This window comes from Dermochelys coriacea, chromosome 25 (assembly GCF_009764565.3).
Source record: "Dermochelys coriacea isolate rDerCor1 chromosome 25, rDerCor1.pri.v4, whole genome shotgun sequence".
Classification (NCBI taxonomy): Eukaryota; Metazoa; Chordata; order Testudines; family Dermochelyidae; genus Dermochelys; species Dermochelys coriacea.
Window position 1 is genome coordinate 66,186 of NC_050092.1, and position 121,896 is coordinate 188,081.

The 121,896-nt window shown below is 47.5% G+C and overlaps 1 protein-coding gene across 1 annotated transcript; it reads left to right on the forward strand.

Annotated features, from left to right (window-relative positions):
- The first annotated feature begins 6,029 nt into the window (after positions 1-6,029).
- LOC119848287 (ceramide synthase 2-like) lies at positions 6,030-121,147 on the forward strand. The gene is made up of 11 exons (XM_038383905.1): positions 6,030-6,095; positions 34,221-34,394; positions 64,959-65,076; positions 67,668-67,786; positions 70,244-70,301; positions 77,985-78,035; positions 88,254-88,346; positions 94,740-94,868; positions 95,496-95,602; positions 98,376-98,532; positions 119,182-121,147. Exons 2-11 carry the CDS (start codon positions 34,222-34,224, stop codon positions 119,374-119,376), a joined length of 1,200 nt encoding a protein of 399 aa, XP_038239833.1. The 5' UTR covers positions 6,030-6,095; position 34,221; the 3' UTR covers positions 119,377-121,147.
- The last annotated feature ends 749 nt before the right edge of the window (positions 121,148-121,896 follow it).

The following is a 121,896-nucleotide window of genomic DNA, read 5'->3' on the forward strand; positions in this document are numbered from 1 at the left end:
CAGATAGAGAGATTGGAAAACAGGTTGGAAACTTGGAGGGCACAGTGAAAGAAAAGGAGTAAATAATTACAGGAATGGGAAGCTTAAATCCCGGAATAATACTTGGAATGGTAAAATCTGAGTTGACTGGGTGTCGTTTTTGGTGATAAGCAAGTGATTTAAGAAAGGAAAGTGCGAAGTTAACTCTGTAGTTGCTGGAGGGAATTAAGCAGTTGAACTTTGTGACATACTAGAAAGAAAAAGAATTCTTGGTTTCTTTGCAGCCATTTTGAAAAAAATGCACCCTTTTCCAAAGGAATGCAATTATACAGTGCTACTTAATTAATATCTAATTAGGCTCCAAGGGACTACAGTAGGTGGTGTCTTCCTTTTCAGATTGCTGTGTGTTTGAAAGTAGGAGTTAAAAGTAAAAGGCAATCAAAAGTCTGGTAACGTTTATTGTGTCCTTTATAAGTAAGAGTCTCTAAACTGTGGATAGCTTTGGATCCAAAAGCAAGCTGGAAAGCATCTGTTTTAATGTATATTACCTAACTGATAAGGTAGAAGCCACTGAAACCTGGGCTGCCTATGAAACAAATACAAGAAAATATGGGTAATTCCTCTATTTTGCCTGCAATTAACAAGGGTATTTGTATAAAAAGGAAATATTTTAAGCAATGACTGACTGCCCAGAAGGGGTAGATCTATGTTCTTTTTGTCTTTCAGAAAATCAGAGAAAACTGATGCCAGCTGAAAAGCAATTCAACATATCATGAATTTACTGGCACAACAGGAATTACGTTCTGTGTTCGATGTCATGTTTTGTGGTGTTTGTCTTGTGGCCAGAATTGCTGTGTTTAATTTTTCATAGGACAGTTTAGTTTAAAACTAAATAGAAGGGTTAAATCAAAATGCAGATACTTGTTTTATTCAACTTGGAATACAAAGTGTTTGGATAATATCAGGAAAATGTGATATACTAAAGTTTAATACATTTGCTTAAGTCAGAGCTTTTAATTGAAAAAATTGTTAAAATTTGCACACCAACAGTCTTTGGAAGCAAGGACATGAAAGGTTAACCCACTCCCCATACTGCATATGTGATCCTTCTGGCTACCTCAAATTTCTAGCCAGAGGGCTGGGGAGGGAGGAAAGCTATTGGACACCAGAGGTTGTACCAAGTGGACTCCTCAAAAAGGGGTGTGCTTGTCCTGGCTTCTTGCTCCAAAGCTCTGTAATAAAGTCATTTTACTAGAAGGGTGTAAGTGGCCTACATCGAACAATAAGATTAAAGTGCTGTATAATGGACAAGATATATGTGTTCATTTTTTAACAAAGGTATATGAGTGGAAAGTGAAAGTTCCTTTGTAGGTTAAAAGAAGCCAAAAAGTGGGGGGGGGAAGAACTGAGGATGAGTTAACTCAACGCTGTAGCTGGCAGGCTCGGTCCAAAGATAAGACGCTGGCCTGCCCAAGGACAGCTAAGATTTGGCTGAGAGCCAAGAAAGAGACGGGGGCTTGAATGTGCCCAAACAGCCGTGAGATCTGCAAATCACTGTCAGGCACTAATGAAATATGTTAAATCTGTTTATACACAGGTGAAAGAAGCACTACCCAAGGATCCTGAGCAACCCTGCCACTCGCTAGAACCCAGTCTACATAAAAGTCCATCAGCAAAAGACTGCCCTGACTCCGCGCTGGAAAGACCCTTACCAAGTCCTGCTAACCACCAACACTGCTGCGAAGTGCCCAGGACTGACTACCTGGACCCATGCTTCTCACTGCAAAAAAGCCCCTCCACCTCGGGGTGACTCCCCAACTGATGATCACTATCTCTCCTCCTGATGCTGCTGTTCCATCTGGACAGCAGGAGAAAAGGAAAAGGTGAAATGCTAGTAACCTCTCCCTTGTCCACAGACAGACCTACTGTGCCTTTGAATGTTGCTAGAAAAATCAAAGCATTTCAGGATGATGTGCTAGTAACCTCTCCCCTGTATAATGCAAAACCACGACTGTTCCAAGAGAGAAGAAGGAACGCCCACTCTGCTGAAACCACCAAGATCCAAGGCTTCCTGACTACAAAAGACATTGAGAATTGGTCTTGGTGGCGAAGACGGAGCATTGTACATTGGCAGGGAAGGAGTTGTGGGATATATTCTTGGGAATGTGGAGTGAAGTGGTGGGGTTGGTTTATTCCAGGGGCTGGAATCTGTGCTTATGGGCAAGTACCATCAGAATACACTGCCCTCCCTAATTGTCTTCCGGATGATGAATACCAAAAATGCCTTACAGCCACGAACATTACTCCCACCATTCCCTCCACCTTTGCCACCACTCCTGTAAGATATTCCAATACAAATGATACTGTATATTCTAACGAAACCTATTGGCCAAGACCTTCACATCTAAGTGATTTATTTATTTTTTTAAGGTTCAGAATAGTTCATATGAGAGAACAATTGAATGGAAAACAAATGGATCAGTGGAAATAGAAATATATGATATCACTACAGATGAACCCCAAGAATCAGAAATTGAGATTAGTGGGTTCTATAGCGAAGTGGATATGATGGTCATTCCTGGAGTCTGTAAAATGTTAGATGAAAGAGGTCCTCGTTGTTACCTGTACTGAAATTATTCCAGTAACTAATAATTTAACCTGTACCATATTGCAATATACCCCCCCCCTTATGCCATTAATGCTAATGCCTCTCGGAAGTATATGAAAGTGTTTAGCCAACAGATGTGGTATAGTACTGTTCCAGAAAGAGATGTAGTAGGATATCGATGGACTGTGATTAATGCTACATTAGGGACTATAAAATTCACACTGCCCTTGTCCAGTTTTCAAATTACCTCTACATATCCAAATTGCTCAAGAGGGGCTGCCATTAGGTTAACACAACAAAGGTTTCCTCTAGAAAGAAGAGGGACTTAGCTGGATCCCTGTGGGATTGGGCCAATAGTGCAGCAGCAATTTGGAATATTTATAGAAACCAAGAACATGAAGAGAAATTAGGACAACTGGAAAAAGTCACTGGCCTTATAACTGGAGCACAACTAACCCAGGTTCAAGCTGGAGTGGGTGAATTACGTGTTATCTCCACTCTTGGTTCGATGACCCAGAAGCTGTTAACAGAGATGGTACTGAATATCACTGAGGCTGGAAAGGCATTGCAGTGGGATCTAGCTTGCTCAGAAATTCAGGATTTCCTGAATGACTAGTTGATGGCCATTAGGAGTGATCTCGAGCATCAGGCCTGGCCTACTGCCCTTACAGACACTTCATGATTATCATCTGAGCTGTGGCCATGGAGACACACTTGGAGATATTCTTGGTGGAGGTGCAAACGTTTGCAGCGTTTCTTTCAAGTATACGGACCGATTGGAGGGATGTGGGCTCCCGCATACCATATCCTGCCTGGTCCGTGGGGAGGATGCATGTGGACTGGGTAATTCACAGAGACATTTGGGAACTTAGACTACCTGGTATGCCTAATAGATTTTTAGTCAGTGCTCCCAGAATAACACTCAACATTTGGATAGGGAGAGGGAGTTAATGGACGTTCTGGCCATTAGAACCCCCACAGCTTCAATGTGTACGTAAACTGAAGCCAGGGGAAGTTGTCACTGTTCATGACAATGTTTGTTGGGAGGGTATGGGACAAGGAACTACCCTGACAGGACACCTACTCTTCCAAGCTAATGATAGCTGTGTGCATACTGAGGCCAACATATTACAAGATATTCATTTTTATCTCACCACTGCTGCAGGCCTGCGGATAGAATTTTTCAATCAGCCCTTAGGTTTCAGATACCCTTTAACTGGATCACCCTAATACCTGATCAATTCCAAAATTTACTTTCACTCGTACCAGAAATTTTCTGAATCTCTGAGTCACAAGGGCAACTTCATATGCTTCAACTTATATATCAAGTTGAAAAGTATGCCATACATACCGCTTATAGAGTGTCTATCTTATGTAGTAAGTATGATGTATTATGTTTTGTGACTAAAACTGTGCAACAACCCCATTATAGTATTATTGTGGGCATGTTATTGCTTGTATTGTTGTTATTTGGTTTAGGGTTATGTTATCGTTGTTGTAAAGGATGTAATAATAATACTTTCATGTCCATACTAACCATGCATTGTCATTGTATCCAATTAAAACCCCTAATGTTGAAGTCTTTGATGCAGAGTTTGAAATACAAAATTTAATGAAAATGGAAGTTTAAAATTGATAGTTGTGCTGGAAGCACAAAATGGGAGAGTGTGGAAATAGATAACGGGAATTTGGATGCAGGTCTCTGAAATGAGCAGGAGTCAGGCTAACTCTAGCTTTAATAATGCGAGATTTGTAGAAGCGGGGATAGTGAGAAGCGAGTGGAAAACAACTGTGAAAGAGGCTGTTGTGACCTTGTATTAGATAAGAATAGAATGCAGACTATAAGAGAAATGGTAAGAAAAATAAGATATCATGAAGGAATATGTATAAACAATATGCAGTTGTTGCTTATTATTGTCTGTAATAAAGGTTTAAATACTTGCTCAAATTTTTTATCTGGGAGAGACCTGCCTAGGTGGGGGAAACCCTGTGTCCTAGTGCACTCTCTCCCTCTGTACAATTGCTTGAGATAATAAACTGTATCTGACTTGCTGCACCCAACCTGAGAGTGAGAACTGTATTTTTCTCCAACGGTAGGGCAATCGGCTAGTTATCTTAGGTGCATGTACATGAATACAAGAAGCCTGGGAAACAAACAGGAAGAATTGGAAGTCCTGGCACAATCAAGGAACTATGACGTGACTGGAATAAAAACTTGGTGAGGCAGTTCACATGACTGGAGCACTGTCATGGATGGGTATAAACTGTTCAGGAAAGACAGGTACAGGAGGAAAGGTGGACGAGTTGCATTTTATGTAAGAGAGCGGCACGATTGCTCAGAGCTCCAGTTTGAAACAGGAGAAAAGCCTGTTGAGAGTCTTTGGGTTAAGTTTAGAGGCGAGAGCAACAAGGGTGATGTCGTGGTGGGCGTGTGCTATAGACCACCGGATCAGAAGGATGAGGTAGACGAGGCTTTCTTTGAACAACTAACTGAAGTTTCCACATCACAAGCCCCGGTTCTAATGGGGGACTTCTCCCACGCTGCTGGGAGAGCAATACAGCAATCCAGGAAGTTTTTGGAGAGTTTTGGGGACAACTTCCTAGTACAAGTGCTAGAGGAAGTGACTAGGGGCCGTGCTCCTCTTGACCTGCTGCTTACAAACAGGGAAGAATTGGTAGGGAAAATAGAAGTGGGTGGCAACCTAGGCAGCAGTGACCATGAGATGGTCGAGTTCAGGATCCTGACAAAAGGAAGAAAGGAGAGCCGCAGAATATGGACCCTGGACTTCAGAAAAGCGGACTTTGACTCCCATAGGGAACTGATGGGCTGGATCCCCCAGGAAGCTAATATGAGGGGGCAAGGAGCCCGTGAGAGCTGGCTGTATTTTAATGTTCTCTGAGCTTGGGACGCAGCAGGGAGGGGGGAGTGTTGGCCTGGGGATGTGGCAGGGGAGTTTCACTGGGGATGGGAGACCTGAGAGCCTGTCCCCTGAGCCAGGAGGGGGTTAGGGCCAGCTGACACCTTTGCCCGGGAAACTGGACAAAGGCTGGCGGAGGGGCTGGCGGGGAAGGGACGCCGGAGGGTTTTTCTTTCAGTTTGGCGTGGGCTAGGGAAGAGCCCCAGAGTGGGGGTCTAAGCTCTCTCCCCCACACAAAGGACCTGACTAAGGAGCCGTGATCGCGCCTGGGTGGTGGATCCTTGTCCACTCGGGGTGGATTGTGATCCTTGTCGTCTCTAATAAACCTGCCGTTCTGCTGGCTGGCTGGGAGTCCCGGTGATTGTGAATCACAGGACACAAGGGCACAGGGCCCCTGACTCCCCCACGCTTCCTAACAGACCGCGGGGCTCTGTAGCCTGCCCCTAGCGTCACCACTCGCCCGCTGCCGGCAGCGGGCAAGCCGCGCACAGGGCCCGCCCGGCCCCAGCGCAGCGCCCCGGCCCCCGCCCCGCCCCGCCGGCCGCTCCGCCCTGCCGGAGCCGCGGGCGGTGGGGCTCAGCGGGGAGCAGGTGAGAGCCGCCGTCGCGCGGGGGGGCTGGGAGGGGCAGTGCCCTGGGGGCAAGGGGGCGGTGGGGAGTTGGAGCGGGCTGTGCCCTGGCGAGTTGGGTGCTGAGTTTTGTTGGCGGTGCCTGGCTGGGGGCAGCTTTGAGACCAAGGAGAGGGGCTCAGGGCCAGCGGTGCCCAGAGGAGAGGGGGCAAGGCTCATGTTTGACAATAGGTGCAGGAGAGCAGGAGGGGGCCCTCAGGGCTCGCGATGCCCAGGGAGGAGTCAATGGAGGCTGGCAGGTTCTGGGGGAGTTGGGATGGGGTGTGCATGGGGGACAGTGCTGGGGGGCAGTGGTGGCTCCCGGCTGGCAGTGCTAATAAAAGCAGACATAAAAATACAGAAGTGGTCACAGCACAGTAATACTGAAAAAATGCTGACTTTCTCATTTATGCCAAATAATTATAACATCAGTTGAAATATAAATATTCCTTATATGCTCTACTGAAATGTAAGTACAAGTCATCGTATGAAATGTTACTTTGTACTGACTTTGCTAGTGCCTTTTATGTATCCTGCTGTAAAACTAGGCAAATATCTAGATGAGTTGATGTACCCCCTGGAAGACCTCTGCGTACCTCCAGGGGTACATGTACTCCTGGTTGAGAACCACTTCCTTAGCCCACCTTGCGCTCATTTCAGAGTAGCAGCTGTGTTAGTCCGTATTTGCAAAAAGAAAAGGAGGACTTGGGGCACCTTAGAGACTAACAAATTTATAAAAAGAAAAGGAGGACTTGTGGCACCTTAGAGACTAACAAATGTATTTGAGCATAAGCTTTTGTGAGCTACAGCTCACTTCCTTGCTATCATTGTGGGTCAGCTGAAATCCCATTAACTCCTGGGTCCATTTGAAACCCCCAAACCATTGGTGCTTTAATACCTCCCCCCCGTCCCCACGGCAAATGATTCTGCCCTTCTGTGGGTAACTGAAGACTTGTCTACAGCAAAGAGTTAATATTAAAGCAGAGTAGGTACTTTCCGAGGTGTCAGCAGAGCATATATAGGCAGTTAGAGTGCAGTGCATTAGTGCACTTTACAAATTGCCCCTCCGGTAGGGCAGAAAATCTTTAAAATGTGTCTTGAGTGTCACAGATGCAATGTCTGCCTGAGGCTGCAGAGAGCTTGAGTCAATTGCCCTGAGAGGCAGAGTTGCCCCATGTACTGTATCTCAGTGATCCACTACTTGGGGGTGCGCTGCCAACCCCTCCCCAGTGGAGATCTCTGTATGTGGCAGGAGAGGAAGAGCACAGTGAGTCAGAAATGGAAGGCCCCCCCTGTTGCTGACTCTGCCTCTACAGAGAAAGAGAGGACCCCTGTTGCTTCCCCCCCACACACACACCTAGGGGCCAAGGAAAAGGGCCTCAGGCTTGTCTGGGATAAGAGGAGGGCAATCCTGGTGCTCCCACTGCTTTGCTGCTACTCCTGCCTCTCTGGGATGAGAGAGGGTCAGCCTCTATTTGCATTGGCCTGGAGCGGCGAACTGTGGCCACTGGGAGCCACAATCGGCTGAACCTGCGGACACGGCAGGTAAACAAACCGGTCCGTCCCACCAGGGGCTTTCCCTGAACAAGCGGGGACCTTCAGATGGGATTTCTGCCCCTGCTTCAGCCAGGCTTCCTCAGCCATGCCCAGGTCCACCCAGTCTGCCCCTCCTCCAAACCGGGCCTCTCCCCACACACTTAGGCTAGTCCCTCCTCCACCCTAGGGTTACTTTATATATTTTCTGAATTTCAGATGTTTAAAATTGCAGTACTTTCAGCCCCCCATCCAGATCCCAGCTCACATGGGGGACAAGGAGAGGGGCTCAGACAGCCCAAAAGGAACAGGGTCCCCCCATCCCCAGATCCCAGAATACACAGTGGGCAGGGACACAGGCTTAGACCCCTGCAGTGGGGGAGGGCTCCCTTAGATTCCAGCACACACGCGGAAGGGGAGAATTCAGAGCTGACAGTCCCCCCCCCACCCCGCAACTTCCTCTGCTACCTCTTACATTCTCCAACGCTTCCTGTCCTCTCCCTGCCCACTCTCCCGTACCTGACCCCTAACCCCTCTTCCTTCCCCTACTACCCATTCCCATTTATCCCCTTCCCCACCCTACCACCATCTCCCACTGCAGACCCAAACCCCTCTCTCCCTCTCCCCACCTACGCTATCTTCCTGGTGAGCATTTGCATGTGTCATTTATTTTCTTTTCAAAAATAGTTTGAGAGCTTCTTACTTATCTGCTGTAATTGCATTACATTTTTAAAAATGCTAACCAACCAAACAAAAAATCCAACACTCCACACCTTGACAGAGGCAGATTTTCCCTAGATGTTATAGTTCAGTCTCAGATTTCTGTCAAGGGTGGGTTTCAAATTTCAAAGTTGCTAGAATCTGTGAACTTAATGATATGCTGTTTTTCCCCCCGGGGGGCTGTGTCTTGGGAACCCCTTGCTCAAATGACCCCACATTTGGATCACTAGCCCTACCCTATGCTCCAATGAGGCAAATGAAATGTCAAGCCAATCTGTATAAGCAGATGGATTTTAAAGTAAGTGCTTTAAAATCTACATGCTTACACAGATTGTCTTGAATAGTCATCCTTTAAATAGGAAGGGCTTCCCAACCTCAGCAGGAGAGCAGAGCTGGTGCTCTGCTCTAATATTTTATGAAACTAGAGGAAGAATGGAGGGTTCTACTCATCCATGAGCAGCATAGCAGGCTCAGAGAGATGTGAAGTGGCCCATTTATCTCAAAAAGATGTTCTCAGCTGAAATATACTAACCAGTGGAGCTGAATACAGCCTGAAACCCTAGCGCTGAGATGTGTGAGTGGGGGTTCACTTCCTCCCTCCCCAGTGTAGGAGAGTTTCTGAATTCTGCCAGTTCTCAGCTCCTCACTGTGTGTTCTTCGTGCAAACTCTGAGTATGCCGCTTCTATGCTCCCCCCCATCCTGGCTGACATGGGGGTGGGTGGTAGGGAGATAGGCTCAGACCCTGTCATAAATATAAAGGGAAGGGTAACCACCTTTCTGTATACAGTGCTATAAAATCCCTCCTGACCAGAGGCAAAACCCTTTCACCTGTAAAGGATTAAGAAGCTAAGGTAACCTCGCTGGCACCTGACCCAAAATGACCAATGAGGGGACAAGATACTTTCAAATCTGGGGGGAGGGGGAACAAAGGGCTCTGTCTGTCTGTGTGATGCTTTTGCCAGGAACAGATCAGACATGCAAGCCTTCCAACTCCTGTAAAGTTAGTAAGTAATCTAGCTAGAACATGTGTTAGATTTCCTTTTGTTTAATGGCTGGTAAAATAAGCTGTGCTAGAGGAAATGTATATTCCTGTTTTTGTGTCTTTTTGTAACTTAAGGTTTTGCCTAGAGGGATTCTCTATGTTTTGAATCTGATTACCCTGTAAGGTATTTACCATCCTGATTTTACAGAGGTGATTCTTTTACCTTTTCTTTAATTAAAATTCTTCTTTTAAGAACCTGCTTGATTTTTCATTGTTCTTAAGATCCAAGGGTTTGAGTCTTTGTTCACTTGTCCCAATTGGTGAGGATTCTTATCAAGCCTTCCCCAGAAAAGGGGGTGTAGGGTTGGGGGGATATTTTGTGGGAAGACATCTCCAAGTAGTCTCTTTCCCTGTTCTTTGTTTAAAACACTTGATGGTGGCAGCATACTGTTCAAGGATAAGGCTAAGTTTGTACCTTGGGGAAATTTTTAACCTAAGCTGGTAAGAAAAAGCTTAGGGGGTCTTTCATGCAGGTCCCCACATCTGTACCCTAGAGTTCAGAGTGGGGAAGGAAACTTGACAGACTCCCTTAGAGGAATAAGGCATCCCATATCCTAGCTCACATGAGGGGTAAGAAGTGCAGCTTAGAGACCCCCGAAAGGCAAGTCCCCCAGAACTTGGCTCACATGAAGAGGGGCATGGAGGGGCCTAGATAGGCAGGGGGCCCCAAATCCTGGCACATGCATGGTGGGCTGGGATTGGGGCTCAGATATCCCTAGAGAGGCAATGCCCCCATGTCCCAGCTCATATGGGAAGGCAGGAAGATGTGCTCAGATTCCCTTCATGGGGTAGGGCTCCCCAGATCATGGCACACCCCCATAGAAAGGAAAAATGTGGGTCTGACAAGTGCCTCTGCCTCTCGCGCCCATGTCCCCACCTCAGCCCAAAAGGCCCCTCATCCCTATTCCCCCTACTTCTAGAGGCATAGAGTGCCCCTCCCTTGTTAGCAAGCATTCACATCTAATCTTTTTACAAAAATAATTTGATTACATTCCCCCCAAATAAAAATAATAAATAATACAAAAGAAATGCGATAGTGACAGATTTCAGCAATATGCCACCCAGATTTTTGCCTAAGGTGGGACTTAACCATCACTGCCTGGGTGAATTGGGCAGCAAAGTCTCACCGCTTATCCCCCTGAGCTCTTCATCTGCAGTGAAAGCTTTCCACCTACAAATCCTTCTAGCCTCACTCTCTGCACATGCTAACTGTGATCTGTTCAGTGCATGACCCTTACTCAAGAGCCTAACTGGAGAGCCAAACTCATGCTAATAACATTCTGAATTTTGTTCCCTGAAAGGGCTAGCTGGTGCCACGTACTCTCTGCAGGCAACCCTCAAGTGAGTGAGACTCTTGTGTCTGGATCAGAATGATAGTTTGTTTGATCTCTAGATCTGAGCAAAACATCTTTACCAGAATATCCCTTTAGAAAGCTGTTTATTGCAGAGGTGGAGGGTGTATCTCAGAAACCCCTTGGTCAAATGACCCCAAATTTGGATCACACCAAATTTCAAGGCAATCTGATAAGCGTGCAGGTTTTAGAGCACTAAGGCCTGGTCTACACTGGGGATGGGGATCAATCTAAGTTACGCAAGATTCAACTCTTATGGAGGAGATGGTACGATGGGATAACGCAATTTTGGTAATTAATTGATCTTTAAATAGTCATGGTAAATAGGCCTAATGGCCTGTGATGGGGTGGGATCTGAATTACCCAGGAAAGAATTTTCTTTAGTATCTGGCTGGTGAATCTTGCCCATATGCTCAGGGTTTAGCTGATCGCCATATTTGGGGTCGGGAAGGAATTTTCCTCTAGGGCAGATTGGAAGAGGCCCTGGAGGTTTTTCGCTTTCCTCTGTAGCATGGGGCACAGGTCTCTTGCTGGAGGATTCTCTGCTTCTTGAAGTCATTAAACCATGATTTGAGGACTTCAATAGCTCAGACATAGGTGAAGTTTTTCACAGGAAAGGGTGGGTGAGATTCTGTGGCCTGCATTGTGCAGGAGGTCAGACTAGATGATCATAATGGTCCCTTCTGACCTTAGTATCTATGAAACTTCAGCTACGTGAATAATGTAGCTGAAGTCGACATACTTAGATCTACTCACCGCAGTGTCGTCACTGCGGTAAGTCGACGGCTAGTGCTCCCCTGTTGACTCTGCCTGCGCCACTAGCTCTGGTGGAGTACCGGAGTTGACGGGAGAGCGCTTGGCGGTCAATTTATCATGTCTAGACTAGATGCGATAAATTGACCCCTGCTTGATTGATCGTTGCACGTCGATCCGGTGGGTAATGTAGACAAGCTGTAAGAGTCGTTATCCTTTAAACAGAAAGGGATTCTCAACCTTAACTCTAGTAGAGCTAGTTCTCCACTATTATAGAGAGCAACCCTGCATTGTCTGGGAGGTGAACTGGCTACTTTAGTAGGTCTTTTCTCTTCTCATTCTTCTGTGATTGTCTGAGTCAAGAGATCCTGTCGCAGGATTTATGTGTGTTTTGCTTTGTAGGCAGAATCAAATTGAAAAAGTAAAAAAAAAAATAAATAAATAAAAATCCCCACTAGAAATGACACACCAGTGTGGCCACAGCGACATAGGTGGCGCTTCATGTACACCTGACCCTCAGAGTACGAACTCAGGTGACTAGCTCAAGCCTGTGCCAGCTAGCTGGAGCAGAGCTAGTGTGTGTAACACTGGGAATCACTCTTCCTGACTGCTGTGTAGACAGACCCTCAGTGTCTTAGCTCACACAGGGCAAAAGCCTAGTCTGGGCAAGGCAGTTAGCATGTCTAGGTAACAGTGGAGAGAAGCCTAGTGAAGAGAAGGCCTTACTGGAATTTCCAGTTTTTGCTATTTATTGCATTGTGTCTATGATCTACTGCTTGCTCAGTAAGATCTGGAGGAGACACTTTGCTCCCCACATATGTGTGCAATCTGGAGTCTGTTAAAAGCTTGCTTCATGGTTCTGTAGGATCTGGCACCCTGTTTACAAGCTTTTCAGTTATTTGCATCTTTATATTTCATTCCAAAACGGCTCCCCTTAGAAGAAAATGTTTATCCTAGAGCAGGTTTCAGAGCAAAGCACAAGAGACTAAGAGCCCTCACCTGATGCCAGGATTTACATGTGAAATGGTAGGTTCTTACTCAAGGGCAAAAATGGCATTCTCCTCCTCTAACCTGAATGACCCAATCATTGTTAAATCAGAATCAGAGATGCAGAAGTTGGGCTGCAGATTATGTGGTTCAGGCTCCTATCCAAAGATTGGGGTCTGCAGTGATATAGTCTTTTGGAAGACATGCATAGCACTGTGTCATCTTTGAAGGGGGCTTGTAGTTTTCATCATGTAGTGGCAGCCAGAAGTGGGTTTGGGTGATGGTTTCAGTTTGCAAGGCTAGGATCTCAAGTTAGGCTGTTTCAGGCAGAGCTCTCCACGAATCCCCTCTTAACTGTTCTTCACTCAGGGGCTGCATTGGGGGTGAGGGGAGTGTAGCGGTATTCTGTTAGGCCCTGCCCACTTGGGATGCTACTCACTGGAAATTGTGCAGATCTCTGTAATGTGATCCTGTCTTGTTTCTAGGACCACCAGTGAAAGAGGTAACGATGTTGGTACTTCAGATAATTTTCAGATGGGTTGGGGCAGGTCACTGCTTCTCCGAGCTATTGTTCCAGGCTGCCTGAATTCTCAGGTAGACTTTGCTCACAGTTTGAAGGTTACCTTCTTGGCCATAGGGACTAGAGCCTGTGGTGTTGTCTAAGCTTGGGAACAATACCATGTCAGCAATCGGTTCTAGCAGTCCATGCAGCTTCACTGGTTCTGAGCTGTATTTGTCTGTGTCTGCACTTACAGTTAACCCATGGCCAGCACGGCTTCAGTTCCAGTGATTGCTGGAAGTGTGTGCTGAAACAGCACTATTAAATGCAGACAGGGCCTTCACTTTATTCTTTTATAAAAGAAAGCTTCGATTCTGGAGTACAAGATGGCAGCTCCAGAAAAGAGGCTTGGCTGGGAAGCTGCTGCCTATCCTCACTGCTGGAGCCTCTGTCCTCCTCACTGTGTGCTCAGTTGAGTAGGAGCTGGGTGGCAGTGTTGCACCTGTGCTCAGCACAGCAGCTGGGGAAGGGGTCTGGGATACTTATTCCCAAAGCCTGAAATATAGGCACTGACACACACACACAACTGGAGATGCTCTAGAATTTTGGCCAAACTCCAGTTTTCTGAAGTTTACTGCAGTTCCCTGTCCCATGTATACAAGCAGTTCACAAATAATTTTGTCCTTGACTTCCTCCCTTTGAGCAAGGGATTTCACTTTGCCATATGGCCGTATTAGGGGATTTCTCTGCAGATGCCTCAGGTGCAGTCAGATCATAGGCAGGTAGCCAGGGAATATCTTAAAGATAAAGGGAAGCATCATCATTGAGTGACACACTTGACCATGAGTCTGGATCGCTTTCTCCCAGCTCTCTGTGCTGATGAAATCCTCTCTTGAGCAAGGCCTTTCAAGAATGACCTCTTCCTGAACTTCTTCTCTAGTTATGCATCCAGTCAGTGTTGCTTTTTAACATGAGCTCAGCTACTTCAGATTTGCTTATCTCCATCTCCTGTGAAACTGGAAGAATCTGCACTTTGCTCACATTCCACTCCAAAGAATGAGGTACATTCATTTTAGTAATGGCTTAAACCCACCCAGGAGCAAAGGTCCACTGGAACATCACCTGCCTCAGTGCCCTCCTCCAGAAGACAGGCACCACAGCACTGTTCAGATCACAGCACTTGCAGTGTGAATTTCGCTTTAAGGGCTATATTTCCTGGGCTTGTAGGTTTACTCTCGACCTGTAATTCAAAAGAAAATTAACTTTCTTCTTGCATGTTTAGAATCCATTGCTTGCTGTTCACCCCTTACAGAGTGGGCTCCATGCTCTCTGTAACATCAGCTGAATGTAGTAAGGTCTGACACTGGTCTCCCCATCTTACAGTGTAACTGACAAATGGGTAAATGTGGACAGATTGTGAAGGAGGAGCACAAAAGAATAGCAAAAGTGTGTAAGGACAAAATCGGAAAGGCTAAAGCACAGAATGAGTTTCACCTGGCAAAGGACATAAAAAGGCAACAAGATGAGGTTCTATAAATACATTAGGAGCAAGAGAAAGACAAAGGAAGGTGTAGTCCACTACGTAGCAGAGAAGGAGAGTAATAACAGACAACTCCAAAAAGACTCTGTTGTTTAATGCCTGTTTTGTTTCATTCTTCATTAAGAAAGTTAATTGTGACAGGATGTATAATGCAGATAACAATAAGAGGGAAGGAACGCAGGCCAGAAAAGGGAAGGAATGTGTTAGAAACTATTTAGATAAGTTAGATGTATTCTAGTGAACAGGTCCTCACAAAATGCACTCTAGGATACTTTAAGAACTAGCTGAGCAATCTCGGAACCAATGGTAATTATCTTCAAGAATACATGGAGGATGGATGAGGTCCCGGAGGACTAGAGAAGAGCAAACATAGTACCTATTTTTAAAAAGGAGAACAGAGGACATGGGGAATTATAGGCTTGTCTGCCTAGCTTTGATAACTGGAAAGATTCTGGAACATATTATTAAACAATTAATTTGTAAGCACCTAGAGGCTAATAGAGTGATAAATAATAGCCAGCATGGATTTGTCAAGAACAAACCATGCCAAATCAACCTAATTTCTTTCTTTGACATGGTTATTGGCCTAGTGGATAGGGGAAGCAGTAGGCATGATGTATCTTGATTTTAGCAAGGCTTTTGACACAGTGCCACATGACATTCTCATAAGCATACTAGGGAAATTACTATAAAGTAGATGTATGTCTGGTTGGAGACCTATACTCGGAGAACAGTTATCCATGATTTGCTGCCAAACTGGGAGGACATAACTAGTGGGGTCCTATATGGGAGAGTCCTGAGTCTGGTACTATTCAACATTTTCAAGCTGGAAGGGGTTGCAAGCACTTCGGAGGACAGAATTAAAATTCAAAACGACCTTGATAAATTGGAGAATTAGTCTGAAATCAACAAGTTGAAATTCAATAAAGGCAAGTGCAAAGTATTGCACATAGGAAGAAAAAATCCAAGGCACAAATACAAATTGGGGAATAACTAGCTAGTTGGTAGTACTGCTGAAAAGGATCTGGGGTTATAGTGGATCATAAATTGAATATGAGTCAACAATTTGATGCAGTTGTGAAAAAGGGTAATACTGTTCTGAGGTTTATTAACAGGAGTGTGATATGTAAGACCTAGGAGGTAACTGTTCTGCTCTCCTCAGCCCTGGTGAGGCCTCAGCTGAGGTACTGTGTCCAGGTCTGGATGCTACACTTTAAGAAAGCTGTGGACAAAATGGAGAGAGTCCAGAAGAGAGCATTTCAAAAACCTGACCTATGAGAAAAGGATAAAAAACTAGGCAAGTTTAGTGTGATAAGCGTACACTGAGGGGAGACCTGAGAGGTCTTTAAATATGTGAGGTAGGTAAGTAATGTTTACAGATGGGTAAATCCGGATATAATTCACCCCAGGTCACACATTGAGTCAGTGGCATAGCTGGGTATAGAATCTTGGAGTCCTGATTATTATTATTTACATCCTACTCACACCTACATTGATGCACAGGGCTTCCATCCCTCTCTTTCATTAAGCAGGAGACCTGAGTCTCCAGTTCTAACCACTAGAAGATACTTCTCCTGATAAGCTTTAGCTTCAGTTACTATGATTTATTCGTGAGTTATTTTAGTTGAAATGAACAGAAAATGGGTTCTGTGATTTGCTATGATTTAAATTAGTTTTTAGAAAATGGAGTGATTTGACTTCAGAGAGGTGTTGGGATTTTTTATATGTTGAGTCATGGGTTTATTAGGCCCACTTCTAAAACATTAGGAAATTCTTCTCCCCTTTTGCCTTGTGGAGTTATTGTATTTCCTCAGTAAAGAAATGACCAGACACAGGAATGGCATGTGCCTTGCAGATTAAGTAGTCTGCCTGCACCCAATTAGAATAACAAATGACAAAACTAGTTCTGAAAGAGGGGGATGTTGGCTGCACTCAGGATGTAGCCCTCCCTCCCACAGCCAGGGCCCTGGCAAAACTTTTCCTTTGGGAACTGCCTCTTGATTATCTGGCTCTCTCTTCCAGCTGTCTTTCTCCATGTATATGAAAACTGCCCTTTCAGAAGGGCTCAGAGGCTGTGAAGTCAGAGGCTGTGTTTAATGTCCTTAAGGGAACGATGGATGCAATTTTAGCATTGTCTTCCAACTGCAAAGTAGGAATGTGAAAGTAGAGTTCCCACAATAATCACTGGGCATGTGATAAAGATTTTCTCAAAGTTATTTTGCCCTGGTAATTGCATCAGTTTGCTGTGAATTGATGTGAGGAGAAAGTGTCTCTCAACTGCCTCAGTAGCTGTGTTTTAAAAATAAACCGTGAGCTCAGCCAACATGAATCAGGGATGTGCTGTGAGAATGAGGGATGGGAGCTTTGTATATGGAGATCCAAATGGCTATGGCTGACATTGTGGTTTGTGTTCAAGGGTGGCTCCTCTCCTCTCCATAAATGATTATAGGTGTAATGGTCTGAGCTCAAGCAACAATGAACAGGTGTCCCTTGTGCAGATAATCCCCCACTTTGAGTGTAAACAGACTGGTGGAAGTGCTCTGGCCTGTTACACAGGCGCTCAGAGTAGGTGATCACAATGGTTCTTTCTGGCCTTGGAATCTAGGGCATGATGGGACTGTTCTCGGTAATAAGTACTGTGACTAATGCTTAATGTTTCAGGGACAGTCCCAGTGTCAATAATATATTGGGCCATGATGATGATGATATTTACCATTATGGTAGTGCCTAGGGACCCCAATCTTGGACTAGGATCCCGTTGTGCTGGATTCTGTACAAACAGAGAACAAAAAGAGCCGCAAAGAGCTGGCAGTCTAACTATTTTCCCATCCGTATCCTTTTGAGATATTCTTAAATTAAGAATGAATTAAGAATACTTTTCAGCCCTACATTTCTATGATTCTATGATCACATTCAAAGTACTGATCATGACTTTTAAATAAATTTCCTCACATAGCAAATTACACCAGTAATTAAACAGGAATAATTTTAAAAAACTGAGTCCTGGTCTACTCTAGAAAATTAGGTCGGCTTACCTGAGCAGTGTAGTTAAGCCAACCTAAGTCTCCGTGTAGACAGTGCTAGGTCAGTGAAATAATTCTTCCATCGATCTAGCTACCACCTCTCTGGGAGGTGGATTCCCTATGCCAAAGGAGAAGCCCTGCCATCAGCATAGGAAGTGTCTACACTGAAGTGATGCTGCTGTACTGTTGCACTATTTCAAGTGTAGACAACTCCTCACTTTCCAGTCTCGTGATTTATACTGTTTTCATTTTTCTCTGCTTGGCCTGTGAAAATTTAGTAGCCAGTTCTGGTCTGTTTAACTTTGTCTATCATGAGGCTAAGCAACCAAGGGATCGCAAATGGGAGTTTGAGAGGGAGTTTGTGGGAGGGAGATGTAATATAGTCGCTATGGTTAGGAAGGGCTGCATCGCCACTGCCAACGCTGTTCCTGTCTTCTTCTCCTGTGCCTGTATCCAGACGAGAGACTGCTGAATTGGAATTAATTTGCAAACTGGATACAATTAACTTAGGCTTGAATAAAGACTGGGAGTGGATGGGTCACTACACAAAGTAAAACTATTTCCCCTTGTTTATCCCCCCGCCCCACACACACACACTATTCCTCAGACGTTCTTGTCAACTGCTGGAAATGGCCCACCTTGATTATCACTAGAAAAGGTTTCTCCCCCCACCCCCACACTCTCCTGCTGATAATAGCTCACCTTACCTGATCACTCTGGTTACAGTGTGTATGGTAACACCCATTGTTTCATGTTCTCTATGTATATAAATCTCCCCACTGTATTTTCCACTGAATGCATCTGATGAAGTGAACTGTAGCTCACGAAAGCTTATGCTCAAATAAATTTGTTAGTCTCTAAGGTGCCGCAAGTACTCCTTTTCTTTTTGTATCCAGACAGACAACCTAACCATGGATGCCTCTACCCAGATCCTGGTGTGGATTTGCAGAGACTGTGGCCTGCATTTCCCACTCATAGAAAGCCAGGCTATGGGGACCATCCAATGTGAGAGGTACCTGCTGGTGGACTCTCTCAGGAAGCAGGTGGGAGAGCTGCAGGAGGAGGTGGCTTTGCTGAGGAGCATCTGTGCCCATGAGGAATTCATTGACAGTTTTCATATGGAGATATCCAAGGCTAAGGAGGCTACCCATCTAGAAAGGACTGCTGTCACACCCCTGGCAGAAGAGGATATGGCTCTGTCACAGGGAGGACACTTGCTGCTGGTTCCTTCTGGAAGTAGGCAGTGCTCCGTCCCTACTCCCAACCCCCCCACCATGGAGATGGAAAACCATTATGCTGCCCTGGCAATGAGGAATCACCCCCAAAGGAGGAAGAGGAGAAGCCATGTACCCCAGGCTGGGAGGATTGCAGCCACCACTCCCAGGAGGAAGTGTAGGGTGGTGGTGGTTGGTGACTCTCTTCTGAGGGGGACAGAGGCACCTATCTGTTGCCCTGACATGGCATCCTGGGAGGTATGTTGCCTGCCAGGGGCCATATCCGAGACATTTTGAAGGGATTGTTGAGGATCATCCAGCCCTCTATCTATGACCCCTTGCTACTCATCCACATGGGCACTAATGATACTGCGAGGTATGACCCTCAGCGGATCAGAAGTGACTACAGGGCTCTGGGAGTAAGGGTGAGGGAGTTGGGAGCGCAGGTGATGGTCTTTTCAATTCTTATGGTCAAGGGTAGGAGCCCAGGCAGACACAGTTGCATCCTGGAGGTGAATGCCTGGCTACAAAGATGGTGTCCCAGGAGCGCTTCAGCTACCTTGACCACAGGATGCTGTTCTAGGAGAGAACAGAGATGCTAAGCAGAGATGGGGTCCGCCTATCGAGGAAGGGGAAGAACATATTTGGATACAGACTGGCTAACCTAGTGAGGAGGGCTTTAAACTAGGTTTGAAGGGGGCAGGTGACCAAAGACCACAGGAAAATCAAAAACATGGAGATGGGAGAAGGATTGGAATTTGGGGGGGAGCAAGGGCTGTTATAGCAGGGATAAGGGGAGACCAGACAGAACTGGGTCAGGGGGAATCAAATCAGTATTTTAGATGTCGGTATTCTAATGTGAGAAGTATGGGGAATAAGCAGGAAGAACTCAAAATGCTAGTAAATAAACACAACTATGACATAGATGGCATCACAGAGATTTGGTGGGATAATACACATCACTGAAATATTGGTATAGAAGGGTACAGCTTGCTCAGGAAGGACAGGCAGGAAAAATGGGAGGAGGCGTCGCCTTCTATATTAAAAATGTATACAGTTGGACTGAGGTTGAGATGAAAATAGGAGACTGACTTCTTGAAAGTCTGTGGGTAAGGATAAAGGGGGTAAAAACAAGGGTGATGTTATGGTGGGGTCCACTACAGACCACCTAACCAGAAAGAAGAGGTTGATGAGGCTTTTTTAAACAACAAAGCCATCCAAAGCACAGGACTTGGTGGTGATGAGGGACTTCAACTACCCAGATATCTGTTGGGGAAAATAACACAGCAGGGCACAGATTATCCAAAAAGTTCTTGGAATGCATTGGAGACAACTTTTTATTTCACAAGATTGAGAAAGCTACTGGGGGAGGCTGTTCTAGATTTGATTTTGACAAATAGGGAGGAACTGTTTGAGAATTTGAAAGTGGAGGCCGCTTGGTTGAAAGTGATCATGAAATGATAGAGTTTATGATTTTAAGGAATGGTAGGAGAGAGAACAGCACAATAAAGACAATGGATTTCAAGAAGGCAGACTTTAGCAAACTCAGGGAGATGGTAGGTAAGATCCCATGGAAATTAATTCTAAGGGGGAAAACAATTGAAGACAGTTGGCAGTTTTTCAAAGAGACGTTATTAAGGGCACAAGAGCAAACTATCCCACTGAGTAGGAAAGACAGGAAGTAAGGCAAGAGACCACCCTGGCTTAACCAGGAGATCTTCAGTGATCTAAAAATCAAAAAAGAGTCCTACAAAAAATGGAAACTTGGTCAAACTACAAAGGATGAATATAAACAAATAACACAAGTATGTAGGGACAAAATTAGAAAGGCCAAGGCACAAAACGAGTTCAAACTAGCTAGAGATATAAAGGGTAACAAGCAAACATTCTACAAATACATTAGAAGCAAGAGGAAGACCAAGGACAGGATAGGCCCACTACTCAATGGGGGAGGGGGGGAACAATAACAGAAAATGTGGAAATGGCAGAGGTGCTTAATGACTTCTTTGTTTCAGTTTTCACCAAGAAGGTTGGTGGTGATTGGACATCTAAAACAGTGAATGCTAGTGAAAATGAAGTAGGATCAGAGGCTAAAATAGGGAAAGAACAAATTTAAGGGTATGTCTACACTATGAAATTAGGTCGATATTATAGAAGTTGATTTTTAGAAATTGTTTTTGTACAGTTGATTGCGTATGTCCACACTAAGTGCATTAAGTCAGCGGAGTGCGTCCTCACTACCATGGCTAGCATCGACTTACGGAGCAGTGTACTGTGGGTAGCTGTCCCACAGTTCCCACAGTCTCCACTGCCCATTGGAATTCTGGGTTAAGCTCCCAATGCCTGATGGGGCAAAACATTGTTACGGGTGGCTTTGGGTACATGTCGTCAGTCTCCCCTCCCTTCATGAAAGCAACCGCAGACAATCGTTTTGCGCCTTTTTTCCATGCGGACACCATACTGCTTTCAGCAGATGGTGCAGTAGGATTACTAACCGTCATCATCCACCGCTTCCGCTGCAAGTCTGCTCTGCTGCTATTGTCTCAATAGTGAATTTCTCCATGTCGTCTGTCGTGGGCTCCCAGGTACATGTGTTCTTCCTTGGGAAATGTGCACGCTGCTATCCATCATCCTCCACTGCTTCTGCTGCAACTCTGCTCTCCTGCTCTCATGAATCCACCTCGCAGGTCCTCTCATCGTTCTCTATAAATATCTGTTCTCAGCCACTATCTCGTCAGCCACTGCTTCCGCTGCAACTCTGCTCTCCTGCAGACACCATTACATTACATGGCAAGCATGGAGCCTGCTCAGATCACCGTGGCAGTTATGGGCATTGTGAACACCTCATGCGTTATCCTGCAGTATGTGCAGAACCAGAACCTGCAAAAGCAGGCAAGGAGGCAACAGCACCGTGGTGACAAGAGTGATGAGGACATGGAAACAGACTTCTCTCAAAGTACGGGCCCCAGCAATTTTGACATCCTGGTGGCAATGGGGCAGGCTCATGCCATGGAATGCCAATCTGGGCCGGGGAAACAAGCACAGACTGGTGGGACTGCAACTGTTGCAGGTCTGGGATGATTCCCAGTGGCTGCGAAACTTTCGCATGCGTAAAGGCACTTTCATGGAACTTTGTGACTTGCTTTCCCCTGCCCTGAAGCGCAAGAATACTAAGATGAGAATAGCCCTCTGGAAGTTTGCTACGCCAAACAGCTACCGGTCAGTTGGGAATCAATTTTGAGTGGGTAGATCTACTGTGGGGGATGCTGTGATCCAAGTAGCCAACGCAATCACTGAGCTGCTGCTATCAAGAGTAGTGACTCTGGGAAATGTGCAGGTCATAATGGATGGCTTTGCTGCAATGAGATTCCCTAATTGTCGTGGGGCGATAGACAGAACGCATATCCCTATCTTGGGACTGGAGCACCAAAGCAGCTAGTATGTAAACTGCAAGGGGTACTTTTCAATGGTGCTGCAAGCACTGGTGGATCACAAGGGACGTTTCACCAACATCAACGTGGGATGGCCAGGAAAAGTACATGATGCTTGCATCTTCAGGAACTCTGGTCTGTTTGAACAGCTGCAGGAAGACCAGAAAATAACTGTTGGAGATGTTGAAATGCCTATAGTTATCCTTGGGGACCCAGCCTACTCCTTAATGCCATGGTTTATGAAGCCATACACAGGCACCCTGGACATCAGTCAGGAGCTGTTCAACTGTAGCAAGTGCAGAATGGTGGTAGAATGTGCATTTGGATTTTTAAAAGCATGCTGGTGCAGTTTACTGACTCGGTTAGACCTCAGCGGAACCAATATTCCCATTGCTATTGCTACTTGCTGTGTGCTCCACAATATCTGTGAGAGTAAGGGTGAGACATTTTATGGCGGGGTGGGAGGTTAAGGCAAATTGCCTGGCCACTGATTACACGCAGCCAGACACCATGGCAATTTAGAAGAGCACAGCAGGGTGTACTGCGCATCAGAGAAGCTTTGAAAACCAGTTTCATGACTGGCCATGCTACAGTGTGACAGTTCTGTTTGTTTCTCCTTGATGAAAACCTGCCCCCTTGGTTCACTCTACTTCCCTGTACGCCAACCGCCCTCCCCCCTTCGATCACCGTTTGCAGAGACAATAAAAATTGTTGTTTCAAAATCATGCATTCTTTATTAGTTCATCACACAAATAGGGGGATAACTGCCAAGGTAGCCTGGGAGGGGTGGGGGAGGAGGGAAGGACAAGGCCACACTGCACTTTAAAACTTATTGAATGCCAGCCTTCTGTTACTTGGGCAGTCCTCTGGGGTGGAGTGGTTGGGTGCCCGAAGCGCCCCCTCCGACATTCTTTGGCGTCTGGGTGAGGAGGCTATGGAACTTGGGGAGGAGGGCGGGCAGTTACACAGGGGCTGCAGTGGCAGTCTGTGCTCCTGCTGCCTTTCCTGCAGCTCCACCAGACGCCGGAGCATATCAGTTTGATTCCCCAGTAGCCTCAGCATTGCATCCTGCCTCCTCTTATCACGCTGCTGCCACCTCTCATCTTTCTCATCCCTCCTATCCTCACGTTCAATTTTGTGCTTTCCTGGACTCTGCCACTGTTTTCCTCCACACATTCTGCTGAGCTCTTTCAGTGTGGGAGGACTGCATGAGCTCAGAACATTTCATTGTGAGTGCATTTTTTTTCACCCCCTTATTTGCGCTAGCCTCTGGGACAGAGATGATTGGGGAGTATTGAAACATTTGCAGCTGTAGGAGGAAAAAGAGGGAGAGTAGTATTTAAAAAGACACATTTTAGAGAACAATGGGTAGACTCTTTCACGGTGAACCAACATCACATAGCACATGTGTTTTTGGTACAGGTTGCATTTTGCCTCTTATATTGAGGGCCTGACGGTTTGGTGTGAGAGATCACACACGCAGGGCTGGGCAACAGAACTTGGCTTGCAGGCAGCCATGATAAGCCACAGTCTTTCGGCTTCTTCAGCCTTCATTACATGTGGCAATGGTTTCAAACAGCAGCACCCTCCTTTCCCATACCAAGCACCCATTGGGTTGGCCATTTAAAAGGAAGGGCTGCAGTTTTTGGGTTAATGAGCAGCACACACCCAACTAACTCCCGCCCCCCCCCGAATTATCTAGGATTATCTTCACCCCTCCTCCCACTGCATGATTAGTATCAGGGAAGATCCCTGCCAGCCAAACGTGAACAGCTCAGCGTGAACAGCCCCCCTCGCCTCCCCCCACCACGTGGCTAAAAGTGGGGATGATTTCTTTACAGCCACAGGCAAACAGCCCAGCAGGAACGGCCACTGTAACCGCTAGGTCCTTTTCTGCAGAACTGCTTCCTAGCCTTTCAGTCCCTAGTCTGTAGCGGTGCATGGGATTCTTCCGTCCTCAGTGCAGGACTCTGCACTTGTCCTTGTTGAACCTCATCAGATTTCTTTTGGCCCAATCCTCTCATTTGTCTAGGTCCCTCTGTATCCTATCCCTACCCTCCAGCGTATCTACCACTCCTCCCAGTTTAGTGTCATCTGCAAACTTGCTAAGGGTGCAATCCACGCCAGATCATTAATGAAGATATTGAACAAAACTGGCCCCAGGTCCGACCCTTGGGGCACTCCGCTTGATACTGGCTGCCAACTAGACCTGGAGCCGTTGATCACCACCCATTGAGCCTGCTGTGCAGCCTGCTCTGATTTTTCAGAATGTTGTGTCCCTAGAAGCATATCCTGACCTCTGTCCAGGAAATCTTCAGTTTCTCTTATGCAACGCAGGGTTGATACTTGATTCTCCAGAAGGAGCACTGCTCTCATGAAGGAGCACTGCTAGTCCTGGAGAGTGAGGGAGGACCTGGTGTGAGCAACCAGTGGAAGGGGGGGCATCAGGCCTGAGTGGAGTTAATCCCCGGATGCAGCCACAAGGAAGTGCTCCAGCAGTGAGCGAACCCTGTGACAGCCCTATTGTTGGCAGTGTCAGTAGAGACATAGGTCTCCTTGGGCCCATTCTATCCTCTCAGTCCTAGAGGTGGCCCTCCCATGACAGGGTGTTGGGATATTGGTCAGAGGCCTTTCCCGTGTAAGGGAAGCTGATACTGCAGCTGCTTGTGCTGTGCAGACTTTGGGGATAAATAGCTCTTCAGTTTACAGGGATGTCAGTTTGGCAGATTTCACTGACTCTAAACTCACTGTAAAGAAAAAGAGCCTTGCAAAGAGCTGCGCTGCTGCCGCTGCTTTGTTCATTAGTGAGGAGCTGTGAGATACCGAGATCACAGCTGAATACAGAGCTATGAAATGCAAGGTGTTAACCAAGGAAATAATTAGCCTTTAGTCATCAGGGATGTTGAGTTGATCAAAGAATTCACAGTGAATAATTCAACCACCTTTGCTTCCTCACAAACAATTGTGCAATCTCATATCTTGTTATCCTAATTATTAGCAAATTTCTCTAACAGCCTGCAGATGGTTTAAATTGCAAGTATTGTGCTTGTTTGTGCTGCAACCTGTGGAACTAATTTAATAAAGTTCACTGTGCTTTAATTTCTGTGCATTTTATAAGATGTACTGTATATGAAACAAGGTCTCCAGGCACTGGGTATCTTCCCTGGCTGTTTCAGGGCACATCTGAGTTAGTGTCTGTCATGCAAAAGCTGGTTTTCCTTTTTGAGAGTGTAAAAAAAACCATGCAAAATATACTGGGAATCTGCTACATTTGGTTTTCAAAGGCTCGTTGTCAGATGAAAACCATTCTTTACCAGACCACTCAAGGGACTGCTCCTCAACGTCTCATTTCAGCCTCCAACACAGAGCTGTTTCAGAACTAAAGCTGGTCAAGTAAAGGTTGCAAGAATGTTTAGGTAAATGGGAAAGTGTATGTTTTTCTCCTTCTACTCAAAATTGGCTGAACTGTGTTTATTCACACTTGCTAACAGGCTAAACCGGGCCGGGGTAGGGTAGCAAGCTAGAAGTGTTACAGCCCCCTGGATGAACATTTCAGAAACAGATAAGTGACTGAAAATGGGATTAGCCAGGCAGCCCTAACTATAGGCATTTAATGCTTGGACGGTGCCCTTTGCTTGAGGGAATCAAAGCGTTTCACAATCACTCTCATTATACAGTGCAAAGATTGCTTGGTGCTTAAAGAATTAAGCCCCTCAACCTCTTTCTGGAGGAAGAAAGTTACTCTAATGAGCATGTTTCAGATGGGGAGACAATGGCACAGAGTTTAAATGTTTTACACAGAGAGCACATGGCAAATCTGGGATTAGAACCTCAGGAAACAATCCCTCAGTGCCTTGCCTTAATCACCAGCCAGCGCTGCCCCCCTCATTAGCTCAGGACTGTAAGGATATGCTGGAACAGCTTTCAAATATTCATAGAGTTGAAGGCCAAAAAGGACCATTAGATAATCTAGTCTGATTTCATGCACATCACAGGCCATTAAATTTCCCTCAGCTGCCCCTGTATTGATCCCAATAATTAGTGGTTTTCATTCTTTCATTCTTTGTCAAGTAGCAGGTGGGAGCAGATGGAGATTTCACTCAGGGGATCATGAACATAGAAGGCAACAGAAACAAGAATAAAGGATTTATCCATGCCAGGCAGCCGGGTTGGATTTGACAGGTGCCCTGGTCCCTCCCCGGTGCGTTTCTGTGGACAAGCCTATGTACCCTAAAGTCTCCACCAGGTACAGGGGATCAGCCTCCTCACGTATTGCCTGAGGCCATGTGCAGGCACCTGTATACCTCAAGCTGGTGAAACATAAGGGGGAACCCAGATGGTTTAGCCATGTCCACTTCTCAGTCCCAGCTTTTGGCATTGTTGCTGACTTGATGGCATCACGTGTGATTTTCTGCACTATTTGTTTATAGAGCATGGAATACACATGCCCCTATTATAGCAACAAAGCTCAGTGCCCAAAATTGTTTGGCAAGATTTGCATGGCTTATTTATTAAGTAAACGTTAAGGAGAAGAATATTGACTGTCCTCAAATGCTGTGAGTACAAGCCATTGCTACCTCTCCCCAGTGTGCAGATGGTGAGCGAAGTTTGTTACATATAACAATGAGGCCATGACGTTGGTGCCAAGCATCACTTAAACTGAAGCCTTGGCGATGGTCTTAGTTCCTTTTGTCCTGTGTAGGTAATGTGTAGCTCCTTTTAGTAACATTGTATTAGCAGCAGTATTGTAAGCAAGACACGAGAAGTAATTCTTCTGCTCTTCTCCACATTGATTAGGCCTCAACTGGAGTATTGTGTCCACTTCTTGGTTTCACGTTTCAGGAAAGATGTGGGAAAACTGGAGAAAGTCCAGAGAAGAGCAACAAAAATGATTAAAGTTCTAGAAAACATGACCTATGAGGGAAGATTGAAAAGATTGAGTTTGTTTAGTCTGGAGAAGAGAAGACTGAGAGGGACATAACAGTCTTCAAGTATGTAAAAGGTTGTTACAAGGAAGAGGGAGAAAAATTGTTCTTCATAACCTCTGTGGATAGGTCAAGAAGCAATGGTCTTAAACTGCAGCAAGTTAGGTTGGACATTAAGAAAAACTTCCTGTCAGGGTGGTTAAGCACTAGAATAAATTGCCTAGGGAGCTTGTGGAATCTCCATCATTGGGGATTTTTAAGAGCAGGTTGGACAAACCTGTCAGGGATGGTCTAGATAATACTTAGTTCTGCCTTCAGTGCAGGGGACTGGACTAGCTGACCTCTTGAGGTTCCTTCCAGTTCTATGATTCTATGATTGCTATCCAATTAGCTGATGCTATTAGTGCTCATAACTACAGGTCAACACAGGGGACCCCCTTGGTACCAGCAAACAAAGTTCACATGGATTCTCTGATGAAGGAAGATAGCAGAAGCAGCCTGGTGACACCCAGAGGGGAGGGAGCTGCACTTGGAGTCTGATCCGGACTACTAAAGCCTTGATGACACTTGTGTTGCCAGCTCTTGTAATCTCGAGCCTAGTAATGGATTTGGACCCCAGTCTTGCCATAAGAAATGCTGCAGCCCTATCACTTAGCCCTGCTTGGGAGAAAATGTCCTCTGATTGGCTGCCTGCCTCACTGTCCCACCTCCTGGGGAAGAGCAGCCAGTCAGGGCTGCTGCTGGAGGCAAGCTGAGCTCCCCTCTCAGCTGCCCAGAGAAGTTTTTGGGTAGGGGAAGGGGAGAGGGAACAGCTGACTCCACCCCACAGAAAGGCTGGGGTGAGGAGGGAGCAGGAAGAGCCCAGCAGCTCAGCTCCCTCCTGTGACCAGGGGTAAGTCTGCTCCCTGATGCCCTCTCCCTCCCTGCAGCACCAGGCCTGGGGATTGATGGGCCTGTGGGTGCATAATTAATTGCTGGCTGGGGGACAAGCAGATGTGGGGGGCACGGACACAAAATTAATGAGGATTTTGGGATGTGAGGAGAAGCTGAAAGTGCTGCACCATCAGGCAGCCACGAGAGTTCCTGCAGTAGGGACCAGAATCACCACTATAGGTGCTCAGAACAGTGGGGAACACTAAAATTGGTCTCCCCCAAGCTGGGGATGGGCAGTGGGAGATCAGAAGACAGCCCAGGCAACACAGCATGATCCTTTGTGAAATGTCACTTTGATGGTGGAGGGGTGTGGCTCATTATTTTTCAACTTTTGTCATTGGCAAGACTGACATGTTCCCGCTGTTGCTCTGTCAGGGATGGCAACGGGGTATCTCAGCTCTCTGTTTTACCCAGCGGTGAGTGCGGTTAATGTACTGAGATGTCTGTGCTCCTGCTCTCCCCAGTGACAGCACTGCTGGAGTACAATGTCAAGGGCAGAACTCAAAGAAAGAGTTTTAATGCAGACACAGATTCAATTACTGCGCAGGTCCAAGGGCAGCCACCAACTCGCCGGGGATGGGCTGTGGAGACTGAGATTTTGGCCTGGTGACTGCACATACTAGGTTGAGTTCCCTAGCTTGAGAGGTGGCAAAAGCCCAGCTCTTCACTAAAGCATCTGATTCCTCCTATCCCCCTTTGCCTCACATAGACGTGTATAAATGCAGACAAGTGAACACCTGTGCGCGTGCACACGTTCTCTCTCTTGTACTAGCTTGGGAGCAGATGAAAACATCTTCAGATCATCATGCTCATAACTTTCTGAAATGTTCCCCTTTGGGATGTAGCCACAAGCGAGGTTGGAAAGGGGGAGGGGAATTTGGACAAACCCCTTTTGTCGTTTGAACTGGGAGGGGAAATAACTTTTCTAGCTAGCTGCCACACTTCCTTTCTCTGAGAGATCTCAGAACAGCTGTGCTTTGAAAACTCTGATGCTCATTATGTAAATAAGCATGGCCACAGGTGCCTGGTGAGGGCAGTGGCATTCTGGTTCCCTAGTCCCACCCCAAGGCTGCAGGGAGCCCAGCTGAGCTGTTCTCTGCTACAGGACATGGTGTTTGTAGAATCCTTGGAGCACTTCAGCAGGATTGTTAGCACTTTCTTTCCTTTTCTGTAGAAGGAAGTGAGGGAAGCTTTTTGCATTTAATCCACAAAGATGAGCAAGTAAATTTAAAAAAAACGCATCAGGAAATGCAAAAATTAAGGCTCCTTCAGCAACCTAAAGGCTCCCCCAGGAACGATGGACCATCACAGACCTCACTTTCCACTGCAAATGCAAGACATTTCTTTGACTGGCCTTCTCTAACATAAACACAGAGCAACAGGTATATTTATTTTAAAGAAAACAAAACAAATAACCTACCAAAACAAGACACTCCACTGCATGTGCTTCTCCCCCTGAGGAGAGGATGAGAGAACAAACAACCCATGGGGCACGTTCTTTAATGTATGACAGGCAGATGCTCAGATATGACAGTGATAAGTGTGATATGAAAACCTATATAGAATGGAATAGTGCCAGCAAGTGCCTGCTGCACAGCGTGGTGACCATAGCAGTGGGTGATCATTAGCTGCTGGGAATCTCCTTAGCTCTATTGACTGCAGTGGAGCTGTGCCAATTTACACCAGCAGACACTCTGTCCCAGTGAGGCTTCTCACAGCAGACAGCTGGTCATGCTGGTAAGGTTTGGCCCTCTCCTGGCCACATGCCACATCCCTAATACTTCTATTCCAGTTTCTCTTTTCATAATTTTATATCATCATATAACTAGGTTAATGTTGCTGTTGCAACCTTCATTTTTTCATTTCCTGACTGACTTTTAAATCCTAATTGTGAAACCCTGGCCTAATGTTAACCCTTTATTTTATTTTTGTTAGACTATAAGCTCTTTGGGGACTGTCGTTTTATCACGTGTGTACAGTGCCTAGCACCATGGGGCCCTGTTCCTTGATTGGTGCCTCTAGAGGCTACCAAAATACAAATAATAAATACGTACAATAAATACAGATAACAATAATCATAGAATATTTTCTGTAAGGCATTGAGGGCTTCTTTAAAGAACAAGGTAACCTTGTCCTCTGGTGGTAGAAAGTCATTTTAGAGTCACTGCCATTACCCTCAGCTTTCCAAACTTCCTTAACTCCAGGATTTGTTCTATCTGAATTGCAAAGGGTAGAGCAGTAGCTTTGCTTTGTACCCTTTTCTGTCCTTTTCTGTTATATAAAGAAGGCCTTAAAGATGCTGGAATCATTAGCAATCAGACTAGATGTTCATAATAATGGGCCCTTCTGACCTTAAAACCTAAGACTCTATTAATTTTTAGCTTCAGAGAATTATCAATGTTTGGCATTAGAAGTATGAGAGAGAGAAAGTGTGTTTGGCCCCAGGGCATAGTGACAATCCTGAGCTGGATCCTCTCTGCCGTCCCCTGTGAGGACGCTGCTTCATTCACACGCAGCTTTTTCGCTCACTTTTTATTAGGAAATGGCGTGAGACAGGTTTTAAAACAATTATACAAGCAAAAAATAGAGCTGCTTGGTTAGTCATATTATTGAGTCATTTTTAAAAAATGTTATTTTTAATACCTGCAGAATAACTTAACCCAATAAACATCAGAACAAATGTATTTAAAATTACTGATACCAGATAGGCCTAAACATCATAGCAAAAATAGAATACTGATCCCTGGGGCAAAACCTAGAGTATATAATAGAACCAAGAATGATAGGCTATTGCATTGAAACACCCAATTTAAACATCACCTGTAAGGAAAAGGGGGACATGGGGGTTACTTTCCTTTTTTGTTGTTTTTGTTTCTGGAGGATGGAGTAAAACCCTAACCCGGGCAGCAGCTTCCCTTCTGCCCTCCCAGCACAAAGCAGATTGGGGCTAAGCCCTGCCATGGGACGCACATTTCCAAACAGCCTGACACCTGCCCGGCTCTCCACTCTGGAGGGAGATGTCACCAGCTTTACTCCTGGTCAGCCCAGTGCTGGGGTATTAGGCCCGTATCACCTTGGGCCTGTGTGGCAGGCTTGGCTCGTCCCTGCAGTGCCCCATCTTATTGCTCCCAGTGCTTATCCCCACTCCAAGCAGCCCTGGGAAGTGCACCCAGAGTACAGGTCACAAGATGCCTGCAGCCAGCCTGGCTCAGTCCTGTGCTAGGCACTCCACACATAGTCTGCAAGAGGCAAACACCAGACCCCATGCCTGACCACAGTGAGATCGTTGGTCAGGAGGCCTTTTATCATCCGCAGCCTCATCACCAAGTGCTGCTGGCAGGTATTGCAGGCTCAGTGCTAGTTCCTCTCCTCCCTCAGGCCACTCCTTATACCACAGATCTAGGCTAAGAGAGAAGGTGGAGGGAGATTGCTGGCTTGTTCTATCCCAGGCACCAATTCAAGCTAGGCCACCTGGAGACAGACTCCTCTGAGGGCATCTTACCTCTGTGAATAGAGACACTCCAACATGAGCACCCTGTTAACGGACAGACCTCCAAAAGCCAAAGGTCCCTTGAGGCCCTGACAGATGCTGTGTGACATAGGGATGCAGTTTCCTGGACTTGACATCTGCCTGTCTTGAGAGCAGAGAGCATCGTTCTGCTTTTGCTCTGCTGCCATTGTGAAGAGAGCTCCTAGGTATTTCCTGGAAGGAGCACACTTCTAAGCCTGTTGAGTCTCACTTCCATAACTCAGAGCTATGATGTTACTGAGCTGTGTGTACTAGCAACAGAACGGCAGATCTGTTGGGGCAGAGGGAAATGTCTCTCCAGATGGGTAACATCCCTCAGAGTGAGGGTTAATCCATGGGTAGAGAGTGTTCTGGCAAGGCAATAAAACATAGCATTTCTACAGTGGTTTTGCTCTCCTGAGTACTGTACGTACACAGCCCACCAGCTCCTCTGGTGTAGGCTTGCAAATGGCAGCAGCCACCACAAAATCTTTCCACCATAGCTGTAGACATTGTGTGGGAGGGCCGCACAGTGCGTGGGCAGTTGGGAATAGCCCTGAGGCCTGCTGGCAAAAACCAGCCGAGAATCGGAATAAAATAATGACCAGAAAAGAAAGCACTGAACATGCTGACTGAGCAAGGAGATGGCTGAGTTGGCCTCAGTGTACACAGGCTCCCAGCAAGAACAGATAACGTTATTAGCAATGAGGTGAAAATGAACATGATGGGAGTTGGACTCTGTCATGGTCAGCATCATTACCCCATTTGCCACATGACTTGGATAAAGGGATCCTGTACCCAAATGGAAAGAACCAATACAGTCACAGCATATCAAGCAGTTTAGCCCTGAAAGGTGGTTCCTGTGTTAGAGCTGTGGCTACCAGAAGTCCCATCCTCCCACTTATCAAGGAAAGCCCTTATTGATGGAGCATGTGGTGGCAGAGTCTGCCTAATCTGTTTGTAACCAATCTCTCTCATAGTCCACACTTGTGCCAAGGATGCTCCAGGAAAAACAGGGAAGTCATGACTGGAATGAGCAAGATCCTGGTTTTACAGTCATGGCCAGGCCCAAAGAGTTGAATGAGCTGAGTGGTAATCTCCAGGCCAAGAGGAACAGTCAGACCCTGCACACTTCCAAAGTCAGCCATGTTCTCACACTAAGAAGGAATCATCTGGTGAAAATTGCCTATAAAAGCAAATCTCTCTTCCATATTTGATCTACTCTGCACTGCTGCTGGCAGGAAATGGGCTGGGATTTAGGTCCTTTCTGGATGGGAGTCCTGCACTGCTGTTTCTCATGCTTGGGTTCCTTCCACCTTCCCCTCGGTTTCTGTAAAACAGTGTTTGCTGTGTGGCTGGGCATGGTAATTCCAGTTATCTAATTGTACCTTGCTTCCCTATCCTTTCCCGCTTCCCTATGTGATGATTGGCTATACTTAGACCAGGTGTACCACAGACTCATAGAATACCAGGGCTGGAAGGGACCTCAGGAGATCATCTAGTCCAACCCCTGCTCAAAGCAGGACCAATTCCCAATTTTTGCCCTAGATCCCTAAATGACCCCATCAAGGATTGAACTCACAACCCTGGGTTTAGCAGGCCAATGCTAAAACCACTGAGTTATCCCACCCCTCCTATGTACCACCTATGGTGAAGTGCATGTTCTAGAGGGTGACACAGTTCACAGCTCTACCTGCACGAGAGTTATGGAATAATAGCCGTAATCATTTTCTTTAAAATTCTATAGAAAATTCAGTCTTTCCTGGAAGAATTCCTGTGCCAAATGTGGGGATTCAATTTAATCATTAAAGCAAAAAACGGATTTATTTTTCCTGTACTAAGGGCAAACTTAGAGCAGCTTTAATTAGTCTTGGCACTGGAGCCTCCATTTTGTGTGTGTGTGTGTATGTGTAAAATAAGAGTGTTAATAAAACATAAGGATGAGACTTTTTTTAAACAACTAACAAAATCATCTGAAGCACAGGACTTGTGTCAGAGTTGGTTAAGCACTGGAAAAAATTGCCTAGGGAGGCGATGGAATCTCCATCATTGGGGATTTTTAAGAGCAGGTTGGAAAACACCTGTCAGGGATGGTCTAGATAATACTTAGTCCTGCCATGAATGCAGCGGACTGGACTAGATGACCTCTCGAGGTCCCTTCCAGTTCAATGATAAAAAAAATAAGAGATCAAAAGGCCCAGGAGGGAGGAAGTGTACAGATAAAAGGAGCTCTATTGGCAGGCAGTGCAGTGGGATGGACATTGGGGATGGGGCACCTCACTGCCTGTTGGAGGGGAAGCCTCTCCAAACGTGTTCGGAATCACGGATACAGTGCTAAACTCTAAAGTGGCTGGTGCTTCATGCTGGGAACAACAACAACCCTTGTTCTGCCGAGTGTTAAGGCATTGATTTCATTTCAACATTTTAGGCCTTGTGTTAGTAACCAGTGCTTGCATAATGTCTGATTAAAAACGTACTAGTGGATTACAAATATCTTGTGTCAGTATGTTCCCACCCCTCTCCTCCTTTCAAAGCCAGGTGCGTGCTCAGCTCAGATGTAATCTTTGCCTGCTTCACTGGCCTGTGCTGACTGGTTTGCTGTCTGCTAGAATATCCTCAAGCTCACTCTGGTCTCCTTCTCTTCCAGGATGATGCACTCTTTGAATGAATGGTTATGGTGGCATGAGTACTGGCTTCCCCCAGGAATCACCTGGGAAGATATGAAGGAATCTGAAGACATCCATTACCCTCAGCCTCAAGACCTCCTGCTCAGCATCCCCTGTGCCCTGCTCTTGATTATTATCCGGTACCTTTTTGAAAGGTGAGTCTGTTTCCCCTGTTGGCAATTTGGGCCCTGCAACTGGGAGCCAACGTGTGGCCAGTGGAAGTTCCAGTGTGGCCCACAGAGACTTTAGCTTTGAGCATGTGCTGAGACAGTTGTATCATTATTCTGCCAGTAGTGCCTGGCACTTCACAATCTAGAGCAGGGGTCCCCAATGCAGTGCCCGTGGGCGCAATGGCGCCCAACGTGGCAGTTGTGTGTGCCCGCAGGACACTGCGCCACTGAAATGCTGCCAAGAAGCGTTGCTGTTTCTTGGCAGTATTTTGGCGGCGACGCTTCTTTCCGCTGCCGCTTCTTGGCAGCATTTCGGTGGCAGGGTGTTTGGCACCTGCCACAGTCTTTTGGGAATAGGAATGTGCTATTCCCACAGAAAGATTGGGGACCACTGATCTAGAGAGTGCCAAACAGAGAATAAGAATGCAAACTCTGCCCCAAAGGTCTAACACTCAACACCATTCCCACCCCTCTTCAACAGCACCTTAAAGCTTTTTTTTCCCTTGTAGTGTTTGAAGAATAAGTACTGTTGGTCCTGGATTAGTCTTTATGCATGTGCTTTAGAAGCAGATTTTATATTGTGTGTTTGTGTTTGTTCTCTTGCACCTTATCGCCTGCTTCTGGGCCCAGAGCAGTACAGACATAATGTTAGATTATCCAGCTAGTGTCTGCTATAATGAAGGCTGTAAAATAGTTCCCCTTTTCAGATTCTCAGAACTTTTTGAAACTGTCTCTTTTGGGCTGAAACTTTCTATCTCTAGTCTCTATCCCAAGATGAATTAATTCTTTTTAGCTAGTTTGATCAAAAACCATGCAGCTGTTTTTTAATCTTAAGGGGGTAGGGAAGAAAATTTGGTATTTTTAAGAATTGTTGTGATCCCTTGAGAGAGGTTGGGAAAGAAATTTCAAAAACAGATGCCTCTCTAGGCTTGAGATGTGGCTTCCTGTCCATAGTCCCTGAGGTCTAAGGGGAGCTTGGCTGAGTTTAGAGCATTCTGACCAGTGCTGTAGCCGTGTGTTAAGTTTTAAGTGGAGATGTGAATCCCAGTGTCTGTGTATGTCTGTGCAGCTATTTAACTGCATGGGTGAATGGCTAGTCCCTTCAATTGCTCCCAACCAGTCTAGGACACCCACGGCAAAAGGGTTCTTTTCCTTCTCGTCAAAATACCTGCTTGGCCTGGGGGTTGATACAGGGCTGGAAGCTACTTATTCCCCACCATTCCCACTCGCTGTTGGCCTTAACGGGACTGTGAACTCAACAAGTGAACTCCTTGCTTATTTAGTGAGGCCTTTTATCCCCCTCTTGAGAGAAGATAATGTCAATAGCTCCATTTGACAGATAGGCTGACAGGCAAAGAGGGGTTAAGCCGAAGGCAGAGCGGGACTAGAATCTGTGTCTGCAGCTGAACCCATGTCTTTCCATCACTGTGGTGCCCCCAGGCGAATTGCAAATTATCCCTCTAGGCCTGAGTCTTGGTTCCCTGCCTAACCCTGTGCAGTCATTTATACAGTGCAAACTGAAAGTGAAATCTTCCAGTTCTAATTCAGTAGTTTTTCACAGCCACTTCATACTGGTGCACATCACTGCCCAAGGTGCATGGCAAGCCCACATCTGAACGGGATTAGTAATATTTAATTTAACATTTGCAAAAAGGTTTCAGACTTGCAGATGGAAAAATGTTATTATAACTGCACAATGAATGTGTTATGTCTTCCCTTCTGTGTCAATCCACAGAGCATATGAGCTGTCCTAGCCCCCAGATAGGCAACCTTGTCTCTTTAGCTCAAGCTGTAAAGACTTGTTCTCTTAGCTTTGAAGGTCCCCAGTTCAGCCCCCCAGCATGTCAGTCAACATGGTGTAAGTGTAAAGTACTATTATGATTCTCCCCATTTTACGAGTTGGGAAAACTGAACCACATGGAGCATGAGGTTCTTGCCTAGCAGGCTCTGTGCACTGGTTTCCGAACTGTACTCCATGAAGCCTTTGGCAGAGGCCTGTGTAGAATCAGCTGTTCATATGGTGCTGGCTGCTCTTCCTGGTTTCTAGCTGCTAAATCCTATTTAAAGAAGATTAAATGTTTTCCCACTGTTACTTCTCCATGTAAAGATTGCTGGAATTGCCTCAAGGATGTTTGTAATTGAGTCACAGGGGTTGGGGAGCTGGCATGTGAGCATGAACAGGAGAGAAGATATACTTGAAAGGTATGCTCCATGCTGGGAAATAATTTGAGAACCCTTGATCTAGGGAACTAGGGTGTAGCTTCCTAGATAGAACACCTCGGTTCTAGTCCTGGCTATGTCACCTTGGGCAAATCAATTATTTTCTCCATTTGCCCCAGTGATGAAATAGCAGGCATCGTCTTTTTTGGGGTCGGGTGGTGTACAGCAGCTAGCACCATGGGATCCTGGTTCTGAACTAGTGCTCCTAGGTGCTATGGTTATACAAATAATAATTAATTATTAATGGTTGTATTAATTCCTCCTGGAGGCTGTGAGGAATCATGTTTGTACAGTCCTCAGAAAAGCCCTGTGTTGTTATTAGTTATTTATCATATGCCGCCAATAGTTTGGAGGAGCAGAGAGCAGCACTAAACCGCAAAGGATCTGGTCTTGGTCTGCTACCTTCCACAGAGCCTAGAACAAGGGGGAAGAGGTGCTGGTTATATACATAGGGAAGGAAAAAACTACATTAAAGCAAAAACAAACACTCGGAAATTGGAAAATGCCAGAATTAAGGTCCCCTGTGCAACCTTAACTTTACCTCCTTGTGTGTGTGCACTGGGATACGGTCTTTAATTATATGGCCACAGATTGTGTTTTCCACATTGTTCAGTGCACACGATGGAGGATGCTATGAGAATGACGTCGCTGTTCTTTATTTCTTATCAATCTGTGTGTGGCCCCTGTCTTATTTATTGCCACTATCCAAACCCTGAACTCTGTGTGGAATGATTCATTTCCTCCTGGGTTTTTCCTTTCTGCTCATAGAATATCATAGAATATCAGGGTTGGAAGGGACCTCAGGAGGTCATCTAGTCCAACCCCCTGCTCAAAGCAGGACCAATCCCCAACTAAATCATCCCAGCCAGGGCTTTGTCAAGCCTGACCTTAAAAATTTTGAAGGAAGGAGATTCTACCACCTCCCTAGGTAACCCATTCCAGTGTTTTACCACCCTCCTAGTGAAAAAGTTTTTCCTAATATCCAACCTAAACTTCCCCCACTGCAACTTGAGACCATTACTCCTTGTTCTGTCATCTGCTACCACTGAGAACAACCTAGATCCATCCTCTTTGGAACCCCCTTTCAGGAGTTGAAAGCAGCTATCAAATCGCCCCTCATTCTTCTCTTCCGCAGACTAAACAATCCCAGTTCCCTCAGCCTGTCCTCATAAGACATGTGTTCAATCCCCTAATCATTTTTGTTGCCCTCCGCTGGACGTTTTCCAATTTTTTCACATCCTTCTTGTAGTGTGGGGCCCAAAACTGGACACAGTACTCCAGATGAGGCCTCACCAATGTTGAATAGAGAGGAACTATCACGTCCCTCGATCTGCTGGCAATGCCCCTACTTATACATCCCAAAATGCCATTGGCCTTCTTGGCAACAAGGGCACACTGTTGACTCATATCCAGTTTCTCGTCCACTGTAACCCTGTCAAGGTTCCTTCCCCACTCTGAACTCTAGGGTACAGATGTGGGGACCTGCATGAAAGACCCCCTAAGCTTATTCTTACCAGCTTAGGTTTAACGCTGCCACCACCAAAGTGTTACACAAAGAACAGGGTAAGTGCCCACTTGGAAACGTCTCCCCCCCATAATATCCCCCCAAGCACTAAACCCCCTTTCCTGGGGAAGGCTTGATAAAAATCCTCACCAATTTGCATAGGTGAACACAGACCCAAACCGTTGGATCTTAAGAACAATGAAAAAGCAATCAGGTTCTTAAAAGAAGAATTTTAATTAAAGAAAAGGTAAAAGAATCACCTCTGTAAAATCAGGATGGTAAATACCTTACAGGGTAATCAGATTCAAAACCTAGAGAATCCCTCTAGGCAAAACCTTAAGTTACAAAAAGACACAAAAACAGGAATATACATTTCATTCAGCACAACTTATTTTATCAGACATTTAAACAAAACAGAATCTAACGCATATCTAACTAGATTGCTTATTAACCCTTTACAGGAGTTCTTACCTGCATTCCTGCTCTGGTCCTGGCAAAAGCATCACAAAGACAGAGAGAGAACCCTTTGTTTCACCCCCCCCCAGCTTTGAAAGTATCTTGTCTCCTCATTGGTCATTTTGGTCAGGTGCCAGCGAGGTTATCTTAGCTTCTGAACCCTTTACAGGTGAAAGGGTTTTTCCTCTGGCCAGGAGGGATTTAAAGGTGTTTACCCTTTCCTATATATTTATGACAAACCCCTAGGTCCTTTTCTGCAGAACTGCTGCCTAGCCATTTGGTCCATAGTCTGTAGCGGTGCATGGGATTCTTCCCTCCTAAGTGCAGGACTCTGCACTTGTCCTTGTTGAACCTCATCAGATTTCTTTTGGCCCAGTCCTCTCATTTGTCTAGGGCCCTCTGTATCCTATCCCTACCCTCCAGCGTATCTACCTCTCCTCCCAGTTTAGTGTCATCTGCAAACTTGCTGAGCGTGCCATCCACACCATCCTCCAGATCATTAATGAAGATATTGAACAAAACTGGCCCAAGGACTGCATTCTATGAGCATATCACACTGTAGTGAATTTCTCCTCTTGGCTTCCCTGCATGCTCACAGATCTACCTCTACCTACCTCACAAGAATGGGAGACCAAGTGTTCACATATTTGGATGACTGGCTGTTTTGCGGGAACTCCTGTCAATAAGTAGCAAACAGCATTCAACAGATCCTTTTTCTATTTCCATGCTTGGGACTGTTAATAAAAGAAGAAAAGTCAGTACTGACCCCAGCACAGAGAATAGAGTTTATAAAAGCCTGTGATGGGGTGTCCATCCCATGCAGGACTGGAAGGGTGTAAGATGGCTATGTGGGCTAATTAACTCCACAGGCTGCACCTGGAGGAAGAGCCAGGGAAGCAGGCTCAGCAGGGGGAGCATATATTAGCTGGCTACAGAAGCTGGCTACAGAAGGTGCTGCAGGAAAGCAGGGCTGCAGTCACTTCCTGGGAGGAGGGAGGTGTGTTCTGGACTATAGAGGGTAGTCCACGGTTATGCAGGCCTTGGCTGCTGACTGGAGGGCCCCTGAGCTGGAACCCAGAAGAGAGGGCATGCCCTGGTTCCCCTACTAACCACTGGGGATGTGATACCGATTAGGCAGAGGACAGTGGACTGCCTGATTTGTTCTGGAAAGACTTTGCTACATACCCTCCACTCCCTGGAAGGGGGAACCATGCAGTGGCCTGCCTGGAGGACTGAGTCGCAAAGAGGAGGCTGTGGTTCCTGGAGAGAGAGGGATCTTCAGGATGAGAGGATGGCGGGAGAGACACTGCCAGAGGAGGGCACAGTGCCTGGACATGGCTAATTCCCAGGACAGCCAGAAGGAGGCGCCACCAGCGGTGAGTGGACCCAGGGACAAAGCCATTCTGGACTCCATGACTACAATGACCTACCTATCTAGAAAGGTTTGGAATGATGCTCAACCTTTGTACTCACTAGCAGCCTTAACTGTGATGTTACCCAGTGTACAATCTGGACTGTTGAACAGCTGTGTTCTCTTAACTCTCTAGACTGGGATTCCTTTGACACTGCTTTGCTGTCAGAACAGCCACGCCTGGCCCGCTCACACAGACTTTAGCATGCAAATTCACTCCCAGCTAAACACATGAGCACTCTGACCAATCACTCACGAATTACATACAGGGCGACAGAAGTATTGTAAGCAAGACATGAGAAGTAATTCTTCTACTCTACTCTGCGCTGATTAGGCCTCATCTGGAGTATTGTGTCCAGTTCTGGGTGCCACATTTCAAGAAAGATGTGGAAAAGTTGGAGAAAGTCCAGAGAAGAGCAACAAAAATGATTAAAGATCTAGAAAACATGACCTATGAGGGAAGATTGAAAGAACTGGGTTTGTTTAGTCTGGAGAAGAGAAGACTGAGTGGGGACATGATAACAGTTTTCAAGAACATAAAGGGTGGTTACAAAGAGGAGGAAGAAAAATTTTTCTTCTTAACCTCTGAGGATAGGACAAAAAACAATGGGCTTAAACTGCAGGAAGGGCGGTTTAATTTGGACATTAGGAAAAACTTCCTAACTGTCAGAGTGGTTAAGCACTAGAATAAATTGCCTATGGAGGTTATGGAATTTCCATCTTTGGGGATTTTTAAGAGCAGGTTGGACAAACACCTGTCAGGGATGGTCTAGATAATACTTAATTCTGCCTTCAGTGCAGGGGACTGGACTAGCTGACCTCTTGAGGTCCCTTCCAGTTCTATGATTCTATGACATTCTATGACAAATTCTCAGTCCCAGCCTTGTTCCCCCAGGAATGTATGTCTTGTAATGTGCAGCATGCTACTGAACAATGCAAGCTCATAAAAGTTCACCATTTCATCAAAAGAAAATGATATATTCACCAGCCTTGTTATCCCAAATGGAGTTTCCCACACTGTAATTCAAAACTCTAGTTAAGATAAAACAGTAAGATAAGTTTATTAATTACACAAAGATAGATTTTAAGTGATTACAAGTGATGATGCATTGAAGTCAGGACAGGTTACAAAAGAAAATAAGAATAATTACGCAAGCTAATAACTAACTTAACAAGCTAAGTGAACTTAAAAGCAAAGGTTTTGCCTCACCGTATGCTGTTGTACATTTCACAGGCTGGGTCTCCTTCCAGCCTGGGACCACTCCTCCTTAATTCAGAGCTTTGAGAGTCATTGATGTCATGATCAGAAAGATGGGAGGAGGAGAAGTGAAGTTATGTGTTTTCCTCCCCCTTTACAACTCAATTTCTTGTGATAGAAACATCCTTGCTGAGTTATGGTGATGCGCAGTCTGTTGTGGACATGAGGTTTGAATCGTCCCTGTGACAAAATGTAAATTTCTTGTTTACACCTTCCCCCTCACTTCTGGAGGATGGCTGCTTACGTTGGTGATGGCCCTTGAACACCTGTCTGGGGTGCCAGTGTGTCTTTGTCTCTGAAAAACTGGTTTGAGCCTTCCTTTTTAGATCAGGGAACATGTTACAGCAATATTATACAGTAGAAACTCTCTATACACACTCTCCTTACAGTGTGTATGATAAACCGATTGTTTCATGTTCTCTGTGTGTGTATATAAATCTCTCCTCTGTTTTTTCCACCAAATGCATCCGATGAAGTGAGCTGTAGCTCACGAAAGCTTATGCTCTAATAAATTTGTTAGTCTCTAAGGTGCCACAAGTACTCCTTTTCTTTTAGTAGAAACTTGTAACCATTCATACAGTGTTGAGACACATATTTTACCAGGACAGTAATGTTCAGCAAATTAAGAGTTTTCAAATGATACCTCACAAGCGATACTTTGGACAAAATTTATCATAGTTTTGTAAAAGCAGTGACCATAATAGTATAGACCAGTGGTGGGTGGCCTGCAGGCTGCATACGGCCAATCAGGGTAATCTGATCACGGGCTGCTAGACATTTTGCTGACGTTGACCATCCACAGGCAAAAAGAAAAGGAGTACTTGTGGCACCTTAGAGACTAACAAATTTGAGCATAAGCTTTCATGAGCTACCGCTCACTTCATCGGCTGCATTCAGTGGGAAATACAGTGGGGAGATTTATATACACAGAGAACATGAAACAATGGGTGTTATCATACACACTGTAAGGAGAGTGATCACTTAAGATGAGGTATTACCAGCAGGTGGGAGGAAGAAAACCTTTTGTAGTGATAATCAAGGTGGGCCATTTCCAGCAGTTGACAAGAACGTCTGAGGAACGGTGGGGGGAGAATAACATGGGGAAATAGTTTTACTTTGTGTAATGACCCATCCACTCTCAGTCTCTATGCAAGCCTAAGTTAATTGTATCCGGTTTGCAAATTAATTCCAATTCAGCAGACTCGCGTTGGAGTCTGTTTCTGAAGTTTTTTTGTTGAAGAATAGCCACTCTTAGGTCTGTAATCGAGTGACCAGAGAGATTGTGGCTGCGGTTAGGGTTAGGGCAGTGGCCATGGTTCACTGTTCCCAGCCAATTCCAATTCCGCCGTTCCCTTCCTGGTGCAAGGTTTGGGGAGACTTACCCTCCCCCAGCCTCCATTACGTGCCACCCATGGGTGTAGGCAATATATCAACTAGGCAACCATCCCTGGACATGCAGGTGCATATTCCACCAAAAATCCTGCTGTCATTGAAATGGGGGTGGACCCAATACAAGACTGAAACCCCACTCATCTCTGAGCCTCGCAGGCTGGCCATTGCACCAGTGGGGATGTTCCCTCTCACAGGGATGGTATTATATTATGTTATGTTAATAGCCACTGTCTAATGGTGGCACAATAAGCAGGAGCAATCCCGGTCCATTATGCTTAGAGTTGCCAGGCATCCAGTTTTCGACCGCAGCGCCTGATTGAAAAGGGATGCTGGCAGCTCCCGTCAGCACCACTGACCAGGTGCTAAAAGTCTGGTCGGCGGCGCAGTGGGGCTGGCAGGCTCCCAGCCTGCCTTGGCTCTGCGCAGCTCCCAAAGGGGCCGACATATCTGGCTCTTAGGCGCAGGGGCGGCCATGGGGGCTCCATGCGTTGCCTCTGCCTTGAGTGCTGGCTCCGCAGCTCCCATTGGCCAGAGACCCTACCCCAGTGCTGAGCTCCCTCCTGCATTCCAAACCCCTCATCTCCGTCGCCACCCCAGAGCCCACCCACCCCCGAGCCAGAATCCTCACACCCTCCCGCACCCCAGCTCCCTGCCACAGTGAGTGAGGGTGTGGGAGAGCAAGGGAGGGAAGGAGGGGGGATGGAGTGAGCAGGGACGGGGCCTTGGAAAAGGGGTGGGGCATGGCCTCGACAAAGGGATGGAGCAAGGGTGTTCATTTTTGTGTGATTAGAAAATTGGCAACCCCAATTCTGCTGCACCAGCTGCTATGCCTTGCAATGTTCAGTGACTTCATTGTTTAGCCTGTTACCCCCAGCCGTTCCAAATGGAATGGGACCCCGACCCCCTTCGATGGTGCTGCTAACTGGCAATCAGAGAGCTCTGCTTTGGACATTACACCCCCAGTCCAGGCCCTCAATCTGTGTGGTTGCTTCTCTCTCCTACTCCAGCCGTAGCACAGCCCTGACTGCCCCCCACTAGCCATGGTGACTCCAAAGAGACAGGAGAGGGGGTGCACCATAAAATAAATTATTCACCCGGTTCTAGTGCCTAGTGACCCCTCCATTCCTCCTCCCGAACACTGGTTTGGGTAAGCCTCCCACACACACAAGAGCTGGATCCTGTCCTAGTTGGCTGCTTTCCTGTAGCTGCACTCAGAGACCAGAGCCTGAGTAGAGTGCGCTGGTGGGCATTACCGCAGCCTCTGCACATCTCAGCTGCTCATTTCTGAGCTCACTCTGTGACAAGTGCAGTGTAAATGCACAGCTTGCAAAATCAAAGCAAGCTTTCACAGGAGTATCAATTTGCCCCTCCAGGCCAAATTCCACCTCCGCCCCAGCTGGGATGGTGGAATTGCTGCTCTAATAAATGTTGCAAGATTTTTTTTTATTTCAGGAAGCATAATTTTTTCTCTCCTACTCAAGGAGGGGGGAACTATTTCTGCTCAAACTTTCCAGAAAAATCCATCTTCAGGCACAGATCAATGCTGAAAAGTTTCAGACAGTTAGACAAATCTTCAGAAAATAATGAGTGAATGGATACTGTTACCGTTAAACGACAGGGGCCATTCCTACTCTGACTCCTCAGCCTCTCGCCCGTTGCTGGCCACTCACCCTTTTGTCTGCACATTCTCTACGTGGATTAAAAACTCAGAGTCAGGGAGCTGCCTCCAAACATATTCCAAAAGCACCAACCACACATCTGGGGGCTGCATAAATAAATAACGGTGATAATGTAGCATAATCGAAACCAATGCCAGAAGGGGTTCTGTGGCCTGCAATGTGCAGGAGCTTAGACTAGATGATTATGGTGGTCTAGAGTTGCCAACCCTCCAGGATTGGCCTGGAGTCTCCCGGATTCGGCATTGATCTCCTGGTGACTATTGAAAGCAATCCGGGAGACGTTAATATGATATTTTAAGAAAATGCCATTAAGTCATGTTGGGGGGAAAAAAACTTCCCAGAATAGCTTCAGGTTTCAGAGTAGCATCCGATGAAGTGAGCTGTAGCTCACGAAAGCTTATGCTCAAATAAATTTGTTAGTCTCTAAGGTGCCTCATTTCAGAGTAGCAACCGTGTTAGTCTGTATTCGCAAAAAGAAAAGGAGTACTTGTGGCATCTTAGTGACTAACAAATTTATTTGAGCATAAACTCTTGTGAGCTATAGCGCACTTCATCAGATGCATCCGATGAAGTGAGCTGTAGCTCACGAAAGCTTATGCTCAAATAAATTTGTTAGTTTCTAAGGTGCCACAAGTACTCCTTTTCTTTTTAAGGTGCCTCAAGTACTCCTTTTCTTTTTTGAGAATAGCTTCAGTCAGAGTTGGCAACCCTCTGTCCCTTTTGACCTTAAAGCCTATGAGTCTAAAAGGAAAATTGCAACATCACTCTGTGATGAGCTTGAGTGGGTGCGAAGGGGGGACATTAGCAAGGGGAGGGGGTTGTTACCAGCTCTGTGTGGGAGACTCAGTCCTTGCTGTTTTCATAGTTACACCAGGTTAAAATCAGTTTAGCTAATAGGGTGCAAACCCCTTTGTGGGCACTCTTAAATGGATTTAAACCTGGATTATCTGGAGTGTGATTACTAACTGATTTAAGATAACTGGCAATAAACCAGGTTAAAATCTGTTTGCAACCACACAGGACTTTCCACTGGGTTCCCTAAGTCAATTTAAAAAATGGGTTTTGCTAAATTGGTGCAACAATGACTGTAGCTAAGGCCCTAGCTTTATGAGTAAAGAGCCTTGGGACACTGCTGAGGCAAGGCATTCTGGGGATGGGAGATGTTATCTGTCACAGCTCAGATCCTGTCCTGCGCTCTCAGATAGCACTGGCAGTGAATATTTTCTTTTTAATGGAGACCACTCTATCGTAAAAGGCACAATATTAGCATAAAAGTGAAAAGCATCAAGGTCAGTCAGAGACAGAGAACTTGGAAACCCTGTACTCGGAGCACTGTACTTAATCCTTTAAAACCAGGGGTTCTCAACCTTTTTCTTTCTAAAAACAATCTTGGTAGCTGTTTGATATTTCCTAATGTATTTTCTTTTTGTTTTGCTAAGAAAGTCTATGTAACATTACCACTCAGATGACACTTTAGGGCTGCTCTAGCTTCCATCGGTGCTGGAAGAACTACAGGGCTTGTGTGTGTAGTAGAGAAATGCAAAATTAAATCCAAAGTACTGAGAGTGAAAAGATCAAGATAGGCTGGTTACACCTGGCTTGTTGCAGGGGAATGGAGATTATGTCTCTCCCCAGTGGCATGTGCCCCAATGGCTTGTGCCAGCCAGTGCAAGCAATATCAACTACCACCTGCTTAGGCCAGCAGTTGCCTGTACCTCATGAAAGAAGCAGATTTCAGATTGCTTATCGCAGGAATGATGGCCAATTCCTGCAGTGGCAACACATGGAATGCAGGCAGCTTTCACCCACTGTTGCTCTTTGCAGCCTCAGCCAGGAGACCAGGGGTGTTTGTCATTAGCACAGCATAGCATGTCTTCAAAACTGTAGTAGCCATATCCCCCTAGCACTTGGCAGAGGTACAGTGGAAAGTCAGCATAACTGGGCGGGGAAAAACAGGCACTGTAGCATAGCTGTCTGACCAGCCCCATGCATTCAAAATCATGGGTCAGGACCCCAAAATCATGAGGTTTTAAAAATATCATACATTTGGAATCTCTGTCTTTGCCTTCTGGTTTCTGAGCCTTTAGGTCACGGTCAGGACACGTGTAAGCTTTTCTCTGCAACCATAAGGGCTAGAACCTTATTTTTCAAAGAAAGATGAAATTCTCGGTCCATACAGTGATTCCAGTAGCTGGGCTTTAAGCAGACACCAAATATTGTGAGACTTGGCAACACCTCTCTGTACTCCCACAACAAGGAGCCCATTGTTCCTTATGTACTTTGCAAAGGGGGGAAGTCTCAGACTGGGGAATGAACTCCCCCAGGAACTAGGGACCATCCCAAACCTCCCCACCTTTAGCTGTAAGGCCCACATTTCTTTGACCAGGCCTTCCCTAACAAATACACAGCACCATATAGTTTAAAAAAAACAAAGCAAAACCAGACACTCCCTTGCACACGCTTCTCCCACTGGGGAGAGATGGGAGAACAAATAACACATGCTGTATGTTGAGCATGTTGTTCAATGCACGACTGGAAGGTGCCCAGATACTATGGTAATGAGAACCTATAGATTAGAACAGAGCTCAGCCAAGAGCTCTGCTCTGCCACGTGCACCCAGACTCAGCCCACGAACACTCAGGGAGAGTGGCCAGGCCCAGCTGTAGTGCTCCATGTTACACTCACAGCCCTCTTACCCGCTTTTCTCCAGCTTTCCTCTCCACAGAGCCAGTGGAGGGCTTGGAGCTGGGACACTTGTATTCTCACTGGTGCTTGTCACCTTCAGCGTGCTTGCCCTAGTCCTTTGTGATGGAGAATCCAGCTGGTTTGCACTTGCCTAGCAGGGCGTTCTGGTCCTTGCAGAGGAGCAGCAGATATCTGTCACTCAGCACTCAGCACTTGGCAGCACAAATGGGAATGACTGAGAGAGCAGGCCAGCAATCAACTGGCTCATCTTGGAGCTGAAGGGCAGCTTTTGTCCACCCACTCACTGACCCTGGGAGACTGATTGCTTCAACGCCTTCATGGCAACAAGTTAAAATTATGCTGGGGACTAAGGTTAATAATTCATCCAATTCACTGTGCAGCAGCCGGAATAAACCATGTGACAAAGGGCTCTTTGGCTGTAAATCCTCATTTAAAGGCCCATCCATACTCAGGGCTGCCCGAGTTCATTCACTTGCTGTCTGGCTCACCCCAACTGTGGGTGCAGATTGCATAGCTAGACACTTGTTTTCTTCCTCTAATGCTCTCCTTTTGCTCCTTAAGCCCAGGCCGTGTACTTGGGGTATCACCAAAACAGGCACAAGCAAATTAGGGGAAAGTTCCCTCAGCTGGAGTGTGCGTTTCCTGTAGCCCTGTGACTTGAACCTATCTGGTCTCTCAAGACAAGCTGTTTGACTGGGTCACTGCCTGGCTGGGAGCCCTCCAAGGGCACTAGAGACAGCGGAGTTGGTAGGAGTGCTCAGCCTCGCTCCTCAGCCGGCCCTTAGCTTGGAAAACAAAAGGTCTGTGAGGTGCTGGGAGTGTGGGAATGATGGCTCTGGAGCACAGGGTTTGGGGTGCCCAGCATGGCTCCTCGCATTGTAGGAGACTTTAGGCAAAAACAGCACAACGCCTGACAGCCACCTCCTCTGTCATGGGGCGTGGGAGGGTATTGGTTCAACCCTGCTATGCCTTATGGGGTTCTTACCTGAGCTGTCAGCAGCAAATCCTGGTCTGTTCAATGGGACATCCACTGAAAACTGCATCCCAATCCTTCCTAGCCTGCTCCCATGACCCTGCAGGGGAGCAGCTGGAATGGCTCTTGCTCCTCCTTTCCTGTTTCTCCCTAAGAGATGGTTGCCAGCCAGTGGGGATATTACTGGCAGCAACCCGGCAGGGCAGAGACAGAGCTGCTACTCAGAGTGTTCCTGGCCAGCACAGGTGGCAGGGGCAGGACGGAAGGTGGGGCACGGAATGGCACTGGAATAAATTGCCCAAGGAGGTTGTGGAATCTCCATCACTGGGGATTTTTAAGAGTAGATTAGATAAACACCTGTCAGGGATGGTCTAGATAATACTCAGTCCTGCCATGAGTGCAGCGGACTGGACTAGATGACCTCTCGAGGTCTCTTCCAGTCCTATGATTCTATGGTGGCCCTGAACCTGTGTGCCAGCATGCTGTAGGGGCACTGTTGCTGGAGGGGGTCTCTCCCTCTAGCGGAATGGCTGACTGTTCCTCCTGTGTCTCTCATCCATGTGGTGTCCATGAGGAGTGTTCCTCGGCCATTCTGCAGGGCCTTGTGCACACTGAGCGCTAATCAGCCCCTAGTTCCGTCAGCTGCAATTCCCATTGGGTTGTAGAAGGAAGACACCATATCCAGCAGAGCCGGGCTCTAGCTCAAGGGGACTATTTGACTTTTTACAGGTCTTTTGGAGGAGCCTTAGGGTGGAGGTCCTGGCTTTTTGAGTTCATTAAGCATCCCATGGCACTTCCTTCCTGCCCCCCAGAGTCAGGGTCTTTGCTGTGGTATCTAACCAGGGCAAGGCCACGATCTCTGCGTAAATGCCCCTGCAGTTTAGTAGGGTATGATCTCTCCACTTCCTGCCCTAACATGTTGTGTCATGACTGTGAATTGTGAAACACGTTCGGGGGTGCTGTGATGCCTACACTGTATGTGCAGCCATTTGTGTATCACTTTAAATGAGTAAAGAGCCTTGGGACACTGCTGAGGCAAGGCATTCTGGGGATGGGAGATGATATCTCTCTCAGCTCAGATCATGTCCTGCGCTCTCCATCGGTGCATGTTTTAACAAAGAGCGTTTTGGCAGCAGACTCGTGTACATGAGCTCTCCACGTGGTGTCTGCTATTCCTGCATTAACATGCTGGGATATTTTTATATATGAAGATAAAGACCTGGACTGCATCCTACATTCAAACAATACTCACCAAACACTGTATCACATTATTGGATCAATGTCTGCTGGAGCTAAAAGCCAAGTCCCTAGGTGCCTGTTAGATCAAAGCATGGGAGACTGTTTTTTCTTTCACGGACAACTTTATTCTTCTTACTCTCGAGCTTGGTCTGGGGTTTCCATATGCAACTGGCACCAGCTAGAGAGCTGTGATGCAGACCAAATGCTACAGGGTTTTATCAGCAGCAGTCTCCATTGGCAGGACTTGAGTTCATGTCTCACCCAGATTTCCAGAGAAGTTCTCTGTTGTGGTGAAACTCAAGCCAGCAATCACTGACACAATCCAGTGGCTGGAAGATGAAACTAAAATCAGGAGCGCACACAGGGAGGGTAACTAACCATTGGCACAACTCACCTAGGAATGTGGTGGATTCTCGAAGTTAAGACTGAATATTTCTTATATCCCACTCAGCCAGAAGTTATTGTGCTTGATACAGCAATTGTTGGCTGAGTCTATGGCCTGGTTATGCAGGAAGTCAGACTTTAGGGCAAGAATTCTGACCTGCCAAAGATCACAAAGGTCTTTCCTGCCCTTAAAATCCTTGAATCTGTGTTAGGTGTTCTTCCCACGCTCTCTTGCAGTCCCATCCCAAGGAGCAGCCTTGCAGAGCAGGTGAGCCACATTATAAGTATGCTGAGCTGCTGTTCTGCTTTGGATCCCCAGTTCCCACCCAACATTACCACTTGGTCCAACCTGCCTCGGGGTTTCCTATATGCATTGTGTCACAAGGATGGAAGGATCCGTTCCCCTTTCTCAGCCTTTACTAGAATGTAATATCTGCCTTTCAGTAAAGCACCAAGGGAGGAGGGGGGTTATGCCCCCAAGATCAGTGTAGAAAGGGGATCCTACCTGGGTGAATCTTGTCCCTCCATGTGGCAGGGAGACGGGTATTATCAGCCTCCTCTACTGCTGGACATGAGCAGTAGTGTGGGTTGGGTGCCTCTGCGTTCCCTCAATTAATAGAGCCCAGGCAGTGGCTGAATTCACTTGCAGACCTGCTATGCACCAGGGAGCTGTGTGCAGAGCTGCAAGTGTACAGGGGCCAATGGAAAAGCACAGAACCTCTGTGTGGCCTTGTGCTTCTGGAGGAACCTGCAGCATTGCATTGCTGGAAGTCAGTTTGCCCCTTTGAACGGCCAAGTCGAGCACTTGTGTTCTGCAGTGCACTTGAGCAGTGTGACAGGTCTATTCCTGGGTCACAGGCTTCCCTCCAGCGTACTCTGGGGTAGATCAGCCAATGTCATGTCCTTGGCAGGTCATTGTTTGGGAAGGGTGACTACAGTTTCCTGTGTCTGTTCCCTCCTGCTGGGACTGCCTCACACAAATTCTTATCCTTCAGAGTTCAGTTTCTGCTCCAGGTGTCTGCACTGACTTTCCTCATCTGGCTGTATTTGTGACTGGATCCCATTGTCTGAATGAAAACAGTGCACTGGCATCTTCCAGAACTAGAGGGAGAGAGAAAACCATGAAAGCAAAGGGTAGGTCCAAACTCCAGGGAGAATCATGCGCTTTAGGGGGAAGCTTTGCTGTGCTGTAAGCTCGAGCTACAAAATAAGCTGAAAACCTTGTGTGAAAGAAAACTCCTCCTCTCCTAGCTTGAAGCCGTATGTGGCCCTCCCAGCTGGAATACTATTGGCCCCATCCTCATTGGCCAAAACCCTTCTTCCTTTATGGGAAGCACATTTCTTTGTTCTAACCAAAAGCCAAGGAGACAAGTTACGAAATACATCATCTACAGAAACTATTTTCGTCTGACTCATGCTTCATCCTGACTCCCAATGGACCTGGACATTGGGTATTGTTCTCTTCAAGTGCCCACATCCAGTGTCGTATGCATACCTCCATCACTGTCTTATGTTTAGCTTAATAACTTGAGCCACCACATCCTTGAAGAGAAAAGTCTGGCAGCCCGCAAACTGTTCCAGACCCCAGGGGATGAGACACAGGAAAACAGGAAGCCAATCCCAAACCCAAGGCCCCGGACTGTCGAGAACTCCAGGAGAACCATAACTGGGAGGAAAGACATTGAAGAATGACCCGAGGCCAAGAAGGGACCTGGGGGTTTGGGAAGAGAGGGCTGGGGGGGTCGGCGAAATAGGGAGCAGTGTTACGAGTGTGGGAATTGGGGCATATGGCAGCCCAGTGCCCCAACAGGGAAGAGCCTATGCAATGTAATCTGAGGGATCACAGGGAGCAATGTGGCCTAACTGGCCTGGTAGGGGGTCGCAGTGACCTCACATGGGTATACAAGATCAGTAAAAATGAATGGAATCAAAATCATAGCATTAGTAGATTCCGAGAGTGCTGTCATGCTGGTCTTGGGGAAGTTAGTGGGGCAAGACCAACTAACTCAGGCCAAAAACACAGGGGTAATGTGCATTCATGGCACCATAAATTTCTACCCCACAATCCCGGTACGGATTGAGATCCAGGGAAATACTACCAGGCTCCCCTACCTTGTCTTAATTGGTAGGGACTTCCCCAGATTTGAGAACTTACTCCCCCCAGTAGAGCCGGGGGAGGGTAGCAACCCCCAGGCTGAGACAGAGGCACCTACAGATAGCCTCACCCCAATGTTTGCCGAATTTGCCCCAGAGTTATTCTCATCCCCTGGAAAACCCCGAAAGTCTAGGTGGGAAAGGAGGGCAGATAAAAGATTAGGGACCAGGATTTTAACAGAGAACCAGAAAACCTCCTTTGTTGGTAGGTGAAGCCATTCAGGAGGCCAGGAGATCATTCAGGCCAGTGAGGACTCGGAGGCAGTTCCTAGCCCAAGTAGGGGCAACCCAGGGGGCGGAGTAGAAACAGCCTCCTGGAAATTAGGTCAGATTGGTACCGCAAGTGGGAATTTTGGGCAGGACCAAGCCAAAGACCCGCTATATGCAAATGTGAGGGAGGAGGTAGTGGAAGTCAATGGTTTACCCGTGGAAGGAAAGACCAAAGGCCCAAGGCCATATTATGTGCTCAAACATGATCTGTTGTACAGGATAGCGGAAATACGAGGAGAAGAAGTAGAGCAACTGTTAGTCCCACAGAAACACTCAAGGGCAGTACTAGAGTTAAGTCACAGTCATCTATTTGGGGGACATCTAGGAGTAGACAAGACACTGGAAAGAGTCCTAAGAAGGTTTTATTGGCCAGGAATACATGCAGAGGTCCAGCGCTATTGTGCCTTCTGCCCTGAATGCCAGCTGCATAGCCCCCAATCGCATTTGTGGGTCCCATTAGTATCTTTGTCTATTATTGAAGTCCCTTTCAAGAGGATAGCAATGTACATAGTGGACCCATGGGAAAGATTGTCCTGGGGCCACCGAAACGTACTAGTCATCCTTGACTACGCCGCACGGTATCCAGAAGCCATTCCTTTAAGAAACCCCACATCCAAGGCAATAGCAAAAGAACTACTCCAGGTTTTTGCTAGATTGGGTATCCCTAAGGAGATATTGACAGACCAAGGAACCATGTCAAAATTAATGAAAGACTTATGTACCCTACTCTGCATCCAGGCCATATAAATCTCAGTCTACCATCCACAAACAGATGGACTGGTCAAGTGGTTTAACCGTACCCTTCAAAGTATGATCTGGAAGGTGGTAGCACAGGACGGAAAAGACTGGGATACCCTTCTACCATATCTAATGTTTGCTATATGGGAAGTCCCCCAGGCATCCACTGGTTTCTTTCCCTTTGAACTACTATACAGACGCCACTCATGCGGAATATTAGATATTGCCAAGGAAGATTGGGAAGAACAACCCAACTCAGGAAAGAATGTCATTGAGCACATGACACAGATGAGAGAGCGAATAACTCCTATAGTATGAGAACATTTAGAAAAAGCACAAGAGGCCCAGTGAACATATTACAACCGTTGGGCAAAAGTACGGAGATTTCAGCTGGGGGAACGGGTAATGGTGCTAGTATTAACAGCAGAAAGCAAACTCTTAGCCAGCTGGCATGGACCATATGAGATAGTGGAAGCCATTGGGGAGGAGGACTATAAGGTCAGACAACCAGACTGCCGAAGGCCCAGAGCAAATCTACCACATCAACTTACTGAAGCCCTGACGTGACCGAGAGACGTGCCTGGTCATTTGGGGAGCCCAGACAGATGACCCACAGGGACAGGTGAAGATATCTTCTGAGTTAACTCCAGAACAATGAACAGAGGTCATTGATAGATCCAACAGAACCAGGACGTGTTCTGTACACAGCCAGGCCGTACAACACTGATCCAACATCATATTGTCACCAGTCCCAGAGTAAGGGTGACGATAAGACCGTACCAAATATCGGAAGCTAAAAGGGAAGAAATTAGGACAGAAGTGAAGAAGATGCTGGAACTTGGGGTTATTGAAGAATCCCACAGCCAGTGGTCCAGCCCTATCGTCCTAATCCCCAAGCCTGACGGCACCCTAAGGTTTAGCAACGACTTCCGGAAGTTGAATGAAGTATTACAATTCGATGCCTATCCAATACCACGCATTGACAAGCTCATTGATCAGTTAGGCAAGGCCCGATACCTAACCACTCTAGACCTGACCAAAGGATATTGGCAAATTCCCCTGGCCGAGAATGCCAAGGAAAAGACTGCCTTCTCTCCACCCGATGGCCTGTTCCAATACACTGTCTTCCCGTTCGGACTCCATTGGGCCCCTGCAACATTCCAACGACTTATGGACAAATTGCTGTGACCCCATGCCAAGTATACCACCACCTATCTAGATGACACAGTCATCCATAGCCCTGATGGGGAAACGCACCTTGGAAAAATAGAAGCGGTGCTAGACGCCCTGCGGAAGACTGGCCTCACTGCCAACCCTCTCAAATGCGTGATAGGACTAGTTGAGGCCAGATACCTTGGGTATGTAGTAGGAAGAGGTTTGGTGAAACCCCAATGGAACAAAGTGGAGGCAATACAAGGTCGGCCTCAGCCAGTTCTCAAAAAGCAGGTGAGAGCATTTTTAGGGATAGTAGGATACTATCAGAGATTCATCCCTCATTTCGCCACAAGAGCAGGGCCATTGATGGATTTGATAAAGGCTCAAGGCCCTGAGATAGTAGAAAGAAAAGGAGTACTTGTGGCACCTTAGAGACCAACAAATTTATTTGAGCATAAGCTTTCGTGAGCTACAGCTCACTTCATTGGATGCATTTGGTGGAAAATACAGTGGGGCGATTTATATAAACACACAGAGAACATGAAACAATGGGTTTTATCATACACACTGTAAGGAGAGTGATCACTTAAGATGAGCCATCACCAGCAGCAGGGGGGGAAAGGAGGAAAACCTTTCATGGTGACACGGCTGCTACTCTGAAACCTGTCATTATGCGAGATAGTAAAGTGGACTGATGTAGCAGAAGGAGCATTTGCAGATTTAAGGACAGCCCTTTGCTGCCATCCAGTACTCATAGCCCCAGACTTCAAGAAGGAATTCATCCTACAAAAAGATGCCTCAGAGGTAGGGCTAGGAGCCATCCTTTCGCAGATGGTAGGGGAGGAGGAACACCTGATCTTGCACTTCAGCTGGAAACTCCTCCCCAGGGAACAGAAGTACGTCGTTGTTGAAAAGGAATGTCTGGTGGAAAAATGGGCTATGGAGACTGTCCGCTACTACCTACTGGGGCGGCGGTTTACCCTCGTGACACACCACGCCCCACTCCAGTGGATGCACAGAAACAAGGAGAAGAACGCAAGAGTGACTAGGTGGTTCCTATCCCTGCAGCCCTTCCATTTCCGGGTACAGTATAGGGCCGGAAACCAACATGGCAACACTGATGGCCTATCATGACAGCACTCTCTCTCGTCCGAAGTAGCCCAACCCCCATGGTGTTGAGCGGGGGGGGCGGGGGGTGATATGTAGCTCCCACCCTGGGCCTCTCACAAATAGTTACCAGCATTGTGATACAGCATGGCCAGAGGGCAGCAGGAGAGTGTTAGAAGGGAGCCTTATTCCCTGTAGAGAGAAGAAAGTTTGCTATAGATTAATTAAAGCACCTGAAGGCAATTAAAAAGAAAAGGAGTACTTGTGGCACCTTAGAGACTAACAAATGTATTAGAGCATAAGCTTTCGTGAGCTACAGGTCACTTCATCGGATGCATACAGTAGAAAATATAGTGGGGAGATTTTATATACACAGAGAACATGAAACAATGGGTGTTACCATACAGACTGTAACAAGAGTGATCAAGAAAGGTGAGCAGGAGAGCGGGGCTGGGGAGGGAGACCTTTTGTAGTGATAATCAAGGTGGGCCATTTCCAGCAGTTTACAAGAACAGTAGGAGGGGAAATAAGGGGAAATAGTTTTACTTTGTGTAATGACCCATCCACTCCCAGTCTTTATTCAAGCCGAAGTTTATTGTATCCAGTTTGCAAATTAATTCCAATTCAGCAGTCTCTCGTTGGAGTCTGTTTTTGAAGTTTTTTTGTTGAAGAATTTGCCACTTTTAGGTCTGTAATCGAGTGATCAAAGAGATTGAAGTGTTCTCCGACTGGTTTTTGAATGTTATAATTCTTGATGTCTGATTTGTGTCCATTTATTCTTTTACGTAGAGACTGTCCAATGAAACCAATTAGAGCACTTGAAGCCAGTCACCTGATAAACCCCCCCTGCTTCAATCAGACAAGGGAAGGAGTTGAAGTAGAGTGGATTGGTGTTGGAGTAGAGAGCAGTTTGGAGGAGTTGAAGCAGAGTGGATTGGTGTTGGAGCAGAGAGCAGTTTGGAGGGAAGCAGAGGAGAGTTTGGAGAAGTGCTGCAGAGGGCTAAAAAGACCAAGACCCTACGTAAAGAGACACCTGGTTTGTGCAGAGGGAGGGCAGGAAACCCCATAAGCTGAAGGGAAGGAGAGGAAAGTAGCGCAGAGGAAGGAATTGCTAGTTCAAGCAGTTTACCGCTATGCCTAGGGCCCCTGGGCTGGGACCCAGAGTAGAGGGTGGGCCCGGATCCCTCCCTCTCTACTCCCCTCCTCTAGGACATTAGTGGGGCAGTTAATACTCCAGTTCAAGGGTGAGAAATGGTGCCCTGAACCCTCCCCAAGAAGAGAAAGCATGAGACCCATCAAAGTAGTGCCGGCAATTTGCCACAGTACTTAAAGTACGGATATCCTTATCAAATAGAAAAAATGCATATTTCATTACATCACAACAACCTTAACTCTGATCCAATGGGCTTTTTATATTATTTTTATAATATTTATTTTAAAATTATTATTTTAAAATGATTTTAATGTAATGTTATTCATCTGACAGTAAATTTGTTTGGTAAAGTACTTAGAACCGTTATTGCTTGGGAACATTTGCTTTCTGTGTAATAATAGGAAAGTCTATAATTTATCAACTTGAATGTCTGTGGACACATGTTTAAAGGTAACCCATATATCATTAATGAGTGTGTGTGCTCATTCGTGTGTGTAATTTGTTTCTTTTGCAGCAAGCTGCTGTGTATGTTTATATTTTGCGGTTACTCATGAGAGGATGGTATTTATTTTGGGTTGGAGTTGAGGCTGCCGTGATGAAACATGCACTTCTTTCTGTAGAAATGAATGCATTTCTACTCTGGCTATGTAGATTTATGACAGTCTTAACTATTCATTTCCTTATGAGTTAGTTCTTGGGTTTTGTAACAGATGCAGGTAATTGGCAGGTGCAGGGACAGTCTCTAGAAATGAAAGAGCATCCTCCTGGCTGCATTATCTTACGGCCACCTGCCTGTGACCTCCTGGGAAGCCAGCCAGTCAGGAATCAGCCAGAGGTTGAGGTTCCTGGCAGTACCCTTCCTCACGAAAGAGGAGCTGTATTGAAAGGTGACATGGAACTGGCTGCACTGGCACTATGGCACCAGGGATTTCCCCCTGCCAGGAGATCTCCAGAAAGTCAGCTCAGGCAGCTTTAAGAATGATTTGCACCACAGCAGGGGCAGAAAGCAGCCTCAGTGGGATGGAGAAGCTGGCCCCTCATGTACAGTGCTGCCCCTGCTGCAGTGAATGACCGAAAATGTCCATTGACATTTATGAGAGTTCATGACTCCTATTGAGATTCGCTTGAACAGAACTGCCCACCATAATTATTCACAGCAAAAATCGCTGCCAACTTTGCTTAATTTCAAACAGTTTTTCTCACATATTCACTAATGCCCAAGTCTCCATGGAGATGCAACCCTGTGGAAAATGTGAAGGGGTCATGACAAGCCATCACTGAGCTAAAGGGAGACAAAGGCCCAGTGTCCAAACAGGGGAGTTGTGAATGGCTTGTGAAGCCCTGCAGGCACAGTCGTGCAGGGCGGAGCTTTTCTTTGGAAGGACTGTGTAAGGAGAGCCATTTGGGCTCAGGCTCGCTAGTCCTTGTGAAGAATGCCCTGGAGGGTCTGGGGCACGCACTGATCCACAGTTGCCTGGGTGACCTTTTTCCTGCATGGTGACAGGTCTGAGCAGCTGTCTCAGCATCTTTCTTGTACAGGAGCAGTTGGGTGGCGCTAAAAACACTTCCCTTTGTCTCCTCAAGCTGTAGGAACCTACCCAGTTCATTCCTCAGACTCCCTCCTTTCCTCTTCCGTAGAGCTGGTGACTTGGACCCATGACTCCAGACTCTATGATGCAATCTGTGAGGTTGTAATTAGCACAGAAAATGAGCTAGGAAGAGGAAACAGGACAGGATTTAATTTTCAATTGAACAGTGAGTCAGAGTGTACATCCAGCATGTGAAACCTTCTTGACTCCGAGGAAGAAAGAAACCCCAGGCCTGAATCCCCATTGATGTTAGCGGGAGCAGGAATGGGCTCTAAAGCATCTACAGCAAAAGACACTGTAACTTTGCTTAGTTACCATCTATTTCCTTCAGTCCCAGCCAGTGCTCACTGAGGTAGTGGGATTTCACCATATGGTCATAATGAGCCAGAGGTAGACAGAGACAGGAGAACATCAAAGCAGCATTAAAAGACCACTCAACAGGGGCAGCAGAGCTGGGGAGGGGACAAGCTAGTGCCACCTTAATGGAAATATTGGGGGGCTGATCTTTTGTCCCCCACCCCTTGTATCGCTCCCCCTCATGTTCTGGGAGCAAACATTCCCTGTAAACAGTGAGAGGGTGGGGGTAAGAGCTACTCCAGAGTGGCTGGAGTAGCCACCGCAGTGCCTGGGGTCGGACTGACGACCAGACAGGAACCAGGTTGTTCTGCTGCTGCCAGGAGCAGCTACCTCCAGCAGTCAGTCTGAGATGGAAACTGCTGAGAGCCCCCTTCCCAGCATGCCGCCAGCTGCCCCCCACCCTGTCCTAGTAGCTCCCCTCGCTCCCTATGTGGAACACCCACCCTGACACCCCAACCTTCCCTGCTCCCCATACAGAGTACCTGCTCTGCCACCCTCCTATCCCTGACACCCAAACCTCCCTCCACTCCCAATATGGAGTGTGATGCTACTCCCCCATAAGGCTTTATGGAAATATGCTTATGAATGTATATATGACATAACTAGAATATGTTTTATGCTACATATGCCATGTAACATATCTCTGTAAAGGTTATGATCTACTGAATCTATTAATCCTATTTGTATGCATGTATCATTTTTGTAGTCGAAGTTATGAATATTGGCTGTGTACTGGCTTGATTTTTAGTAACCTTTGTAAAGCTTCTTGAGAAACGAATGTGCAAATCAAGAAGCACTTAAGAGGCAATAGATCTTGGAATGCTCCAATCCACATAAGAAGTCTACTTGAGGATGTTCAAGGTAGCATGTGACTCATGGCTGCTACCTGTAAAAAACTGAGTCATGTGTGGACATGTGACTTGCCCATGTGACTCCAAAACTCCATCTTGGAGCTGAACTTTGCGTAGGAGACAGTGGGGGGGGGGGGTCTCCACCCACAATAGAAAGTCTATTTAAACCCCTCCATTTTGTCAGCTGTCTAAAGAGAGAGCCTCTCCACCCCCAAGGATACCTGAAAGAAACTGGAACAAAGGACAGTAACTACAGGGGGTGTGAGTGATTGCTGGACCCAGACTAAAAGGAGACTAGTCTGTAAAAGGAAGCTTACTGAAACTGATGAGGTTTTATCTGTATACAGTTTTCTTAGACATAGACTTGTGTGTTCTATTTTATTTTGCTTGGTAATTCACTTTGTTCTGTCTGTTACTACTTGGAACCAGTTAAATCCTACTTTCTGTATTTAATAAAATCACTTTTTACTTATTAATTAACCCAAAGTATATATTAATATTTGTGGGCGGGGGGGAAACAGCTGTGCATATCTCTCTATCAGTGTTATAGAGAGCGAACAATTTATGAGTTTACACTGTATAAGCTTTATACAGGCTAAAACGGATTTATTTTGGGTTTGGACCCCGTTAGGAGTTGGGCATCTGAGTGTTAAAGGCAGGAACACTTCTTAGATTCATAGATACTAAGGTCAGAAGGGACCATTCTGATCATCTAGTCTGACCTCCTGCACAGCGCAGGCCACAGAATCTCACCCACCCACTCCTATGAAAAACCTCACCCATGTCTGAGCTATTGAAGTCTTTAAATCATGGTTCAAAGACTTCAAGGAGCAGAGAAGCCTCCCTCAAGTCAACCATGCCCCATGCTACAGAGGAAGGTGAAAAACGTCCAGGGCCTCTCCAATCTGCCCTGGAGGAAAATTCCTTCCCGACCCCAAATATGGCGATCAGCTAAACCCTGAGCATATGAGCAAGATTCACCAGCCAGATACCCAGGAAAGAATTTTCTATAGTAACTCAGATCCCATCCATCTAATATCCCATCTCAGGGGATTTGGCCTATTTACCCTGAATATTTAAAGATCAATTACTTACCAAAATCCCATTATCCCATCATACCATCTTCTCCATAAACTTATCGAGTAGAATCTTAAAACCAGATAGATCTTTTGCCCCCACTGCTTCCCTTGGAAGGTTATTCCAAAACTTCAGTCCTCTGATGGTTAAAAACCTTCGTCTGATTTCAAGTCTAAACTTCCTGGTGGCCAGTTTATACCCATTTGTTCTTGTGTCGACATTGGTGCTGAGCTGAAATAATTCCTCTCCCTCTCCTGTATTTATCCCTCTGATATATTTATAGAGAGCAATCATATCTCCCCTCAACCTTCTTTTAGTTAGGCTAAACAAGCCAAGCTCCTTAAGTCTCCTTTCATAAGACAAGTTTTCCATTCCTCGGATCATCCTAGTAGCCCTTCTCTGTACCTGCTCCAGTTTGAATTCATCCTTTTTCAACATGGGAGACCAGAACTGCACACAGTATTCTAGGTGAGGTCTCACCAGTGCCTTGTATAACGGTACTAAAGCCTCCTTATCCCTACCGGAAATGCCTCTCCTGATGCATTCCAAAACTGCATTAGCTTTTTTCACAGCCATATCACATTGGCAGCTCATAGTCATCCTATGATCAACCAATACTCCAAGGTCCTTCTCCTCTTCCGTTACTTCTAATTGATGCGTCCCCAACTTATAACTAAAATTCTTGTTATTAATCCCTAAATGCATAACCTTACACTTCTCACTATTAAATTTCATCCTATTACTATTACTCCAGTTTACAAGGTCATCCAGATCCTCCTGTATAATATCCCGATCCTTCTCCGAATTGGCAATACCTCCCAGCTTTGTATCATCTGCAAACTTTATTAGCACACTCCCACTTTTTGTGCCAAGGTCAGTAATAAAAAGATTAAATAACATTGGTCCCAAAATCGATCCCTGAGGAACTCCACTGGTAACCTCCCTCCAACCTGACAGTTCGCCTTTCAGTAGGCCGCCTTAACTTGCTTTTCAGTTAAGTCTGCAGCTTTGGGGCACATGGTTCAGACCCTGGGTCTGTGTTGGAGCAGATTGGTGTGTCTGGCTCAGCAAGACAGGGTGCTGGAGGCTCAAGCTGGCAGGGAAAGCAGTGGCAGAAGTAGTCTTGGCACATCAGTTGGCAGTCTCAAGGGGCTTTCTGTGATCCAACCCATCACACAGAGCACCTACCCTGCCCCCTCCTATCCCTAACAGGCCAACTTCCCCCCACTCCCCATACAGAGCAGCTATCCTGCCCCCTCCTATCCCTAACAGGCCAACTTCCCCCCACTCCCCATACAGAGCAGCTATCCTGCCCCCTCCTATCTCTAACATTCCAACCTCCCTTGCTCTCCATACAGAGCACCCGCCCTGCCCCTCCTATCTCTGACACCCTAACCTCCCCCCACTCCCCATATAGAGCACCCGCTCTGCCCCCTCCTATCCCCAACACCCAAACCTCCCCCCCCATACAGAGCACCTACCCTGCCCCCTCCTATCTCTATGTAACGATGCTGGTTCTGGTGGGACCCAACTGAGAGTGCCAATTCAGGACAAATTGCTTAAAGCAGGGCAGGTACAGCCCAACGCTGGGGTTTTTCCACCTCTAAGGCAAACCAAACCAGCCAAACAGGGAGGACTTTGGTTTTACCCCACTGGCTAACCACAAGTCACACAAGCAATTCCCTTTGACACTCTAGTTTCCCAGTATCACCACCAGTGCCACTCGTTATGGGGACAAATGGTTATGAAAACCAATGCCCCAGTAAAAGAAAAAAGGTTCTCTCGATCCCAAAGGACCAAGCCCCAGACCCAGGTCAATATACAAATTAGATCTTACCCACAAATCACACTGTTGCCAATCCTTTAGAATCTAAAATCTAAAGGTTTATTCATAAAAGAAAAAAGATATAGATGAGAGCTAGAATTGGTTAAGTGGAATCAATTACATACAGTTCTTGGTTCAGGCTTGTAGCAGTGATGGAATAAACGGCAGGTTCAAATCAAGTCTCTGGAGTACATCCACAGCTGGGATGGGTCATTCATTCCTTTGTTTCGAGCTTCAGTTTTAGCAAAGTCCTTCCAGAAGTAAGAAGCAGGACTGAATATCAGATGGAGGAGCTGCAGCAGCTTTTTATATTTTCTTGACATGTGGTCTGTCTTTCTTCATTCCAAAGACAAGCTGTCCCTCACATGGCATGGAAAAACCTCAGAGTTCTGTCCATAGGCATGTCCCTTCATGCCTTGCTGAGTCACAAGGTGTGTCTGCCTTCTCTCAATGGGTCAATTGTGGACCATCAAGCAGGCTAGGCAGAATTGACACTAACTAGTCTGGGGTGTCACCCAGAAGCACAGCATGACGGTATACAGACGTTTGAAATACAGACGATATAGAGCCAATACTTATAACTTTAAATACAAAAATGATATATGCATACAGATAACATAATCATAACCAGCCAACCATAACCTTGTCTTAGACAGCTTATTTGACCCCCTTTATACAAGATTTGGTGCCATTACAGGACCTTGGTTGCAACAATGATCTATATGGTCCCAGATTATGTCAATAATGTCACACACTAACACCCCAACCTTCCCTGCTCCCCATACAGAGCACTTACCCTGCCCCTTCCTGTCCTGATACCCAAACCTCTAACCGCTCCCCAAACAGAGCACCCGCCCTGCCCCCTCCTATCCCTGTCATCCCAACCTTCCTCCGCTCCCCAAACAGAGCACCCACCCTGCCCACTCCTACATCTGACACCCTGTTGCCCATGCAGAGCAATCACCTGGGGATGGGAGGGCTATTTTGTGGCCCTGTTGAACTGGCTATGCACAGAGGAGGTAGAGGCTTATCCATCACCCTCCAAACCTGCCAGTGTGTAACATGAGTAATACAATTGTGTGACACGTGATCAGAATGCAGAACACTGGGGGTCTGGTTGCTCTGCCTCTCTCTAAGTGGATAACCTGTTGGAAGGACACTTTCACTCTGTTTTTTTAAAAGGATTCTAGAAAAACAGCCCTTTAAGTGGGTACTTGGCAGGGTTTGTACCTGGACTTTCAGCTCCACCACACAGTCCTCTACCACTTGAGCTAAAGATTAACCTCTGTATGGAACAGCCACTAGGAGAAATGTCAGCAGGTTACACAACCGTTTGCTAGACAGCAGTGGAGTTTTGGAGATCTGGAATCCTGGGTGGTTTAGTCATGGGGGTACAGACAAGAGAGGCAAGCACATAGATTTCAGAGTAGCAGCCGTGTTAGTCTGTATTCACAAAAAAGAAAAGGAGTACTTGTGGCACCTTAGAGATTAACAAATTTATTTGAGCATAAGCTTTCATGAGCTACAGCTCACTTCATCACCGAATGCATCCGATGAAGTGAGCTGTAGCTCACGAAAGCTTATGCTCAAATAAATTTGTTAGTCTCTAAAGCACCTAGATGGATCACATTCCAGAAGGCAGTGTGGCTGGATAGATGAGCTTTATGTTCGCCATATAAGAGACAGGAGGTCTACTCCCAGACCTTCCTGAAGTGACTTTGTGCAACCTCTCTGTTAACATATGTGTGAAGTAGAAGGAATGATACTTGACTGCCTCCCAAGATAGAGGTCTGAGGCTCTGAAGTGCACAGATATATAAACAGCCGGCAGAGGTAAGAGTTGAATTCATGGCTCCTGCTTCCAAGCTCAGTGCACTGTCCCCTAGACTACAGGGTACTTGGATAAGCTTGTTCTTTCTTCTCCATCGTGGACTGTCACCTGGTTTAGGCAGAAGAGCTGAGCTGCAGAACACTGCAAAGTCTGGTAAAGTTGAGAAACCTGGCTGCAGGGCAGCCATACATCAGGCCCTTTCTCTGGTTTGGTAAGAAGCAAGCGCACTATCCAGTGTTTGTCACATGTCAGGAAAACTTGGTGCAAAGATTGCCCTGTAGAGGATCAAGGAGAAGTTGGCCCTGTCTAGCCAGATGAGAGCTCCTGACAGTTGGCTGTGTAGACCAGACCTGGCTGCTCTCTGTTCAAACCACCATCCTGTCACTGCTTTTGGGTTTTGTAACTGTTTGCTTAACACTGTTTGCTTAACACTAATTACAAATCATCTCTAATCTGACAGATAATCTAGAGGAGCTATTATCACTCTGGGCACAAACTTCCTGCTGCTGCTGCTGCATGTACAGATAAAGTTCTCCTGAGAACTTGATATTGCAGCATTAATGATAAGCCCTCAGGCAGGGACTCTGCCTTTCTTTTCCCCTGGAGACACATGCACACCTGGGACAATGTATGAATATACAGTGCTAATTACCTGGGAACATATCATCCTTTGGGAGGGAGGGGCAGTTCATTTAATGCCCCTGGGGTTTTCAATGCCTTATTAAAGAAAAGGGGTTGTCTGTACTTTCTGTCTAGTCAGTGTCTTGTGTCCTGTTTATTCATTGTTTGCCTGTGTTTATGAGGGTCTTTCCAGCTGCAAAAAGAGAAAAAGCATTTAAAAAATTGGGACATTGAATTGTCAGCCCCCTGCCTGTGGCCTCACAAACATATTTTCCTGTTTATAAAGATGTTTTTCTCTCACATGTTTCAATGTGAGACCTGCACAGGGACTCCAGGACTGGGGTATTACCCCAACTCCTTGTTACTAGCTATCAGATTGATAGTGTCCTTTGCACAAAGAACAGGGCTGGGAAGGATAAGACCCAATGTTTCTGGTGTGCCCCGGGCCTATGTTCTCCCTCTCCATTTGCATGCCATGCACTGTGTTTGATTGGATTGTAAACTTTTTGGGGGGTGCCTTGGAGAATAGCTAAAACATTCTGGGAACTGTAAGGCAATAATAACCATCTCTTGGTTGAACCCTGCTGTGGTCTCTTGCAGATTCATAGCTTGGCCCCTGGGCAGAAAGCTGGGTGTGAGGGACAAGGTGAGATTGAACACTCCACCCAATCCTGTGCTGGAAACCTTCTATGCTACTCACAGCAAGGATCCAAAGGAGGTGAGTTCCTTCTCCCTCTCCCAGCCCCTTGTCTTGGGGCTCTTTCTTATCACTGTCTAGCTGGAATTTCATTGAACTAAACTTTCTGGCCAAAGTTCTCAAATTTGGCAGCATAAAGTTCAGCAACTCCATCTGTATTTAGAGCCTCAGCCAAGCAGCCATGTCCCCAGAGGTGCTGAGCATCTGTCTGACTGCAGTAGGAGCTGGGAGCACCAAGCACCTCTAAAAGTGTCATCAGAAGCAGCTCCCAGTTGCACACACAGGGACGATCGCTCTGGTGCATTCAACAGCTGGAGCTTAGGGGAGTTATGAGGAGGATGCCAGACTCTCTCTAGAACTCCAGGGGCAAGGGCGCTGCTACCCCAAAAAGAAAAATGTCTTGTTCTAATATCAACTCCTGTTCCTTGTTCATCTGTCTTTAAACATGGCCTCTTTGTGTGTATTTCTGCATTACTTGTCAAACACCCCATGACAAATCAGGATCTCTCAGACACTCTGACACTGTGCCAGTTACTGCAGCCCAGCTAGTTCAGCCTGCAGACTCCGCTCGACAGCTACTCTGCTCAGTGATGTCATGTGCTGCTGTGAAGCCTGTGAGTTTGGAATCATTCTTACTGGCAGGTACCACAAGCCAGTGTCCTGGGTATCATCATCACACCCAATATGGAGCTGTGGGATTTCTCTGCTGGAGATGAGGAGATGGTGACCTGGCAGGGCAATTTCTGGTGCTCTTGGCATGGGTTCTACTGCTGGGCAGAATTCTCCAACAGCTGGAGGTTCTAAGAGCAGTATCCAGAGTTCTAATTGTTCCTGCTCTCAAGGAGAGCATTGGAAGGGAGTTGAAACCTCATGCTTTGGGATTTAAATCTATCTATGAGGGATTAGCATGTGATCTGTGTAGAGTGCGATTATCCCACCCCGCCTGTTGTGGGGTTTCGTCCCCCTTCTTCAAGTATCTGGCCGCTCTTGGATGCAGGATACTGAACTAGATGAACCCGGGGTCTGATTCAATCTGGCAATTCCTATGAAAAAGCACACCACCCACATGGATGTGTTTCACCTCCTTGCACTATAGCATGATCTTCACCATGCCGCTGGTGCTCAGAGGGCTGAGCGACCAGGACAAAGTCATGCAACAATCCCGTGACAAAGTCCAGAACAGAATGCAGAACTCTTGACCCCCAACAACCTGGCCAGCCTTCCCCTGCTAGCAATGGGAAGTGCTGAGGTTTCATTTCAGATCCAGAATGACAAAGGCCCTTTGTAACAGATTGGGTCCAAAATAAACAGCCAGAGGAGAGCCTCAGAGGCATGGAGACCCTAAACAAGAAAAGAAACAGGAAAACAAAAGGTAAACAATGGGTGAAATCCTGGCTTTCCTGAAGTCAGCAACAAAACTCCCTTTGCCTTCAGTATGCCTGAATTCCCCCCAGTGTGGTTAAATGGCAGGACTCAAAAGGTTATCTGAGCCAAGAATGGAAATCCAGCCAATAGAACGGGATCAACTATGGCAGATGAAATATGTAGTGGAGAGTAGGAGTCTAAGAATGACTTTGAAAAGCAAATAGCTAAAGGTATAAATACGAATATGTTCGTTAGGTTTTCCTGAAGCAGAAAACCTGCAGGTGAATCAGTGGGTTCATGGGACCATGAGGGAGAAGGGCATCGCAGAGACGCTAATGGTGGCTTTGCATGTCAGGAAAGCATTAAACTGATGCCCTTGTTGCCCTTTGTGTGCCCTCTGACGTGGCAGGACTGCAGCGCAGAGCTCCCCAGTTCCTGGTAGAAGGGGTTGCTGACCAAGGAAACAGCTTGAGAGCACTGGCAGTCCAGGCCCTTTCAGAAAGGTGTCCTGATTTTTCATACCTGCTATCTAGTCATCTTACTTTTACCCCTCTGCAAGGTGGGAGATACCCTGAACAGCACAGCCAAGGGGCCCTGCCATAGTAGACAGCAGCAGCACCCACCCTCTGCCCATGGGCTTACTAGAGAAAGAGAGCCTACCACCTCACCACAGTTGAGTTTGGAGGTATGCTTGTCAGGTTATAAAGATGAAGTGCTGCCAGGGATTGAGGGGTGCTAGAAAGAGGTGCTGGAACAAATTAGTGAATTAGAAAGCAACAAGAGAAAGGTATAACATGGCCCAGAGGTTGGAAATTGAAGCTAGACAAATAGAAATAAGGCATACATTTTCAACAGAGGGTAATTAACCACTGGGTGATCTAGGTGTGGTGGATTCTCTATTACCTGAAGCCTTTAAACCAAGACTGGATGTATTTCTAAAAGATACACTTTAGCACAGACAGAGGTATGGGCTTAATGCTGAGGTTACAGAGTGAGGGTCTGTGGCTTGTATTAATGCAGGGGGTTGGACTAGGTCAGTGGTTTCAACTTTCTTTCATTTATGAACCCTACAAAATTTTGAATGAAGGTGCAGACCCCTTTGGAAATCTTAGACATAGTCTGTGATTCCCCAGGGGTCTGCAGAGCACAGGTTGAAAATCACTGGACTAGATGATCACAGCAGTCCTTCTAACCTTAAAATCTGTGAAGCTACGAGTCTGAACCCAGATTCCTTGGCTGTTTTCCAGGGGCAGCTGATCAGCTTATCCAAGCAGTGTGACTTGCCCGCCAGAAAGGTGGAGAGGTGGTTCCGATACCGGCGGAACCAGGACAAACCCAGCCTGACTACAAAGTTCTGTGAGGCCAGGTGAGTGCTATGGACAGAGGCCTTGGGTCACTTCAACCTTCCAGCAGGGTCTGAGCTCTACAGCCTGTGCACCGCCTCCCAGCATCGCCATGGTCCCAGCTGGAATGTGCCGTTCCTGCTGCTCCTCTGCTTCTCCTCCCCCTGTGCTGCCTCCCTACCCTAAATCAGAGGCCTCTCTTTTCCCTCCACCTTCAGCCCCTGGACTGTCTCCTTGGTCCTATCTCCTCCTATGCCTGCCCTCCTCATTCCTTCTGATCCCTACCTGCCCTTACATTCCTTACCTTTAAACAGGCTTGTTACCCAGGGTTTTCAGAACCCAAAGCAGGGGTAACTTAACTGTTTCAACCTTCCAAGGGGAGCAGTGGGGGCAAAAGGCATATCTGGCTTGAAGACTAAGCTTGATAAGTTTATAGAGGGGATGGTATGATGGGATAGCCTAATTTTGGCAATTAATTGATCTTTGATTATTAGTGGTAAATATGCCCAATGGCCTGTGATAGGATGTTAGATGGGGTGGGATCTGAGTTACTACAGAGAATGCTTTCCTGGGTGTCTTGCTGGTGAGTCTTGCCCACATGCCCAGGGTTTAGCTGATTGCCATATTTGGGGTCGGGAAGGAATTTTCCTCTAGGGCAGATTGGCAGAGGCCCTTGGGATTTTTCACCGTCCTCTGCAGCGTGGGACATGGGTCACTTGCTGGAGGATTCTCTGCACCTTGAAGTCTTTAAAACACGATTTGAGGACTTCTGTAGCTCCGACATAGGTTAGGGGTTTATTATAGGAATGGGTGGATGAGATTCTGTGACCTGCGTTTTGCAGGAGGTCAGACTAGACGATCATAATGGTTTCTTTTGACCTTAAAGTCTATGATTCTATGATTCTAGGTGGCCCCACCAGTTTACATCAGCAGATAATGTGGCCCAAAGAGCTCAGCTCCTGCATCCCTTTGTTTCAATGTGATTGGTCAGTGCTCAGCAATTGTAATTCCACCAACGCCCCTCTGAAACTGCTGTGTATAAATCAGCTCAATTACACAGATGACAAAGCTGAGGCACAGGGTGGTCAAGGCAAAAGCTGGGTTCCTCAGGTTTTGGGCGCCCAAGTTTAGACAGCAAAGATGTCTCAAGCTGGGCACGCAAAAATGTAAGTCCCCAAAATCAGAGGTTCTGGGCAACAACTGCTTCCACTGGCTTCACTGGAAGGAGGCTAGAGAGGGATTGTCACAGCACTGGTCTTGCATGTGATGCTTCTCATCCCGTGTCTGCATCAGTTGGTGACATTCTCTGAGGGTCAGACTAGATGATCAGAATGGTTCCTGGACATTGCTGACTCCATGAAACATTTTGTAGAAAACAGTTCTGCCTGGGTGCCCAGGAAGGGGAGCTAGAGGACCTAGTGGGCTGTTCCCATGTCTAACGTCTCTGATGCACTGACCAGTCTGAACATGTTCAGTGTACTTGCCCAGGGGCTGAGGCACTCCATACCCTTGGGTGCCCATCTCTTGCAGGCAGGGGCTGGGAGCTGAAGCTCTTGTACATAACACACTGGATCTCTACCACCACGCAGGGGCTGATGCCAAGCAGCAATTTCCATGCATAGGAGGAACAGAAAAATAAGGGATCAAAAATAAAGGAACAGATCCAGTGAAATCCCCATAGTCTCTGCTAATTCCATTCCACTGAGCCCAGCTGACATGCCAGGAGTCTCACACTGCTAAAAGGCTGCTTTGGCCAGGGATCACGGCTGCTGAGCGGGTGTGGTCCTTGCATATGTCAGGGTCAGAGAGAGGGAAAAGCCCTGGTTTGAAGCCTGTTGCTACTGGCATAAAAATATCCCAGTTCCCCTATAGTCATTCCCTCCTCCAATCCCAGAGATGTGTTAGACTGGGCTAGTTACCATATAGAGGAACAGGACTGTGGCAAGTGATAAGGAATTGGGATGGAGGTATCTTGACAAACACTTAGCACCTGAATATTTGGAATGAGGGAATTAAATGTACCTGTGTCACTGCAAGAAGTGGGGTGAAATCCTAGCTCTAATGACATCAATGGGAGTTTTGCCATGGACTTCACTGGGTCCAGGATTTCTCCCTGGGACTGGAACCCTGGAGAGATGGGTTGTATTTCCAGTGCTTATTCTCTGGGTGATCGTGGGCAAGGCATTTACCCACTCTTTGCCTCAGTTTCCCCATCTGTACAGTGGAGATGATACTTTCCTATCTCTTATGAGGTTGAGCAATTACTGTTGTAAAGTTCTTGGAGATCCTTGAATTGAAAGTGCTAGAGACATGCAAAGTACAACTATAATTTGTAGCATCTGGATGAGCATCTGATACCACCATGGCCCATGTGCCTTTGACAATGTCACTGTTTGAATGAATGTCTGGCTGACACTGGAGACAGAGTTGCAGCCTGACCTCTGATGGAGTTCTAACGTGCTTTGTTTTCTTTGTTTTAGCTGGAGGTTTACATTTTACTTCATTTCTTTCTTCACTGGACTTGCTGTTCTGTATGATGTGAGTATATAAGCATGCCCACTTGGGTCAGCTGAAATGGTAGATATTATAATTCAGACAAATATCCACTTGGACCTGAGTTTACACATCTTCCACAACTCACATCAGCCACTAGATGGTAAACATGTTTGGTCTTGAATAATCTCCAGCTTGGATGTGAAACGATCCCTAGCAGATTGTCAACCCCCGAACCACTCATTCCCCTCTGTAATCATTTAGTGATATAGAAGGATGTGCACAGACAACCTTAACTCTAACATCTCCTAACTTTTGAGTGCTTGACTTTGCAACCTTAATGTTATTTTCATGTGGTTTTTGTTGATGAAATGTCTTATGTTTCTAAAACCATATTGAGCCCCACATGGGTCAGCAGCAGGGTTAGGACTTCTAGATCCATAGCACACACCTCTGCCATGTGAGCTAATGGACAGGAGTAGTAGATCGTCAACCTCTACTTGGACTACACTAGCAGGGATGAGACACACACTTGGCCAGTGGGAGTCAGAGATATTTGCTGACAGCAGAAGAATGGTGAGACTCAGGAATCCTGGGTTCATTTTCACGTTCTAGAGGAGCGTGTCCTCTAGTGTTTACAGAGTCTTCTGCTTCCCTCCAGCCTGTGCCTGATCATAGAATCATAGAATCACAGAATATCAGGGAAGGGACCTCAGAAGCTCATCTAGTCCAACCCCCTGCTCAAAGCAGGACCAATCCCCAACTAAATAATCCCAGCAAGGGCTTTGTCAAGCCTGACCTTAAAAATTTTGAAGGAAGGAGATTCTATCACCTCCCTAAGTAACGCATTCCAGTGTTTCACCACCCTCCTGGTGAAAAAGTTTTTCCTAATATCCAACCTAAACTTCCCCCACTGCAACTTTAGACTATTACTCCTCGTTCTGTCATCTGCTACCACTGAGAACAGTCTAGATCCATCCTCTATGGAACCCCCTTTCAGGTAGTTGAAAGCAGCTATCAAATCCTCCTTCATTCTTCTCTTCTGCAGACTAAACAATCCCAGTTCCCTCAGCCTCTCCTCATAAGTCATGTGTTCCAGTCCCCTAATAATTTTTGTTGCCCTCAACTGGACGTTTTCCAATTTTTCACATCCTTCTTATAGTGTAGGGCCCAAAACTGGACACACTACTGCAGATGAGGCCTCACCAACGTCGAATAGAGGGGAACGATCACGTCCCTCTATCTGCTAGAACTGCCCCTACTTCTCCTTCCCAAAATGCCATTGGCCTTCTTGGCAACAAGGGCACACTGTTGACTCATATCCAACTTCTCATCCACTGTAACCCCTAGGTCCTTTTCTGCAGAACTGCTGCCTAGCCAGTCAGTCCCTAGTCTGTAGCGGTGTATGGTATTCTTCCGTCCTAAGTGCAGGACTCTGCATTTGTCCTTATTGAACCTCATCAGATTTCTTTTGGTCCAATCCTCTCATTTGTCTAGGTCCCGCTGTATCCCATCCCTACCCTCCAGCATATCTACCTCTCCTCCCAGTTTAGTGTCATCTGCAAACTTGCTGAGCGTGCAATCCACACCATCCTCCAGATCATTAATGAAGATATTGAACAAAACCGGCCCCAAGACCGACCCTTGGAGCACTCCACTTGATACCAGCTGCCAACTAGACATGGAGCCATTGATCACTACCCATTGAGCAGGACAATCTAGCCAGCTTTCTATCCACCTTATAGGCCATTCATCCAGCACATACTTCTTTAACTTACTGGCAAGAATACTGTGGGGGACTGTGTCAAAAGCTTTGCTAAAGTCAAGGAACAATACGTCCACTGCTTTCCCCTCATCCACAGAACCAGTTATCTCGTCATAGAAGGCAATTAGATTAGTCAGGCATGACTTGCACTTGGTGAATCCATGCTGACTCTTCCTGATCACTTTCCTCTCCTCTAAGTGCTTCAGAATAGGTTCATTGTTGACCTGCTCCATGATTTTTCCAGGGACTGAGGTGAGGCTGACTCGCCTGTAGTTCCCTGGATCCTCCTTCTTCCCATTTTAAAGATTAGCACCACATTAGCCTTTTTCCAGTCATCCGGGACCTCCCCCGATCGCCATGAGTTTTCAAAGATAATGGCCAGTGGCTCTGCAATCACAGTGACTCTGCAATCTGCCAACTCCTTTAGCACTCTCAGATGCAGCGCATCCAGCCCCATGGACTTGTACTCGTCCAGCTTTTCTAAATTGTCCCGAACCACTTCTTTCTCCACAGAGGGCTGGTCACCTCCTCCCCATGCTGTGCTACCCAGTGCAGTAGTCTGGGAGCTGACCTTGTTCATGAAGACAGAGGCAAAAAAAGCATTGAATACATTATATTTTTCCACATCCTTTGTCACTAGCTTTCCTCTCTCATTCAGTAAGGGGCCAACACTTTCCTTGACTTTCTTCTTGTTGCCAACATACCTGAAGAAACCCTTCTTATTACTCTTAACATCTCTTGCTAGCTGCAACTCCAGGTGTGATTTGGCCTTCCTGATTTCGACCCTGCATGCCAGAGCAATATTTTTATACTCTTCCCTGGTCATTTGTCCAATCTTCCACTTCTTGTAAGCTTCTTTTTTGTGTTTAAGATCAGCAACGATTTCACTGTTAAGCCAAGCTGGTCACCTGCCATATTTACTATTCTTTCTACACATCGGGATGGTTTGTCCCTGTAACCTCAATCAGGATTCTTTAAAATACAGTCAGCTCTCCTGGACTCCTTTCCCTCTCATGTTATTCTCCCAGGGGATCTTGACCATCAATTCCTTGAGGGAGTCAAAGTCTGCTTTTCTGAATTCCAGGGTCTGTATTCTGCTGCTCTCCTTTCTTCCTTGTGTCAGGATCCTGAACTCGACCATCTCATGGTCACTGCCTCCCAGATTTCCATCCACTTTTGCTTCCCCTACTAATTCTTCCCAGTTTGTGAGCAGCAAGTCAAGAAGAGCTCTGCCCCTAGTTGGTTCCTCCAACACTTGCACCAGGAAATTGTCCCCTACACTTTCCAAAAACTTCCTTGATTGTCTGTACACCACTGTGTTACTATCCCAGCAGATATCAGGGTAATTGAAGTCTCCCATGAGAACCAGGGCCTGCGATCTAGTACCTTCCACTAGTTGCCGGAAGAAAGCCTTGTCCACCTCATCCCCCTGGTCCGGTGGTCTATAGCAGACTCCCACCATGACAGCACCCTTGTTGCTCACACTTCTAAACTTAATCCAGAGACTCTCAGGTTTTTCTGCAATTTCATACCGGAGCTCTGAGCAGTCATACTGCTCTCTTATATACAGTGCAACTCTCCCACCTTTTCTGCCCTGCTTGTCCTTCCTGAACAGTTTATATCCATCCATGACAGTGCTCCAGTCATGTGAGTTATCCCACCAAGTCTCTGTTATTCCAATCACGTCATAATTACTTGACTGTAGCAGGACTTCCAGTTCTCCCTGCTTGTTTCCCAGACTTCTTGCATTTGTGTATAGGCACTTGAGATAACTCGCTGATTGTCCCTTTTTCTCAGTATGAGGCAGGAGCCCTCCCCTCTCGCCCTCTCCTGCTCGTGCTTCCTCTTGGTATCCTATGTCCCCACTTACCTCAGGGCTTTGGTCTCCTTCCCCTGGTGAACCTAATTTAAAGCCCTCCTCACTACGTTATCCAGCCTGCTTGTGAAGATGCTCTTCCCTCTCTTCATTAGGTGGAGCCCATCTCTGCCTATCACTCCTCCTTCTTGGAACACCATCCCATGGTCAAAGAATCCAAAGCCTTCTCTCCGACATCACCTGCATAGCCATTCGTTGACTTTCACAATTCGACGGTCTCTACCCAGGCCTTTTCTTTCCACGGGGAGGATGGACAAGAACACCACTTTCGCCTCAAACTCCTTTATCCTTCTTCCCAGAGCCACGTAGTCTGCAGTGATCTGTTCAAGGTCATTCTTGGCAGTATCATTGGTTCCCACGTGGAGAAGCAGGAAGGGGTAGTGATCCGAGGGCTTGATGAGTCTCGGCACTCTCTCTGTCACATCGTGAATCCTAGCTCCTGGCAGACTTCTCGGTTTTCCCAGTTGGGGCAGCAGATAGATGACTTAGTCTCCCTGAGGAAAGAGCCCCTGATCACCATCACCAGCCTCTTTCTCTTGGGAGTGGTGGTCGTGGAACCCCCATCTCTAGGACAGTGCATCTCATGCCTTCCAATCGGCAGAGTCTGCTTCTGTTCCCTTCCCTCAGATCTATCATCTGGTCCACTCTCTGCATTAGTACCTGTGGAGAGAACATGAAAACGGTTGCTTACCTGTGTCTGCGTTGCTGGTACATGGACGCTCCCCTTTCTTCTTTTGGAGGTCACATGCTGCCACATTTCTTCACTGTCCTCCTGTCCCCGCTGTGCAGCCTGCTCTGAATCTTCAGAACATTGTGTCCGTAGAAGCATATCCTGACGTCTGTTCAGGAAATCTTCAGTTTCTCTTATGCAACAGAGCGTCGATACTTGTTTCTCCAGAACTTGAATCTTCTCTTCCAATATGCAGACCAACTTGCACTTTGTACAGACAAAGTCGCTTCTGTCCTGTGAAAGAAAGACAAACCTGGCACATCCAATGCAGGTCACAACAGCTGAACACTCCCCATCCATATTACCTTCCTTCTACGAGCTTCCTCAGGAATTGTAGTAACTACTTAGAGAAGCCGGCAAGATGTAAGCCTCAGTGGGCTTTCCCCAGGCGAACTTCCAGGCAAATTCCCTCTGTTTGCCTCTCTGCTGTTTGCCGCTCAGCTGGTTCGCAGCTGACTGGCTTTTTATAACACTCAGGCCCACTCAAGGCTCACCTGGAACAAAGCACTCCCAATTCACACTTTTCAAACAACCAATCAAGCACACGGTCAAACTGTCAAACTGTCCCCGCAACAGACACTCAGCACCAACACACCTCCCTACTGCAGCCCTTAGCCTACCTCCTCTCAGACAGATCCCAGGCAAACTCCCTCTGTTAGCCTCTCTGCTATTCGCCGCTCAGCTGGTTCGCTGATCTTACCTCGCACCTCCATAGCTCTAGTCCATGTCCCTTTCTGATCCTATACACACGCATAGACTCTTATTGCTGCTTCTCACCATTCCCTCTGCAGGTTCTCTACCTCCTGCTGTCTCTAACCCTCACCAGTTTAGTCCTCCCTCCTCACCCTTCTCAAGCTGCTTCCTCCATCTCCTCCACTTTAGCATTAGCAGGGGCCACCGAGAGTACAAGAGAGACAGTTTCCCTACTCTCAGTTCTGGCACCAGCGTCAAGAAGAGCAACTACGGAGAAAGTCCTGCTTAGCTCTCCCGCCTGGGATGGAGCACGTCTGTGACTCTGTGGGATGGCACATTGACACATGCTCAGTCTGGTCAGCTCTAAGAGAATGCTCAGTCCAGACAGATTATTTGGAGAATTTAGCTGCCAATGTAACTAGTCTCAGCTGAGGATGTGCAACCTGAGATTTTTCACAGACTCTTTGCTTCGCCAAGTCTGGTATGATTTTTCATGGAGATAGCAAAAAGCACCTTCCTGACACCAGGATGACCCTTCACTGTCTAATTTCACAGAAGTGCTAGAGCATCGCAATAAAATGGTTATAAGAATATTTTTAAGATGTGAAAAACATCATATTTCCCCATCACCTCATTCTTGGAAATGGCTGGACTTTTTTAGCAGAAACTTTCCCAAAATATTCCGCCGGAAGCAGAAACTCGGCACGGGAAATTTCAGCTGGAACAGTTAACAATTGGCAAAGTTACAAGCAACTGAAAAAAAGTCTTAAAATGAAATGTGTCAGGCAACCTTAACTATAGGTGGTGCAATCAGCTCTGCCCATAATAAAACATGACCATGTATAATGGGAACAGGCCCAATTGTCACATTCTGGGGTGTAATTCAGACCAGTGATGGGTTGTCTCGCCACCTGCCCCACAATGCTTTGCTCTTGTAGCTCCCACCCTGGGCCTCTCACAAATAGCTACCAGCATTGTGATACAGCATGGCCAGAGGGCAGCAGGAGAGTGTTAGAAGGAAGCCTTATTCCCTGTAGAGGGAAGAAAGTTTGCTATAAATTAATTAAAGCACCTGAAGCCAAGTAAAGCACCTGAAGCCAGTCACATGATAAAAAAACCCTGCTTCAATCAGACAAGAGGAGGAGTTGAAGTGGATTGGTGTTGGAGCAGAGAGCAGTTTGGAGGGAAGCAGAGGAAAGTTTGGAGAAGTGCTGCAATGGGCTAAGACCAAGACCCTAGGTAAAGGGACACCTGGTTTGTGTAGAGGGAGGGCAGGAAGCCCCACAATCTGAAGGGCAGGAGAGGGAAGTAGCCCAGGGGAAAGAACTGCTAGTTCTAGTGGTTTAATGCTATCCGTAGGGCCCCTGGACTGGACCCGGAGTAGAGAGCGGGCCTGGGTCCCTCCCTCTCCACTCCCCTCCTCTAGGACACTAGGGGGCAGTTAATACCCCAGTTCAGGGGCAAGAAACGGTGCCTTAACCCCTGCCCCCAAGAAGAGAAAGCATGAGACCCATCATAGTAGTGCCAGCAATTTGCCACAGCATGCAGGTCACACTGAGTGTCTGTGTATAGCTGCAGCCCTGGTTCAGCAGCTCTGACCCCAGCATCCTGTCAGCAACACAACAGCCACACTCTGGCTTCCAGCAGCCTTGGTTACTATTTTCTGGGTGACCCCAACACAGTCCCAGTCCTAGATTTTCCCAAAACTTTGTGTTTGGTACTGTCCATCCTTCTGGACAGTACAGATATTAAGGTCTGTTGCCTCTGTAAGGGGTCAATATTCTACAGTTTGCTAATTTAACTGGAGTTACCAAACAGCTCAGTTTAAATACAGCACTGGATTGGTTTAGATTAAAAATAAAAGGTTTATTAACCAACAATGATAGGGTTTTAGATGAATTCAAGTATAAGAAAGGGTTACAAGCAAATAAAAGTGAAAACACATATCTGAAAGTCTAAAACTTCAACTTAATCTGGTTCAAGGCTTTGTTCAAGATGGTCTTTCTCACCCACAGTCTTCCAAGAAGATGGCAACTGACTCTTTCCTTGGTCAGGATCTCTCGCCAAGGCCCAAAGATGCTGGTTCCTTTGTCATCTTAGGTGAAAGAGAGAGAGAGAACTTGAGATTCTCTGCCCCTTTCTTTTATAGTCCAGTGAACTGTTGAGGTGGATTCTTCTCAAGATTTCCCCTCAAAGCAAAGTTTATTCAAACAATAAAGAAGGTGAGATGAAGTCTGGTGGAGAAGGAGGCTCCATGATCCTCCTTCCTACCTGTGTTTGTTGAAATGCAACTTTGCTTTGTCCCTGCTGCCTGGAGGAGCCTGTTTACTACTTATGTGAAATTGAGGTAAATGCACATTCCTTTATTTAGGATAGATCCCATTTAACAACCTTTGCCTAGGCTGGGCTGTGGGGTTTTGAACATGTGCTAATAACATCATACAGGAGGATTTTGTAACTTTACATATAATGTTGCTTCATATATTTCACCATGATATTATTGATGAGCATTTTATTAGTTTTCAAATGATACCTCACAAGGCATATTCTGTACAAAGATTAGTTCAACAGAGCGTCGGATACGAATACAGGATGCTTAGTGTCTCTCCAATTCATTAGGCAGCTGGCATTCTCATAGTTAAATTACACTTTGTTTCTTTACAGAAGCCCTGGTTTTGGGACCATAGAAAATGCTGGGTGGGGTATCCACAGCAGGTGAGTCACTCAGATGCAAAGATCCATATTGCAAGTCACCTCTCATCCCTGTCTCATGTGCAAACATCTGGTTACACTCCTTCACTTGCGCTATTAAGATTGGAAATGGGCCTGAACAAAAACCCCAGACCCACATAGAGCCAGAATCCAAACCCTGATCCCAAACCAATCTCCAGGTTATGCCAGACCATTTTCTTGTATGGGTAACTCCAACTGCTGAGATACAGTGTGAAGAGGATACCTACCGATGACTTTGGTGTGATTCCAGAGACATCAGTCACCCCTGGACAGGCTTGTTACCCCTTCCCTCCTGTAGTGCTGTGAATTATGATTATTTTAGAGTGGGGGAGAAGGAGCCAACAGTGATGAGTGGGCAATTGGAGAAGTAGAAGGAAAATGAGGAGAGTCCTTGGTCATGGCAGCCAAAGCATAGTGAAGAATCAAAGAGGATGAGGGAGTGCTCCCAGGTATCAAGGTTTGAAGATGGGCTTGAGGATGCGGAGGGCCCTTGGTCAGCAACAGGACATTGGAGACTCTGGTGGAAGAAGTTTTGGTGCATGTCTATAACAGGGTACATTCAGGTTGCTGTCTCATATCTGGCAGTGCTGAAGAATCACCTCCCCGGCAATGCGCTTCCTCATGAGGACTGGCGGCAGCAGGGTCTCACACCTATTGAGTATTCTCCTATAGCTTTACACTGTCCAGGCCCAGCCCTCATCAGCTAAAAGCTGCAATGGGGGTCAGACCACTGCCTGCCATGTCTCCTGTGGACCGAGCCCAGGAGAAGAGAAATGAACATTTACCAGCCAACGCACAAAATCCGTTCCCTGCTCTTTATCTGGGTACTGATGATAATGACAAAAATAAAAGATGTTTGCTTGTCAATCAAGCCCCCCACCACTTTCCAAAGTCAAGGGGCCAAGAGCAATGTGGGGAGGCTGTAGCTAGGCATCTCCTACTGTGTTTGAGAGCTGGTGATGACAATGCCTCTCTCCTTATCCCAGGATACACTCTGCCTCCTCTGGAGAAGACTAGTTGGCTGAATAGCAGTAACTGCCCCGCATGGTAAAGGCAGCAGGCTAGCATTCCAACAGCTCTCAGAGAGGGTGTGTGAGGAGCTGAGCTGAGGTCCATCAGATGTGAACAAACTAATTTTAATTTCCCAAGAATTCTTTCCGTAAAAAACTAGAGGAGCTGCCATATCCAAGGTTGATGAGAAATCCAGTGAGTCAGTGTAAAGCCTGAGCCGTCATGCTAGCTCCCCTCAGGAGAGCAGCTGTCAGTCAGTAGAGTCTGCATGGGGTTGCATGCTTGGCAGCAGCAGGTGACTACTAAGGGGATTTGTGGAGCTGCTACAGCAAATGAGTCATTGTGGCCCCTGCGAGCCTCCTTGACAACTGGAATTTTAGCCCACCAGAGTTTGAATTCTACCTCTCCCTTTAGCTCCTCCTGAACATTTCTCAGGGTATGCTGGGAAGGCGAGGTAAGTCTGAGCTTGGGAAGGATTTCCCATTGCAGTTCTCAGCGGGGAACTGTAAAATCCACGATCAGTTCACTGTCATCACCGGTTTCAAACCCAGCCCTTAGCAAGGCTTGCTCCTGCTTTCTCATCTGATAGAACATTACATAAGAACGGCCATACTGGGTCAGACCAATGGTCCATCTAGCCCAATATTCTGTCTTCCAACAGCGGCTGGTGCCAGGTGCTTCAGAGGGAGAACAGAACAGGGCAGTTTATCGAGTGATCCATTCCCTGTCATCCAGTCCCAGCTTCTGCGAGTCACAGGTTAGGGACACCCAGACTATGGAGCCACAGACCTATCCTCCATGAACTTATCTAGTTCTTTTTTGAACCTAGTTTATACTTTTGGCTTTCATAACATCCCATGGCAATGAGTTCCACAGGTTGTCTATGCATTGTATGTTTCCTTATGTTTGTTTTAAACCTGCTGCCTATTAATTTCATTGGATGACTCTGGTTCCTGTGCTATGTGAAGGTGAAACAACACTTCCCTATTCACTTTCTCCACGCCAGTCATGATTTTATAGCCCTCTATCATCTCCCCCCTTAGTTATCTCTTTTCCAAGCTGGACAGTCCCAGTCTTTTTACCCTCTCTTCCTGTGGAAACTGTTCCATCCCCTCATCATTTCTGTTGCCCTTCTCTGCATTTTTTCCAATTCTCATGTATCTTTTTTTCAGATGGGGCTACCAGATCTGCACCCTGCATTCTAGTTGTGGGTGTGCCATGGATTTATATAGAGGCAATATATTTTCTGTCTTATTTCTATCCCTTTCCTAATGGTTCCTAACATTGTTAGCTTTTTTCACCTGCTGCTGCACACTAACAAGATGTTTTCAGAGCATTATCCATGGTGACTCCAAGATCTCTTTCTTGAGTGGTAACAGCTAATTTAGCTCCCATCATTTTCTATGTATAGTTGGGATTAGATTTTCCAATATGCATTACTTTGCATTTATCAACATTGATTTTATCTGCCATTTTGTTACCCAGTCACCCAGTTTTGTGAGATCTCTTTGTAACTCTTGTGGCAAATGGCTGATGCTACTGTGATGGGTCCTGTGCTTTTTCTTGGTGTGGTGGGTCAGGGTGCCACCCCTTGCCTCTATTCTTGGGCATTGTGGGATCTGCTAGTGCCCCACTGGAAGAGAGAGAGGAGCGGGGAAGGGACCCAGATCCGCTCTCCTACTTCGGGTCCCAGCCCCTTCAGCTTTGTGGGCTGCTTACCCTCTCTCCCCTTGGGTAGTTTCCCTCAGTCCTCTGTGCCAAGGGAGTCCCTCTGCTCTGCTTGGGCAGGGTTTCCCTTCCCCTGGTCCTCTGGCTAACAGCAATACTCCTCCAAACTCTAGCCAGCTTTCATTTCCTCTCTCTCTATCTGACTGAAGCAGGGGGGATTTATTAGGTCTTGGGCAGGGCCTTAATTGGCTCCAGGTGCTCCAATTACCCAGTAGTAACCTTTCCCTAGTCCACAGGGAATAAGGCCTTGATCATCCTAGGGTTTATATACCTCCCATCTACGACTCTTCTGCTGCTCTCTGGCCCTGTTGTATCACACTCTTCACAGTCAACTTTGGACGTAACTATCTTGAGTAGTTTTGTATCATCTACAAACTTTGCTACCTCACTGTTTACCCCTTTTTCCAGATAACATATGAATATGTTGAACATCACTGGTCTAAGTACAGAACCCTGGGGGACACCACTATTTACCTCTCTCCATTGTGAAAACTGACCATTTATTCCTACCCTTTGTTTCCTGTATTTTAAGCAATTACTGATCCATGAGAGGACCTTTTCTTGTATCACATGACTGCTTACTTTGCTTAAGAGCCTTTGGGGTGACACCTTGTCAAAGGTTTTCTGAAAACCCAGATACACTATATCCACTGGCTCACCCTTGTCCACATGCTTGTTGACACTCTCAGAGGATTCTAGCAGATTGGTGAGGCATGATTTTCCTTTAAAAAAGCCATATTGACTTTCCCCCAACATATTGTGTTCATCTACATGTCTGATAATTCAGTTCTTTACTATAGTTTCAACCAATTTTCCTGATACTAAAGTTCAATTTATCAGCCTGTAATTTCCAGGATTACCTCTAGAGACTTTTTAAAGTAAGCAATCATGGGATAAGAGGAAAGGTCCTCTCATGGATCAGTAACTGGTTAAAAGATAGGAAACAAAGGGTAGGAATAAATGGTCAGTTTTCACAATGGAGAGAGGTAAATAGTAGTGTCCCCCAGGTTCTGTACTTGGACCAGTGATGTTCAACATATTCATAATCTGGAAAAAGGGGTAAATAGCAAGGTAGCAAAGTTTGTAGATGATACAAAACTACTCAAGATTGTTAAGTCCAAAGTGGACTGTGAAGAGTTAAAAATGTGATCTCACAAAACTGGGTGAATGGGCAACAAAATGGCAGATGAAGTTCAGTGTTAATAAGTGCAAAGTAATGCACATTAGAAAACATAATCCCAAGTACACATACAAAATGATGGGGTCTAAATTAGCTGTTACCACTCAAGAAAGAGATCTTGGAGTCACCATGGATAGTTCTCTGAAGACATTCACCTTAATGTGCAATGGCAGTCAAAAAAGCTAAAAGAGTGTTATTATCCATTAGGAAAGGGATAGATAATAAAACAGTAAATATCATACTGCCAATATATTAATCCATGGTACTCCCATGCCTTGAATGCTGCATGCAATTCTGGTTGCCCCATCTCAAAAAGGGTATATTTGAAATCGAAAAGGACCAGAGAAGGGCAAGAAAAATGATTAGGGGATGGAACAGCTTCCATGTGAGGAGAGATCAGAAAGATCTGGACTGTTCAGCTTGGAAAAGAGATGATTAAGGGGTGGGGCAGATAAGACAGAAATCTACAAAATAGTGACTGGCATGGAGAAAGTGAATAGGGAAGTGTTATTTACCTTTTTAACATAACACAAGAACCAAGGGTCACCCAATGAAATTAATAGGCAGCAGGTTTAAAACAAACAAAAGGAAGTACTTCTTCATACAACTGACAGTCAACTTGTATAATTCTTCATCAAGGGATGTTGTGAGGGCCAAAACTATAAATGGATAAAGTCCATCAATGGCTAATAGTCTAGATGGTCAGGGATGCAGCCCCATTCTCTGGGTGTCCCTAAGCCTCTGACTGCCAGAAACTGGGACTCGATGACAGGACAGATCACTTGAAAATTGTCCAGTTCTGTTTTCTTGGTACTAGAATTTGTTGGTTCATAAATCAAACCCACTGCTGAATGAAGAAAAGATTAAGAGGCGACTGGATCACAGTCCGTAGGTCCCAACACAGGCAGAAAATGTCTGATAGAATCATAGAATATCAGGGTTGGAAGGGACCTCAGGAGGTCATCTAGTCCAACCCCCTGCTCAAAGCAGGACCAATCCCCAACTAAATCATCCCAGCCAGGGCTTTGTCAAGCCTGACCTTAAAAACTTCTAAGGAAGGAGATTCCACCACCTCCCTAGCTAACGCATTCCAGTGTTTCACCACCTTCCTAGTGAAAAAATTTTTCCTAATATCCAACCTAAACTTCCCCCACTGCAACTTGAGACCATTACTCCTTGTTCTGTCATCTGCTACCACTGAGAACAGTCTAGATCCATCCTCTTTGGAACCCCCTTTCAGGTAGTTGAAAGCAGCTATCAAATCCTCCCTCGTTCTTCTCTTCCGCAGACTAAACAATCCCAGTTCCCTCAGCCTCTCCTCATAAGTCATGTGTTCCAGTCCCCTAATCATTTTTGTTGCCCTCCACTGGACATTTTCCAATTTTTTCACATTCTTCTTGTAATGTGGGGCCCAAAACTGGACACAGTACTCCAGATGAGGCCTCACCAATGTTGAATAGAGGGGAACGATCACTTCCCTCGATTTGCTGGCAATGCCCCTACTTCTCCATCCCAAAATGCCATTGGCCTTCTTGGCAACAATGGCACACTGTTGACTCATATCCAGCTTCTCATCCACTGTAATCCCTAGGTCCTTTTCTGCAGAACTGCTGCCTAGCCATTCGGTCCCTAGCCTGTAGCGGTGTATGGGATTCTTCCGTCCTAAGTGCAGAACTCTGCACTTGTCCTTGTTGAACCTCATCAGATTTCTTTTGGCCCAATCTTCTAATTTGTATAGGGCCCTCTGTATCCTATCCCTACCCTTCAGCGTATCTACCTCTCCTCCCAGGTTAGTGTCATCTGCAAAATTGCGAGGGTGCAATCCACGCCATCCTCCAGATCATTAATGACGATATTGAACAAAACTGGCCCGAGGACCGACCCTTGGAGCACTCCACTTGATACCAGCTGCCAACTAGACATGGAGCCATTGATCACTACCCGTTGAGCCCGACAATCTAGCCAACTTTCTATCCACCTTATGGTCCATTCATCCAGCCCATACTTCCTTAACTTGCTGGCAAGAATACTGTGGGAGACTGTGTCAAAAGCTTTGCTAAAGTCAAGGAATAACACATCCACTGCTTTCCCCTCATCCACAGAGCCAGTTATCTCATCATAGAAGGCAATTCGATTAGTCAGGCATGACTTGCCCTTGGTGAATCCATGCTGACTCTTCCTGATCACTTTCCTTTCCTCTAGTGCTTCAGAATTGATTCCTTGAGGACCTGCTCCATGATTTTTCCAGGGACTGAGGTGAGGCTGACTTGCCTGAAGTTCCCCGGATCCTCCTTCTTCCCTTTTTTAAAGATTGGCACTACATTAGCCTTTTTCCAGTCATCCAGAACTTCCCCCGATCGCCAGAAGTTTTCAAATGGTCAATGGCTCTGCAATCACATCCACAAACTCCTTTAGCACTCTCAGATGCAGCGCATCCGGCCCCATGGACTTGTGCTCATCCAGCTTTTCTAAATAGTCCCGAACCACTTCTTTCTTCACAGAGGGCTGGTCACCTTCTCCCCATGCTGTGCTGCCCAGTGCAGTAGTCTGGGAGCTGACCTCGTTCGTGAAGACAGAGGCAAAAAAAACATAGAGTACATTAGCTTTTTCCACATCCTCTGTTGCTAGGTTGCCTCCCTCATTCAGTAAGGGGCCCACACTTTCCTTAACTTTCTTCTTGTTGCTAACATACCTGAAGAAACCCTTCTTATTACTCTTAACATCTCTTGCTAGCTGCAACTCCAAGTGTGATTTGGCCTTCCTGATTTTACTCCTGCATGCCAAGCAATATTTTTATACTCTTCCCTGGTCATTTGTCCAATCTTCCACTTCTTGTAAGCTTCTTTTTTGTGTTTAAGATCAGCAAGAATTTCACTGTTAAGCCAAGCTGGTCGCCTGCCATATTTTCTATTCTTTCTACACATCAGGATGGTTTGTCCCTGTAACCTCAATACAGATTCTTTAAAGTACAGCCAGCTCTCCTGGACTCCTTTCCCCCGCATGTTATTCTCCCAGGGGATCCTGCACATCAGTTCCCTGAGGGAGTCTGAGTCTGCTTTTCTGAAGTCCAGGGTCTGTATTCTGCTGCTCTCTCTTCTTCCTTGTGTCAGGATCCTGAACTTGATCATCTCATGGTCACTGCCTCCCAGGTTCCCATCCACTTTTGCTTCCCCTACTAATTCTTCCCGGTTTGTGAGCAGCAGGTCAAGAAAAGCTCTGCCCTTACTTGGTTCCTCCAGCACGTGCACCAGGAAATTGTCCCCTACACTTTTCAAAAACTTCCTGGATTGTCTGTACACCACTGTATTGCTCTCCCAGCAGATGTCACGGTGATTGAAGTCTCCCATGAGAACCAGGGCCTGCGATCTAGTAACTTCCATTAATTGCCGGAAGAAAGCCTTGTCCACCTCATCCCCCTGGTCCGGTGGTCTATAGCAGACTCCCACCATGACATCACCCTTGTTGCTCACATTTCTAAACTTAATCCAGAGACTTTCAGGTTTTTCTGCGTTTCATACTGGAGCTCTGAGCAGTCATACTGCTCTCTTATATACAATGCAATTCCCCCACCTTTTCTTCCCTGCCTGTCCTTCCTGAACAGTTTATATCCATCCATGACAGTACTCCAGTCATGTGAGTTATCCCACCAAGTCTCTGTTATTCCAATCACGTCATAATTACTTGACTGTAGCAGGACTTCCAGTTCTCCCTGCTTGTTTCCCAGACTTCTTGCATTTGTGTATAGGCACTTGAGATAACTCGCTGATTGTCCCTTTTTCTCAGTATGAGGCAGGAGCCCTCCCCTCTCGCCCTCTCCTGCTTGTGCTTCCTCCTGGTATCCCACATCCCTACTTACCTCAGGGCTTTGGTCTCCTTCTCTTGGTGAACCTAATTTAAAGCCCTCCTCACTACGTTATCCAGCCTGCTTGTGAAGATGCTCTTCCCTCTCTTTGTTAGGTGGAGCTCGTCTCTGCCTATCACTCCTCCTTCTTGGAACACCATCCCATGGTCAAAGAATCCAAAGCCTTCTCTCTGACACCATCTGCATAGCCAAATCGTCTACGATTTGACAGTCTCTACCCAGGCCTTTTCCTTCCACGGGGAGGATGGACAAGAACACCACTTCTGCCTCAAACTCCTTTATCCTTCTTCCCAGAGCCACATAGTCTGCAGTGATCTGCTCAAGGTCATTCTTGGCAGTATCATTGGTGCCCACGTGGAGAAGCAGGAAGGGGTAGCGATCCGAGGGCTTGATGAGTCTCGGCAGTCTCTCCATCACATCGTGAATCCTAGCTCCTGGCAAGCAGCAGACTTCTCGGTTTTCCCGGTCAGGGCAGCAGATAGATGACTCAGTCCCCCTGAGGAGAGAGTCCCCGACCACCACCATCCACCTCCTTCCCTTGGGAGTGGTGGTAATGGAACCCCCATCCCTAGGACAGGGCATCTCATGCCTTCCAATCAGCAGAGTCTCCTTCTGTTCCCTTCCCTCAGATCTATCATCTGGTCCACTCTCTGCATTAGTACCTGGGGAGAGAACATGAAAACGGTTGCTTACCTGTATCTGCGTTGCTGGTACATGGATGCTCCCCTTTCTTCTTCTGGAGGTCACATGCTGCCAAATTTCTTCACCGTCCTTCTGTCCCCGCTGCGTAGCCTGCTCTGAATCTTCAGAATGTTGTGTCCGTAGAAGCATATCCTGATGTCTGTCCAAAAAATCCTCAATTTCTCTTATGCAAAGCAGGGTCGATACTTATTTCTCCAGACCTTGAACCTTCTCTTCCAATATGGAGACCAGCTTGCACTTTGTATAAACAAAGTCGCTTCTGTCCTGTGGAAGAAAGACAAACCTGGCACATCCAGTGCAGGTCACATCAGCTGAACGCTCCCCATCCATATTACCTTCCTTCTACGAGCTTCCTCAGGAGTTGTAGTAACTACTTAGAGAAGACAGCAAGATGTAAGCCTCAGTGGGCTGTCCCCGGGCAAACTCGCAGGTAAACTCCCTCTGTTAGCCTCTCTGCTGTTTGCCACTCAACTGGTTCGCAGCTGACTGGCTTTTTATAACAGTCAGGCCCACTCAAGGTTCACCTGGAATAAAGCACTCCCAATTCACACTTTTCAAACAATCAATCAAGCACACAGTTAAACTGTCAAACTGTCCCCGCAACAGACACTTAGATACTCACCAACACAGCCCTCCTACTGCAGCCCTTAGCCTACCTCCTCTCAGACAGATCCCAGGCAAACTCCCTCTGTTAGCCTCTCTGCTGTTTGTCGCTCAGCTGGTTCGCAGGTCTGTCTCTTCTAGCAGACACATGCAGGACAATATCCTGCAGGTCCACAATGAAATCAGGAAAGTTCAAAACAGAAATAAGTTGCCCATGTTTAATAGTGTGAGTAAAGGTTTTTAAGGCCCAGCTTGACAAAGCCCTGGCTGGGATGATATAGTTGGTGTTGGTCCTGCTTTGAGCAGGGGGTTGGACTAGATGACCTCCTGAGGTCTCTTCCAACCCTAATCTTCTATGATTCTTTGATAATTAACCATTGCAACAGATGAGCAAGGGATTTGCAAATCCTCCTTTACTTAGAGTCTTCTAATCAAGACTGGGCATCTCTTGTCAAAAGATCTGCTTTAGCAGAACCTGTGGGCACATCCTTTTGCCTGTGTAATGCAGGAGGTCACAATGGAGGTTCAGAATGGTCCCTTCTGGCCTTAAAATCTCTTAAACCTTGGGATAAAGGATGTTTGAATAAATGAAGTGAAAACATACTATCAAGCCTACATTTAGGGAAAACAGAAGCAAAGGTGTACATCCAATAATCCACGGATGAGTTGGTTGCAGTGACTCTGAAATCATAATAATTTCTAAGATGGTAAATTCTAGTGTAAGAAAGCCCTGTGGTGCCTACAGAAGACACAATTGCTAATTAAAACGTGTGTGCCCTACAGAGCTGGGCTGAACACTGTCTTTTCTGCTACGAAACCACAGGTGAGCAAACAGATTTTTGACAGCTGGTAAAAGTAATAGAAGGTTACTTGACCACATCATGGAACATCCTCTAGAGGGCAACATTACATGCTTAAAATCAGCACTTCCCACTGGATCCAAGGGGCAATATCCCTCCATCCCACAGCATTCATGTAAGGTCTTTCCCCTGAAATGCAGAGACCTGATCACTACCCAAAACTGTTTGTTTTGTTGGTTGTTTTTTCCCCTTGCCCCCATTCCTTGGTGCTTGTGTGTGGGGTATAACACAGCCTCTCCCTCTTGGTGTTGCAGCCCTTACTGCTCTCGGTGTTCTGGTACTACATGCTGGAGCTCTCCTTCTACTCCTCGCTGGTCTGCACGCTGCCCTTTGATGTGAAAAGGAAGGTAAGTGGCAGCGCCATGGGGATGGGGGCACAAACTGAGCTGGGGCATCTGGAAGGAGGTCAGTTTGGTGAATGTGCCATGCTGCAATCTACCAAATTCAATTTGCCAATTGTACAAGTGTTACAGCCAATGTTAGAATGGAATCTAACAGGATGGCCCCTTTCTACTGAGTCCAGGGTGGGATCATTAGCTTACTAATTTAATGCTAGTTTCTTTTCATGTCAGCTTTTAATTGGAACAGTATTTCTGAAATCAGGACACTTGGTTATTCTTAACCAATCAACAATCACCCAGTCTTACATCAATATACTGTCAACAGTTGACCCGTCAAGCGTAGATACAATCAATGTTCTAGGTATGTACTGAATACAGTTTTGCAAGTAATTGTCAAAGTGTGGTGTGGGGCTTACACCAAAGAACAGTCAAATCACCAAGATTTCTTGCTACATTTACTTATGATCATCAGTTCTTTAGTACCGAACACATTTATCAACTTTCAGTATTTCTCCAAGGACCAAGGATGGACTTGTCTTTAAGGCACTTTCGGGAGTGTGGTCCCTGCTATTTCAGTGGTTTAGTTTGCAATGGACAACCTTAGAACATCAAAAGCAGTTGCTTAAAGTTATGGTTCAAATCTCTCTTAGGCCAATTTGCTTTTACTTATAAAGGAGGGCAGGTATATAGCATTAGTTACAATCTAAAATATGGTTAGAGATCTCACGAGAGCATGCAGACTCAGCAAGATAACTGACCTTCATTTATTTATATTAAAGAATAGAAGGAAAAATACAATTTTTGAAATGAAATCTCACCACTTTTTATCTCAAAACTAGATACTCTCATAAAGAACCAATCTTTCACACAAACTTCCTCTTGGCTGGACTTTACAAAAACTAGGTAAGCCATCTACAACACAAAATTTGCTTTTCTACAAAAGAAAAAGGACACTAAACTATTTAAACTACTACATGCCACAAGGGGTCACAACAGTGGTTCCCTTAACCCACCCAGCAATATTGTTAATCTATCCAACTATACTCTTAGCAAAGCAGAAGAATCTGTCCTATCTCGGGGCCTCTCCTTTTGCCTCTCCCCCCCTACGAATATGATACAGTTCTGCAGTGACCTAGAATCCTATTTTTGACGTCTCCGACTCAAGGAATATTTCCAACACACCTCTGACCTACATATTAATCCGCAGAGACCTTCCTACCAACACTACAAAAAGAAGGATTCTGGGTGGACTCATCCTGAAGGTCGAAACAACAGACTGGACTTCTACATAGAGTGCTTCCGCCGACGTGCACGGGCTGAAATTGTGGAAAAGCAGCATCTCTTGCCCCATAACCTCAGCCGTGCAGAACACAATGCCATCCACAGCCTCAGAAACAACTCGGACATCATAATCAAAAAAACTGACAAAGGAGGTGCTGTCGTCATCATGAATAGGTCGGAGTATGAACAAGAGGCTACTAGGCAGCTCTCCAACACCACTTTCTACAAGCCATTACCCTCTGATCCCACTGAGAGTTACCAAAAGAAACTACAGCATTTGCTCAAGAAACTCCCTGAAAAAGCACAAGAACAAATCCGCACAGACACACCCCTAGAACCCCGACCTGGGGTATTCTATCTGATACCCAAGATCCATAAATCTGGAAATCCTGGACGCCCCATCATCTCAGGCATTGGCACCCTGACAGCAGGATTGTCTGGCTATGTAGACTCCCTCCTCAGGCCCTACGTTACCAGCACTCCCAGCTATCTTCGAGACACCACTGACTTCCTGAGGAAACTACAGTCCATCGGTGATCTTCCTGAAAACACCATCCTAGCCACTATGGATGTAGAAGCCTCTACACCAACATTCCACACAAAGATGGACTACAAGCCATCAGGAACAGTATCCCCGATAATGTCACAGCAAACCTGGTGGCTGAACTTCGTGACTTTTTTTCACCCATAACTATTTCACATTTGGGGACAATGTATACCTTCAAATCAGCGACACTGCGATGGGTACTTGCATGGCCCCACAGTATGCTGACATTTTTATGGCTGACTTAGAACCACGCTTCCTCAGCTCTCGTCCCCTAATGCCCCTACTCTACTTGTGCTACATTGATGACATCTTCATCATCTGGACCTATGGAAAAGAAGCCCTTGAAGAATTCCACCACAATTTCAACAATTTCCATCCCACCATCAACCTCAGCCTGGACCAGTCCACACAAGAGATACACTTACTGGACACTATGGTGCTAATAAGCGATGGTCACATAAACACCACCCTATATCGGAAACCTACTGACCGCTATTCCTACCTACATGCCTCTAGCTTTCATCCAGATCACACCACATGATCCATTGTCTACAGCCAAGCTCTATGATATAACCGCATTTGCTCCAACCTCTCAGACAGAGACAAACACCTACAAGATCTCTATCATGCATTCTTACAAATACAATACCCACCTGCTGAAGTGAAGAAACAGATTGACAGAGCCAGAAGAGTCCCCAGAAGTCACCTACTACAGGACAGGCCCAACAAAGAAAATAACAGAAAACCACTAGCCATCACCTTCAGCCCCCAACTAAAACCTCTCCAACGCATCATCACGGATCTACAACCTATCCTGAAGGACGACCCATCACTCTCACAGATCTTGGGAGACAGGCCAGTCCTGGCTTACAGCAGTCCCCCAGCCTGAAGCAAATACTCACCAGCAACCACACACCACACAACAGAACCACTAACCCAGGAACCTATCCTTGCAACAAAGCCCGTTGGCAACTCTGTCCACCTATCTATTCAGGGGACACCATCATAGGGCCTAATCACATCAGCCACGCTATCAGAGGCTCGTTCACCTGCGCATCTACCAATGTGATAGATGCCATCCTGTGCCAGCAATGCCCCTCTGCCATGTACATTGGTCAAACTGGACAGTCTCTATGTAAAAGAATCAATGGACACAAAATCAGATGTCAAGAATTATAACATTCAAAAACCAGTCAGAGAACACTTCAATCTCTCCAGTCACTCGATTACAGACCTGAGAGTGGCTATCCTTCAACAAAAAAACTTCAAAAACAGACTCCAATGAAACACTGCTGAATTGGAATTAATTTGCAAATTGGATACAATTAACTTAGGTTTGAATAGAGACTGGGAGTGGATGGGTAATGACACAAAGTAAAACTATTTCCCCATGTTATTTCTCCCCCCACCCCACCCCCCACTGTTCCTCAGACATTCTTGTTAACTTCTGGAAATGGCCCACCTTGATTATCACCATAAAAGATTTTCCTCCTTCCCCCCAACTTCCTGCTGGTAATAGCTCATCTTAAGTGATCACTCTCCTTACAGTTTTCAGAGTAGCAGCCGTGTTAGTCTGTATTCGCAAAAAGAAAAGGAGTACTTGTGGCACCTTAGAGACTAACAAATTTGTTTTTTATGTTTGATTCATTCAAGGATTGTATTTCAATATTAGCCCACATTATTTATTGGAATTTCCCCTTTTTTAGACAGTTTCTTATAGTAATGCAAAGTTATACTGTGGTTTATATCTTTTAACACGCCTCTTCCATATGCCATATAAATCGTATTGCTTCTAGAGTGCCACAATTATTTATAATGAAAACCAACAAAATCTCTTATAATCTTCCAAACTTGATGGACATGCTTCACACATTCTTTGATTTTGGGTTATTTAGGGTTTGCAACAGAACAAGAGACATTATCCACATATAGAGAGATGTAAATCTGACTCCCAGGCCAAGCAAATATGCATCATTAATTTGGGATGAAAGACATGTTGATGGGGCAAAACAGATTATCCATGGTATATTTGATTTACAAAGCAAACAAATGTATAGTTTCATCTGAGGTGAAAACATGTGATTTGAGTTTCTTGGGGTAACTGGCAGTTTGCCCCACTTGTTAACTTTCAGTCTCACAACTAGTTATTTCTAGTTTGGTTAACTCCCAACTTCCAAATCCAACTCTTGACCAACTCCGAGTGTGCAGTGAGCCACTTTGCACAGGAAAGCTAGGCGATACCCTTGCATGGTAACTTTTTGGAGGCCTTTTAGCTAAATTGGGAGGTAGAAGGAGGCTTAATCTATATGTAAATTATGGGAGATTTGTGCCTCTGTGGTTAACAATCTTCCCGTTTAGCTATTTTAGTTTCTATTCCTGGGGTGTGGAACTCCTAACCTCTTACACTCCTAGTCTAACAAAGGCTATGTCTACATTACAGCCCTTAGAGTGGCACAACCGTAAGGTCTCCCGGGTAGCCACTGTGTGCTGACCGGAAAGAGCTCTACCATCAGCATCACCGCAACGAGCAACGGTAGCTCTGTCGGCAGGAGAGTGTTTCCCACCAACATAGCACTGTCCACACCGGCACATCTGTCGGTGAAACTTATGTCAGTCAGGGTGTTTTTTTCATGCCCCTGACCAACAAAAGTTTTACCAACAAAAGTGATAGTGTAGGCATAGCCAAAGTGTCTCACATGACGTTAATCATTTTCTTATTGTCTTTGCTTGCTGGGTGGATCCTATTTTGTGATAACAGAAATGGATATTTTCTAATTTTCGAGGGCCAGGAGACATTGTTATTAATCATTCAAGACATATCATTTGTCTCTACCTCTTACACTTCACACTGAAGAGAATATTCAGACTGTGTGTGCTGGCCTGGTCCTTGGTTCTGCAGGTTTCACTCCTCACTGGTTAGACTGGATTCCTCTTCACAACAACAGGGCTTCCCTCCCCTCTGGGAAGGTGGAGAACTACACGGCCAAACTTCCAAAGGTGCCAGCTTCTTTAGGGTGTCCAGCCTTCGGCATTGTGAGCTGGGATCCCCCAAAGTGTGAATGTTTTTGTAAATTCTGCCCTTGATCTGCCATGCCACACTAGTGCTGGAGATGGGAATAGAAACAGCTGACCGCCATGCAGGCTGATCGTGTCCATGTGACCAGGGCTCCAGGAGACATGGGGCTCTATGTGGTTGCATAGGCTTAAGGCTGCCATATAAGGCTTCATGTTCAGAGGGGAGGGTGGGTGCATGCGTAGATAAGGGTGGGGTGTGCATTGCAGGCATTAGGTGAGTTGCAGGTATAGGTGAGGTGAGGGTGTAGACTTGCACATGGGCACAGAGCAGAGGTGGGAGCTAGTGTTGCTCTACGGCAGAGGGGAGGTTTCTCTTTGCCTCCTCCACTGTAGGGCATAGGTCTGCGTTGTGAGTTGGGTGCATGTGTGCTTTCTCCATGTACTGTCCCAGCCCTGCACAGATAGGTGGTTCAGCAGAAATCAGTAATACTACCCAGAAAGACCACAAGCTCAGTTCAGTAGCAAAGGCACTTGGCCAGGTTTATTGTCGATGAAGCATGGTCCTAGCGCCCCATAGGAGACACAGGCACACTAACAATGTATGCTCAGGACAATGGACCAGCTCAGTCAGCTGCAGGACTTTCTACTGCCCCCTCAGCTGGACAAATGTGCCCCTCCTATGACTTCTCTTTTACACATTGTTACAAACAAGTTACCTATCTAGGGTGACCAATTAGCAAGTGTGAAAAATTGGGACTGGGTGGTTGGTAATAGGCGCCTATATAAGAAAAAAACCCAAATATCAGGACTGTCCCTATAAAATCGGAACATCTGGTCATCCTATACGTATCACACTCCTGACATGGTTAGTTACCAGCCCTACACCTGGTTCCTGCTGGCTCGAACAAAACATCCCCATTGATTATTCTGTCCTCCTGTCCTTACCTTACTCAGGGTCAGGGTGTTCTCATACCGTCTCCCAAGAATGTGTTAACATGTCTATCTGGTACCTAGTACTTAGGAGTTCCTGTGTCCTACCCACGCTCACCGTACCTCTGACAAGTGTATGTGCCAGACAGTGAAACTGTGAGCAAGCATCTGCCGTATGCCAGGGCCTGACTTTGGCTCCTAGCATGGCCTGACTTTGCTGATTGTGGTTCAGGCCTCAGGTCTGGCCCGAGACCCCGTGCTCCAGGCCCTCTCGCTCTACTACAGTTTGTAGGAGTTCTGTGTGTGTGAGTTTGCCCAGATCAGACCGAGTTTGCCACCATTGACTCTTTCTTCCCATTTTTCTGGTTGTGGGTCATCCAAGAGTCATGAGTGCCTCATCCCTTTCACAGCCACCAGGGAGTAGACAAAGTTCTCTTGGCTGCTCAGAGCTCTAGAATGTGGCCAGGTTAGAGAGCTGCTGTGGGAGGGCAGTCTGGGAGCTGCTTTGTGCCTCGTAGCAGGAAGAGCTTTTATTTCTGGTCGGGAGGAGAATGTGCTCTGCCAGGAGAGAGGGTGGGTCTTGTGTTTTAATCTCTGCTGTACATGCTCATCCCTTTTCTCATCAGGACCTTAGTCAGCAGATTGTCCACCATGTGGCTACCATCTTCCTGATCTGTTTCTCCTACTGTGCCAATTACCTCCGCATTGGGACATTGGTGATGGTGATCCATGATGCTTCAGACTGTATCCTAGAGGTGAGCACCACATCTATGGGCGGGGGAGGGGGGGGGGAAATCGCTGTGCAGCCCACGAGAATCTGCGTTTGGTTTTCCAATAAATCCTGGGCCAGTCCAGTGAGTCAATGCAGAAGCTTACAGTTGTGGAGACTTGTGCTGGAGCCTGGCTAAATCCACTTGTGAAATGAGCTACATGGTCTCAGACTTGTCTCTAGTGGACATTTCTCCATACTCCAGTTCTGCACTCTTGGCAGTGTCTGCCTGCAGGAAAAGCGGGGTCATGGCAAGTCAGCACTGAACGGGAGGAGCTGGGTGGGCTCTGGCCTGGCTCACCCCACGCTGATGCAGTCAAGTTGAAGAGCGCTGGCTGAGCTAGTGCAGGCCCAGGATTGGAAAAGCAGGGTGCTGCAGCTCAGGAGGATGGGCCACTGGCAGAGAACTCTGGAGACCAAACACACCCAGCCTCATGCCTCACCCCTGTCTGGGCTGGGAGATCAGCCTTCACAGCCCTGTCCATCCTAGACTCCCTGCTGAGGGGGCCAGCAATGGGACTGCCCCTGCCCCTCTCCCCATGTCTTCCCGCCATGCAGTCACTGCTGGGGCACTCTCCCAGGCTGCTCTCTTTTACTTTTCTTTTCTTTTCAGCCAACCAAGATATTCAATTATATGAAGTGGAGACGAATTTGTGACGGGCTCTTCATAATCTTCTCAGCTGTTTTCCTCATCACCCGCCTGCTCATTTTCCCCTACAAGTGAGTCTGCGCTAGAGTATGGTTCTTCGAAAGGGCTTCCTAGGGAATCACTTCAGAGTCAGGAGCAGCCGGCCTGGCCCCAAATCCCAGCTACAGCCTCTGCTCCCTCCATCTCCAAGCACCTGCCCCTCCATAGCAGGGCTGCAGCATATGCATATGTGACCAGCCTTGCTCAAGGGATGAGCTGGGCACATGTGGCCTTGGAGGCCAGAAGACTAGAGTGATTCCCTGGCACAGGGTGTTTCCATGAGTTACCATCTCACACAGGCCTCTGGCAGGTCATTCCCCACCCACACTGGGCTGCTTGCCTGCCACAGGTCTCCTCGTGGTCATTGCCTCAGCTCTATAATCTCCCTACCCCAGCATATGAGCGCATCCGTCTGAGACAAATAGTGCTGCCACCTTCCAAGTCTCTCCCAGACACACCCCTGTGCCTGAGTCTATAGAAAAGCCTGACACATGACACAGAAGTGTGAACCCTCCTGCCCCCATTCATCGGACTGGAGAATCAACTTTGGTGTCATCATTGACTGTTCAGGCATTGAGGGGTTCGGGGGGGAAGCAGGTGTGAATGAAGTCTGTGGGGCTGGGAACTGGGAGATGTTGCAGCAAAGGACACACAGAGGGAGGAGCAGAGGAGGCTCCCAGGACCCAGGAAGAGGAGGAGAGAGGGAAAAGAGTATGAGGAAAGAAGGGGCAGGAACCACAGTGGCCTGAAGAGGAGCATATCCCCCCTGGAGGGCATTTCCCCATGGAGTGACGAATGTGACAGTAAGACAACGGGCCAATAATAACTAAACATGTAGTTACTGCAGAAAGGCCAGATTCTTCCCTTAGTCTCTGTGCAGCCCCCTACAGGGAGCACTGTTTGCGTTGCAAGGGGTCTGTAGTTCTGCATGTATCCCTGGCCCCCGACCATTATTAAACTTGGAATCCAGCCACTCCCCCAGGTGCGGTGAAACCCAGTGCTGGGGTATGGTTGTACTTTACTTTTCATACAGATACAGGAAAATCAGTCCAGAAAAACACACCATAGACAAAAAGCTAACTTACAACCTAGGTCAGTTTTTAAAATAACCCTCTGGCTGTTCTCAACCCCGCTGGGGAGCTCTGAGCCCATCAGACGGACACACAAAAACAATGTGTTTGTAGCTCACTCAGAGCCAGAAGTGTGATTAGGCTCCAGTTAGTTTTGAGCTGGGACCTGGTGGCACTTAAGGAGCCCTAGAAATAACTGGGGAGCTGTGACCCAACACAGCCTGCATGGGTTTGGGCTGGCAGGCTGAGCATGGAGGATCTCAGGCCCTAGGAGAAGGGCTAAGGATAAGAGTGAAGGTAGAAACAATGCAGCAGGGTCAGATAGCAGCCAGTTACTGTTCCCATGTGGACAGATCAGTCCTAATCCCTTCTCTCACCATCTGTCACATTTCTCCTTTCCAGAGAAGCCAGATGCAGCTTTCAGCAGCTGCCAGCCAGAGCCGGGGGCAGCTGCTCACTCAGCTGCACAGCAAAAGACTGAAAGGGGAGAAGCAGCTCTGGGCAGGGGGAGTGAGGGTTGTCTGTAGATCAAGGAGTGCAAGCCAGTCAGCCAGCCCCTGCAGTTTGGTCTTGGAAAAAATAAAGGGAGGATGAGGCTGTGACAAAACCAGGTGTGACTGGAAAGAGTGTCGGACCTGGATTTTAGAAGGTGGGAGGTCTAGGGAATGTGCGAATTAGGGAGCAGGAGATCCTATGTCTGGCCCAGAGAAACTTGAGAGAAAAGCCCCAAACCCCACAGTCCACCTGGCCAATTGTACAATGCTATATGTGGGGATGGAGCGGAGCACAGGGGCATTCCAAGGACTACATTTGTTCTGTGATCCCCTTATGCCCTGAGGCCTTCTCCCCCATAGCCCTACCCTGCCTGCACATGCTTTTATCGCTCACCAGATTGTCAGCCCTTTAAAGCTCTAGCCGCAGTATTTGAGTCTCCTGTGGCTTGGAGTCCTGCAGGCTGTGACCACGCCTGGTGTGAGCGACTATTTCCTTTCATTCGTTCTGGACATACCGGCCATTCCCCAAATTCGGTTACAATCTGCTCGTAGACGGGGAAGCCACATTTTCAGACATGGCCTCTTGCTTTGGATGCCCACTTGAAATGCACCAGCGACCTGATGTTCAGAGGTGCTGAGCACCCACAACTCCACCTGCAGTCAAAGTACTGGTCACCTCAGGCTGCTCTAAACCCCATTAGCTGTAATGGCCCAGAGCGCAGCTGCACTCTGATCACACCCCAGTGTGACCCCTGCACTGGGAGCTGCAAGGGAGAAGTGGCATAAGAACCAGCTGAGCTGGCTCGCCACCACCTGGGGATCTTCCCCACCCAACTAGCTGCTCTGTGACACCAGATGGGTGCAAAGCAGTGGGGGTGAGAGGAGGGCCAGAGGAGCTGGCCCAAAAACGCAGTCTGCCACCATGACCAGAGGCAGCTGCCTTGTAACCGTGCTGAGCACAGGCCGGAGCTTTGGCAGACAGCCCAGTACGGACAGCACCTGAGTGAGATGTAGAGCCAGTGGTGAGAGATGCAGGGCTAAGGCCTGGTGCATACCTGAGAGAGGAGGAGCTCCTGCCACCTTCGCTCAGCAAAGGAGAGCTAAGTACAGCTCATCCCTGGCTGGGGGCTGGCTCCCAAGTGTTCTGGGTAGGGACTGATGTGCACCCATGGCTAGAGCTGAACCTTGCTGAATCCTGCTAAGATCTCGCCTGTTGCTCATGGGGACTCTCTCTTTGGCAGGGTGCTCTACAACACATACTACTACTCCATGGAGCTCTACCAGCCCTTCTTCGGGTACTATTTCATGAATGCTCTCCTGATGATTCTGCAGCTGCTGCACATCTTCTGGTCCTGCCTAATTATTCATATGGTCTACAGATTCATCCTGTGTGGCACGGTATGAATCCGCTAACAGTCTCCTGTACCCTCCCTCTAGGCTCCTGGGATTCTCAATTGTCCATGGTGGATTCTGCATCCTATTAGAATCCAGGGGCTTATATTCCTCGCAGTGCAGAGTGGGGGCCAGGCTCATTGGCAGTGTTGGCCCTAAAGGTGAAACTTCCATGGAAGTTAATAATGGGCCCAAACCTGACATCTTTGTTCAGGGGGGATCCATGCTGGAGTCAAAGGAAGTTTTGCCTGAGTAAAACTTGCATAAAGACGGAGTCAGGACCTCCAAATTGGGGGCAATGTGATCTGCATTTGTCACAGGATCACAGAAATTGGAGAAGGGGAACTCTGTCATGTCACTAATGATCCCCTGCAGCATCTTCCCCAGAGCTCTTCCAGTGCCATCTTTTCCCATTTGTTATTGATACACCTTGTGACTCTAATCTACAGCATGTTCTGTCACACTGAATTGCTGCACAGAAGGAAATGCTCTCCCAAAGGCGAAGGCACAGTCTTAGCAATCTTAGATTGCCAGAAACCAGGCTGTAGGAAGGGGCAGTGGGGCCCAGTAGAAATAGCAGGAAGGGCCAGCATAGTGACAGATGGGAGCTGCTCTCACAGCTAAACTCTCTTTTATTGGTCTCTGATTCTGACACTATCCTACAAGAACCGAGAATAAGCAGTCACCATGCCCTGTTCCAGTCCAAATACCTGGCCTTTCCTAAGAGCAACACAGAGCAACCCCAACTAACTAAATGAAAAATAACACTCATTAATTACCCATAGTTTCCCCTGGGGTGGAAAAGAACTGAATTTGACAGACAGGAAGGTGCTCATTTACCACGGTGATGGGCACAGTGTAAAAAGATGAACAGAATAGAAGAAAGCCTTATTAGATGAGGAATGGGCCATGAGGAAAACTACACTCAGTTATATCCAGAATTAATTCATGTTCTATCTAAAAATACTTCACCTTGTGGTATGTGCAAAAATATATTTCAGAGACTTTCAAATTCAGCAGAGCTCAGCAGGGAATAATAGTGCAGCATCCACAGCCAGGTGTGTAAACTTTGCTTTTAACGATAAAGACTCTGAGTGGCCCAAGTAGCATTAGGAAGGATGTGGCATGATCTCCCTTACTTAGAGAAGATCAGCCAGAGAATTCACACAGTTCAGTCCAAGACTCCGGCTCCTTTAGTGGATCTAGTTTCCTGCTCCTTTTTCCCTCCTTTTCTCCTTCTTCTTTTTATTCTCCCACAAAAGTTCAAAGAAAATTTTTCTCCAGTAAAGCAACGGGAAAGTGCAGGGCACGTCAAAGAGCAGTGCCCAGTCCTGCAGCACAGCTCAGGGCTCACCCATTCTAACTAGCCCCAGAAACAAACCCCAGGATTGGGCAGGGCATCAGGCACAGCACCAGCAACTAAGGGGAGATCTGCAAAGTCACCTCTGAGACTTAGGAGCACAAGTCCTTACAAGTGACTGTCAAAGGGAGTTGGGCACCTTCCAAGCTTCCCAGCAGCCCCCAGGACTCAGGCAGAGCTTAGCAAAGCTGGAAGCCTCCCCTTCCACTCAGCAGAGCTGTCTGAAGCTGGCATCCCCACTCAGGCCCCAGGGTGGAAGTGATGGCTGCAGTCCTGCTAATACCCATGCAGCTCAGAGAGCTCCTAGGCCAACGGTCCAGTCTAGTTTTAAATGACTAGAGCAATGGGATTTCTCCTCCTCCCATGGGACACCATCCCAACGCCCTGGAATTCTGATCCCCAGCTAGATTTTTCCTTTGCCTAATTCCATCTCATTGCTCCTATTCTCTTCCCACTAACCAGCAAAAACAATTCCTCTCCCTCCTCAGCCTTTATACCCCTCCTAGCCCAGATGGCCATATTCAGCTCTGAGCATCTCACACTATTCTCTCCAGCTCTCTAGTCATTTTGATTGCCCTGCTCTGAGTGTTGGCATCTTTCTAATATTAAGATACCCAGGACCAGATACAGTATTGCAGATACCCGGCCAGATTCATGCCCCTTCTCCAGTCCCTTTGAGTTGCTCAGGTTCCACTTGCTATTACTCTCAACAGACATGGACATGCACCTAAAAAAAAGGCTAGGATTGGTCTTTTCTAGGAGGTGTCCCTGCACAGATGTTCAAATGTCCTGAACATTTAGGTCCACCCCCAACTAAATGTTTTGTTTCAATTTTGAGGTTTTTAAAAATATTTTATATGTTCTTAAACAAAATTGAGGGATATACTGAAACAAAATATCTCTCCAAAACAAAAAGTCTAAAAGTTTCATTTTGGAAATGCCTAAACACAAACCATTTTGACATTTCCCTTTTTTTTCCCCTGAAATGATTCACCAACAAAATCAACCTCAATTCACAGATTATTATGGTTGACCCAAATTGGCATTTTTCAGGAGGAAAAACAAAGTATTCACAGTTATCTGTGATGAGATAACTGGCTCTGTGGATAAGGGGAAAGCAGTGGATGTGTTATTCCTTGACTTTAGCAAAGCTTTTGACACAGTCTCCCACAGTATTCTTGCCAGCAAGTTAAAGAAGTATGGGCTGGATGAATGGACTATAAGGTGGATAGAAAGCTGGCTAGATTGTCGGGCTCAACGGGTAGTGATCAATGGCTCCATGTCTAGCTGACAGCCGGTATCAAGCGGAGTGCCCCAAGGATCGGTCCTGGGGCCGGTTTTGTTCAATAACTTCATTAATGATCTGGAGGATGGCGTGGATTGCACCCTCAGCAAGTTTGCAGATGACACTAAACTGGGAGGAGAGGTAAATACACTGAAGGGTAGGGATAGGATACAGAGGGACCTAGACAAATGAGAGGATTGGGCCAAAAGAAATCTGATGAGATTCAATAAGGACAAGTGCAGAATCCTGCATTTAGGAGGGAAGAATCCTATGCACCGCTACAGACTAGGGACCGAATGGCTAGGCAGCAGTTCTGCAGAAAAGGACCTAGGGGTTACAGTGGATGAGAAGTTGGATATGAGTCAACAGTGTGCCCTTGTTGCCAAGAAGGCCAATGGCATTTTGGGAAGGAGAAGTAGGGGCAGTTCTAGCAGATCGAGGGATGTGATTGTTCCCCTCTATTCAACATTGGTGAGGCCTCATCTGGAGTAAAGTGTCCACTTTTGGGCTCCACACTACAAGAAGGATGTGAAAAAATTGAAAAACGTCCAGTGGAGGGCAAAAAAATGATTAGGGGACTGGAACACATGACTTACGAGGAGAGGCTGAGGGAACTGGGATGGTTTAGTCTGCGGAAGAGAAGACTGAGGGGGGATTTGATAGCTGCTTTCAACTACCTGAAAGGGGGTTCCAAAGAGGATGGATCTAGACTGTTCTCAGTGGTGGCAGATGACAGAACGAGGAGTAATGGTCTCAAGTTGCAGTGGGAGAGGTTTAGGTTGGATATTAGGAAACACTATTTCACTAGGAGGATGGTGAAGCTCTGGAATGCGTTACCGAGGGAGATGGTGGAATCTTCTTCCTTTGAGGTTTTTAAGGTCAGGCTTGACAAAGCCCTGGCTGGGATGATTTAGTTGGGGATTGGTCCTGCTTTGAGCAGGGGGTTGTACTAGATAACCTTCTGAGGTCCCTTCTAACCCTGATATTCTATGATTTACACCATTTTTTTCCTGCAACTCTAGAGATGACTTAATTACAGTCTATCAGTACCTACAAGAAAGAAAAGGAGTACTTGTGGCACCTTAGAGACTAACAAATTTATTTGAGCATAAGCTTTCATGAGCTACAGCTCACTTGATGAAGTGAGTTGTAGCTCACAAAAACTTATGCTCAAATAAATTTGTTAGTCTCTAAGGTGCCACAAGTACTCCTTTTCTTTTTTGCGAATACAGACTAACACGGCTGCTACTCTGAGTACCTGCAAGGAGGTGGAATTTTCTGATACTAAAAAGATCTGTACTGTAGCAGACACAGACACAATAAACTGCAAACTGAAGCTAGACAAATTGAGACTAGGAATGAGGTGCAGATTTTTAACAGTGAGGGTAACTAACCATTGGAACAACTTGCTTAGGATATGGCGGATTCTCCATCATTTGAAGTCTTGGATGTCTCTTTCTAAAAGGTTTGCTCTAGTTCAAGCAGAAGCTACAGATCTGATTCAGGAGTCACTTTGTGACATTGTTGCCAGTGTTGTGCAGGGGTCGGACTGGAAGATTGAAAGGGATTGTAAAGGATTAGGCTATGAACCTGCCCACTATGCATTTAATTCCTTACAGTTACAGTCACCAGAAATGCAGTGCTCTCCATTGTAAAGTCACCATGGGCCAAGTTACCACCCGGTGAGATCGGAAACACCACAGTTCTTCTTCGAGCAACTGCAGATGTTTATTCCAGTCAGCTGCACGCAAGCCCAGCGCACTGATGCCATAGAGTTTTGCTTAGCAGTACCACAGGGGCAGCGCTCCCATAGCCTTTCCCATGGTTGTATCCCCAACCCCCCTCAGTTCCTTCTCATTGTCCACAGCTCAAGTTGAAGTATTTTGTGTGGGCATTTTCCTCACACAGTTTCCTATCTCAGTCCTCTGAGATTTTGCTGTAAATAGTTGACAGTTAGTTAACAGTAATACCCGTACTATTAGTTGGAAATAGTTCATTAGGGTAAGTAGTTGTCCTGGAGGGATGTGCTTACTGGAGTTTAAGCACTGGGGTGGCTATTCCCAATTGTGATCCCCACACATGGTGTTTATTGTGCCTAGAAGAAGGGCACATTGAAGAGAGATGCTCCATCTGCAGCCTCTTAAGACAAGAACTGCAGGTGGTAGCAGGGGACTGGAGACTCTTGCAGCACCTTATGGCACAGGCCACATCAGCAATGGGGACCTCCACAGAACATTCTGCCCCTCAGACAACTTGGGAGCCTCAGTGAGCCTGTGTTCCTCAGCCAGACTCTGCTACCTAACCCAGGTGGAGGAGAGATCGCTTTCCTCCCTCAGGTTTCCAAACATGGCACAGCAGCCACTCCAGAGCTTGGGAAGCATCCTCCTCCTTTGCCAGGAAGTACAAAGACTGGCTCTGGGATTCTTTCAGTACATGAGATAGAGCTGGCCATCTACCTACTCTCCAGTGCCAAGGCAGCATCAGGTCGGTGCTGTACCATGGACTCCAATACCCATGGGGCACCCATTGAGTCCAGTACCAACAACATCGGCACCAGCTGTTTCCAGCTGTTTCCATGCCATTAGCGTGCCAGGCAGAATCAGACTTGCTTTGGCTCCCTGTTCCTGATTTCCCAGTTAGTCAGGAGCATTCAGTTGCCAGGTCCTTGTCGGTACAGACAGTGCTGCCTAGAGCGATTGCTGATGTGTCCCAATTGTTGGCACTAACTTCAGCGCCACCTAACATTCAGAGTGCACAGCCAGAGTCGGCCTTCTGATCGGTACCCAGGACGCCATCAGCACAGTTCCTATCTTCAGTACCAATAACGACTGTGGTGCATGCCCCATCTTCAGGATCAGTACCGATCCCGGCGCCATCCCACATGGGAGTGTGATGCCCCTGCCTGGCCTCAGGGTGCTGACTTCCTTGGCCGCGATACTGATGCAGTCAGCGTTTGGGTTCTGGACAAGGCTGGACCCTTGTTCGTTCCACCTCGGGTAGCTCCCTCCATTACCTTCTGAAGACTCTGAGGGTTCATTGGGATCAAGCTTGGAGACATCCTCCCCTTCTCCCTCACCATCCAGACACTGTTCTAGGAGATGGTTGAGACCTCCTATGCACCACAATCGGTACCAGGATCGGCACAGTTCCCACAGCAGAGACCAGTGTTCTTGGCCTAGTTCCTACTGGCCAGCAATGCCATATCCCTATCCTCCATGGGATGTTTCATGTTCGGTAAAGTTTCAACTCTTGACCCACTCTAGGGTCATGTCACCCTACCAACCCATGATGCCACCTGCTTGGCCACCTACATTACAGACTCACATGGAGGCTGCTTCCTCAGAGCAGGTTCAGACTGAGCCACTTATATAGGGACCTGCGCTGCAGCAGGACAGTTCAGTGGCTCCACTTCCATCTTCGTCCTAATCCCCCGATGATTCCATGGTACTGGAACGTTCCTTCCCAGTGCCTGAAGATTTTAAGGCACATCAGGAGCTTCTCAGACGAATGGCTTCAGCCTGGGTCGTCAGGCTGAGTTTGTGCACAGTCTGATAGACATTCTTCAGTCCTCGACCCTGGGGAGGGTCGCTCTCCCTTCAAATGAAGCACTGTTAGAACCTGCCCAAACTTCATGGAAGACCCCAGGTTCTTTGCCATCTCCAACAAATTGTACAGACAAGCATTATTACATTCCTGTTCAGGGGTTCGAGTGCTTTAATTCACATCCTGCTCTTAACTCTCTTGTTGTAACAACAGCTAAAGAGAGGTCGCGATGAAGGAGATACAAATCCACACCCTGGGACAAAGAAGCTAAGAGGCTGGATTTCATAGGAGGAAAAATCTACCCGACTTTTCCCTTGCAAATGCGCATTGCAAATCAGCATGTGCTGCTGTCCAAATAAGATTTTGGGAGTTAAGTTTGGTAGCAAAATTCACAGACAAGTCACCTGAATCCTCTCGGGAGGGGTTCAAGGTGTCCATTGCAGACAGCCGATTGGTTGCTAACATGGCTTTGCAGTCGGCACAAGGCACAGCGGATGCAGCTTCCAGAGGTATGGCATCAGCATTTACAGTGAGAAGGGCATCATGTTAGCAAAACTCTGGCATAGCTCCAGAGACCCAGCAGAGTGTAGAACACCTGCCCTTGATGTTGATGTTTGTTCTCTGATAAAACAGATAAGACTTTACATTCATTTAAGGACTCTCAAGCAACTCTGCGTTCCTTGGGGATTTATACCCCAACCACAAAGAAATGTCATTTTGCGGGTCAGTAACAGCAGCAGCAGTATCGCCCTCAGTTTTTCGGACAGGTATCTTACAAGTTAAGGCACCAAGACTACTCCAGAAAAGGGAACAAGACAAACAGAAGAAGACCTTCTGGATCTAATTTTACCTAATCAGCCCGTCCTCCTCCAGCTTCGGGCAGGCAGCCTTCTGTATCGAGAGCAGCATACCAGTGGTGAATGTCTCAATCCCATCTCCTCAGTTTGGGGACAGGCTGTCTCACTTCTACAGCACTTGGGAAGCCATAAGCACTGTAGGATCAAGTTATGCTATTCAATTTCTCTCCATTTTCCCCTCCCAACCCCCATTCTGTCTCTATTCAGAGCTCCTCTCATGAGTCACTGTTTCTTCAGTAGGTCCAGGGCCTCTGTGTTCTGGGAGCTGTAACTATATTGAGCTATCCAACTATACTCTTAGCCCAGCAGAAGAATCTGTCCTATCTCGGGGCCTCTCCTTCTGCCCTTCCACCCCCACGAACATGATACAGTTCTGTGGTGACCTAGAATCCTATTTTCAATGTCTCCGACTCAAGGAATATTTCCAACACACCTCTGAACAACATACTAACCCACAGAGACCTTCCTACCAACACTACAAAAAGAAGGATTCTGGGTGGACTCCTCCTGAAGGTCGAAACAACAGACTGGACTTCTACATAGAGTGCTTCCGCCAACGTGCATGGGCTGAAATTGTGGAAAAGCAGCATCACTTGCCCCATAACTTCAGCCGTGCAGAACATAATGCCAGCCACATGCTCAGAAACAACTCTGACATCATAATCAAAAAGGCTGACAAAAGAGGTGCTGTCATCATCATGAATAGGTTGGAATATGAACAAGAGGCTGCTAGATAGCTCTCCAACACCACTTTTTATAAGCCATTACCGTTTGATCTCACTGAGGATTACCAAAAGAAACTCCAGCATTTGCTCAAGAAACTCCTTGAAAAAGCACAAGAACAAATCTGCACAGACACACCCCTGGAACCCTGACCAGGCGTATTCTATCTGCTACCCAAGATCCATAAACCTGGAAATCCTGAATGCCCCATCATCTCAGGCATTGGCACCCTGACAGCAGGATTGTCTGGCTATGTAGACTCCCTCCTCAGGCCCTACACTAACAGCACTCCCAGCTATCTTCGAGACACCACTGACTTCCTGAGGAAACTACAATCTATCGGTGATCTTCCTGAAAACACCATCCTAGCCACTATGGATGTAGAAGCCTCTACACCAACATTCCACACACAGATGGGCTACAAGCCGTCAGGAACAGTATCCCCTATAATGTCACGGCTAACCTGGTGGCTGAACTTTGTGACTTTGTCCTCACCCATAACTATTTCACATTTGGGGACAATATATATCTTCAAATCAGCGGCACTGCAATGGGTACCCACATGGCCCCACAGTATGCCGACATTTTTATGGCTGACTTAGAACAACGCTTCCTCAGCTCTCGTCCCCTAATGCCCCTACTATACTTGCGCTACATTGACGACATCTTCATCATCTGGACCTATGGAAAAGAAGCCTTTGAGGAATTCCACCATGATTTCAACAATTTCTATCCCACCATCAACCTCAGCCTGGACCAGTCCACACATGAGATACACTTACTGGACACTACGGTGCTAATAAGCAATGGTCACATAAACACCACCCTATACCGGAAACCTGCTGACCACTATGCCTACCTACATGCCTCCAGTTTTCATCTAGACCACACACACAATCCATTGTCTACAGCCAAGCTCTAAAATACAACCGCATTTGCTCCAACCCCTCAGACAGAGACAAACACCTACAAGATCTCTATCAAGTGTTCTGACAACTACAATACCCACCTGCTGGAGTGAAGAAAAAGATTGACAGAGCCAGAAGAGTACCCAGAAGTCACCTACTACAGGACAGGCCCAACAAAGAAAATAACAGAACGCCACTAGCCATCACCTTCAGTCCCCAACTAAAACCTCTCCAACGCATCGTCAAGGATCTACAACCTATTCTGAAGGACAAACCATCACTCTTACAGATCTTGGGAGACAGGCCAGTCCTTGCTTACAGACAGCCCCCCAACCTGAAGCAAATACTCACCAGCAACCACACACCACACAACAGAACCACTAACCCAGGAACCTTTCCTTGCAACAAAGCCCACGTATCTATTCAGGGGACCCCATCATAGGGCCTAATGACATCAGCCACACTATCAGAGGCACTTTCACCTGCACATCTACCAATGTGATATATGCCATCATGTGCCAGCAATGCCCCTCTGCCATGTACATTGGCAAACTGGACAGTCTCTACGTAAAAGAATCAATGGACACACATCAGACGTCAAGAATTATAACATTCAAAAACCAGTCAGAGAACACTTCAATCTCTTTGGTCACTCAATTACAGATCTAAAAGTGGCAATTCTTCAACAAAAAAACTTCAAAAATAGACTCTAACGAGAGACTGCTGAATTGGAATTAATTTGCAAACTGGATACAATTAATTTAGGCTTGAATAAAGACTGGGAGAGGATGGGTTATTACACAACGTAAAGCTATTTCTCCATGTTTATTTCCTCCCCCCGTTCTTCACACGTTCTTGTCAAATGCTGGAAATGGCCCACCTTGATTATCACTACAGAAAAAGTTTCCACCCCCCCACTCTCCCGCTGGTAATAGTTCACCAGCTATACCTGATCACTCTGGTTACAGTGAGTATGGTAACACCCATTGTTTCATGTTCTCTATGTATATAAATCTCCCCATTGTATTTTCCACTGAATGCATCCGATGAAGTGAGCTGTAGCTCACGAAAGCTTATGCTCAAATAAATTTGTTAGTCTCTAAGGTGCCACAAGTCCTCCTTTTCTTTTTGAGGATACAGACTAACACGGCTGCTACTCTGAAACCTGTCAAGTAATAGAGATCATTGAGATCTGAATAGACTTTATGACTTTGAGGGCCTTTCTCTCATACAAACAATTCCAGACAATTTGGCACCTTTGTCTGGACCTCCAGTCTCATCCTTCAGCCACGGTCTGTGTATGCTTGAACTTACTGCGCCATAGGGCTGCATGCTGTATGTGGTTCAGCATGCAAAGATGTTGCTTTGTCCTCTTTGCTCATGGTTGAAGTTGGCCTGTCACCCAAGTTGCCACTCTTTTCTGAGTACCTCCAGAAATACTGGACTCACTACAGCAGTGAATGGAACAGAACAATGTGTGTCATGGTGTCCTCTTCCGACCAGAACAGTAGTTACCGATGCTTACACAGTAGTTTGGGGAGTGCATCTAGGAACGTTAAAGGTTCAGGGCTTGTGGTCATTGACAATACCACCGCAGTGTATTATGTGAACAAGAAGGGAGGAGCCTGTTCCAACCAGCTTTGTCAAGAGGCTATAAAATTTTGGCATTTGCATCCAGGAAAACATGCCCGCAGCAGCTCAATTACCAGGCTCTCAAAACCAGTTGTCTCAGAAGGACTTTCTTGGACAACCATGAATTCTCTCCTCAGAGTAGTGTGGTGAGGTACATCTTCAGGGAACGGGGCATCTCATCAGTTGACCTGTTTCCCCCATCCCTCTCTTCCCTCAGTTATCCTCAAACTCAAGTTACACCATGCCAAACTGATACTTATTGAGCTGCCCTGGCCAAGATAGTGTTGGTTTTCCAACTTTCTCAGTCTCTCAATTCGACCTCCCAGATCTTTTCCTCTTTTTCCTGACCTGCTAACTCAACACCACAGCCAGGTTGTTCATCTGGCATTTGGCAGTCTGCACTTCACAGCATGGATGGTACATGGCGAGATGAGGATGAAGGTCAGTGCTCAGAAGCAGTTCAGAGGATCTTGCTTAATAGTAGAAAACCATCTACTAGGTCTACTTACTTGGCAAAGCAGAAGAGTTTTTCCATTTGGTCAACATTGAAGTGAATCCAGCCCATATCAGCTCCCATTCAGGACATTTTGGACTACCTGCTTCTTTTGAAGTCTGTAAGTGTAACTTTTAGCTCTTTGAGGGTTCACTTGGTGGCAATCTCAGATTTCTATCCTCCCATCCAAGGAAAGTGTTTCTCAAACTCCATGGCAATGAGATTTCTGAAGGGTATTGTCCACCTGTTTCCTCCTGTAAAGGAAATGATCCCACTGTGGGACCTTAATACAGTGCTCGCCACCCTCATGAGTCCTCTATTTGAGTTGATAGCAACCTGCTCGTTGTCTCTTCTCTCCCAGAAGACAGCCTTGGGTGGCGCACCGAGCGGGACTCCGCCACCTGCACACGGAGCTGGGGGTTGTATAGCAGGGGCTCCGCGAGGAGATCTGCCCCCTCGGTGGCCGCCACGGACCTGGTCGTTGTGAAGAGTTTCCAGGTCCGGAGGAGGTCCTGGTAGAAGACCGGCAGCCCGGAGAGGTCTCGCGGAAGACCTCTCAGATGGAGATAAAGGAGCTGCCTGTCGTATCGGAGCCCTCGGAAGCGGCGCAGGAAGACGTGTGCCAGTATGCTCCACGCCGGACTACCTGCACCATAAAGGAGCCTCTGCAGGGTCTGGAGGCAAAAGACATGGACCTGAGTGAGCAGACATTTTAGGCCCTGCCCTCCCTCCTCCAGAGGTAGATGGAGAACCCCTAGAGGGACCCAGTGCAGTGCTGACCAAAAGAACTCCAGAATCGATGTCCAGAGGTTGGCCAGGAAAGCCGGGGCCGGGACCAGGGTGTTGAGCCGGTACCAGAGCATGGACAGGACTAGTTGATTAAACACTAGCGCTCTCCCTCGAAGGGAGAGGCACCGGAGTAGTCCTGTCCATTTCCAGAGCCGCTCTATCACCCTGCCCTCTAAATTTTGCCAGTTCTCCGGCGGAGAGGGATGCGTGGCAGAAAGGTAAACGCCCAGATAGAGCAGCGGACCCGTGCTCCACCGGATGGCCTGAAGCGGGGGTGGGAGGGAGCTCGCTTGCCGCCAGTCCCCTACCACCAAGCCAGAGCTCTTGACCCAGTTGACCCGCGCAGAGGACGCTGCCGAATAGATGGCCTGGCAAGCCTCCACCCGCACCAAGTCACCCGGGTCCTGGACCACGAGGAGCACATCATCAGCGTACGCCGACAGGACCAGCTGCAGCTCCGGCTTCCGCAGCACCAACCCTGTCAACCTCCTTCGGAGGAGACAGAGGAAGGGCTCGATCGCCAGAGCGTACAGCTGGCCTGAGAGGGGGCACCCCTGCCGTACTCCTTGCCTGAAGCTGACCGGTTCAGTCAGGGTCCAGTTGAGCCTGACCAGACACTCTGCGGAAGCGTACAGCACCCGGAGAAAATTCACAACCCTGGGTCCGAATCCAAACGCCTGCTGAGTGCTCAGGAGATACCCATGATCCACCCTGTCGAACACCTTCTCCTGATCTAAGGACAGGAGGGTGAACGACAGACCATCCCTAAACCCAAGTTCCAATAGGTCCCGGACCAGATATAGGTTGTCGAAGATGCTGCAGCCCGGGACGGTGTAGGTCTGGTCTGGGTGGACCACGTCCGCCAGCACGGACCCTAGCCGCAGTGAGATGGCTTTTGCCACGACTTTGTAGTCCATGCTGAGGAGCGAGACAGGACGCCAATTTCGTAAATCGCGGAGGTCCCCCTTCTTCGGCAATAAGGCGAGCACGGCTTGCCTGCACGAAAGAGGGAGGACCCCGCTCTGCAAAGACTCGGCCCAGACAGTGACTAGGTCTGGGCCCAGGACGTCCCAGAACACGCAGTAGAACTCCACGGTCAGCCCGTCCATGCCCGGAGATTTATTGGTGGGCATGCGACGGAGGGCTTCCGAGAACTCGGCCAGAGTGAGAGGCAGCTCTAGCCGGTCTCGGTCGCCCACGCTGACCGTCGGGAGCTCCTCCCAAAGCACTCTGCAAGCGTTAGGATCGGTCGGATCCGGGGAGAAAAGGCTTGCGTAGAAGGCTCCCGCCCTCCCGGACATCTCCACCGAATCCGTGAGGGTGGTGCCATCTTCTGCCAGTAGGCAGATGATATGTTTCTTAGCCCCCCTCTTTTTCTCCAGGGCGTAGAAGAAATGGGAGCCGCGATCCATCTCCCGAAGGAAACGGATGCGGGATCGAACAAAGGCACCCCGGGCCTGATGGTCCTCGAGGGTCCGGAGCTCCTCCCGCTTCTCCCGGCACACTCCGCAGAGAGGTGGATCCTTGGGGCTGGCGGCCAGACGCCTCTCCAGCTCTAAGACCTCTCGTTCCAACTGCTCTATCGCCGCATCCCTCCGTCGGCTGGCGCCCCGGGTGTAGTCACGGCAGAAGAGCCGGGCGCGCACCTTCCCTAGGTCCCACCACCGCCGCGCCGAGGAAAAGGCATGCTGCTGCCCTCGCCAGGCCAGCCAGAACTCCCGGAAGGACGCCACGAAGCCCGCATCCTCCAGCAAGCTGTTGTTAAAATGCCAATAGGCCGGCCCCGGCCTCTCTGCACAAAGGGAGGCTGTCACGGTGGCTATATGATGGTCAGAAAATGGGGCCGGCCGGATGCTGGAGGAGTGGGCTCGTGAAAGATGAAAGCGTGATAAATAAATGCAGTCCAACCAGGAGTGGCGCGACCGATGGGCTTCCACCCGGACAAAGGTGAACGTGGAAGTGTCATCCGGGTGGTGGTCGCGCCAGACGTCCACCAGGGAGTGGTGTTCAACTATCTCCTGGAGGACGGCGACGGCGGCCGGGCTCTGCTCGGTCCCCGAGCGGTCCCGTTCCTCAAGGGTGATGTTAAAGTCCCCTCCCAGGACCAGGCACTCATGAGGATCCAAAGTGCCGAGGAAGGCGGACGCCTGCTGATAGAATTGCAGCCGCTCCGGGCTCGCTGCTGGGGCATAGATGTTGACGAGGTTGACTACGAGCCCCTCCATGCGGACCCGGAGGTGCAGCAGGCAGCCCGGCACAGCCTCGGTGACCCCCAGCACCTCGGGCCGTATGTCGGGGGAGAACAGGGTCGCTACTCCAGCCGTATGAACTGTGAGGTGGCTAAAGTAGACCCTGTCCCCCCAATCCAGCCGCCAGCAGTCTTCGGCGGTCGGATCCGTATGGGTCTCCTGCAGGAAAACCACAGAGTACCTCCCCTCCCGAAGGAAGGAGAGCACCTGGGACCTGCGGAGACCCATCCTACAGCCACGGGTGTTCAATGTTGCGATGGTAAAGGGTGCCATGAGGAGGGCTGGGGGGGATCCTCACCAGTAGGGACGCTCGCGGCTCCCGGCGGGCCACGCAGCAGTCCGTGACCCACCCCGTAGGTGAGTAAGGAGTCACGGAAGAGGCGGACCCGCTGGTAGGCCGCGGCGCCCTGCCTCCCGGTCCTTTTACCCTCCCCCATGAGGGCCCTTGCAGCCCGGAGGATTTGATTAAAGTCCCCCCATCGCTGGAGGGCAAGCTGGACTTTGTTGCGGGAGCCACGGATGTCTTCTAGAAACTCCCGCAACTCCTCTCGCAGCGCATGGGGGGCTGGGGTTATGGTCTGGTTACTTCCCGACGGGGCCCTTGGTACAGCCCCGTGGCCCACCGAGACGGGCAGACAGGGTGCGGACCCCCGACGGGGCTCCTGATGGGTTGACCTGAATGCTGGGGCGACAGGGGGCGGCAGAGGGAGGATAGCAGCCCCTGGTAGGTCAGGACGGGTAAACACAAAGGCCACTCCCTGGGGGTCATCTTTTGGTAAGGGGAAGGAGACAGCCCCAGGGGCGGCAATAACATCTCGGGAGGTGGACGGGATAGGGACGGGGCAGGGGCAGGGTTAGAGGCGAGATTCTGGGTAGGGAGAGGGCTCTCAGTGATGCCGGGCGCAGGCTCTATGGTGGATTTGGCAGCCACGGCATCAGGGGGTGGACTCTCTTCTGTAGGGTCCTCTCCCGGGAAGGAGGTCGAATGCTCCTCACCAACGATGGGTGCCCCTGGTGGCTCAGGTCCCGGCCGCGTGGCACTGGCCATCGCCTCAACAGGTTCGGCGGCCCTCAGTGGGGTGCCATCTACAGCCGGGTTGATGGAGGAGTCCAGGGGCCCCTTGGAGGTGGGAGCGGAAGCAACAGTTAGGGGGAGGGAGCATGGGGAAAGGGGGGCTGGAGTGAAGTCGCATATATCGAGGCCCGCTGGCATAGGGTCGTCCTCCCCCTGGGTGACCGGGGTCAGACCCAGGACCTCGATCTCCTCATATATTGATGGGAGATCAGTTTCCGCCACCCCGGGATTCTCTCCGCTGCCACCTGACGCGACGGTTGCCTCGGGGCACACTGAGGTTTCAGATGGCGCCTCGGGGGCCTTGGAGGAGAGGGACTCCCGTGGAGGGGAGATACCGCCTTCCAGTGCTGCCACGTCTTCCCCAGCCGGCACCGGTGGATGGAACACACCCGTGGGTAAAGCGGAAGGCTCGGCATCGGTGCCCCCCTTCCTGGTCTTCCGGGAGCCTCCGCTTCAGATGGGAGGAGCGGAGCTCGAGCCTTCCGCTTGCCCCGCTTCCCCTGGAGTAGGGCCCAGCCCTCCATGACATCATCCGGGGGCTGGCTAGCAGGGGTTGTGTCAGGGGGCAGAGGCGATGGCTCAGGTGAGGTGGTAATGGTGGGGCAGCACAAGGGAGGTAAGATTCCCCTTGGGGCGGGCCCTCTCCCATGCCCGGCAGTGTCCCTGCCGCACCCTCCTTCACAGGTCCCGCCAGACGTGCCCCATCACCCGGCAGAGGTAGCACCGGGCCTCCCCCGTGGAGTAATGCACCCGGTAACGGGCCCCCTGGTAGGGGACTAGGAAGGACCCCTCCAGCGCCTCTCCGTCACGCGCCGCCGGTGGCAGTTGAAGCTGCACTCGCCGGCGGAAGGAGAGGACGTGACGGAGGGCGGGGTCTTTGCAGCCCAACGGGAGAGGGCTGATGACAGTTATGGGCTTCCCCAGGGTAGAGAGAGCGGGTAACAGGGCGGCATTGGGGAGAAAGGGAGGGACATAGGTCAGGACCAGGCGGACGCCCAGGTCCTCTAGCGGCTCTAAGGAGACAAAGATGCCCCCCACCACCAGGCCCTTCTCTACCGCCTCCTGGGCAGCGGCCTCCAATGTTTAGAAGAAGACGACCTTGCCATACATTTTGGAGGCCGCCACAATGGCCGTGGGCCGCACCACCCTCGCCAACGCCCGCACATAGGTCTCCACGTGGGGCGAGGCGGGCACAAGGAGGCAACGGACGCCGTGCTTCCTGATCATGGTGGGAAAGGGGCCCCGGCCGCTATAGATGGTAGCGGAGGCGGGGGGCGGGAGAGATGATGGAGCGGCAGGCGGGGGGGCTGCCGCCACCTGGGCGTATGCTCTGGGGGCCGTGGGAGGGACACCCGCAGAGGTGGTGGAGGGAACAGCGGGGAGGGGCACCCCAGCTAGAGATGGGGCCGGGGCATTGGGGGCAGCCCCTGCTATGGAGGGTCTGGTCTTTTTAGCGGGGCCCTTCCCCTTCTTCTTCCCCTGGCCCTTCCCGCTGGCTGGGGGGACTCCCCCCGAATCTGAGGGGTGAGAGACGTTGCAGCAGTGGAGGTCACCCCGGTGTCTGTCACTGCTGGTGCCCCAGTGGGGGCGATGGCAGATGGTTCGGCGGCAGAGGTAGAGGCTTTGGGGGGTGACAGAGGGGCAGGTGGGGGAGAGGTAGCTGGGGCTACTGGAGGAGCCCCACCCATCTCATCCCCCTCCATCATGAGCAGGGAGGGAAGGAGAGACACCAGAAAGGAGGAGGGGAGAGGGGAAGACCACTCCTCCCCGCTAGGCTTCAGGCAGGGGAGGAGGGCGCCAAAAGGGGTGGGTTGGACGGGGGGCAATCGGGGTTAGGGGTCAGTCACCGACACAAGGTGGAAATTCCGGCTCCTCTTGGTGCACTAGGGGAGGGGGGGATATAACAACATTGGGGGTGCAGTGAAGAGGGTTGCAACTGAAATGGGGAGTTGCACAAGCGCATGGGAGGGGGCATGGGCACACGGAGCGAGGGGCTAGGCGGTCTGGGGGTAGAACAGGGAAACCCAGGGGCGAGCTTCAGAGGCTGGGGCGGGGCAAACAAACAAAGGCTGCAGAAGGAAATGGGCGGGGCAGGCAAACAAACTGAAGCTAGTACGGGGGGCTGGGGCAAAAGAGGAGGCAAAGCAAGTGGCAAATGAGGCAGGTAGTAAAGGGCAAAGCTGGGGGGTAGGCAGTCTGGAGGGAGCACATGTGCCCATGTGCACTTGCACAAGTCTTTTTTAAGCTGGCTGCTGCTTCTGGCCCAAAGGGTGGAAATAGGGCGTGGCAAGCCAAGCAAGCAGCTGAGTCCAGAGGCAGGAGCTGAGGCAGATGGTATACAGCCAGTGGGGGTGGTGGAGGGGGCAGCGGTGGTGGTAGTAGTGGTGGTGGAGATTGGGGAGGGGACACAGATGGATCAGGGGGGCAGCTCCATGCTACACCCCCTGTGTCCCTGGAAACACAGTCAAGACCCCCACCACAAGAGCACAGTTTGAAAATTACTCAGTCTTAGGCCCCCTCCACGGTGGTCTGCAAAGTCTCTAGGTGCTCCCCCACTGGTAGATGGTCCTCTTCTTCTCCTCCTTCGGCTTCAGCAGCTCCAGGTAGCAGACTCCACAGCAGCAGCTCCAGGAACTCCAGGTGGTGGTCCAGGCAGGCAGAAAGGACCCCTCTCAGGTGGTGGTGCTGGTGGTGGTGTCCACAACAGCAGTGGCTGGGGTCCCTCACTCCTCCTCTCTGGGGAGTGGGCTAGCAGCCCCCCCCCGGGGCTGCAGTTGGAGCAGTAGCAGCACCCGAAAGTGGGGGGTCTAGCACCCAGATAGCAGAGAACGGGGGGGTGGTGTCTGGCCCAGCCAGGGGAGCAGCTGGAGCAGCAGGGAGAGCTTAGGGCCCAGCATCAGGAGTAGCAGCTTCCCACCTCCCTCCAAGCTAGAAGGCTATGGAAGAGCAGTGGGGGAGAGAGAGAGAGATTCGCTCCAGGCTAAACAAATCCCTGGTACCAAGATAAGTGAAATGGCAGCTGCTCTAGGTCAATTACGACACCTGGGGCCAATTAAGAACTTTCCAGAAGGCAGGGAGAAAGCTGTGTTGATTGGGACACCTGAAGCCAATCAGCAGCTGGCTGAAACTAATTAAAAGCCTCCCGGTCAGTCAGGTGGGGGTGCATGTCAGGAGCTGTGGGAGGAAGCTGCGCGGTTGGAGAGGCTGAGTAGTACACACCATATCCGGCACCAGGAAGGAGGCCCTGAGGTCAGGGTGAAGTGGAGCTTGAGGAAGTGAGGGCTGCTGTGGGGGAAGTAGCCCAGGGAATTGTACATGTCATGTTTCTAAAAGGTCAGCTACCATAGCTGATACTATTAGGGTCCCTGGCCTGGAGCCCGGAGTAGAGGGTGGGCCTGGGCCCACCTCCCCTTTGCCCCCTGATTAATCACTGAGACTGGGAGACAACAGAGACTGTGCAAGGAAGGATAACTTTTCCTCACCTCCCTTGCTGGCTTATTATGAAAATGGCTCAGTAGACTGTGACCCTTCTCTCTAGAGAGAGAAGGGTTATGTGGAGGGTCACAGTGAGCCTCTGAGGCTAGTGAAATCCGCCAGGAAACGCGGGACCCATGGAGGCAAGGACAGAGCTTTGTCACAGATGGTACTGCAGACCTTTATGTTTGGACTATTTCAGTCTCAGTCTCCCTTTCAGTCAGTCATGCCTCTTTCTAAACAATTTTATGTAACAGGCTGAACTGGAATTTTGTTACCTTGTATAATTTACAGAACAGGTCCCTGCACAACAGAGCTTGGCTTAAGCCCTGAAGCATGAGGTTTAATATCTCTTCCAAAATGTTTATCATTGATTCTGATAGCTTGAGATTGTTCCCGAGGCAGTGACACCTAGAGAATAGAGCACTGGACTGGACTATTCCTGGCTTTGCAATTGGCCTGCTGCAAGTCACTTCCCCGCTCTGTGACTCAGTTTCCCTATCTGTATGATTGGGATAATGATATTGACTTGCTTTGAGACTGACAGTTTAAAAGTGCTTGGTAAGAGCGAGGTGGCATTGTTATTATCCATATAAACATCTGGCCCTTTTCTGACTCTTGCTCAGTTTCTGCTGTGAGTGATATGCTGAGCCATGAGTTTCACAGCTAGGTGAAAAAGTATGCCCTGGGTTCAGTGTTTAAGTTCCCACCTTTCCATTTAGTTGCCTGCCTTGCTGCCTTGTGCTGTGAGCAGGGAGAACAGAAGTTCCTGATCTACCTTCTCCAGACTAGTCATTGTTTAATAGACTTTTGTCATGTGTATCTCATTCATCTCCTATCTTGGGCTGCTGGGCAAGGGGTTGGAGCCAAGGCATTTCTTTAGGGGCTGTGAAACTGCTGAGAAGCTTCTACATAATTTGTAAAAAGAAAAGGAGGACTTGTGGCACCTTAGAGACTAACAAATTTGAGCATAAGCTTTCGTGAACTACAGCTCACTTCATCTGAGCTGTAGCTCACAAAAGCTTATGCTCAGATAAATTTGTTAGTCTCTAAGGTGCCACAAGTCCTCCTTTTCTTTTTGCGGATACAGACTAACACGGCTGCTATTCTGAAACCTACATAATTTGTGTTCAACTAGTGAAACTGGTGAATGCCAACGGTGATTTAAATCAGCTTCCGCTGAGTGCTGTCTGGCTCCTCCCCACCCCCCATACCATCCATGTCACCCTCCACCCAACCACTCCCATTGCAGCATGGAGTTAACAAACTGTTCAGAGCAGGGATTCTAGCTAGGATGGTCCCTGAGGCCACTCACAGCAGGGCAGCCCAGCCAAACCACAGGTCAGCACAAGTCAGCATGCCTTCAGCCCCCTTGGGGAGTGTAGCACAGTTGTGAGTGTTTGGAAGGTAAATCCTCCCCCACCCAGGAACTTAGACTTTGTCTACACTGGTACTGTGTTGGCAAAACTTTTGTCATTCAGGAGTGTTAAAAAATACCCCCCACCCCTGAACGACAAAAATTTTACCAACAGAAAGCACCAGTGTAAACAGCCCTTTTTTGGCAGGAGAGCTTTCTCCTGCCAACAGACAGCAGCTACACTGCGCGGGTTTTAGCGGCATGGCTGTAGCGGCACAGCCATGTCTCTAAAAGCTGCATAGTGTAGACAAAGTCTTAATGCACTCCTTTGACCTCAGGCTGCTTCATGACCATACAACCATTCCTGGCATCAACTGGGATTGTCCTTGGGTCGCCCCTCAAGCGAGATAGAGGGACAATCAGAGCCTGTTTCAAGGAGAGATGCTCCTAATGGCAGCCCAGGAGGACACACAGGAAATGATTTGCTAACGCCCCAGACAGAAATAGCAGCTGGAATCCAGGGGCAGCAGAATCAGGGGAGCAGGAGGCTAGCATCCCCACAATGGAAATATTGAGTTGGCTGCACCCCCAAGTAAACTTACACACTCGGGAGGGTGGAGGTGAGAGGGAGACCCAGAAGAACTGGAGCAGCTGCCACAGGGCCTTGGATCAGGCCAGGGAGCAGGGAATAGGCCCAGGAGCAGGTAGGAACTCCCAGAACCCTTCTTCCCAGCCTGGAGCTGGCTGCCTCCCTGCAGCCTCTGACTCTCAGTACCTGCCCACACTCCCCCTCCTATCCCTCCGCTCCCCTCCCCCTGCAGGAACCCATCCAATGGCTCAGACACTAATGCTTCTTCTGCAGCCTTCACTCTATGTATTGCCTCTGATTTAAAATCTCTCTCTCCTGCAGATGGAAAGGGACTTGAGAAGTGACACAGAAGAAAGTGACATGGCTGAAGAGGAGAGAGAACAAATGAAGGAGAAAGAGAAAAATGGGACCTTGCATTTCAGCAACATCACAAACAACTATTGCATCCGGAATAGCGGGGTCCAGCAGCTAAACAGCAGAGCCCATCTCAGGAATGGCCGTGCCAAAGATAGATAGCCTGGGCCAGGCCTGCTGGCTGACCAATCTATACAGAACACAGCCTAGCGGCCTTAGTAATTGTCTTACTCGTTGTGTAGACGAGGGAAGCAATTTTAATTTCATAGCTGAATTCCTGCTTCTGATAACAGAATTGTGTGTTATCACTTAATATGTAAAGGATGCTTCTGCTCTTTTCTCCAATAGAAGCTTTGCACAGGTTGTAGCCTGAATAAAGAGAGGGATCAAACTGGCTTGGCTTTAGCAATCCTGTAGGTGTATCTTGAACAATACTCTAAGCAGCTGATAGATGTTTAGCAATTATAATTTACAATCTCACCTGCCTACCAGCATTTGACAGGAGTCTGTTAGCTCTATCCAGCACTTTAGCAAAGATCCGGGCATGTGGCTATTAGTGATTAAGGCTAGCAGATAAATTCCGGTCTCTTTAGATTATATGTGCCTGTTGGGGCAGATACTTATCCCCCGCCAAATTAAACATCAGTGAAAGTCAGGGAGATTTCCTCCTCACGCACAGAGATTAACTGCTGGAGAAATGTGGGTGTGTCCAACACAATCAGTTGGTTGTTGATGGGACGGACCTCAGTCCTTCCCATGGTCTGGATGATGGTCTCTGCTGTGCTCGGCCATCAGAGAAGAGTATTAGAAGATTGGGGAGGGGAGCTCAGCATGTGGGTTAGGTCCTGGGTAGTTTCTGCCTAGATCACAGGTTGGAAGAGTCGATCAATTCATGCAGCTGTTCACCAGCTGTCAATATTTATCTTTTAAACCGGTTTCTCTAGTGAACATGGTGTTAAAAGGGAAATGGGGCAGGAGACATGGACAGTCTAGGTGACAGTGCTGCACCAAAGGTTTTTGTGATTTCACTTCCCCGTGAATGGTGCAGGGGGATCTCTGCAGAGTTGGCTTTTGGTAAGCAAGGAATTGCTGTCCTGCTTTCTCCATCCAGGGAAAGGGGATCCAGAGAGAAACTGCTGAACCTCATGGCATGATCTTTTAATTGAGAACTGTAGTTCAGGACTCTGCCTAGACTCCTCAGTAATATACAAGATTGGAGCATTAGTCCATGAAGTCACGATGCAACTCTGATTTCTGTTCGTTTAATATTTCACATGAACCTCTTTGCATGTCATGTGCTATATATTCCTAGAGGCTGGATACAATAAAGTCATTTCAAAAGAGCTCAATTAGCACAAATTGAATCTACATCATGTCAATGTATATTTGAAATCCAAAGCCAGGAAAGCATGGAGCTTGGTCTAATGGTGGTATGAACTGCTGTGCTCCCAGCTTCAGTACTAGGAGAACCAGGGCGATGTCCCCCTGGACCAGGTGCTGAATTGAAAAGTGAAATTGGACAGAGTAAGGCCCTGAATTTATGTTTAATTTTAAGCATGTGCTTATGTGCTTTCTGGGATGGGGAATGTAAAAGAGCATGTTGGGGCAGGCTTGGGATGGTTCTCAGAAACACACTCAGCTCACCGGAAGGGGTTGGCTGGAGAGATGTCTGTGATCTGAGTCCATTTGTTTGGGGTTTGTTTGGAAGGTTTGTTTGGGGTTTGTTTTCTTCAGATTAAAAAGTTACTGTGTGGTTCCAGAAGAAAAAACTTTGTTTAACATGGAGGCATTTAAGGGACAACATAACTCTGTTGGGAACCAGTGAAGCCCAGAAGCTAACAACAGGCTTTGAATTCATTTGTGCTACTGGAGATAATTGTCCCTGAATGTTGGGATTAAGTTTGAAGTTCAAATTAAATGTACTGTAAACAGTTGTCTGTCTGCTAACTACAGTGCAAAATCTTCCTATGTGTCTGCAAGTGACAAGTGATTGGGTTTGGGAGGGAAGGTTGCAATTCAAGATCACATTGCATTATATTGCAGTCCTCTATAAATAACTTTTGCAAGGTTCGGTTGTCTAAGCTCGTTCCCATCTGTTCAGCGAAAGCAGAAGGTGGCACTGTCACTCCACATCAGATTAGCAGAGATTTAATTGGGGGATTTATTTTTTAAAAATGTTTTAATGATCAGATCACTGCCTCTCCCACTGTGTGTCCAAAGTAGGGAGGGGTTGGGGCTGGGGCCAGCTGCATTCTCTGTCCCTGACAGGGGTTCCCTGGGGCAAGGGAGGAGCCACTGGTAGGGTTACACCTACAGGGGAGCAGTGAGTGGCTCTATCTGCTCTCTGGGAGTACATTACTTCTGGTCAGACGAGGCCCCTCACACCTAAGTGTGGAGACAGAAGAAAGTATCTGGCTGTGATGATTGTGAAACTGGAGTATGCTGTGCGTCAGTGTGTGTCAATGCCAATGCCATAGTTACAATGGCTAGATGGACATATCACCAAGGTGATGACCCCAGTCTCGTGGAGAAGGGTGTCGGGAACAGGCTGGCTGGGTCACAGCTCCGAACGCTACAAGCACAGATCTCAGTGGACATGCTTCTTCGCCAGTGCATAGCTCACCCGCAGCCCCAGTTCCAGCTCTGCACTCAATGCAGATTTCCCCATTGGGCTCTTAACTG

Excerpts from the sequence above, each read along its gene's own strand:
- LOC119848287 (XM_038383905.1), top strand. The coding sequence starts at position 34,222 with ATGATGCACTCTTTGAATGAATGGTTATGGTGGCATGAGTACTGGCTT. Across the intron at positions 67,787-70,243 it reads ACAAAGTTCTGTGAGGCCAG|CTGGAGGTTTACATTTTACT; the intron begins GTGAGTGCTATG and ends TCTTTGTTTTAG. Across the intron at positions 88,347-94,739 it reads CCTTTGATGTGAAAAGGAAG|GACCTTAGTCAGCAGATTGT; the intron begins GTAAGTGGCAGC and ends TTTTCTCATCAG.